We start from the raw sequence: 140,826 nt of genomic DNA, 5'->3' as shown, positions 1-140,826 counted from the left end.
CATAAACACAGAGCAGTGTGGACTTATTTAAAAAAAAATCCTCCAATACAAAACCCTTCCAAAACAAAGGCTCCACTGAACATCATGGGGGGAGGATGAGAAATAGAACAAACCTCATGTGACAAATGTTACGATGCTTAATGCACGACTGGAAGGCACTCAGAGTCATTACAGTGATTAGGATAATGTAAGAATCTATACACAATAGAATAGCACCGGGCAGGCTCAGTTCAGCAGGTAGATAAATAGATTGATTAGATGATGAATGCGTATGGAGGCAGTAGATCGACAGTGACAGTACTGTAGAAGCTGGATTCTGTAGATAGATGTGTGACAGATATTGCAACACCATGCAGTACCTCTGGGGGCCATTGTAGTCAATTTACAAATGGTTTATGTATGATTATGTTCTACTCCATGAAGGAGGGTTATCACAGCTCATATAAGACCTAAAAACAGTAAGGGGCGATTAAGGTGAATCACTGAGACTGCGCAGCTCGGGAGAGGTACCAGCGCCTGGAGTGGTTTGCATAAACTGGTTTAAGTGGGTTTTCCGGGGACAAAGAAAGGGCGTTTGCTGTAAAAGGATACGCTGGAATTGATGCATTGATCCGGCAAACAGACAGGCCCTTCTGTCCAAGGGGGCCCCTAATACTTGCAGAAGGGTTGAAAAGGCTTTGGTCTACCTGGGCCCCATAAAACGGATGGGTGACTGCTGGTGTCTTTAGTGTGTGGTTGAATCTGTTTATTGTTTTTATGTTTCCTCTGTGATGCTTTTGCCTTAAGAATAAAGGTGCTTGTTTAGAAGGAGCAGGGTGGTTACTGGTAACTGCTGACAATGCATTGTTCATCGTCCTGAGAGAGAAGGCAAAGCACTGACCATCAGGCAGACTGGATGTAAGGCAGGGAGCTGTGCAGACTTTAAAACCCCCCAAGTCAGAAGGGAGCGGGACAAGGGTCCTTGCCCAGAGACTGGAGACCTGACTGGGATCTCTAGAGGGGACCACGAAGCGGTGGCGGATACTGGTGCATTTACCCTGAAGCTGTGACAAGATAGTTATGGCTTTTTGCACGTGCAAAGTGTCTGTGCCTCTGTGTTTGCTGACACAATTAGATTGTTCAATAATCCCATTCCTGAGGTTGAAAATTTGCACCGTGACTTTGTCTAAAAGGCACAAAACCGCAGCCTTTCCCTTTGAGCAGTGAGAGGGGCCAAGTGGAGCAACAAGAGAAAACACAATCCCGAGTTCACAGGGACGCTGCTTTGGCCTGCACAGCCTGGAATCCAGAGCCCACATCCTGCCTTTCTCTAGAGCTCTCATTCTGATGGACAGCGCACTCCCTGGCAGTGATAATAGCCCCACCGGTCATTAATATGGAAATGTATTCCTGCTCCATGGCAGCGAGATGCTCGAGATGCTCCTGCAGATTGGAAGCAGCTTGCTGAGATTTGCCTCTGAATGTGCGGACATTAAAGGCTCCCATTACAATGTGGATGATTTCTTCCCTTTTGATGAATAGCCTGCCATAAATAGACTCTGATTAATTACGGCTGCACTTGGTGGGCTGGAAATGCATCGTATCATTTGCAGCTCGGATTGGGATAATGGTCGTCATTTGCCTTTGAGTGCCGCTCAGCAGGAAGGGGGCTCAGACTGCACCGGAAGCCAGGTGGCTGCTTCAAAGTTTTTGCTGCCAACTCCTCATTCCCTCACAGCTTTGTGACAAAGGACACGGCCTCCTTGTTGCAGACTCTCTCTCTGAGCTAATTGCCTGCTATTTCCTCTGGCTGGTCGTTCCAGATCATCTATCGTCTCCAATTAGGCTGGAACAGCCAGTGTGAACCAGAGAGGGACCATGCATCCTAATGGGAATATAGAGGATTCTGAGAATGAAACTTGGGAGAGGTTTGGGGAGTGGGGAAAATCTGGCCTTATCACCTCCTACAATACACACCCCTGGGGCAGATCCTTGCCTGGCGTAAATGGGAACAGCTCCTCTGCCCTCGCTGGGGCTCGAAGTTGGTCTAGTGGTTAGGGCCCTGGCCAAAGATGCAGGAGACCAATGTTCTGTTTCCTGCTCTACCAGAATTTCCTTGGCCAGGTGATTTGGCCTCTCTGTGCCTCACTTCCCCATCTGTAAAGTGGGGATGAATACTCCTGTCCTGGCTTGCAGGGAAGTCGTGAGGCTAATTCCATTAAAGATTGTGATGTGCTTAGATACCGCAGTGACAAGAGCTGTGTAGGTACAACAGACAGACACTGTGGTGGCCTTAATTCCTCAGGAGAGCTGAACCGTGGCCAAAGTAGGCTGGGAAATGACCTTTTTCCCCCCCTTCTGTAAAATTTCAACAAAAACATTTTGTTTTCATTGCAATTTTCCTTTGAACTTTTTTGGGTTTTCATAAAAAAAACCCCCAAACTTTCCACTTTTGGGCAGCGCTCGACAATCATCTACAAAAGTGGATGTTTTTCAAAACATGTTATGTCGAAATAAAGAAAAAATCGTTTGCATGGACATTTTCTGAGCAGGTCTCATCATAAGCCCTCCTGGGAAGTCTCCCATCCAAGTATGCATCAAAATGACTGCTGCTTAGTTTGGGAGAACTAGCCAGAGCACAACATTAGGTGACAACTGTAGACCACCCCCAAGACTCCTCATCCATGGGGAGGCAGGAAATGCAGGTCTTTGCTGCAGGCCAGGGCAGTGTCTGGACCTAGGGCGAACCTTGTCCCCGCTGCCATCTCTGCTCCCCCATCCCCACCCTTGTCGCAGAGAATGGCGGTCAAATGCTGTGGTGAGGCACAATACAGCAACTGCCCTTTGGCTGACAAGCTTCATCTGCAGCCACTCAAGATCCCTCATGCTCTTCCCCAAAACTAGACGCCTCCCACCTTGGAGGGATAAAAGGTGCCAGGGATGGTGCAAGCGACCAGAGCAAATCAGCGACTTGCAGTGAAAAGACAACCTTGCCGATTTGTCCCCTGTTCTCCACTTCCCCCTGGAACTCGGGGGCAGGGTCTGGGTGTGAGGGGGGAGCCTTTTGTGCGGAATCTCCCCCCCCCCCTGCTTCTCGAACAGCGGGAAGTTGCTATGGAAACCACTGGGCCTGTCAGGACTTTGGGGAAGGACGGCGCCTTGGGCCGGGCTGAGTTAAATCAGTCTGTGCAGCAGCGGGGAGAGTGTCTCCCAGCACAGGTAGACAGACATGCACCAGCTCTGCTCCAGCTGGCCTGTTCAAAACAGCCGTGTGGCCACGGCGGCCTGGCCAGCACCTCGAGCTAGCTATCCAAGCACTAACCTGCCCGACCTCCGGGGCGTCCCTGCGTGGCTAGCCCGAGCGGCTGCCCATGCTGCTCTGGGCCACTCGGCTGTTTTTCACACGCTAACTCTAGCGGAGCTAGTGCATGTCCATCTACCCACCCTGGGAAGCCCCTCCCAGCGTCAGTGTAGGCACAGCCTGAGCGTGGTTGGAACTGGTTTATGTGGCGCTCCATGAGGGTTTACACTGGCGCGTAACCGAGTCAATTCAGTTTCGCACATGCGCAGGCCAGCCCCAGTGCTAGCCCCCAGCTCTCTGCTGCCCTGACCCACACGCAAGCTGCCAGGAGGGGAGAGCTGGGCCCCTTTCCTGCTGATCAGATGGTTCGAAGGCACTCGCCATCTGTGTGGCCTCTGCCTTGTGCTCAGGCTGGGATGGCAGCTTCCTCACCTGCTGCGTTTATTTATTTCTTGTTTGTTTCCTCAGCTGAAATGCTCATTGCCTGATTCCACGGGGTTTGCATTTCGTGTATTAATAGCCGCCTGTATCCCCAGGAGTCTGTGCTGAGATGCCAGCACAGAAACTGCTGATGGGACCGGAGCAGGTTCACTTCCCAGCAGGTCAGCTGTGGGCAGGGCACCTGTCCTGTCCTGGCTGTTTGGGGAGGAGAGGGAATACATGGAGGGGTATGATGACTCGGTGGGGAATGCAGTGTTTCGGTGATTATCTAGGAGGAGCGGCTAAGGCAGGAAGGTGCTGTGGGCTGCGGCTGAGAGGGATCAGCTGAACGGGCGGGGAAGTCCTAGCATTGGGATAACAGGGGGGCTGCAGGTTGGGACTGAGGGACGCTGGCAGAGTTGGGGTGGAGAGCCCGGGCCTGTGAGTCCAGACTGATGGGAATCAGCTGGGAGGGGACACCAGGGCTGGACCAGTAAGACGTATTGAGTGGCAGAGCACAGGGTGTGTGTAAAGCGTACCCAGTACCTGCCTTCTGTATACCAGGCTCAAGCTGGTGTTGCTAACTCAGTTCCACACTTTCACAAGCACTAAAATCCACTTTGACTTTTTTTCAAGACTATAAGAATGGCCATTGTGGAGCAGACCAATGGTCCATCCAGCCCAGTGTCTGTCTGCCGACCGTGGGTGGTGCCAGGTGCCCCAGAGGGAATGAACAGAACAGGTAATCATCAAGCGACCCATCCCCTGTCACCCATTCCTAACTTCTGGCAAACAGAGGCTAGGGACACCATCCCTGCCCATCCTGGCTAATAGCCATTGACGGACCTACGCTCCATGAACTGATCTAGTTCTTTTTTGAACCCTGTTATAGTCTTGGCCTTCACAATATCCTCTGGCAGGGAGTTCCACAAGCTGACTGTGTGTTGTGTGAAAAAATACTTCCTTTTGTTTGTTTTAAAACTGCTGCCTATTAATTTCATTGGGTGACCCCTAGTTCTTGTGTTATATGAAGGAGTAAATAACATTTCCTTATTCACTTTCTCCACAACAGTCAAGATTTTATAGACTTCTATCATATCCCCTCTTAGTCATCTCTTTTCCAAGCTGAAAAGTCCCAGTCTTTTTAATCTCTCCTCATATGGAAGCTGTTCCAGACCCTAATCATTTTTGTTGCCCTTCTCTGTACCTTTTGCAATTCTAATATATCTTTTTTGAGATGGGGCGACCAGATATGCATGCAGTATTCAAGATGTGGGCGTCCCATGGATTTATATAGAGGCAATATGATATTTTCTGTCTTATTATCTATCCCTTTGCTAATGGTTCCTAACATCCTGTTATCTTTTTTGACTACTGCTGCATTTTTAAAGGGGACTGAGGAAGTGAAAAGGCAAATGACCAGGACAGAGGCATGTATCAGAGACACCAGGAGGGCACGTGAGCAGAGGGCCTTGTACAGAAGCAGGTTCATTTATCTTTCAGGCACTGCTGACCTGAGAGAAAGCAACGTTGTGTTGTTTTCTGGGGCCTCTCATTTCTATAAAGCATCTCACAGAACCTTCCTGCTCTTTGTCTCATGCACACATAGGGTAGCCACTGACATCCCCAAAACCTTGGACGAGAACGGCGTGGGCCCGCCCCATCTGCATGACTCACATGGTCACGCTGGCAAGGGCAGAGTGGCATGCTCTTCAAAATGGCATCCTCCATCCCAGGTGGTGCGATACCGGAGATACCACATCCTGTTTTATCATCTGCACCGGACAGGGGACGAACCTTGAAAAAACAGACCAGACAAATGGCCTGCCCCTGCACAGAACCTGCAGCCCACTGTAGACATATGCAGAGGGACCAGTGCAAAGCCCAGGGCTGATGCAGAACTTCATTATGTCTAGGCCTCGGGCTGGGACTCTGCACAGACCCTAGCACGCAACTCAACAAGCCGCGGATGCCTCACAGAACCACAGACTTTAAGGCCAGAAGGGACCATTGTAGTCTGACCTCCTGCATCACACAGGCCAAGGCGTTTCACCCAATGATTCCTGCATCAGGCCCCGACATTCTGCCTGAGCTAGAGCGAACCTCTCAGAAAGAGACAACCACTCTCCATCCACAGGCACCAAGTGACGGAGAATCCACCACTACCCTTGGTACGCTGCGCCCATGGGTAGTGACCCTCCTGTAACAAAACTGCCCCTTATTTACCGTCTAGATTCAGCTTCTAACCATTCAATCTTGTTCTGCTTTTGTCTTCTAAAACAGTGCTTCCCACGGGGGTGCTGTATGCACCGCTGGAGCGCCTCCTTGGGGCCACCCTGGGGATTAGTTCTGCCAATCTGATGCCCCTTCCTGCAGGTACTTACTCCATCCCTCTCTTGGGACTCAACGGCTCCCTCTTCATGGCTTGGCCCTCCGGCCAGGTCACTGTAGTTTTCCCCTTCTGGGACGGGAGTGAGGGGCTGTGTACCAAAGTCTCACTGCACCAACCGTACCAGGCAGTCTTCCAATTCACTGCCCCTCAATGGTGCCACTTCCCCAGCGGCTGGTAGGGGAACCCAGACCCACCCTCTTCTCCAGGTTCCAGTCCAGGGACCCTACAACTAGCAGCTAAGATCTGCGCAGTCCTACGCCTTGCTGCTGGTTTCCCTGGTCTGCTTCCTACCTTGCCTCTGTCAGGCTCCTTCTTCACCCTCCTCCTGGTACACCCTGCCCTGCCCTCCGGGCCAAGCTGCCTTCTCTCTCTAGCCTCAGGGAGAGTGACTGCAGCCTCCTCCCTGCAGCTCCTTTCTGCCCTCAGCCACCTGGCTCTGTACAAGCCCCACCTGTCCTGTCCAGGTGAGGTTCATCTTTTAATTAGTCCTCCTCCAGGTGCAGCCTCAGGGGCTAATTGGCCCATCTGGCCACCTTTCCCCTTCGGGGCCGGTGTGGGGTGAACGCCCAACACAGGGGTTGCAAGGCGTTGACCATGTATTACACTCTAAAGCAAAGATCCCTTCCCTCCGCACACCTTCCCCTTCAAGTACCCTCTGTCAGCCACTCACAACCCACACACAAATAAATTATATTGGCTGATCGTTACTATCATCACCACATTTCTTACTCTGACTTTTAGAGCCAATCTAAGCGGGTCCTGATCCGAAAAGGTGGAGAAACGCGGAGCTGGAGCATCTCTTTTAGAAAGAGACAGGATGGGATTTGGAATCCACCGAATCCTTTGGTAAATTGTTCCAGTGATTAACAGCCTCACTGGGTAAAAACCTGCCTCTTATTTCCTGTTTGTCTCGCTTCTGTCTCCAGCCATTGGCTCCCGTTACGCCTGTGCCAGATTCAAAGATCTCATACGAGAATGACCACGCATGGAGTTTATACACAACTGCCAGAACAGACCCGTTTCTAAAATCCCGTGTTTCCCTTTACATTCATTACCCAGCATAGCTCTTCATTAGCTACAAGGCAGGCAAGGCCTCTCATACCAGCCCAGCGTGCTTCTCCCCTTCCTGAATTCTGCAAGGTCTCCAAGAGGATGCAGCGGTACAGAGCACAGATTCACCGCGTCTCTGACAGGCAAGCAAAGCTGCAATCCACTCCGAAGGGAAGGACCCTTCCCAGTACGTTTTCATCGCCACAGACTTTGAATTATTTGTTTGAAGGCAGCAGGTTTAATGGGCCAATTGAAAACCATAAAAACAGGCACTAATTGGCTGAGTGAAAGGTAAAACAGCCGGAGTTCTGACGACGGAGGTTCCACATCACCCATCACTCTTATCAATTTACAGGGGCTGACAGGCAGGTATAATATGCAGAGTGAGCGGTGATTAATCACTACAGTCAGTACTTTGGAAATGATAAATAAATAAAAAACAGCTCGCCAGGCAAATCTGCTGGAAGCTGGAAAACTTTATGACTTATTTATCTGTAATGAACCAGGCACGTCTCGTTCTCTGCCTCCTGGCATGTGGGAAGGAAGGGAACTCATACAGTGCCCTGCCTCGCTGCCATTATGAATCGGCTGCTGCTGGGTAACCTGCATAGATCAAAGCTTGGGAATCCCAGGCATTACACCACAGGGTCTGAGCCTGTCAGCAGCAGAGCCAGGAAGAGAGCCCAACAAGACAACCCTCCTTGCAAGAAGCATGTCGTGTCTTAACGGCAAGGCGATGGTTTTAATATTAGTTTCTAATCCAGTGCCTCGTTCTGTCACGAAAAGAACGTTGCACCTGGAGCCTGGCCTGGATCTCAGCCACTTACGGCACTGGCGCGGCAGCCAAGCAGCACTAATCTAAAGTAACTTTTCTATAATTAGCCAACACAAGCTGCATTCCAGACCTCAGCCCTTCTCAGCGCCTGCCCTGCTCCATGCTGCTGCGCTTGGGAACGTTTTGCTACAGAGAGCCTGGAGAAATCCTTCTCGGCGGAATGCAGTTTGGATGCGGGGCTGCATTTGTGAACATGCTTTGGACAAGGTCATGGCAAGAGTATCTGCATCTGCCCAGGCACTGGTGGGGATCACAGCTCCAGCGGCAGGGGCAGGAGGGAATTACCCAACTGGCCAGGTGCATTATGGGTTTTTTTGGCTTTCCTCTGCAACATCAGGTGGGATACTGGGCTGGACTAATGCATCCTGCCAGCTCCCTTCTTTCTAACCCACATGGGGCAAAGCTCCAGCCCCTAAAATCTCCTTCTCTATAAGTTACACGGGGAGGGCTCTGTAACAAACCTGGATTCCACTGAGCACTTTTTGGCTATCTCTTTGCTGCATACCGGGGCTATTCAGACCTTCACAGCAACAGAAGGGCCAGAGCTCAGATACTTCTGCTCCATTAGCCCTATCTCTACCACATGCACTAAAGCAGAATCTCCACTGGCTAGCAGCACTACAGAGCCTAGGTCACACAGCAGAGGGCAGTGGTGACACACATAAATCAGCGAGCTCCTTACTGTAGTAAGGAAATTCAATGGAACAGAACTGCAGTTAAATGCCAACTCTGTCACCTTCCACCCTCTCACTTTTCCTGTGGCCTGGAGACACCTGCTCAGTGGGCCAGGCACCGGAGACAGCAAGCACATTGACGATGTGAGTATCCGGCTGGTCTGTTTCCTTGCCTGCATCCCCGGGGCATGGACGGGGAAGCGGCCACAAGACAAATCCTCGTGCCTGGAAGCAGAAATACACGAGGGGCAAGTGGCTGAGACCCAAACCCCTGTGTCAGAGAGCGAAAAGCCGCTGCTCAAAATCCATCTAAAAGCTAAATTGGCAGGTCCAATGGCCTCGTCTACCTAGAGCAACGGTCCCCAGCCCCAGGGGCTGCATTCAGAGCTCTTTATTAGGCCTGACAACCTGCTCTGCCTGCCCCCCCATCTCTGGATGACAACAAGGGGAGAGAGACCCCGGTGGAGAGGAGAGGGCCCTTACTCGGGTGGAGAGAAACCCAGCAGAATCCCTGGCACCGCATCTCGTTTAAACAGTCTCCAAGCCCGAGACCTTTCACAGCAATGATGACCTAAATACCAGCCTGCCCCAGCAACATGAATAAAGCATGTTCACCCATCTATTATAGAGGAACCGACAGGCACGGATGGCTGAGCCTCCCCTGCTCAGGTGGTCTCCCTTAGCGCTGACACACAGCCCGTTCCGGACCACTGGCTGGGTTCGGAGCCAGGGGACGTCCATGGGAATGATCCTTTAGCAGCGTTTTAAAGACTAAGTTTATTTCCCTGCTCAGGCATCCTGACACGTGAGAGCCCGCTCTGCAGTTCCTTCCAACTTACCTGTGCGCTAATACTTTGCTACTGCGGCCATGTGGCTAGAGACTGCAGAAAGAGGGCAGTCCATGCGGGGGCCTGGGGAAGTCACAATCACTTAGAATTTACTGTGACACTGAAACCTGCCTCTCCACCTTTATATCAAGCGGAGGAAAAGCTTAACTCCCTTGGTACCGGGCTTCCAACACACTTGCTGCACTGCCAGGGCCCCAGCAATGTCTCAGGGAAAGACAACGGGACACTGGGCACCAGCACCGCAGGTGCCACCTATCTGGGCATCCCTGGGACATGGGGCAGCACAATGGGCACGTTTTACACAGAGGCAGCAGGGAACCTCAGGCTGCTGTTTGTATACATGGGGGAGACTGTCAGGATGAGAACAAGAGGGGGTGTCACTTACGGGTGGGGCAGGCTCGAGGGGCAAGGACTCCTGAGTCCTACTCCTGGCTCTGACACTGCTTTGCAGCATGCGACCTTGGGTGAGTCACTTCAACATTCCATATCTTTGCTTCTCCATCTGTAAAATGAGAATAAATGTTGCCTGTTTCCTCAGGGGAATGGGGGGGGGGGGGAAGGGAGAGGGCTGTAAGGCTCGGTGAAGTCTGAGACACTCAGATATAAGGGTCTCCAAAAGGACAATGATAATGATTACAGGTGTCTCCGTAACTGAGCAGATCAAATCATCTCCCACTTGACGTTACCTGCAACATTGCTGGTTAGGAGCTTCCTCTGAGGTTTAGTCCTTTTAAAATAATGGATGTTTGCATTTCCCCAGGTAATTCTGTGGCCACGACCATTGCAACATCCAAACAGAGAGCATAGTCCTGTGGTATTAATGGGAGGGTAATTTGTGTTCCTGGTTCTTGTTCCAAACCTGGCCATCTCCAGACGTTGTCTTAATTATTATGATGAATGTCACAGTCAAGATCAGGGCCCCATTGTGATGGTGCTGCACAGACACATGGTGAGAGACTCTCCCTGCCCCAAATTAGACAGGACAGACAAAGAGTGGGAGGGGAAACAGAGGCACAGAGAGAGGAAGTTGTGGTGTGTTAAAACTGTGTTAAAATTGTAAGTTGTCACTTTAAATGTCAGGGGGTTTCCTGCTTGCAGGCTAGTGGGCGCTGCAGAGAAGCATGCGAGCTGGGCCGAGCAGCAGTGAGTTTGCAGGCAGCCCACCTAAAGTGAGGCAGGTGAATTATGCCTCTCTGTTGTGGGGAGCAGCCTGCTTTGTCTCTCTCTGTTTTTTTTTTTTAATTTTGTGTCATTGTTCTGCATTCTAAGCTATAGTGTTAGGTTGCAACCTTCCAGCAAGAGAATTTATGTTTTTACCCAACTTTTCTGTGTGTACACCATGACCATTAGGGAGATGACTTTACAGCGGGACACAGGCAGAGCTGGGAATAGCACCGCAATCTCCTGAGTCCCAGCCCACTGCCCTACCCACTGGACCATGCTGTCTTGAAGAGCGATCAGAGCAAAGTGCATGGGGACAGTAACTGATGGAGCTGATTCCTCCCAGGCTCAGCCCTGTAGAGGGGAAATGGTACCAGAGATGACGCACTGACTTGTACAAAAAATAAACTCTATGTCTAGAGTAGCCTGAAAGCAAACACCTCTCAGACACAGCACATTAGCAGCTCATTTATCCCCATTACTGGTTGCCGGACAGGGCCTCTGCCAGGATCGATAGGATAGACACTGGGAGCTGCCACTCTCCTTCATTCTTCATACTGAGTGAAAAGGAGCCCAGATCGGAGCGGCATGCTGGGAATTAGTTTGCCACAGGAATCGAGGCTGAAAAGGAGACAGTGACCTTGACTTAGGGTTTGTCTATGCTGAAGGCCTGATTCTCCGTCTCCGGGCACCACGCACGGTTGTTTATGTCAGTGCTGAGTGGTTGTAAATGCTGCTGTTCTGACTTTCACCCTCTTTGCTTTGGTGCAACAACTGCACGAGGACTACAAGGCTACATCTTGGGGTGTTCAAGGAGAATCAAGCCACTCGTCTAGACATGCTGCATTGGGGTAAAACGTGAATTGTACCAGTGCAGTTTACCCCAGTTCCTAATGGTGTCGACGCAAGAAGTTTGCGCTGATGCAGTTATACCTCTGCAGCAGGCAGAGCTGTCGATTCCCCAGCTGAGGCCTGCAAAAGGGATTTGCATCCCGTTCCCATTAGTTTTATCCCCCCTTCCCTATGAAAACCTCAGCCTCCAGCATTTCCATACTCCGGTGACTGGGTGCCGCAGAAACCCCGGCCTAAGGCAAAGAGAGCACGAGGCAGCCCGGGAATAATTCTGGGATTTTCTTGCATTTCTGTCCCTGCAGAGCAAGGCTGAGTTCCCCATTTCCTACCACCACCACCACAGGCGGCAGAAATACCCGTGCTGCTCCGCCTGCCTGGATGTGGGGGGGGCTCTATATGGCAGAGAAACCAGGCTCAGAGGAATGAGGCATAAACCTTCTCAATGGGTCCTTTGTTCCACCATCTTCCCGCCCCCCCAAACCCTCTTTCTGATCCAAAGGGGCCAGGACTGGGCACTAAGGGGCAATTTCATCCAGGGCCCAGCACCAACCCTAGGCCTCATCCAACCTCGTACCCCTGGGCAGTGCCCAGCAGGAGGCCTAGCCCCCACCCAACCCCTCACCAAGGACTCCAGCACAGAACGCAGCTCCCTGGCACCTCCCAGCCAGACTGATTGACAGTGCGAGATGGCTCTGATTAAACCCGTCCGTGCACACAAACCGTTAGCGGCAAAGTTCATTATGCCAGAGCTAAATGCTCTACAGTCCATCCTCCCAAGCAGCCAGCCGCTCTGTCACAGCTGGCAGTGCCATGCCTGGTGCACAGCTGCCCAAACCATAATGAGGCATGGAGGGAGACGCACGCTCTGTAAAGTAGATCCAGTTATGATCCAATTAAGGCTATGTTTGCAGAACCACGGGAAGCAATAGGTAGTCCCTGGGCAGAGGCAGCTATCCACAAAATGGTCCTGCAGTGAACAAGTGGTAAGATACTTATTATTATTGATTATTTGCATGGCAGTGGTGCCTAGAGGCCAGGGCCCCACTGAGCTAAGCGCTGTACAAACATGTGTGACAGAAACCGTCCCTTTCCCAGAGGTTTTACAAACTAAGAGCCGTGCTCAGCCAAACCACACAGCTCTGCCTCCCACGCCCCGCAGCACTACGGGGCTCCAATCCTGGCCACTGTGTGTCTGGGCAGCACCTACCATAGTGGGGCTCCCATCTCATGGGAACCCCTGAGGTGCTGCCATAACTGACTGGCTGACTCTGGGAGCGGATGGGAAGGGGTTTGCTGGGTGCATGGGTGGGCATGTGAGACCCCCAATGAAAGGGCTTTTTGTACCATGTCTTCCTCCAGTATAAATCTCCCAGGTAGTGACAGAGCATGAGAGACAGCTATTTGGTGCAAGGAGAGAACAAGCATCAACTATTACATACAAGAGACTAGTCCGGCCAAGTCAACTTAGCCTAAGTGCTGTTTGAATTCAAATAGCTATTAGGCAGTGAGATCAAGTGATGGGAGCAGGGCTTCTGCAGCTGTGGAGTGAGTGCCCTTGTGAATGGACTTGCCGCGACCATGTTATTTTATGACACATCCTGAGTTTAAACGTGATCTAAATGTACAAGAGGTTATAGAGGCCACATGCTCTGAAACACGAGTGCAACAAGAATGAGAGAAAACCATATTCCCCCTCCCACTCCCATAATAAAATGACAGTTTCTGGTAAGGACAGCAGCATTCATCCCCCCAAATTCCAATTCCGGTCATTCCAGTTGCCCTCCCCAGACTCCCCCACGTTATCAATAGGCTGAAGCTCTTTCCTTCACTTCCTGCCTTGGACTGTTTGATAGCTGTGCTGCACCCTGTTAAACACCCACCACCTTCACCTCAGACACACATGCATTGCTGGGTGAAGTATTAGTTGTTATAATTATTGCAATGCAGGACCAGGGCTGGGCTGAGACATGGACCCTGGCCCGGAGAGAGATTAAATTGATATTGTCCTTCATGGCTTCGAAGCCAAAACCACCTTGCTTTGCCAGCGGGACGGCTCAGCTCTGCCCAGCATCTTGACTGAAGGACAAGTCAATGTTTGCACATGCAGGGGCTGGCTTGTGCCTCACAAATACGACTCAGAAGCCCCTGTGCCCATCATCAAATGTCTCTGCAAATAGCAGCGCGTTGCTTGAGAACACCTCACTGGATACTCCACCCCCCCCGCAAACAGCTCTGAACCCCAACAATGCTTTCTTGGGTGGAGAAGACGTAGGGCAAGAGCGTCCCCAGCCTGGCAACTGAGGCGGAAGCCAGAAGCTCAGGGGCTGGCAGGGTAAAAGACACTTGCTGCATTGCTGGGTGCAGCCTGGTAGCAGGGCTGCATTTGCCACCTAATGGCTTATTTGTGTTTACCACACAGCTTATCCCAGAGAAAGGAAACCACCAGCTCTCTGGGGTTATAGGTGTCTATGGGGTCCTCACTACAGCAGTGGTTCTCAAACTTTTGTCCTGGTGACCCCTTTCACATAGCAAGCCTCTGAGTGCGACCCCCCTTATAAATTAACAACACTTTTTTATATATTTAACACCATTATAAATGCTGGAGGCAAAGCGGGTTTAGGGTGGAGGCTGACAGCTCGCAACCCCCCATGTAATAACCACACGACCCTCTGAAGGGTCCCGAGAACCCTGCACTACAGGATCTAGAACACATCAGCACTAGTGAATTTACAACACCCCCTGGGGGAGGGAAGTATCAATATTCCCATTTGTACTGAGAAGGGAGAGGAAGGGATGTTTCACAAGGCCATGGCAGAGAGGGAATAAAACCCAGGAGTCCTGACTTCCCACCCCTATTCTAATGCACTAGGCCCCACTTCCCTCCCGGAGCTGGCTCTATCTCCCTGTTTGAACATGACAGAACTGGATTTTAATGGGACTCTGACAAGAATTTATTTCCCCACCTCCCCCCGCGGGCTGTGGGCTGGGCAGCTGCAGTGTTGCAGACCTGAGCGCAGGAGTCCTGAGGCTCACAGCCCCAGCTTAATAACGGCGCTGACAGAGATGGATGTGATCTCATGTAGCACAGCAGCATCCAGTCAGAGCGTGCTGCACCCTCGGTGGGTTTGCATAATGCAGAGCAGATTCACTAGGCATATAAAATGGAAGGGCTAAAGCCAGCCCTGGGGTAGCTTCACATCCTGGGAAGAGCTTGGCCCAGCGAGCATGAGCGGTGTATGCCAGGAAATGTGTGTACATCTATAATGTGTGTGCACATTTGTCTAGAGCTAGCAGGGAGTGCAGCATGACGCGGGGGATAAGAAACGAGGGTGCTAAGCAACTTCGTTCCTCCACCTCGTAATTCTTGCTCAGACAACGGGGCTGAGATTTGTCCAGGTGTGGCCATTTAATCAGAAGCACCCATCCCTGGTGACCAGGGCTACTTCATTGCTGCAGGTGATAAAGAAGAGAACAGAATTATTGCCATGAAACCCAAAGGGGAGGAAGCCCCTCTTGCACCAGGGACCTCCACAGCAAAAAAAGCACAAGCAGCTCGAGCTTGAGCTAAAGGACCTGAACTTTGTTCGGGGGGACTATAACAACCAATTAGCGCAGAGGGGAACCTGTCATGCACCTTCATCCATGGTTCACATATGCAAAGTGGCCCTCTTTATACAGCTAAGACCTGCCACCCACTAAACAGCTCAGAGGCAGCACCCAGCCAAAGGGAGGATGGTCTTGTGGTTAAGGAACCGGGCTGCAGGAAACACCTAGAGTGTAGTCCTAGCCCCGGGAGAGGAAACAGACACACAGAGGGTAAAAGTCACTGGGACAGCCTAAGAGTGGAGCACAGGTGTCCTCACGTGCGGTCCCGTGATCCCTCCACTGGCCTATACTGCCTCTCAGCTCACTGCTAACACGGAGCTAGTCTGCTTTTGGTGGGCAAGCGGACACACCCAAGCTTCAGGATTCCAAAGTCTGGGTTATTCATGTGTGTTTCTCCCCCGTAAACAAGGGTCTCCCTTAGAGGCCTATGCGTTCCCTGCCCTGAGCCCTATTTCCCTCTCCCTGGAGAGGGCCCGTTGCATAGGTCTATGGCTGGGCATGTGAGCCCAAGCACCCCCTGCAGATGTGAGGGCTGGGCCCATCCTTACTCCCAGGAGGAGGAGGCAGAGTTTGCTTTCCTAATAGCCTGGGATCAACCTTGACACTGGCCTCTGAGCAGACGCCTGAGCTTTCCTGATGTGACAGCCGCCTCCTCCGGCCTGGAGAGAAACCAGAAGAAATCCCTTAAATGATTGGTCTGGAGAAGTGAAGGCTGCAGACATGATATGGTCAGAAGCAGTTACCGTCCCCGTCATCGCTTCACCTAGTCAGACTCCAGGGACTCATACAGCCCCTGAATAAAAACCCAGGGTCCCCTGCAGGTCCAGCACTGGCCTGGGATCTCCGTGCTACTAACCCACAACTCCCCTAGGGATGGCCCCCGGAAAGGCAAGAGGCCCAGATGTAGGCTAGCAGGACTTACCAAATCACGGTACCATGCCTCAGATGCTCCCTGCTCGAGGGAGTTTTGCAGCAGTGAGCATGTTTTACCAGGTGCTAGGACAGGATACCGAACCCAGTTCTGAGCAAGGGGGGATTAAAAGAGATGGGGCCTGGGATCCGCACCCATTCAGAAGCACCAAGTGGCACAGAGTGCTAGGTGCATCACAGAAGAGAGATCATCACTAGAGAGGAAGGGTGGTGGCTGGTAGCCTAAGGCCCTAGGCTAGGCCTCAGAAGATCTGGATTCAATGTCAGGCTGTCTGTGTGACATTGGACAAGTCATTAGTCCTCCTTCCTTGTACGATATAACCCTTCGGTCAGGCTGGTCCAGGTAGCTCTCAGAGGACTGTCACTCGGTGCAGTGCCCTGAGCTCAGATAGGCGCTATTACCGTAACTCCTACTCACGTGAGGGGAGAGTCTCTGGCTTCCCTCTTTGTGCTCAGCTCTTTTCACAGGAGAGGAGAGCTCCCAAGAGTACCAAGAGCCAACTGCTTTGACTCTAGATTTCACCCTCCGGGGCCCAACGCTCCACCTGGAACAGGAGTGTGGAGGTGTGGCCGAGGCGGGCAGCCGAGCCATGCTGCGGGCATACCCGCTGTTTTCAGGCAGGTTTGTACTCTGCCTATTGAGCTACCATGAGTGTATACAAATAGGCGAATCACCCCTAGTTCGTAGTGTAAATATAGCCTAAGTGAGCCCCTGGCACAGCTCAACATGGGCTCACGCGACAGGTGCGCCACCGTGCGAGGGCAGGGGTATGGGGAGGGACTCTGGCTCTAGTAGGCAATTGCTCTGCACTGGAGAGGGAAGAAAGGGTAGGGAAGGGAGCACTGATCAAACCCCTGCATCCTGCTCGAATGACACTAGCTGAAGATCACTCATCGTGCACGGGAGCTGCTGTGGTGTGTGGGCCGTACCCCATTAGGTGCTTTTCCCCTCTCAGCTGGGCCAGGACAACTGTTCCCCTCTGTAAAATCCTTATGAAAATGGAGCTGTTTGGATTCAGTGCAGCAGCTCCCTGCTGTAGATACCAGACTCCTAAAGGACATGGGTCAAAGCTTTGCAGAAAGGAACAGTGATTCTGGAGGGACACCTGAGAGGGGCCTAGTTTTAAGAGGGCAGGTGGCCCAGCATGTTTTAAAAACCTGGTCTTACTGTGCAAGTTTAGGCCCATATTCCTCAGACAGCCCCTGACCAGTAGATAGCCAGGGCAGCCGAGGGTATAGTTTCCAGTCCCAGGGAGCCGGGAGCCACGCTGCCCATTGAGAGGCAGATGCAGAGAGCTGAGGAGACTTCAGTGGAATAGGTACATGATGCTAGGCTCTGGCAAAGGACAGGAGCAACATCAAATCTCTTTCCCTGCCAACAGAGATAGCAGATCCTTCAGCAGAGGGGCACGAACTCCCAGTCACTCCCTGTGCCCTTGCTCAATTAGCATCTCCCAGCCAACTGTGTATCCTACCCACACATCCCAAGCAAAAGACAGTGCGAGCAGGAACTGAGGAGACATGACAACTAACCACAGCTGAAGGACCGGCGAGCTGAAATGATGTGCCTGCATGCAAAGGACTCTGGATTGCAGTGCCAAGATCCTGAGAGCACACTGCCATGAGAGTGAGCAGGGAAGGGATGTTAGCAATGGCTTACCTACCTCACCTGCACCGAAAACAGCTTCAGGATGTAACTGCAAAGCTGGGCATATTTACCCCACAATAAAATCCTTTCAGCAGAGCCCCACTGCATGTTAATGGAGGAGTCCCGCATGCAGAGCCAGCAGGAGTCCCAGGGCTTGAGTCATTGCTGCAGGCAGGGTAATGTCAGTGTGAAAGCTAATAGGGCTCCCTGCGGTTCAACACACCTCAGCTCTGTCCACAAAAACAAACTGGGCAAGGAGACTTTCACATTCACTCCGGCCACCACCACATGCTACAGCAAGGTTTCTAAGGACAGACAGACTCAAACTCCAAGCTAACAGACAGAACAGGCCCCCAGGCAGAACCCCACCACCACTGCCAGGGAAGAAATTTCTGTTCTCAGACACTTCAGAGCATTTGTTTTTGCTGCTAATGCCACAGCAGGGTCTCAGTGGCAGGAAAGGGGAAGGGCTGGGTCAGGTGGTATTTCTGGCTATAGCACCAGGCAATTCAGTGCTTCTGCATTGGAGGCCATGTCTCAGAATGCCCCTCTCCACAGACAGCTGAGATCCAGATTTGCAAGACATGAGGGCCCATCTGGATGAACTCAAAGGAACAGCCAGAGCCGTTCAGACCAGCTGATCAATTAGCCCAATCTCCAACATGGCCATTACCAACTGCAAGAAACTCTGTAATGGACAAGTAGGGAATAATGTGCCCAGGGGGAGACTCCCCCCCCCCCCCCCCCCCGCCCCAAACACCCACTCAGTCAGTAGTTGGTTTGGATAGCTGCCCTGAAGCACCCAGGTTCCTTAACCCTTCCCTGTATGGCCGGGAAGCTCTTTGTGGCAGGCCCTATGCATGCAGTATTCCTAGCACTAGGGGGGCAGGAACCCAATCATAACAAACAACCTCCTACCTATGTTATCTGGGGGTGTTCTCATTATCCATATAAAACCTCAAATGCTTTTTGGAACCCCACTAAACTTAATATCTTGTGGCAGAGTTCCACAGGTCAATACTAGGTTTCAAATTCTTTACCAGCTTGCAATCCAGTGCTTGTGTTTCATTAACTATCCCCTCACTCCAATATTACCAAAAAGGGTGTGTGTGTGTGTGGGGGGGGGTTTAAAATAAAAGAACACCTGATTTGGCCTGCCCTCCTGCCCCCTCTTTTTGGTGTACTTTCTAAAACTGTCCTGATCTTTTCAGCCTCTCCCACCTCCCGACTGATTCTTTTGTTGTTCTATCTTTTGAAAAGGAGAAGAGAGAGTTGAACTGAGTATTGAGACCATGTAATTCAGGGTTAAACCTATTACAATTTGGAAACAAAAATCATGACCAAGTCCAGCTTCCGAAAGCATTCAGTTGCCAATACTTCAGCTAGTTCACCATATTTTAACAGAGGTATCTCCACTTCCCATTTACGTTTGATCCTGTTTTCACGATATTGCAGTGATTTGGGGTAATTTTCCTTTTCTAAGTTCTCACCTGATTGTCACCCCACAACAGGGAGGGTATTTTTTTAAATATGTTGCTATGGAGACTAACTGTCATCTGATATGCAAGAGCCTTCCATTTCCCCAGAATGACTAGCAAGGGAAAGAACAGAGGCAGAAATGCAAGAAATATTCATTTTCAGATGCCTCTTGGTTTAGGTGATCATCTTAATTGGCTGGAGCTTTTGGGAGATGTTGCCTTTCGTCATTTTAAAACAAGATAGGAATCTTTAAATCACACCAAGGAGTCACCACTGTCTGTAATGGCTGGTTTGATATAAAGAAAACCTCTGCAGATTTGCAGAACTGAGAGAATTTGGGAAACAGTTACTGAATTAGACACTACAGAGCCTGATGTAGCACTCTTACGCACATGGAGTTGCGCCTAACTCCATGATTCCAACAGAACTATGCCCTGGGCAAGGCCCTACACAACACAGCCACAAGTGGCAGAATCAGGCCCCCTGTTATTTGGCGGCTGTTTTGATTTTCTTTCAAGACCCGGAAAGAACAGGTAAGAAAAGCTTGGTTTAATATCACTGGAGTTATATTTCTGTTTTAAGATCAAACTGGCCAAAGCTGCCTTTACACATGCTGCACAGGGATTTAAAAAAGACCAAAGAGATCTGTACAATCCAGGGAGGAAGGGGAGAAATAATCAATGCCAGAGCTTTGGAAATGTTCAACTGGAGAGGGCTTTATTTTCTGCTTAAGAGAACTGGAACTATACAGCATCTTTGCACTGGACCGAAGCTGGGAACTTTATCTGGTTTTGTTTTGTCTAAACATAAGCAATGCAGTGTAACTGGAAACAGTGACATACAACGATTAAACCACAAGTGGATAAAGAGAAGCTCTGAGAAAACAGCACTCTCTCCACACTGCAGTCCCTCCTACTGAACGGCACTGTCATGTCTTAACGGAGTGACCTCATGCTGGAATAGTTAACACACAGTATTCTATATACCACTACACAGCTTAAGTGGCTACTGATCTTTCTGTACTGGGAACTACTGCCCATTAACCCCCCTTTGTTTATACTCATCACAAACCAAAAGGCATCTTCAAGTTTTAAGTCCATGCAACGGCAGAGGTGGAAGCTCCAGTTACCACTGTCTGGCAGGACCAACAACCTGCACTGAGCCAGCTACATGAAGGGAAGTTACACACAGGCACCAGTGACAGGCCTTATCAGCATGGCTCTTTGTGTGGTATCTTAACATCAATTTATAAATGGCATTGACAGATCGGTTCTACAAACAAACTGGGGTGCAGACCAAATGCTGTTTATTCTAGATAAAACCTTTTTTTTTTTTTTTAAAGCAGTGCAGGGATGCAGGGGTGGGACAGAGATTCATTCCATCTTAAACACCAGAGCTCACCAGTCATTTTCACCACCATCAGTGCAGTTCTGTAATAAATACTCTGTATCTTTAATAAGGTGGATGTGGGAAGCATTGAAGTGTGACCTTTAGCATCGACACGTCTCCTAAACGGCGGAATTGTCAATATAAAACTCAAGCGGCTGGGGCATGCCTGAGAATTTTAACATTCTCTCTGCTTATGGAAGATACTACCGTCTGTTAGTTTGATTGCATTCTCATCCTTGGCTAACCATGCATCTCTACAGGTGGAAAACGTGTCAGGTGCCACGGAAGGTATTGAAATATGAAATGAGGTTTTTTAACTAGATCTATGAAGTTCATTTGGGAGAGTGCAGGGCTGGAGTAGGGTTTTTTTCCCCCCCTTTCTTCCCCTCGCCCTTTCCTTTCTACAGGTCACCAGGCACTTCACTCCGTACGTAGAATGATGTGGATCCCTGAATCTGTGAAAACTGGTCCGCTCATCTCACCAGCCCGCAGCGCAAATGAGGCATCTTCAAAAGGTTTCTGCATCTGACCTGCAGAAAGCAGCAATGAGAAAGAGTTCAATTAAGTCAGCAGAGAGTGGAAGACTTTTCTGAGCACGCCAGCCTCAAACGAAGGCAGCCTCCAGGCAAGCAACGAAGTCACCAATTAATAGCTTGCAGGGGGGGTTTGTTTTCATCTGTTCCCAGCAGACACTCCACCAACACACATGACTCAGATTCAGAGCTTTCACTCACACCTCATAAACATCACGGCTGCCAGGAAAAGTGTTTCAGCGAGCCGGGAATTCAAAGGGCAGAGGAAATCTCCTCAGCAGATTCACTGGCACAAGAGGGTGTTAGTCTTTCAGTCTCAGATGCCCTTAAGGCACAGAGAGGGGAGAGATGTGGTATGCATTACAAGCTGCACTAAATAATTTACAGGATGCATCTGGGTAATGTCATGACCTAGATAGACAGCATGCTCAACGCTCTGGTCTCCATGTCACCAAGCTCCTGACGGTTTATCAATGGAGACCTAGGAAAGCCACAGGTGACGCTGGGATGGCCCCTGCATGAGACAGAATGAGCAGGTGGCCTAGGGCAGTTCTGCAGTGGCCTACAAAGGTTCGGTTAGAAGGATTTCAGCCGTGAGGGGAGTTACCGGTTCAAGAGGGAACAGGATTTTTGCCCAATTTCCTGAGACAGTGTGGAAGTTACAGCAGAGAAACTGCATCTCCCAGCTGAAATAACAAGGCTCCACTCTGCCAGCAAATCACAGTCTCACTGTGGGACTTGCACACCAGATGCCTGCAAAAGGGCAGAGAGCCTCCTGGCACGTAAGGAAGCTTCATTCCCTGCACTTAGCACTTTGCAGTGTTTGCCTTGAGATGCCTGAAGAGGGATAGATCATCTGCTCGCCAGGAACACAACATAAATCTCCTGTAAGTTTATGACCCTTGTCTCGGAGTTTCAAGACAGTGCTGTAGCTTTGGACGCCTCAGCACATTAGGAGATGGCTGCAGAAAGCATTAGACAGCATGACAGATGGATCGTCAGCAGGCTCTTTTTCCCCCTAAAGAGACATTTCGGTGATATACTAATCTCTCTGGGAACTCAAGCTTTCCAGCCCCACATAGGCCATACATCCTGGATGCATCACATGCAGCTGAGGAGCTGCTACAGAATTCATATATTTTACTTTTGGGTCTAAATCCATCCATCGTCATTGCTCTAGCAACGCAGCAAGATGCCATGAAGGCTAGATTCCTCCTTCCAGGATTAGTCATAATAGCTTCAGCCTGATGTCTTACCCTTCAGAAGAACACTGGCTTTATTACTGAAGTAACTTGATACATAGGACTTCTCAGAGTTCTGCTTCTCTCCTCAATTTAGTGTTTAGAATTTAGATTAATTGGCAGGAGAGGCAAACTGTTCGCCTGTCTCACTAATTCTTATTCTAACGACACATTCACACAGGATTCAAACAGCATTATCTCGCCTAGAACTGCGTACTGAAAACCCTTCATCTTAGATTTTAGTTAATTCTGCTACTAGCACAGGACCTTTACTTCAGACGAGGAAAGAGCCCTTGTGTGCCACACCAGAATAATTTTCCTAAAGCAAAAAGCATCAATTACTTGCAGTTTTTCAAGAAGATAAATTGGAATGTTTTAGCAGTTTCACCTCTGAAGTAACCAGTATTCACAGTTCTAATAAATTATGTTTGCAGCCCAAATGACAGCAAGAGGCAAAGATGGAGACTAAGTGTGACATCTCGAGAGTGCAGCAGCCACTTGCAGTTCTACTGTCATCTAGTGGAGACAGAGTCTTGCAACATTTCTTTACTTTCTGATTAAACCAGGAGAAATCTTTTTCTGTAAGTCACCAAGAACTACAATGAACTGACGGTCTCCAAATGAGTCAAAACTAGCAGTCACAGCATCCCAAGATTCATGGGTATTTCACTGACTCCATAAAATGCCAGCGTTATGCACGGTCTAAAAGGAAATATTGGTCTGAGGAAGGAGGAAAAGTTTCTCACCATGTGCAGTAACTGGAATTCTTTGAGATCCGTGCCCCTGTGGGTGCTCCACTTTAGCGGTGCATGAGCCCTACACCTTTGATCAGAGATTTTTGGTAACAGTGCCTGTTCTGCTTGCACATGTGCCCTACACACCCCATGCCCTGTACCGAGGCTATATAAGTAGGGGCCTACCAAATTCACAGCCATGAAAAACGTGTCACAAACCATGAAATCTGGTCTCCCCCTGTGAAATCTGGTCTTTCATGTGCTTTTACTGTATACTATAGAGATTTCATGGGGGAGATGAGTGTTTCTCAAATTGGGGGTCATGACCCAAAAGGGAATTGCAGGGGGGTCGCAAGGTTATTTTGGAGGGGGGAGGTATTGCCACCCTTACTTCTGCGCTGCCTTCAGAGCTGGGTAGTTGGAGAACGGTGGCTGTTGACCTGGCAGCCAGCTCTGAAGGCGGCGCCCCGCCAGCGCAGTGCAGAAGTAAGGGGGGCAGTACCGTACGATGCCACCCTTATTTCTGGGCTGCTGATTTCAGAGCTGGGCGGCCGGACAGCGGGGGCTGCTGACTGAAAGCCCAGCTCTACAAGCTGTAGTACAGAAGTAAGGGTGGCAATACCACACCATGCCATCCTATCCTTTCTTTTGCACTGCAGCTCAGCCTTTGGAGCTGGGCTCCCGGCTTGCAGCCGCAGCTCTCCAGCCGCCCAGCGCCACCGCCACCAGTGCAGAAGTAAGGGTAGCAGCAACCCTCCCACACAATAACCTTGCAACCCCCACACAACTCCTTTTAGGGTCATGACCCCTACAATTACAACACCATGAAATTTCAAATCTAAGCTGAAATCATGAAACTTACAATTTTTTAAATCCTGTGACCATAAAATTGACCAAAATGGACCGTGAATTTGGTAGGGCCCTATAGATAAGGCTGTGTGGGAGAACCATCCTCAGTTCCTTCTCTACGGGAAAGCCCACAGAGGCAGCTCTGATGCAGAGGGGAGGAGGGAGGATAGCAAAGCACCCACAGGGTTCACATCTTAAAGAACTCCAGTTCCTGCTCAAGGTGAGTAATTTCTTCTCTGAGTAGCGTCCCTGTGGGTGCTCCATTTCAGGTGACCCCCTAGCACAGTAGTCCCCAACCTTTTTCATCTGGCAGGCACCAGACGAGCCACGGAGGACCGTGGCGGCGGACAAGCATCCGCCGAAATGCCGCCAACAAGTGGCAACGTCAATAGGCGTTGCCGCCGAAATGCCACCGATTTTCAGTGGCGACGCCTCTGGATGCTGCTGCTTGTCGGTGGCATTTCAGCGGATGCTCGTCCGCCAGCCAGTACACGGGCACACTTAGATGCCATGGCGCCCACGGGCACCGCGTTGGGGACCCCGGCCCTAGCAGTAACACTTCTGGGAGATGGGAATTTTGGAAAAGAGTCCATCACTAAAGAAAGAACTGCACTGCCTGCTGCGGCATTCATTAGGGAACTGTGGTTGGAAAACGTGTGCACTGAGGACCATATCGCAGCCCCGCAGATTTCAGTAACCGGAATGTCTTTGAGTAGAGCTACAGATGTAGAACGTAGTAGAGCATGCAGTCACTCTCAGGAGAGGTATAACCTCAGCGAAACCGTAACAGGCAATACTACATCCAGAGATCCCTTTAGAAAGTCAGATACTCCCTTAGCCGTGGCCGCAATAGAAACGAAGAGTCTAGGGAATCTGCCTGAATAGTTTCCTCTTAACATCTAATGTAGGAGAAGCCGACTCCTCTGTAGACTGATGCAGCTTAGAAAAAAAACGAAAGGGGAGTAGTTTGGTGGATATAAAATTCAGGACACCATAAGAACTTTGGCCGAGATCCTAAAGATACCTTGTTTTCCATGGAGAAGGTAAAGCCCGTCTCACCAACCTTTCAAGCAGAAGTGTTGACCACTAAGGCAGCCATCTTCAGACAGATGTCGCACATAGCTAATGGCACAAAGGATTGTTTCATGAGACAGTTAAGAACCAGGCTGAGATCCCAAAGCAGTGTAGGGGCTCTAATCTGCAGAAAGAGATTGATAAATCCTTTCAGGAATCTCGCTGCGCTCAGATGTGCAAAGACCAAGAAACCACCTATTTGCACACAGAAAGCTGTTATTGCCTCTAAATGAACCTTGATGGAACTCATAGAAAGGCCAGAATTTTTCAATTCCAACAAGTAATCCAGGATTGAGGAAAGAGGCGACTGGATGGAGAAAGATGGCACTGGTTACACCAAAGGTTATAATCTTCCGGGAATGGACAATCATCACTTGACAATTACTTGCTCTGTTCATTCCCTCTGGGGCACCTGGCATTGGCCACTGTCAGAAGACAGGATACTGGGCTTGATGGACCTTTGGTCTGACCCAGTATGGCCGCTCTTATGTACTTCTCAATTTCGGAAGGGAAATATGTTGAGTAGATTCCTTTTGGCTATTTAACCAATCTTTTGTACTTCTGTGACGAAGTGGGACTGTTCTTAATGTCTCCTCTCAATACTGTGTGGGTGCCTCGGTTTCCCCTATGCATGTCTCAAGTCTCTAGGGGGTGGGATAAAGGCCAGTATGCATAAATGGCTGACACTCTGTCTCCTAGAAACAAATGGCTGGGGCCCTCCCCCCCCCGCAAGGGGATAGCTAAAGTTGAACAAAAAGCTCAGGTGACCTCCTGGCCCGGGAAAGAGACAAAGGCCAGAGGAGGGGCTAGAGGAGGTTTAATTTGGAGCTGGCTGGGGACGAGGAGTGAGGGCAGACAGGGTTGTCTGGCTTGCTGGGCCCCAGAATGGACCCAGCTGAGGGGTCCCGTTCGCCGCTGTACCTACAAGCTCTGTTTTAGACTGTGTTCCTGTCATTTAATAAACCTCTATTTTACTGGCTGGCTAAGAGTCACGTCTGACTGCAAAGTGGGGGGTGCGTGCAGGACCTCTGGCTTCCCCAGGACCCCGCCTGGGCGGACTCACTGTGGGAAGCGCACGGAGGGGCAGATGCTGAATGCTCCCAGGAGAGACCCAGGAGGTGCAGCCGTGTGAGCTTCTTGCCCTGAAGACAGTCTGCTCCGAGGGAGAGGAGGCTCCCCAAAGTCCTGACTGGCTTTGTGGGGAGCAGTTCCAGAGCATCGCCCGGGGACTCCGTGACAACTTCCAATGAACGTGTGGTCTCTTGTCCAGAGAATCATTGAGGAACCAAGCTTATCATTGCAGAATGTTCAGATTGGGGTGAAGTGTCTGACCCGCATCCTGAGACAACGGTCGAGGTTTGATTGGGAGCCGCCGCGGAGGATGAGAGAGGAGTTTGATGAGGCAAGGAAACCAAACTTGTCTTGGCCAAGTTGGTGCAAAACAATTTTGGCTTGGTCCTCTCTGATCTTGATAAGGACCTTTAACAGAAATGAAGTTGAAAGATATACATAAAAAAGACCCCCAAGTTAGGAATATTTTGTTGAGGATTTGAGAGTCCAGCTCCCATTCATAATTTAGGGAGAAATGTCTGCTCAGGTCATCCACCACGGTGTTATGTGTACACGGGAGGTAAGCTACCGAGATGACTATCCGATTGGGTACACGAGTTCCAAAGCTTTATCACTTTGCTACAGACTGAGGGGGAAAAGCACTCCACCCTGACAATTGATAGAATACATGCATGCTAGGATGTCCATCATGATCTTGATGGAATTGTTTTTGAGTAGGGGAAGAAAGTGAAAGCAAGCATTTCTGACCCCTTTAATGCCAACAGATTGATGTGCAAACGCTGTTCCTGTTGCGACCACTTTCCTTGGACTATGTGAGGACCCAAATATGCTCGCCATCCCAAGAGGGAAGCATCCAATGTTAACATGACTGCAGGAGGATTCTGGCTGAACAGGATTTCTCCACAAACTTTGGGTGGATCCAGGTGAGTGACTGTAGGACCTGACTGGATACAGATACCTGCTTATTGAGACTGCATTTATTGGATACCTAAACAGTCCTGAGCCACCCCTAGAGACACTGACGATGGCATTGTGTGTCACAAAAACACAAGCTGCCATGTGCTCCAGCAGTTGTAGACACGTCTGTGCTACAGCTTGAGGGCTGAGGTGCACTCTTTGTATAAGGTTTTATATATAAAAATAAAAACACAGCCAGGAACCTGTTGAGAGAAAGAGAGAGATCCTCTGCCGGTTATCAAATCCAGAAGTGCTCCTATAAAAATCAATTTACTGAGATGTGTCAGTGACCCAACCGACCTCAGCACCAAGTGATTTCCAAAGGAGCAGAGACCTTGGCTCATTCAATACTAGAATTCCTGCAGTACCAACAGAACTCAGTACCATCATCAATGATGTTGAAGAGGCTGTTGTGCGAGGCACTGATGTTGATACTGAGTGGGGTCACGGATTCCACTGAAGCTGGTCTCTCGATGGTAGCAGTCTTTGTTACCAAGCCCTATATCACTGAGGTATTGGACTTACCATGAAGCACGTTAAGGCTTCAACTATCTGAAGTACTTGGCGCCTCACTAGCTCTCTTCTTGGGACCGATGACTGGGTCTTCTTTGATGAGGAGCTCTGTTGTTTTGCTTCCCTTCCCTTATACTTTGAACGGGAAGCTCTTGGCACCAGAGGTGCAATTATAGGTACCTCAGTCAACGAGAATGCCAGAAACTGGGATTTTGGTGCCATCTTCCTTTTGGAAGTTCTCAGTGACAGTGCTCTCGATGATGATGAGGCACTGACAGATGTGGAGGGTACCTGTACAGCAGAGTTCTCTGAAGCCGGTCGTAAGGCCTTCTCCATCGTTAACTGTCTATGCTTAACTTCCCTGTTCTTACAGGACTTTCCCGTAAAAGAAGAGCGTATTTCACAGGTGCTGGGAAAGGGCTGGGACCGCGAGAGTCTCCGAGGCAACGAATGCAATGGGAGTGCCCGTCACCAATAGGTCTCGACAAGAGAATCACCTTTTAAATCTTAGGGAGACTGGCATCCCCAACAAAAGAAAAAGTTGTTCAAACCCTCACTGCGGGGAAAAGATTTTTCTTAAATAAAAAAAGGGAGGGGAGAACAGAAGTTCCAACTAAAGGTTGCTAAACCTACTAACAAGGGGGGTAAATAGACAGCAAACAGGCACATACTAGATTCCATCTCTGGCCGAAGGCAGCTGAGAAGGAACTGAGGGCGGTTCACCCGCACAGCCCTTTATAGCCTTGGTACAAGGATGTGTAGGGCACATGCACAGACAGAACGGGCACTGCTACCAAAAATCTCCAATCAAAGGCACAGTGACACACGCATACCTGGAGAGGAGCACTCACAGGGACAATACTTGAAGAATCCCTGATTTAACTGCAATATAAATTAGATCTGTATGTGGATATAAAACAATACTTTTTTATTCCAATACAACTATGCAGACTGTCCTGTGCACTATCTGCTCTCTAACATACCCTTGCAGCATTGTGCATCAGCATAGATTTCTGCTGCAAAATTTGTATAGTTGCAGCAGGGCAAAAATTCAAAGTGTTCAGGAACTTGCCTTAAGAATACTGACTCCTCATCCTGCTATCCTCACCAATGAGCTTAGGAAAAATGTGGGATTTCCATTGATTGTGACACATGATTCCACCTCACTGTTTCAGCTGTAGGCAGTTCTCACTAGACTTCTTCCTTTTGGGTTTGTTCAAGTTTGTGACTTTGGAGAACATGTTTTAAAGCCAAAGACAGAAAATGCTGTATTTGCCAGCACCAATTTCCTGATTTACTCCAGCTACAATATTCAACATGGGCACAAATCTTTTATGTGCTCCTGGCATTTAGGTGGCAGTTTGTTTGTTTGTTTTTTAACTACATCTTTTACAGTATTTCATTGTTTTGCACTTTGTTCTATTCAGTGGAAACTGAATACATGAGCAACTCCAAACACTATTAAAAATTAAGTGATCATAGTTAGGACAATGAATCTCAGATGGTTCAGTTTCACTTCTAAATTTCAAAGGATCTTCCTTATTAATGGGATTTATTAGGACACTTGAAATAAGTGATCTGAGAGCAGCTTCTGGTATTTACTCCCTCACCACACAGATCAATATTTCTGAAATGAATTCCCTCACCAGCAGCATTATTTTTGGTTGGCTGAAAATTGCACCCATTTCACCAATTTGCTATTAACACCCCTCCCTCACCCCCCTCCCCACTGAGATTAGTGCTTAATTATCTGCCTGGCTTGTCATTAGTTCCATTTGCTCATTTCCTCCTTGTTCATGGTTTGTTACGCTAAACAACTGGATTCCCATTCAGCGTGGCTGAAAAAAAATCTCTCTCAAAGAGAAAGCCAATTTCATACGGAGTGTTTGTGTAACATCCTCTCCTCCTAGAATATCATCATAGCTGTATTCCTAACTGGTTTAATGTCTAAGCAGCAAACTACATTTCATGTGCAGCAAGCTCTCCTAGCACACCAATCCACTGGGGGGTGGGAGGGATTATTAATTCTCACCCCCTACTGAGGAATTTCAATGTCAATTGTGTAATCTCAGTATTGAATTCATGTCACCTACCTCTCCCAAAAGCACCCAGGTCTCCTCCTGCCTTTGCAGAGCTGCAGTCGCTAAACTGGGAAGCGAGGGATTCGAAATCTTCCTCTCCAGATTTAATCTTCTGGATGTATCCTGTTGACACACGTGATAATTCATAGTCAGAGGCAAGAGCCAAGTCAGAGAGCATGCTGGGGAGCAGAAATATTCATAATGAAAATGGGTAGATAAATCTGAGCTTTTGTTAGTTACTGAGAAGCATTTCAAGGGACCTGCTTTTCCCCTGTGCATTTCAAAGAGGTGCTTCAGTCTTAGCATCCCCTAATGGTAAGTGTGAACCATTGCAGAAGGTCCGTAACTCCCAAGAAACTAGCACAGCACCTCAGGACTTCGCTTCGTCTTCTTTGTGCCAAACATCAGCGGCCATTTGCTGCACTGAATTCTGGAAGTTCAGGTTGCACTTGCAAGCATGACTGCCACTTTGGCCATGTCTACACTACTGGTATTTACTGAGGCACTGCTATGTCACGATAGCACCATAGGTCAAAGTTTCCTACAATGACAGGAGCGTTTTCCATCACTGTAGAAATTCCACCTTCCTGAGCAACAGTGGCGTTCTTCCGTTCACCTTCATGTGTTTGTATTACAATGTAGTTGATCATGTAAATAACGTTTCATGCTTTTCTACAACCTCAGATGCTCTCGTAGGATCTTTTACTACTGTGTGCTGTTCTGTGCATACTAGAAAAGAATCCATGACAGTGACTTATACAAGATGTGCAACAAATGGGGAAGCAGCTCCTGTGAAGCCCTAACCTCACTCACTATTCACCAATCAGTCTATAAACTACAAGTACTGGGTTCCTACAGAACCTGTCTCAGCACTTCACACCTCAAACGCCTTTTCACCACCCAGCTAAGACGGACGGTCATGCACTTTCCAAAGTGTTCTGCATGTAAGAAACGAGGTTTGCAAATCCTCTTAAATGTAAATCAAGTCAAAACTATAAACTTTCCCCACAACACTCAGAAGCACTTCTTACCGAAGGCTATTTCCAAGCACCTTTCAATCTTCCTTGTGCATCCTAAGCCGTTTCATCTCGAGCTGCTAACAAGGGTGGTGGGGAGAGAGGGGTCGAAATGCAGAAACTCACCACCAACCAAGACAAGAACTTTGGACTTAAATCTACAAAAGTTTACCCTTGGTCAAAGGCCAAACATGGAAAATTCCAGCCAAATAGGTGGAAGATTTGGAAAGCTATGGGTGTCCGAAAATGGATTTATAATGGAAATGTTCAGAGCCTTAACTGGAAGCTGTGTCTTACAACTCCAGCACATGTACTACCCTGCCCTCCTCTCTGCGTAACAAGAAATAACAGAATGTAACTCACCTTTTAGATTGTTCCTTCACATCAGCCACTCAACATTTGACTTCTATTTTGGACAGTAGAAGGGGGTATCTAACTACTCAGGCATTGAAAACATTTAATCAGAGACAAGCAAAACCGTGTCACACGCAGGTATCTGAATTATGCCATGACAGACAGTTCTTGGTGGTTCATTGAGATCAGTTAGTTTCTTGAGTAAAGGGCTATGCAGGATTTTGGGTTCAAAAAAGAAGTTCATGGAGGATACGTCCATCAACGACTATTAGCCAAGATGGTCAGGGATGCAACCCTCATGTTCCGGGTGTCCCTAGCCTGTAACAGCCAAAAGCTGGGAGTGGACAACAGGGGACGGACCACTCGATAATTGCCCATTCTGTTCATTCCCTCTGAAGCATCTACCATTGGCCACTGTCAGAAGACAGGATTCTGGGCTCGATGGACCATTGGTTTGACCCAGTATGGCCATTCTTATATCTTAATGCAACTGAATGGGCCATTTTGGAGAGCATCTCTGGCATACAGAGTACTACATCACTGCTAAAACAACCAGCACCGGCCTTGCTTTACTTTTTAATTAGAAGCCATTAGCATTAAGATTAACAAAGGCACCCAATTCCCACCAGCTATTTTTGCGAGAGGCACTCCACAAAAGCCGTGAATGGTATAGAAATTTGTTTCAGTGTTTGTTTAGTTTCACTGGAATGAAGGAGAAATTCCCTCCTAGGCCCAGTCTAGCTTTCCCTCCACCCAGGGCAGAGACCGTGCCCTGCACTGCATTCTCCCAGACTCTGCACAAGTTCCAGTGGCTCAAGGAAACGGGCTGCCACCATTTCCACTACTGCACAAGCTGACAGAAGGATGGTCCAGGCATTAGGGTGCTAGCCCAGAAGACCTGGGTTCAACTGTCTGCTCTGCCCCAGCTCCCTGCATGACCCTGGATAAGTCACTCAGGCCCAATCTTCAAAAGGTATTTAGATATGCAACTCCCACTGAAGTCAATGGCTGTTAGGTGCCTAAATACTAGTCTCTGTGCCTCAGTTTCCATCTGTGAAATGGGGACAACAGCACTGCCCTGCCTCTCACGGGGCTTGCAAGGATAACTGTAAAGCTTGTGAGGTGCTCGAACACAATGGAACTGCGAGTCCATACCAGTACCATAGAATATGTACATCTCAGCCATTAGGAAATCCCACCTCTTCTCCCTTTGTCTCCTAGTTCTCTTTTATCCCCTGGTTTCACACTCCTGCACCTCCCTAGTCAGTTTCTGTCTCCCCTTCGCATTTACACCCTTCACAGAAATGTTGCAGCCACCCCAGTTGTGATTTGGTGACTGATAAAATAAGCATGTGCTTTTTTTTAAAAACAATAATGGCCTAAGCTTAATAGCAGTACTATTAACAGTCAAGGAGTACTGGGGTATTATTAATCTTACAACAGCATCTAGAACCCCAAATCAGGGCCCCCCCTTGAGCTACGCACTGTGCCATGTAGTGAGAGGGGCCCTGCTGCAAAATGCTTACAGCCTAAATAGACAAAAGAGCATGAGGGGAAGTCACAGAGGGTAAGTGACTTCCCCAAGGTCACACAGGTCAGCGGCAGAGCTCGGAGTAAAGCACCGATCTCCCAAGTCCCGAGTCCAGTGCTTTTCCCTCTGGACCACAGGATGTTATGTCACGTTAACAGCATCATACCTGTGTGCTTTAAAGAGAGAAACCGTGGCACACCCCTAAAGAGGGGGAAGTTGAAGAAGGATTAATCAACAGAAGTGTGCCCTCGTCCCAGGAGACCTGTGAAGTGATCATGGCAGAAAGACTAGCACTACCAGCTTGTAGCATTTCAAAACTCAGGAGGTGGTTCTCTCCTCTAGCCGTGAAGGACAACAGCAGGGGACCGGAACAAGTCAGTCTTCAGATTATTTATAATTAGGGATGGCAAGGTCCTAATGCTCTTTCAGATAATAAAGGAGAACACAGATGTTAGAGGGAGAGATTCGGATCTCATGTGCCCGTTTCTCCACTTCTGTTTTCTCTGCGTGCCTCTCCTGAAGCACCCTGTAGGTGCACATGCCTCAAAGGTGGTGCTGCTACCTACTTAACTTCAAGGGCTCATGTCCAGGGAGAACTTCAGCACCCCAAACAAAGGTGAGGGAGAGCTTCTTACTTCTTTCAAAGTAAGTCAAGCTTTGCTGCCTTCCGGACACCCAGTCTTCCATCTCCAGAGAGAAATGCTGGACACAGCAATTGCTATGAAAGGGGAAAGACTGTGCTTGGTCCAACCATTATCAGCATGAGCATCCTACCAGTGAAACCCTGCAAGATCTTGGGACCCTAAGGCAGGGTAGGTGTGGCAGTTGGACTTTCAATAAGCAATAGCTGCTGGTTCTCCTGAAGCATTCAGGGAGAGGCACACAGGAAAAGGAAGTTGTTTAGCCTGAAGTCAATAAATCTCCTGGTTTCAGAAGCTGAAGAGCTTAATTGAGGTAACTTACCATTTGGGCATTGTAAGCCAGGTGAGAGCACTCATGCCCTGAAAGATGGGCATCTGGTCACTAGAGGTCAAGCTGTAGTTCATTGCTGTAGGAGGGTCAGTGGAAGAGCCTAAGAGTGAGCGAGTGAGCGAATATATGAATAAGAGAGCGAGAGCGAGCGAGAATGTTAAATTCTTTTTAGTAGTTTGGGGCAGGAGTCCCCAACGCGGTACTCGTGGGCGCCATGGCGCCCATCGGGGCATCCATGTGCACCTGCCTACTGGCCGCTGGACAAGCAGCCGCCAAAATTCAGCGGCATTTCGGTGGCAACGCCTCTTGATGACGCTGCTTCATGGTGGCATTTCAGCGGCAACGCCTCTTGATGACGCTGCTTCATGGTGGCATTTCAGCGGCTGCTTGTCCAGTGGCCAGTCCGGCGCCCACCCCATGGGAAAGGTTGGCGACCACTGGTTTGGGGGAATGCTCAGGGACAGAAGAGGGCAACATCAGATGCAAAAGTTTGAGGGGATAAAAGAACTTTTGCTACCACATACTCCAAATATGGCTCCAGAAATGCTCCCTCATTAGCAAATATTTTACAGATGAACTGCATCTGCACAGGAAGCAAATGCCACTCTGACATCTTGGATTTATAGCATTATACAGGTGCAAATGGCGCTTTAAGCCCCTTTTCTCTCTGCGTGCACTATAAAGACCAACTCAGTCAAGCCACAGGTACAGCAATTCAGGTGCAAGAAGCCCCGGAGAGACTCAGCGAGATCAGCAGAGGTAACTCAGGGAAGAAGTAGGCTCTGAAGTTAGGAAAGTAAGGCCACTTAGCACAGAGGGAATCAGAAGCCGTGGGTGGCAAGAAAACGAGCAAGAGTGGGAGAGGGCAAAGCAACTAACGGGGAAATAGAGGCGCTTAAGAACAGCAGCAGCAGCTCATGCAGCAACAAGAGCGAAGATGTTAGCAGCAATGGAGACCATGTTGACAGCACCACGCATGAAGAGAGACCATGAAGCGAAATGCAAAAATCCAAGTGTCACTAGAAGGAGTGAGCTTGTGGAAAGAGACACCACATTCCTATTGGAGTTATAGTGATTCCTGCTTGCACTGGTGGGCCAGTGGAGTTTAGAGATGTCTCAGTGCTCGTTGGAATTTTAAGTGTTCGCCATTACATGCAACATTCACATCTCAGCAAGGAGATAGGAGCCCGTCGTCGATATTCAGAGAGGGGAAGGAAATGAGCTTCCTCCTCAAGACCCCAGAACTACCCACAAAAGCTTGTGGCAGCCCTTGCCTTGGATGAGACATTGCAGGAAGCTGCCATGTCATGAAGAAACAAGAGGAAAAAAAATTCACTGACAGCAAGCTAACCAGTCACTGCCAAACAGCCACACCTCAATGATTCTCCAAAAGACTGTCTGGTTTTGGTGACCCAACCAGTGACAAAAATATATGGTTGATTTTTGTCTTAAGCCAGTATGACTCAGTCTTCTGCTTGGCTAAGTTTTGTTTATTTTTAGGGGCTGAAAGAGGATAGCTTGGTTTTTAAGTAAAATAAATCTGTCAAACGATATCAGATTTCATTCAAGCAGTTCCCAGTACAATCGTCTTCCACTGACTGAAACAGAGCATAAAACACTTTTCTTTCTTGCTTCAAGTCCTTGGGATTTCCCCAACAATGGGGCATTTCCCCCCACCACCCCAAAGTTCAATCAATTGGATCCCTTCAGCTGAAGGAATTGCCAGTACCCTACATCTGTGTCATTATGCAAGGAATTTAATTGAGTAGAGAATTGTTTCTGTATCTTTAGCTGGACTAGTACTAACCTCAGAACCAGGCCTGTAGGAAAGCTGCCAGAGAGTGGCAGAGAGGAAGAATGAGGGACTGACTTCTGACTACAGCCCTGTGACTATATTTGAGAGCCATGGTAGTTTATATTCCTTCTGAGGAATGAATGTGATGATGTGCTTTAACACAAAGACACTAGCAGTAATGGGAGTGGTGTTGCTAAATTAAAGGGGTATGCATATTTATCCCACCTTCTACTTTGTTTAATATGTATTCCTTAGAGGTGGAGTGGGAGAAGCGAGAGCGAGCACACAACGGGAGCTGTGTATCAGTTCAGAATCTGTTCTGTGTTTTATTTAAGATTAATGCAAGATTATGAGTAAGCCATTTACCCCAGAGAGGCTTGTTGTGTCTCTTGTGCCTCGGGGCAGAAGACCATTTGTTTTCTTAGCATTTATGAAGGCACATTTCAGAGGGGAAAATGAATATTGTTTATCTAATTAAACTAAGCTGCTCCAGCCTATTGTAAACAGTATATTTGCACAATACATTTGCTATCAAAATACAGCATTCTTCCAAAATACATGTTTGCATCACCCTGAGTGCATGTTTACTTCCAAGCATCATTCTAACCCTGCTGGTAAATGCGTCATATTACCTCCCGTTGCACCAACACACATACAAGAAGGTTCAGCCTTAATTTGCACACTCATGCTAAAAACAGGAAAGGCACCCGAGTTAGGAAGGGATCATAAGCTTTAATGTTAAAGTCCCTGAGTAGTCGGTTTGTATCATGACCTTCATGCTGTTAAAAGCTTCTGGAGTATGAAGTTGTTACAGTGAATTTCACAAGCCTGCAAAGTGAAACTAAATAATTTGGTTATCACAGCTCTGCTAAATGTAGGACAGTTTATTAGTCCAAGCACAAAACGTACTTGCCAACTGATGATCTTGAGGTTAAAGCACTAAACTGGGGGTCAACTTGTTCTGCCATGGACACCCTGTGCAGCTCTAGGCAAGACACTTACTCCCTGTGCCTCAGCTCCCCTGTCTCCAATGGGATTAATAATCCTTTCTTTCACCAACTCTGCCTTGTCTATTTCAATCAGAAGCTCTTCAAGACAGGTACTGTCTCTCACTATGTATTTGTGCAGAGCCTGGCACAATGGGGCCCTCTAAACACTGCTATAATACAAATCAAAATATCAGGATTATAGTGAAAACTAGTTTAACCTACACATTTTATTCACCCATTGTAACTTTTGTAATGGTATAAGATTTTGCAATGCTGGTTTATTCACAAATAATAAATCACCTCTAGCTGTCTTCAATCTATTTTCCTTTTTACTCGGAAGAGAATCACAAGCAAGTAAAGTGTCCAAAACTAACCAAAGATCGTCTATCTAAAACGCTAACCTTTAGCAGGTTCCCTGAGGACAGGAGACTATAACGAAGCATTTTCTTTAAACAAATTCCAATCACAGGTTTATATTGCATAAAATTTTAATTCCAGAGTTAAAGATTCTGAAGGAAATAGAGACTTAACTGCTCTCTAAACAAAACGTAAGACTGGTGTGCTATGTCTGTCGAACAAACGCCTCCCAAGAGATCTACTTAAACAATTCTGTGCTATAATTACGTTCATCAGGTACAATACATCTGCACAAAGAAATTCAATGATGCCTGACTATTTGTCAGAAATTGTAGTGGAGTTAAGCTGTGCATTCATGCAATACATTCTCTAGTGGGGTTTTTTGGTTTGCTTTTTTTAAACTTTATAATTTTCTGTCATTTTCAGGAGGATAATACCAGATTGATACTGTTGACCTGGAAAGAGCCAATGTGTCATCTCACCTTCCTGGAGCAAGGAAAATGCAGAAACAACCTACATAAAATAATTATGAGTGGATGTTCCCCATGACCTTTGCAGGGAATAGCGTTTATCAAGCACAGATGGGAGTGTTAACAGAAATAGATTTTTTGGATCATGCCATTTCATTCTCAGGAGACAAAAAGACAATGAGAATAAACATGATGAATGAAAGAATCCCTAATGGCCTTTATCAAGAACACAGCAGGACATTTACATCAAATAAGTTTTAATCACATCTCTCTCGTCCTCAGGCGCCACACAGGGAAAAAGATTGCAGTGAGGAGACTTCAGTCTCCAGGGCTGTCAATCCTGCATTTTAGTCTAGCACTAAAAATCACTTTAAAATAAAAATTACATCCGGATCTCATACAGAACAAGATTAAAAAAAGTCTCTCCATAACCTTATCAGATGTTGAAGACCTGCTGTGTCTGAGATAAAGGAGGGCACCCAAACAAAGTTATAAAGATGACTGATTCATTTATTCAGAATGATGTTATTCGGGCTTCTAAGGGGGCGATAATTTGCGTGCAGATCTTCTAACAGCAGAAAGCCTAACTGGCTGTACGGTTCTGAAATACCACTTAGTTAACACAGCTCAAGAGAACTTTTCCCTCTAAAATTCATTCTCTCTCACTTGGACCTAAGTTTATGAACACTTGCTCTGTACCGTGACCAAAGCACTCGCTTTTAGTACAGTAAAACCCCATTTATCCGACCCTCCATTTTCCAGCTCTCCATAGGAGCCAAACAACCAGCACACACAGGTCCAAAACAGGTACTCTCTCCTGTGACCACTAGATGGTGCTGCAGGCCCGCATTTTCCCATTCTCTGGATTATCCCAATTTTTGATTATCCAATCAGGCCCTAATCCCAATTAGATCAGATAAATGGGGTTCTGCTGTATCAGTATAGGACAGCAAACTTTGCTGTACTACAAAATGTCAATGGTCAGTTATTTGGTATGATGTGAAATTCCCCCCCATGCAAAGAGCAAACAAGACCCACCTAAATCCTCACCTCTATGCAGGGGGGCAGCATGAGGCCTAGATACTACTGCAGTCTTGTGCTAGCTCTTTGCACAGAGAAGAGTTTCACCCTAAGATACAAGTGAATCTACTAGGATTAATTACTGTTTATGACAGTCAGGCTGCAAATATTTCAAATTATTTTTATTTATAAAATTCTCAACTCCATGTGCACAGTTCTAATAAGCTTTGTTGTAGCACTCCTCACACCCTGCAGTACACAACAGCTTCTTTATTATGCCAGTTATAACTAATTAATTAAGCTAACTCACAAAGGAGATTTTCCTGAAAAGGTGCTAGCATTCTTGGCAGTTAATTCCGCATCTCTTTCAAAACACACTGGGCACCACCGCTTGGTTAGTACCCTGGAGAGCCTTCACGGCTACACGGAGTTTGCTGGGGGTGATTTTCTTCTCCCCCAGATGCTGTCAAATTGTTGGGTTTTTTTAATTGAAGCAGGGTCAAGGCTGTTGCGAGTAAAACCTCATTCCTGAGCCCTCCAAAAGCAACAAGAAACTTTACAATAACATAACAGCATGCAGCAATAACCGTGCTTTACAGCTTCAAAGCACTTTACAAAATGTTAATCCTCACAACACCCCTGTGAGGTAGGTCAGACTATTTCGCAAATGGGAAAAAGGTTAAGGCGCTGATCCAAAGTCAGTAGGAAGACTCCACAGTGACTTCACCCCAGACCCTGACTAACTTGGCCCCAAAGCAATAGGAGAGTCAATGGAGAAGCTGGGATGAGAATCCAGTCTCTAAATGCCAATCCCATGCTCAGTTCACAAGTCCAAACCTCACTGCCTAAGCAGCATCCCAATTAAAAGCTACTGCCAGCATTGCAAGGGACAATACGTATGGTGACTTGTCACAACAGGCCTTAGGAAAGACACAGGATTCCATCCCTCTTGGACCAGTTTAAGGCCATCGCACACTGGGAAACTGACTGTGTTGGGAAATGTACATTTTGTGGATCATCTAAGTAGGATATTTGACTATCCCTGTGCAAATGTTTATGCATATCTCAGGCACAGATTCATCAGAATTTATAGAAACTGCATTAGGGCAAATGAAATCTTAAATGTAGAAAAAGGAAGATGTTAAAGGAACATTTGTTTTCGCGTCAAATAGTTATTTTATTTTTAATATAAAAATAATATACACATTTACAAAGAAAATACAAATACACCTGTCTGACATGACATTACAAAAACACAAAGAGTGGATGGGGAAGGGATGAATCCTGTTCTTATGTCATTTAATCAGGGTCAGTGAATCACACAGCAAAATTGATTCCCCAAGTGGCTGTGCTACACGAAAGTCCATGTTCAAGCCACTTGGCTCAAAAACTTTGCCTTCGAGTGTTCATGCCACTAATAAGCCATTTCTCTGTGTGTGTGTTTGTTTTAGGCCCTAACATGACTTTCCCCTTTTCTACCATCAACCTCTCCTGCTTTTACTTGCCATTTATAAGCTCCAGTGCCTCATCTTTGCTTCGCGTGATCTTTTCCTGCCTCCACGATGAGGGTCTTCTGGATTGGTTGTGCTTCACCAAGAGGTGCGAACAGCGCACTTTGGCGGGCTCTCCTTGGCCGTTCTTCCCGCCACCGCTGGGGCGCTCCCACTGGCTGGCATTCGTAATGTGATTGAAGTAGTACACACGGCCTACAAATAAAAGGGAGGAGAGGATTAGATTTTAAAAGTTCCTTTCAGACTCATGGCACTAGTTTCTTGCTTATCTCATCAAAAATACAAGACTCTGAATTTCTGCAAGTGGGTGAGAATGTGTGGATGTCAGCTCAAATGAGGAACTGGAAACACTCAATACCCCATAATAAGGGAATGCTGCTGCACTGCAGATGTCAATCCCATCTGTTAAGATTCTGGTCTCTAACAAACATTCCTAATAAGAAATAAAGGAAGGGGTGGTGTGAGCACAACAGTTCATCCAGCCTCTTTCCAGCTCTGGCAAGTCACTTCAGTTCTGATCCAGTTCTCATTGAAGTCCATGTCAAAACTACCAGATTTCTATACAAGAAGGCCCTTAAACCTTCCCAGGATAACCTTCACCACAGGTGAACTGGATAGTTCATATTTGTAAAGTACTCATTTTTATGAAAGCAGAAAGTGTGTCTGCAGCCTTCCGGCATCACACAACAGCAACACACCTTCTGAAGAAGTGCATTCACACAGCAGAACTCTGCGTGTATTATCCCTGAAGAGAAAGTGAAAGGTTCTGGGTTTCTGGCAAAGAACAAGGATATTATCTTCACATATATGTTGGGGTAAAGCGATACATAAAGCATGGTGAAATCCCTACACTGGAAGGATGAAAGGCCTACATATCAGTGACTCATACCTTACAAATGCATCATAATTTACAGATTTCAGAAAAGATGTGGACAAACTGGAGAAAGTCTAGAAAAGCACAACAAAAATGATTAGCAGTCTAAAAACCGTGACCTATGAGGGAAGATTGAAAACATTCGGTTTGTCTGGGGACATAACAGTTTTCAAGTATATAAGGCTGTTACAAGATGGAGGGAGAAAACCTGTTCTCCTTAACTTCTGAGGATAAGACAAGAAGCAATGGGTGGTTTAGGTTGGACATTAGGAAAAACTTCCTAACTGTCAGGGTGACTAAGCACTGGAACAAATTGCCTAGAGAGGCTGTGGAATCTCCATCATTGGATTTTTAAGAGCAGTTTAGACAAACACCTGTCAGGGATGGTCTAGATAATACTTAGTCCTGCCAGGAGTGCAGGGGACTGAAATAGAGAACCTTGCAGGGTCCCTTTCTAGTCCTACAATTCTATGATCTTGCAGTTGGAAGACTAAGCAAGAAATCATGTCTGTGTGTGCCGGGCACCGCACAAACAATGGGGCCTTGATCCTGGATGTGTTTTTGGGTGCTACCACTAACAAAAAACACACCCCAATCAAAACCAACTGCTCTTTAGAATAAGCAGCAAAATTCTCCGGAAGCAAGCAATCAAGAGGACAGGGGACACCCAGCTGTGCAGCCAAGCCAACTAATACTGTAACTTGGAGATGCTGCACGAGCAGGAATTCACATGGGCCAGGCTGATTTTCTGCATCATTAACCTCCCTCTCTATAACCCCTTTCACCCCAAAGGATTTTGAACCAGCAAACCAAGTACTCAAAGCTCTTAAGGAGTGTGACTGTCACGCACAGAGCACTGCACGGAAGGCAACAAGGGGGAAAGGGAAATTCCAGCCCAAAGATACAGGGACCAAACCTCCAATTATAAAACAACTACCGTGGGCTTATCAGCATCCTGGCAAAACTATCTGGAACACAAGATTCATGTCATGAGCCTGTGCAAGTGCTTTGCCTCTAAACTGCACATGGAGTGTGTCATGGCCTTGCTCTAGACTTGACCCTACCCCATAGCAGAACACGCCCCAGTATCCACTCCATCCACACTGGGACCAGCATCCAAGAAAGACACCTTTCCAGCTTCCACTTGCCCTCCCGACATAGGGACACTCCAGAGCTTCATTCCAGACTTGCCCATCCACCCCAAGGTGAACAAACACGAGCCCTCCAGAGCTTGCTCTCTGGTCTCATAGCATGGGGAAAGCTTATCCCAAGCAAAGACATGGCGAGACCCCCAGCCTGCCACACTAGAGCCTCCCCCACCACAGGGAATCACTGATAAAGTCACTTCATCCCTGGCTCTACTCTGTGTATGCAGCAGGGCACCCACCAAATAAAACCCACCATGCAAGGCCGTCCCCATGGGAACCAATCACCCACCTCAATAAGGGGGGGCTAACCAACCCCCCAGGATATCTCCATGCGACGGAACCACCCCCCACAGACCAGCCCATGGGGACCAAGCAACCGTGTCCCCCCCCCCATCCCCCAGGACCTACACCTGTGGGACCAACCCTCTGGCCTCCGGGCCCAAACCCTCGGCACCCCAACCCCTCTGGGGCCAACTCCCCCCGCGTCCGTCCACCCACCCGACACAGCCCCCCAGGCCCAACCCGCCCCCCTCCACCAGGCCCCGCCTCCGGCCCCAACACCCTCCCCCCATTCCCCGCCAGCCCCACCCGGGCCAGAATCCACCTCCTACCAACCCGGCCCCAAGCTCCGCCCGGCCCCCCCAGACTCCCCCATTCCCAGCCCCCCACCACCCAGCCCCGCCTCCTACCCAAGCAGCCCGGCCCCAGGCTCGGCCCGGCCCCCCCAGACCAGACCCCCTACAGGGCCCCCCCATTCCCAGGCAGCCCCGCCCCCCCACCACCCAGCCCCGCACCAGGCTCGGCCCCCACAGACCCCCCCATTCCCGGCCCGCCCCAGCCCGGCCCCCACAGACCAGACCCCCTACAGGGCCCCCCCCATTCCCAGCCAGCCCCGGCCCCCCACCACCCAGCCCGGCCCCGCCCCAGGCTCGGCTCGGCTCGGCCCCCAGCGGCCCCTCCTCCAGCCCCAGCGCCCGGGCACCCGCTCGGCCCGCGGTACCTGAGCTGCGGCTCATGCGCTTCTCCCAGCCCGAGGGCAGCTTCTCCTCCTCCGCCATCTTCCCTCCGCCGCGCCGCGCCCGCTCCGCCTCCCCGCGCCCGCCAGCGCCAGCGCCTCCCATTGGCGCAGGGGAGACCGAGGCCCCACCCCACACGGGCTCCCATTGGTTCAAAAAAGCTGAGGTCCCGCCCCCTCGCTAGACCCTGTCTCATTGGCGCAGAAGATCAGTGATTGGCTACGGGCGAAAGGCCGCAATGATCCCGGAAGCGATTCCCGAGTCTCAGGACCACGTGACGAGGATGGAAGCCGGGGAGGGACAGGGAGAGAACGCCACGGCCAGCTGCTGTCGGGGGTTCGTGTACCGAGCCATGTGGGGAGGCCGTAGGAGCTTGTAGTACACACTAAAGATGACATGTTGCTGTTTGGTGTTAGAAGGGGTATCACATGGCTATTAGCAAGCACGTGTTTCCCCCCAAAATACACCAGGAAGCATTATCTATCTAAAATTTTAAACAAATTTCTAGTCTTAAAAACATCTTGGATTCACGATTAAAAGGATCACGGGACAAGGGTTACATGTTTGTTTGGTCATTAACTTGGTTTCCATTTTTGTTTTGTGAACTGCGGGGTGATCTTTGATTGTTTCATATTTTCAAGGTTTCTCACAGAGAGCAGCAGGAAGGAACTCCATTGATGCATGATTAAAAATAGCTCAAAGGGATGAATAACCAAAATTTAGAAGACAGGGGAGAAGTCACTACAGGTAAAATAGAGGAAGGTGAAGCACAGGTGTCTGAGAAAGTAAGTCACCAAAAGTCCAGCAGATGGAGCAGCTACAGGCAATGAGATAAGAATTCAAGAAGATATTTCAGTTTGTGCTGCTGAGAATGCAACTAGTTCCTTATTCCAGTAGAGGTACAAGGACGTACAGGGTGGATCTAGTTAAAAATTATGCTAAAGGAGACAGGAAAAGGGTTACAAGGGGATAAATACAACAGCTGTGACAGAAGTGGTACCAGACAGACTTTACCATGGAAACCAGGAGATGGCCTGGGTTAAGAATGAAGGTATTCAGAAATCTATTATTACTATTGCGGTTATTTGTTAAAGTGCTTTTTAATCAATTGCTCTCCTCTCACTCTTGCTGCCAATCATGTCTCATTGATGTAAATTCTCAGGCTCCTAGCCAATCATTGACAATTACAGAGCTGAATGAACAGTTTAGAGAGGTTTTTTTGGGAGTGGGATTTTGGAGGGGCAGGGGAGGTTGTGTTTGAAGGTTCAGTGAGAATGATAGGGCAGAGCATATACAAGGTTATAGTACCTACCAACACAGGATGCCTATAGCTTGGGCAGAGGCTGTTATAGAAACAAACGCGATGGGAGTTGCTGTTTGCATGTTCCTGCCCGGATCGTAGCTTAACCACAGAACTACTGCAAAGTTTTTCTTTTAAAAAAGAGAAAAATCTAAATTTTAAATAACAGATACATTTGCTTGGGTTTGTGCTGCTTAAGCTACCTAGAAGAGAGTCCCTCTCAGCAGATGCATAGAGAGTGCTACAGTATTCATCTTATTCCAGAAAGCTAAATGGCCTAGACCACCACCACTGCTTTCCAGCCACTATATTCATTAGGGCTACTGTGGCAGTTACTGAGGAAGAGAGATTTCTTCTAACTTAAAAAGCCAGGAGTAGGACACTGAAGTTGTCAGGAGACCTTTATTACAAACAATTTTTTAAAACAAAATCTACCTTCTTACAAGTTTGCAGCTAGTTTTATTGCCATCAAAGCTAAAGACATCTGATAAAACTACATGCACAACTTGAGCTTTTAATTTTTACCTTACATGAAATAAAGTTTATAGACAAGTTTTATATTAGAAAAAAAAATAGAAAAGTGATGCCTGCCATGTGCAACTGCAGCTAGAGTCAAGGCTACTGATAATATAACTCCAGGTTCATGCCATCATGGATTTCATCTGGAAGGATTGAGTTAAGGGGAATTCCACAGGAAATGCTCAAACTCAAATGGAAGAAGGCATTAAGTTTCTACCAGTTCAATAATTCAAAATAAACTACAGCAGCAAATTTATTCTTTGATACATTGTACAAATTCTTAACAGAATTCTCCTTCCCACTTGTGTTTCTGTCCCAAATGGACAAACTAAACTGCTAGTGTTATGGAAGGGAACAGGGGTCATGTGAGACATTGTAAGCATCAACATTAGAAGCAGCAGCATCTTAACTCCGCATATTAGTCCCCGTCATATGCTACCCCACTCAGTTTAGTAAGGGACTTTTTCCTGTAGATTCACCAGTTATCTTATGATGGCCTATCAATACTGTCAGTCACCAGTACCCCAGGGGATAAGCAAAACCTCTGGTTTGTGACAAGGAACTATGTCAGATTAGGAAGGGTCTCTGTCTAGCTATGTATTTATAATGTGCCTGTCACTCCACTACTTAGGTTGTGGATCTTGTAAGTGACAGTTATTTTAACTAGACAAAGGGTTTCTCCAGAAGCTGCAGTTTACTTGGACTATTCTAATGTTCAAGGATACAGTCTCCCAGTGATACATGGTCCTTGAAGATTGTGTACCTGCACAAACGTTTTAAAAAGGAAGTTAGTCAAGAACAGAAGTCTAATACAAGAATTAACAAAAGGAAGTGTAGTCAATAAGAATGGAACAATTGTGATAATATCCAGAGGTTTGCTGGTATCAGTTATTACATTAGAAAATCAATCATTGAAATGTTACAACAGGTTTCTGAAACAATGTTTTTTTAACAAATGCCAATCATGAATTCCATGGGGAAAGGGAAGAGGCAGCCTATGTGCAGTTACTGTGTTAAATATATAACTTCACATATAGAAGTTAGAATGGCCATACTGGGTCAGACCAAGGTCCATCTAGCCCAGTATCCTGTCTTCCGACAGTGGTCAAGGCCAGGTGTGTCAGAGGGAATGAACAGAACATGTAATCATCAAGTGATCCGTCCCCTGTTAGGGGAACAGCAGGAAATTCTGAAAAAAAGATGGAGAACCAAGTAAAAATCTTGAGTCGAATGTCACTGCAGGTGAGAATATGAAGGAAAACTCACTCAGCAGCATTCATCCAGAATAATTTGTAGTTATTTATACTTTTGTTTTACAAAGTTTATAGCTGCTGGCCTGCCTCTGAGACTTTAAGTGAGAGGTTTGTCCATGGAGCCCCCAGGAACATTGGACAATGGGGAAGGTACAGAATGTGAAACATCTGAGAATTAAAAAATTGAGAACCTAAACAGAAATCTTAAATGAACACTCACTGGAAGTCTGCACCACATGCCTCCTCTCCCTAGGATCACCCTTTCTGTTGCATTCTTTAAGATTTCGCATTCATCCCAGAGTGCATCAGAAACTAGTGAGACACATTACCTCAAATGCAGCCATCTCTGGGTATGTGTGGTGGGAGGGGTGTGGATTGTAGCTGAAGACTGCATCAGACACACCCACATGCAGGGAAGTGCACAGAATTCAGTTTACCTGCCTTGGGAGGATGAAGAGCTAAAATGACCCTGCTAGGGATTGAAATCTGTAGCTCCAGGGAGTCCCAGTGCATCAAGCCTGCTAAGGTGGGGGTGGCCAACATGCGTCTCTTTAGAAGTTAATATGTGGCTCCTTGTATAGGCACCAACTCCAGGGCTGGAGCTACAGGCACCAACTTTCCAATGTGCCCACGGGTGCTCACTGCTCAACCCCTGGCTCTGCTACAGGCCCTGCCCCCACTCCACCCCTTCCGCCCCCTCCCCTGAGCCTGCAGTGCCCTCGCTCCTCCCCCCCAGAGCCTCTTGCACACCACGAAACAGCAGGGAGGGAGGAGAGTTGATCAGTGGGGCGGCCAGTGGGCAGAAGGTGCTGGGAGCGGGGTGGGGAAGCTGATGTGGGGCTGCTGACGTGTTACTGTGGCTCTTTGGCAATGTACATTGGTAAATTCTGGCTCCTTCTCAGGCTGGCCACTCCTGTGCTAAGGTGTTTCCTTCCCTCGCCCCTGCGTTTAATTCACCCACTTACCATTTCTTCAGCACAATTTTGTCCCAGCGGGTCCCAGTCTGAGCTGCAATGAGTTTCTTCAGGTCGCCGATTGTGTCCTCAGTGCTGAGCAACACGGTTAAGGAAACTACATTCGCACCCACGTACCGAGCGCCTGGACAAAGCGGCATTGACCAGGGCCAGAATCCCCCTCCTCCCCAAGGAGCTAGAGTCAGGGGTCGGCAGCCTTTCAGAAGGGGTGTGCCGAGTCTTCATTTATTCACTCTAATTTAAGGTTTCGTGTGCCAGTCATACATTTTAATGTTTTTAGAAGGTCTCTTTCTATAGGTCTATAATATATAACTAAACTATTGCTGTATGTAAAGTAAATAAGGTTTTTAAAATGTTTAAGAAGCTACGTTAAATGCAGAGCTCCCTGGACCGGTAGCCAGGACCCAGGCAGTGAGTGCCACTGAAAATCAGCTCGCATGCCATAGGTTGCCTACCCCCTGGAGACATTTATAGTCACCTTTCCCACCTGTCACGTTACAGATACCCACCACCACGGCATCTCCCAGCGGGTAGGGTGCTCTCGCTAGGAGAGGAAGAGGCGCTGATGGAAGCTCCCATTCCCAAACGCCCCAAGGCTCCCACAGGCCGTACCCCAGCATCCCCTCCGGAGGATACTTGCATTTGACTCGCACTTTCTTGCCCAGCCGGTCGTTGCAGACAACTTCGATCATCCTGCCTGCCTGGGGGGAGGCGAGAGGCGTCAGGGGGGGGGGAAGGGGTGACCCCGCCCAGGGCTGGGGAGAACTGGGGCTGAGAGCAGGGGGGGAGGGGGACTCTGGCGGGAGGGAGAGGTTGGGGGGTGGGGTGACCCCCCCGAATGGGGAGAATTGGGGCTGAGAGCGGGGGGGCCGGGCCTGGCTGGCTGGGGGACTCTGGCGGGGTCCCTCCCCAAGGCGAGGGCGGAGCCGGCCCTGCCGGGAGCCGACGGACGGACGGACACTGAGACGAGGGGGGGGGAGGCCGCGCCCCTCCCGGCACCTACCGCCGCTGCCCGTAAGCGCCGAGGAGCTGCTGGGGAGTCTGACCCGGAAGCGGAAGTGCTCTGCTAGCGGCAGGAAGTCGGTGTGGCCGGGGCCGGGCGGAACCGGAAGCGGAAGTGTCTGGCGATGGCGGCGGCCGCGGGTCTGGGGGCGCTGCCCGACTCCCTCCTGCTGGAGATTCTGCGGCTGCTGCCGCTGCACGAGCGGCTGCGCGGGGCCAGGTGCGGCGCGGCCCCCCCGGTCCAGCCCCTGTCCCCCCCCCGGGGCGGCTCGGTCCAGCCCCCCCTCCTCCTCCTCCCCTCCCCCCGGGCGGCTCGGTCCAGCCCCCCCCATCCTCCTCCCCCCCCCCGGGCGGCTCGGTCCAGCCCCCCCCATCCTCCTCCTCCCCCCCCGGGGCGGCTCGGTCCAGCCCCCCCTCCTCCTCCTCCTCCCCCCCCCCCAGGGGCGGCTCGGTCCAGCCCCCCCCCATCCTCCTCCTCCCCCCCCCCCGGGCGGCTCGGTCCAGCCCCCCCCATCCTCCTCCCCCCCCGGGGCGGCTCGGTCTGTCCTCCCCATCCTGCTCCTCCCCTCCCCCCCAGGGGCGGCTCGCTCCAGCCCCCTGCTCCCCCCACCCGTGGCTCGGCCCACCTCCTCCATGCCCCCCCCGGTGGATGAGTTCGTTCCCTGTGCCCCCCACAAAATTGAGCATGGCTGCTGCTGTCGGGATCGTAACTTGCCCTGCTGGTGTTCCCACAGGGTCTGCAGACGCTGGCACAGGCTGGTACAGGACAAGATGCTCTGGAGATTTGTGGATTTAAGGCCCTACAAGGTACCAGCCCAGCTGTGTCCCTGCAGCATGTCTCCCACTCGAGACCACTCCAAGGGGCTCATAAATGCTGTCCCGGGGAAGGGGTAGAGGGGCCTTTGGGGACCTGACGCCTGCATCCGGGATTCAACATGAGATGGTGATTGAGAGAAGAGAAGGAAGAGAAGTGGCACAGTGAGGCTATCCCAGGGGCAGATCTTGCACATATGGGGCATTGGGGGAGGGAGCTGCGTATGGGAGGCTAGTGTTAGATGGGCAGAGAGCCCATGAGATCAGCTGGACCAGTTTCTGAAGAGCATTTAAAACCAGGAGGGTTGTTTTAAGCAGCTCCCTGGAGTCAGGGATGGTGTCTGAGGACAGAGACTGAGTATGTGGAGGAGAAGGCAGCCACAGCATCTGACACGTGCTGGAGTGTGGAGAGCAGAGACTGAGGTTGCTCATAGGGAAAGGAGCTGCAGCAGTCAGGGTAAGAGGAGATCTACTGCAGGGTCGTGCCTGTGGCTTATCCTACGGGTGTGGAGTAACTTCCTTAAAGATGAAGGGGAAAGAGGTATGTGAAGAAGAGCGGGGATGGGCCTTTCCTTGCTCGTTTACTGCTTCTGTTGGGTGTGTTGCGTGTCTTGTCAAGGTGCTAAGTGCTCTGTTGCTTGCTCTCTTGTGCTCAGCTCAGCTCCAGGATCCTGTGGCACCTGCTAAGGCAATACCTGCGCAATAGCCTGAGGGTACTGAAAGTGAGAGGAGCTCTCTACTCCATGAGAAAGCATGAGTTCCTTTCCCCAGCGCTGCTGCAGGCACTCGGGAAGCAGTGTCCCAGCCTCTATCACCTGTGCCTGACCCAGGCTGACCTCCGTCGGCTCCCATATGACTGTATACCGTCTTCTCTAAAGAGCCTGAAGCTGAGCCAGTGTGAGATCCCAGCTGTGTGGTTCCAAAAATCTGCATCTCCAGAGACTCCCAGAGTCCTGCCACAACTGCAGCATCTCATGATCCATAACGTCTCTGCCTTTTCTGATCAGCATCTGCTTAACGTATCATCTCAGACCAGCCTAAGGACACTGACCCTCTCTGGAACCTACCGGCTGACGGACGCTGGAATTCAGAGAGCAGCCCCATATCTGGAGGACCTGGAATGCCTGGTCCTGCGCAAATGTGTCATTACAGATGCTGCTGTTCACTTCATCGGGCGTCACATGAAACAGCTCCGCTCTTTGGAATTCAGCAATACTTGTTCCCTAACAGATGCAGGCCTGGCTTGTTTAGCAGCCTTGAAGTGCTTGGAAACCCTCCACCTCGAGTCCAGGTTTAAGCTTTCCCCCGATGCCATTGTTGCTGTGTGCCAGGCACTCCCCCAGTTAAGCAATCTCAATTTAGATGGGATTGACTTTGAAGACCAGACAATACATAAAATTCAGGCAAGTTTGCCCAACTGCCGTTTCTAATGTGCTCCCTGACACACATTCTGAGGCGAAATGTTAACAGTGGGGAGTTGTATGGAACACATGAGGGTGAGCTGTGGGGTGTTCACCCCCCTGAAATAACTCCCAAAATTGCTTCTTCTGGGCAGGGTTGTACTCCCAGTGGCAGTTGCATTTATCTGTCATAGATTCATAGATTCTAGGACTGGAAGGGACCTCGAGAGGTCATCGAGTCCAGTCCCCTGCCCGCATGGCAGGACCAAATACTGTCTAGACCATCCCTGATAGACATTTATCTAACCTACTCTTAAATATCTCCAGAGATGGAGATTCCACAACCTCCCTAGGCAATTTATTCCAGTGTTTAACCACCCTGACAGTTAGGAACTTTTTCCTAATATCCAACCTAGACCTCCCTTGCTGCAGTTTAAACCCATTGCTTCTGGTTCTATCCTTAGAGGCTAAGGTGAACAAGTTTTCTCCCTCCTCCTTATGACACCCTTTTAGATACCTGAAAACTGCTATCATGTCCCCTCTCAGTCTTCTCTTTTCCAAACTAAACAAACCCAATTCTTTCAGCCTTCCTTCATAGGTCATGTTCTCAAGACCTTTAATCATTCTTGTTGCTCTTCTCTGGACCCTTTCCAATTTCTCCACATCTTTTTTAAAATGCGGCACCCAGAACTGGACACAATACTCCAGCTGAGGCCTAACCAGAGCAGAGTAGAGCGGAAGAATGACTTCTCGTGTCTTGCTCACAACACACCTGTTAATACATCCCAGAATCATATTTGCTTTTTTTGCAACAGCATCACACTGTTGACTCATATTTAGCTTGTGGTCCACTATAACCCCTAGATCCCTTTCTGCCGTACTCCTTCCTAGACAGTCTCTTCCCATTCTGTATGTGTGAAACTGATTTTTCCTTCCTAAGTGGAGCACTTTGCATTTGTCTTTGTTAAACTTCATCCTGTTTAACTCAGACCATTTCTCCAATTTGTCCAGATCATTTTGAATTATGACCCTGTCCTCCAAAGCAGTTGCAATCCCTCCCAGTTTGGTATCATCCGCAAACTTAATAAGCGTACTTTCTATGCCAATATCTAAGTCGTTGATGAAGATATTGAACAGCGCCGGTCCCAAAACAGACCCCTGCGGTATCCCACTCGTTATGCCTTTCCAGCAGGATTGGGAACCATTAATAACAACTCTCTGAGTACGGTTATCCAGCCAGTTATGCACCCACCTTATAGTAGCCCCATCTAAATTGTATTTGCCTAGTTTATCGATAAGAATATCATGCGAGACCGTATCAAATGCCTTACTTCACCCTTATCCACAAGGCTCGTTATCCTATCAAAGAAAGCTATCAGGTTGGTTTGACATGATTTGTTCTTCACAAATCCATGCTGGCTGTTCCCTATCATCTTACCACCTTCCAAGTGTTTGCAGAGGATTTCCTTAATTACTTGCTCCATTATCTTCCCTGGCACAGAAGTTAAACTAACTGGTCTGTAGTTTCCTGGGTTGTTTTTATTTCCCTTTTTATAGATGGGCACTATATTTGCCCTTTTCCAGTCTTCTGGAATCTCTCCCGTCTCCCATGATTTTCCAAAGATAATAGCTAGAGGCTCAGATACCTCCTCTATTAGCTCCTTGAGTATTCTAGGATGCATTTCATCAGGCCCTGGTGACTTGCAGGCATCTAACTTTTCTAAGTGATTTTTAACTTGTTCTTTTTTTATTTTATCTGCTAAACCTACCCCCTTCCCATTAGCATTCACTATGTTAGGCATTCCTTCAGACTTCTCGGTGAAGACCGAAACAAAGAAGTCATTAAGCATCTCTGCCATTTCCAAGTTTCCTGTTACTGTTTCTCCCTCTTCACTAAGCAGTGGGCCTACCCTGTCTTTGGTCTTCCTCTTGCTTCTAATGTATTGATAACAAGTCTTCTTGTTTCCCTTTATTCCCGTAGCTAGTTTGAGCTCATTTTGTGCCTTTGCCTTTCTAATCTTGCCCCTGCATTCCTGTGTTGTTTGCCTATATTCATGCTTTGTAATGGTGTCTGTGTTTGTGAAATGGACATTCATCCTGTCTGGAGGCAGAATTTTCTCTGGCTAAAACAATGAGGTGAGCAGTGTAGGACAAGGACCATCCTGACAGCTTGTATCACCTGAAAACAGGCCAGCAGAAATTCAGTTCTGCAGTCTGCTTGGCTGGGCTCCTAAAGTGACTTCTCACCTTCTCCTACTAAGAAAATAGCAAGGCCCGATTAATAGGTGGCATATGAGGACCAGTGACCCTATGAGCTTATTTAAATTAGAGGCAGTTTGGCAGCAGGGGGTTTCTCTTTTAAGTTTAACCCTTCTCACATTAAACATCAGGCAACAGGTGAATTATCCCCAAGCACAAGGGAGTAATTCAGCTGTTGTCCTGACACACAGAAGGGTTTGGCTACCCAAACCTTGGACTGTAGATAAAATTTAACTCAGGTCAAAAGGCATTAGCCATATTGTTGTGGTATGAGCATACTCCAAAACATGCCTAGTAGGAAGTGGACAAAGGATTGTGCAAACACCCATTTTAATTGCCCGGAACAGAACCTTTAAGGGGAAAGAACCCATCATGTCCATTTCACAAACACAGACACCACACAGGTCGGTGCATGTGCGGCTGTGATTGTGTCCTGTCCCGCAGGGTGGAGTGGTGGGGGTTCTGCTGCGACCCCAAGGATATGTGGAATGTGGGGGAGGGGGAAGTATAAGGAAGTCCCGGAATGCATTTGTCTGTGTGCTGCAGGGGGAGACAAGCACACACCTGTTCAGCCTGAAGTTCAGTCAGAGATCACAGCATGTCTGTTTGGTCCTTGAGCAGCACCATCATCTCTGCCTGTCCGTTTCTCCTGTCCTTGCTATCGCTCTGCATTCTGTCCCTGAGCGTCACCCTCCAAGCCTGGAATCTGACACAGCAGAACCTTACAGGACCTCCTGCAACGTGTCTTCCCATGTCCTCTTCTTTCTCCTGCTTATCTGGCCCAGCTGCTCTTTCAGGGTGGATGGAGAGACTGTCAAGGCCACGCTTGCAGCTGCAAAAGAAAACAGTGGACAGAGGTACTATTGTGAATGCATTCACGGCCCCACAAGTTACAAGCACAACATTCTCCCTTCTCCTTGGGATCCATAGAGCTGGGCAGCAGTCCTAGGCATGATGAGTACGTCCTGGGGGGCAGAGCGAGTTGGGTCAATAACTTGGGGTAGCTCCCAGGCATCAGTATAAGCAGACGGGGCAGTTGAGCTGAATACTGTCACCGTTTCCCACAGTCAATGGAGACTTTAGCGTATATCTTGCTCCTGAGGGTAACGGAGGCAGAAAGGAAACGGCTCCTGCACGCGTCCGGCTGCTGTTAGTCCGTGTGCTGCAATGATGCCTGCCGAATTGCTGAGTGTTGTGGGAAGGTGTCCTAGTAAGGCAGCCCTCCCCAGAAACCTTCGGCAGAGGATTGCAACCTACCTCCAGGAAAGTTTCCTTGAGATCTCTGTGGAAGATGCACGGAACATCCCGGGGCGCACAAACTGTTCCGCTGGGCCCCCTCTGTCTAACGGTACAGGGGAATGAGAAGCAGACAGCAACTCTACCTCTATTGGTTATTTCACTATCTCTTCTAACCTGATTAAAAACATGAACAGATGTCTGCCTGCAATACTGAAGCAAATGTCCTACTTACCAGAGGTTCTTTTCCCTGAATCAGACTTGCCGGTGCTGGATGATAGGGGCTGGCTCAACTGCTCTGGTGTCAGGAAGACACCACTGGAACCCCCGGTCGACTGTCCCCTACACTCCTCCTGCTCCTGTTCCTCGTCCAACACCTTGTACTCAGGGTTCACGGCAGTGGTGCATGACTCTGACTCCTCCGAAGTATCCACAGGGCCCTCGGGGTGGTGGTGGGGTCACCGCCAAGGATGCCATGCAGCTCCTTGTAGAAACAGCGTATCTGCGGCTCTGCACCAGAGCAACTGTTTGCCTCCCTTGCCCTCTGGTGTGTCTGCCGCGGCTCCTTGATTTTCATGAGGCACTGATGCATTTCCCTCTTGTAGCCCTTCTCCACCTTGTCCCAAGCCATCTGTCTGTAGATATCTACATTTCTATGGCTGGATTGGAGCTGTGCCGGCACAGATTCTCCCCAGAGACCCAGGAGATCCATCACCTCCTGTGTACTCAAGGCAGGAGTGTGTTTGCTGCATGGAACCAGCATGGTCAATTGGGCAGATGCTAGGTGAGCTCTCCATGCTGAGCAAACAGGAAATGAATTTAAAAGGTATGTGGCGAGTACCTGGCCACCGGACAGTGGAGTTCAAAACAGTGACTAGAGCGGTAGTGGTGTGGCATTGTGGGACACCTCCTGGAGGCCATTAAAATTGATGTAATTAACACCGTGTCTACACTGACACTTCATCGTCATAACTATGTTGACTTAAGTGCTACGCCTCTTGTGGAGGTGGAATTATTAAGTTCACGTAGCGGGTGATTTACTTTGTCAGGAGCATCATTATAGGGTAGATGCTGACCGAATAAGATTGACATAAGCCACCTTGCGTTGACCTAACTGTAGCATAGATCAGACCCAAATGTATGCGAATAACTAGAGCATAGATCTCAGGTGGTATATTTGAGTAATATTAGCAAGCTGCCAGCAGCCAGATCCTGCACCTGGTTTGTTGGATTACATTGCTGTCCATGGCTGCTTGTGCCTTCTGTTGGTTAAATACTCCCTCATCTTTACCTGCTGTTACAAAGTCCTGAGTTCATGTTAGCAAGTTTTGGCTGACATTAAAATGGTAGCTGTTATGAAGTTTCCATTCTAGGACACACTGAGGTTTTGAATCTGCTGAGTTGTTATCTGTAATCAAATGTCAAATTTATTTATAAAATAAAAATGCTTTTAGATCTGTAAAGTCGTCTCATGCTGGCAGGTTTTGACTGAAATGTGGCAATAGTCGACTTGTGGTTTTTAACAAATCAGTGATACTGCTTGTGTTGTATGGAGAGACCCACCTCTTCCCCCTTTGCCTGGGGCCCCACCCTTTTCTCCCCCTTCCCTGGGGCCCCGCTCCTGTTCTACCTAGTGTCCCCCCATTCCACCCCTCCCAGTGCAGCCCCACAACCCGTTTGCTACTTCCTGCGCACATGTACCCCACTTCCCATGGCCCCAAGACCAGAGAAGCTCTGTCTCTCTCTCTCTCCTCCCCCAGGGCCCCAGGCCACAGCAAAGAGTGAGAGCTCCCTGAGGCTGCGGCAGGTAACAAGAGCTCCTCCAGTTCTGGGGCCACAGCGGGGGTCCCAGTGCAAGGACTTCCCCTTCTCCCCCTCTCCCCCCAGCTTCCCCTGCTGTGCCCACCCTACCCGCCCAGTGCTGCTGCCAGGGAGCGGAGTCGGGGCGTGGGGTCTCTAGGGCCCCCCAGTTGGCCGGGGCCCCTCAGTACAGGCCCCATAGGCCCAGTGGCTAATCCGCCACTGCCCCTTTTCTAGACTGAAAGCATCTTGTCTAATAGGCGTTATCCAGGTGTAACTACATTTGAAATACAGCTACATAGTCAATATTCACAATTTCAGATACAAAATCGCATCACGTCAACACCCACCACGGGCCTTTGCGATGCTTTCTTTCAGTTAAACAGTCGGATTCTCCTGATCCGCACCAGTTCTAAGTCAGCTGCTAGGCACCGGCCAAGGCGGAACACCGCCCCCCCCCCCATCCCCGCGGAGGGGGAGAGGCGAGCGACGTCCACCACAGCTGGGGCTATCCACAGGAAGGGCCCAGCTTGCATCCAGAGTTGCACCCAGCCCCACTTTGCACCCCAGCCCTTAGAGCCAATTCTTATCCCGAAGTTACGATCCATCTTGGCGACTTCCCTTACCTACATTGTTCTAACATGCCAGAGACTGTTCACCTTGAGATCTGCTGCAGATATGGGTACGGCCTGGCGTGAGATTTACACCATCTCCCCCAGATTTTCAAGGGCCAGTGAGAGCTCACTGGACGCCACTGAAACTGTGACGCTTTCCAGGGCTCAAGCCCCTCTCTCGGGGTGAGCCCATTCCAGGGCGCCCTGCCCTTCACAAAGAAAAGAGAACTCTCCCCGGGGCTCCCGCCGGCTTCTCCGGGATCGGTTGCGTTACCGCACTGGACACCTCGCGGCACCGATCTCTGCCACTCCGGATTCGGGGATCTGAACCCGACTCCCTTTCGATCGGCTGAGGGCAACGGAGGCCATCGCCCATCCCTTCGGAATGGCATTTGCTTATCTCTTAGGACCAACTGACCCCGTTCAACTGCTGTTCACATGGCACCCTTCTCCACTTTGGCCTTCAAAGTTCTCGTTTGAATATTTGCTACTACCACCAAGATCTACACCTGCGGTGGCTCCACTCAGGCCCGCGCCCTAGGCTTCAAGGTGCACCACAGCGGCCCTCCTACTCGTTGTGGCATAGCCCCCGTGGCTCTCATTGCCGGCGACGGCCAGGTATGGGCCCGACGCTTCAGCGCCATCCATTTTCAGGGCTAGTTGATTCGGCAGGTGAGTTTTCACACACTCCTTAGCGGATTCCAGCTTCCATGGCCACCATCATGCTGTCTATAACAACCAACACCTTTTCTGGGGTCTGAGAGCACTAAGTTGTCATGGGATAAGAGGAAGATCCTTTCATGGATTGAGAACTGGTTAAAAGACAGGGAACAAAGGGTAGGAATAAATGGTAAATTTTCAGGATGGAGAGGGGTAACTAGTGGTGTTCCCCAAGGGTCAGTCCTAGGACCAATCCTATTCAACTTATTCATAAATGATCTGGAGAAAGGGGTAAAAAAGTGAGGTGGTAAAGTTTGCAGATGATACTAAACTGCTCAAGACAGTTAAGACCAAAGCAGACTATGAAGAACTTCAAAAAGATCTCACAAAACTAAGTGATTGGGCAACAAAATGGCAAATGAAATTTAATGTGGGTAAATGTAAAGTAATGCACATTGGAAAAAATAACACCAACGATACATAGAATATGATTGGGACTAATTTAGCTACAACTAATCATGAAAGAGATCTTGGAGTCATCGTGGATAGTTCTCTGAAGACGTCCACGCAGTGTGCAGCGGCAGTCAAAAAAGCAAACAGGATGTTAGGAATCATTCAAAAAGGGATAGCGAATAAGACGGAGAATACCTTATTGCCCTTATATAAATCCATGGTACGCCCACAACTTGAATACTGCGTACAGATGTGGTCTCCTCATCTCAGAAAAGATATACTGGCATTAGAAAAGATTCAGAGAAGGGTAACTAAATGATTAGGGGGGTTGGAACAGGTCCCATATGAGGAGAGATTAAAGAGGCTAGGACTTTTCAGCTTGGAAAAGAGGAGACTAAGGGGGGATATGATAGAGGTATATAAAATCATGAGTGATGTGGAGAAAGTGAATAAGGAGAAGTTACTTACTTGTTCCCATAATATAAGAACTAGGGACCACCAAATGAAATTAATGGGCAGCAGGTTTAAAACAAATAAAAGGAAGTTCTTCACACAGCGCACAGTCAACCTGTGGAACTCCTTGCCTGAGGAGGTTGTGAAGGCTAGGACTATAACAGGGTTTAAAAGAGAACTAGATAAATTCATGGAGGTTAAGTCCATTAATGGCTATTAGCCAGGATGGGTAAGGAATGGCGTCCCTAGCCTCTGTCTGTCAGAGGGTGGAGATGGATGGCAGGAGAGAGATCACTTGATCATTACCTGTTAGGTTCACTCCCTCTGGGGCACCTGGCATTGGTCACTGTCGGTAGACAGGATACTGGGCTGGATGGACCTTTGCTCTGACCCAGTACGGCCGTTGTTATGTTCTTATGGCTAACTTCTCAGTTAAGCCTCCCATTGCAGGCCTGTGTTTTTATATAAATAACAAATTTGTCTAATCGGCTGTTTTCCTCCTTTCCAGGTATAGGTTATGCAAGAAGCTTTCAGATCAAACAACAAACCTGGAAGGCACTGAACCCGTGTGGTGAAATCTACTGTGCATCTTGGCAACAACTGCCCTCTTTGCCCTGGGCTGACATTGTGTCTTTGTGGTCATACAAAAGTAAGACCAGTGCAAAATTCAGGGAAATAAACAGTAGTGAGAGCCCCAGCCTTGCATTGGGAATGGTTTCAGGCCTGTTTGTTTAATATCTACTGTGACCCCTTGGTGCCAACTGGCAGAGGGCACAGAGGGGGTGCATAGGGTTTCAAGGATTCCCTGGGTCAGACATATCCAAAGGGTGGCATGTGAGGTCTCCCCTGAAAGCTCACTGGTCATAATCATGGTGAAATGTATGTAAACATATTATATACAAAGTTCAGTATTTATACTGAAATGTGTGTTCTTCAGGTATGTAAGTTAAGACAGGTCACTAGAAGGCAATAAACAAGTTCTGGTCAGGCAGGGGATAGTAGACATTTATCTCCCTAAGTGGTCGTTGAATATTGTATATCTTACAATACAAGTCTGTTTGCATACGGAGCTACCAGCTAATCAAGATTTCAAAGTCTACAGGAAATCTCAAAATCTACAAGAGGGAACACAGCGAAGTGTATCGTGTTCATGACTAAAATCAAAGAATTAGTCTGGTCTATCAGGAGAATGCAAGGAAACACAAGGTATTAGTCACAGAGTAGGCAAGCTGAGTGTGTGGCTTGTTTAATTGAAAAGGGATTACAGCCACTGGCTGAAAAATGCTGGTGAGAAACACTAGCAGACATGATAGTAACGAGCTGAGCAAGTCATCTAGGTTCTAGAATGCGTGTTATAATTTTATTTTACTTGTCACCATTTGTTTCTAATACCTCTGCTTGTGATCATTGACATCGCTGCTCTTTATTTCATAAACTTTTACCTGTTGTCACTATTAACATACCTCTGTGCTGAATGTTAAGCCGAGTGTGATCTGAAGGGAAATGGGTAAGCTGGTGTTGGTAGTATCGGATCTGTGAATTCTGCAGGTGTCCAGTGGACCAGGGGCTGATCGCTCCAGAGTGACACACAGAGGTTAGAGTGTCTCTATCACTGAACGAGAGATAGCAAGGCCTGCGTAGGCCTGGAGGGGAGTGCCTCCGTTGTCCATGGCTGGGGGGGTTGGGGGTTGTGGAGCTCACTCTGAGCTGGCACAGACAAGGCTTCCTCGTGCTAAGCAGAGGTGGTAGCGAGGGGCCTCACAACCCGGGCACCCAGGGAAGTGTCACACCTACTGATACGTGTTTATTGCAAACACAAAGGTTTAAGATAGAGTAAAGGCTGCAAGGAACCATGTTACCTTCCGTAGCATCTGCCACTGGGGCATCTGGTCCCTTTTTAGCTGTAGACATGAAAACAAATTGGCAAAAATGAAAATCCAAAAGCACAGCAAAATCAGTCAGTCCAGCTCTTACCACAGTTCGATGGGGCCAGGCTGGGACTCTGGAATCTGTAAGTGCGGTAACTGGGGCGCTGCCACACCCCCAGCTTGAAGTGGTTTCCATTATATACAGGGTTTACAGTTTGGTTCAATGCCTCTCAGTACCCCCCGCTATAAACATTGTTCCAGCCCCCCTGCTGGAATCAAAATGTTCTCTACAGTTGTTAGCACTGGGATGTTTGCAGTCCACCAGCACTGTGTGCTGAACAGTGTAATTTAATATTTGTAAGTCCCAACTTGCCAGTTTCTGAACTGAGATTTTTTTATCCCAGGGCACCTGCGGAACATGCACGTACTAAGCATGGAATGGCAAGGGAACAGCAATTCTACCTTTCATGTACTAACTATCAGACTGTTCAGCTGCATTAACGTATGGCGTCTGGGTATCACAGGAGTCCTAGGGCTGTGATGGCAACTTGCTGAGACTGTAGATATCACTGTTTAGTCTATGTGAGCATCATGTGACTTTGGGCAAGTCAGTTCTCCTTCTCTCTGCCTCTGTTTCCCCTCCCACCCATTGTGTGCCTTGTCTGTTTAGAACGAAAGCTATGAGGGCAAGTTACTGTGCATGTCTGTATGTCACCTGGCATAGAAAGGTTCCTATTTCAGACTGGATCTTTGAGTGCTTTCATAGTACAAATAATGGCTAATATAAACAGCACAAATATAGCCATATGTTAATGAGCATTACATCAATAATTGCGTTTGGACAGCAACATTAAATGAATATAAAACATTCACCAGATGAATTGTGACTTAGCTGGAAGCAGTTAAATTTTACAGTGAGATACAGCACAGAAAAAAATGGAAGAATTCAAACAAACCTCCCAGATTTCTCAAGGGGCGAGATTATTAAAGGCACAAGTGATGGGTAGACAAATAGCTCCTCCTATTGCAGGGGTTCTCAAACTGGGGGTTGGGACCCCTCAGGGGGTCACAAGGTTATTACATGGGGGGGTCGCGAGCTGTCAGCCTCCTCCCCAAACCCTGCTTTGCCTCCAGCATTTATAAAGGTGTTAAATATATTAAAAAGTGTTTTTAATTTATTAGGGGGAGTCACACTCCGAGGCTTGCCATGTGAAAGGGGTCACCAGTACAGAAGTTTGAGAACCACTGTCCTATTGCCTGTGCAAGGCATTTAGGCACCTAACTGCCATTTGTGCCTTATTTCTATCAGTAAAGATTTATTTAAAAATTATTCCGGAAAGATGACCTGAGGCCCATGTGTGTTTGGACTGGACACCGAGGTGGAAAATAAACCCAACGTCTTTGCAACAAGATGTCTTGGAGTTAGGAGACAAGTGACAGTTGAGACCTCACAGTGAAAAACTTGTTTTTCCAAGTTCCATCATTCAAAAACATTGCGTGACCTCAAACATTACAAATTACCATGAGACTCTTACTAAGCACGTGAGATTCTGGGCTCAAATGAAGCTTTTTTGAGAGTTGGAAAAGGGGTTGAAAGAGCACTTAGGACTTGATTCTCCTTTATCCTGCCCCTTTGTGCAGGCTTTTATACCAGTGCAAAGGGAGTGCAAAACACTACCGTTCTGATCTGATTGCATGTTGCACCAAATTAAATGACTGCACAAGGGGCAAGGGAATTGGGTACCTAGAACTGAAAACACTTTAATTACAAAGTAAGGACTATAGCTCCATAATACATATATTTGTAGGACAATGATCAGCCTGGGATCCATTTTATCTTCTTGTGTAAGCATGTCCACTGGGACACCGCCGGTTCTGTGTGGAACCACTCTGTGAGTGCTTAGCAACTGCTTTCCAAAGTCAAGAGGGCTGTGATTTTCTTCCAGAAAGAAGGTTCTGAGCTGTTGCTTTCCAAACCCTGCTTTTGTGACCAAGCTGGGTTTTTTCTTACCTGCATGAGGGGAGCAGCTTCAGGAACCAGGCATCTTGTATTTTTGCTCTTGCACAACTTAAAATTGACCAAGAGAGTTTTGAATAGAAAGAATGAGCTGGTTGGCCAGCCGAGACCTTTTAATCTGTTTGAGCAGAGGAGTTATCAGGACCACGTTTGAAATGGAAGCAGTCCAAACGGCCAGGGTTAGAGGGCAAGTTGCCTGGGACATGGTGTGAGCACTGCAGGTTATACATTAACCTCTGGATTTAACATTCCTGGTGGAATTGTGAATTCTCTGTTCTAGATAGTCCAGTGAGCAGGGTTCCACTTTGCCATGTTCTAATGCCATTTCAAGTCACCTCTGCCTCCCAGGCATCATTTACAGCATGGACAAGGACAGGCTTCAAGATGAGCTGCACATGTTTAGAGGTAAGCCCTCTTCCTTCCCTTCCACCCAATAGCTCAGGAACGGGAGGAAAGAGAGAAACAGGTCGCTAGACCAGATGAATGGGCAGTCATGGAATAAGAGGGAAGGTCTTCTCACAGATCAGTAGCCGGTTAAAAGATAGGAAACAAAAGGTAGGAATAAATGGTCAATTTTCAAAGTGGAAAGCAGTAAATAACGGGGTCCCCCAGGGATCTGTAGCGGGGTCAGTGCTGTGCAACATATCCATAAAGGCTCTGGAAAAGGAGGTAAACAGTGAGGTGGCAAAGTTTGCAGAGGATACAAAATTACTCAAGATCGGTCAAAAACTGGGAAGAGACACAAAGGGATCTCACAAAACTGGGTGACTGGGCAGGAAAATGGCAGATGAAATTCAATGTTGAGAAGTGCAAAGTCTAATGCACATTGCAAAACAGAATCCCAACTATCCATAAAAAATGATGAGGTCTAAATTAGCTCTTACTATTCAGGAATGAGATCTTGGAGTCACTGTGGGGAGTTCTCTGAAAACATCTGCTCAATGTACAGCAGCAGTCAAAAAAGATAACAGGATGTTAGGAACCATTAGCAAAGGGATATACACCTCTACCTCGATATAACGCTGTCCTCGGGAGCCAAAAAATCTTAGCGCGTTATAGGTGAAACCGCGTTATATCGAACTTGCTTTGATCCACCGGAGTGCGCAGCCCCGCCTCCCCGGAGAACCGCTTTACCCCCCGGAGCACTGCTTTATATCTGAATTCGTCTTATATCTGGTCGCGTTATATCGGGGTAGAGGTGTATAATAGGGCAGAAAATATCATAATGCCACTCTATAAATCCATAGTATGTCCAGACCTTGAATACTGCATGCAGTTCTGGTCGCCCCATCTCAAAAAGGATATATTAGAATTCTTAAAAGTACAGAGAAGAGCAACAAAAATGATTAGGAATATGGAACAGCTTTCATATGAAAACAGCTTAAAAAGAGTGGGACTGTTCAGCTTAGAAAATAAATGACTAATATGGGGATATGATAGAGGTCTATCCAGTCATGAATGGTGTGAAGAAAATGAGAAAGTGTTATTTATCCCTTCATGTAACACAAGAACTAGGGCTCACCCAATGAAATTAACAGGCAGCAGGTTTAAAACAAACATAAGGAAGTACTGCTTCATACAACACACAGTCAACTGTGGAATTCATTGTCAGGGGGTGTTGTGAAGGCCAAATGTATAACTGGGTTAAAAAAGAATTAGATCAGTTCATGGAGGACAGGTCCATCAGTGGCTATTAGGCAAGATGGCCAGGGGACAACCCCAGTGTTCTGGGTGTCCCTAAACCTCTGACTGCCAGAAGCTGGGGCTGGACCACGGGATGGGTCACTTGATAATTGTCCTGTTCTGTTCACTGCTTCCGAAGCATCCGGCACTGGCTGCCATCGGAAGGCAGGGCACTGGGCTAGCTGGACCGTTGGTCTGACTCAGTGTGGCCGTTCTGAGGTGTCTGCTCTCTCTGCTGCTGTTGAATGGATGCAGCAGAGAAGTCTTTCCTTACCCTGACCTGCGAGAAGGGAGATGAGCATCTCTGGCCAATTCAGTCTTTGGCCTCTCTGCTCTGACAGGCAGGCTAATTAGTGCTAATTGTGCTGGGCTGTTTGGGACGAGGATGCTGGCCCTGCTGGGAGCTATATTTTGTGCTTTTCAATGAAAGGGAAATCGTTTGTTGGCAGGTGAGAGAAGGAAGTGGCCTTTCTCCCACTGTAGAGATGTTATTGCTTTGAATTAATACTCATGGCCCCTGGTATTGTGAAAGGTCTGCGAGTGTCCGACTGGAGATGCCTTAGAGGGGCTGGGTTGTTTAGGCACTCAGCATTGTCTGAAAACTGGAGTCCCCCTTAAGTTGTCTTAAACCGGACACGACGACCAGAATGTGCAGCCACTCTCCAAAGGCTGAGTGACAGGCCTAATTTCCCTGGGATGAAATTGGAATGTGTGTTAAACATCACTTAATGATGGGCGGGAAATAATCCTCTAGAGGGCACGTGCGAAACAAAACTGTAACCCTAGATACTTGGTCACAGTCTAAGAAGAAAAACCTGATAGATAGCTGTAAGTTGTAGTTATAAACGCCCTATCAACCTCTATACCAAGCAATTAACCATCTAATTTAGGGTTAATCATTTATTAACCCTTTATAAATGGGACCTTCCTGCAAAGTCGCTGCCAAACCTGTCAATCTGTGACCCTTGGCGATTTTTCTTCTGTTCTAAAGACAGAAACTACCTCCGGCAGAAGCTGAGATCCTCCCGCACAGTCTACGTGCTGCTGGCGCTTTCTTACCTGCTGATCCTCATCCTGTTTGCGGTGTCACTCTCCAGAGGTACCGTGCCTGGGGCCTTCGGGAGATGAAACGTTTCACGTCATTAATGAGGAAGGAAGTTGGGGGGACTCAGAGAGACCCCGTGGGGTCTGTGTGCTCAGAAGCCCTGGGGTCAAACCCTGATACTGTCTCCTTCTGGGTCCTTGTTCTTCTTTGTCTTGCCAGCGGCAAAGAGCTCATCCAAGAGCCCCACTGCGCTGGGTGCTGCGCGGACACACGGAGCCAGCCCCTGCCTTGCAGAGCTCGCAGTTAAACCGACACAGGGTGGGAGGGGAAGCAGCTGCCCAGGCTCCCCCAGCAGGCCAGGGGTAGAGCAGGGAATAAAATCCAGTCTCCTGGGTGCCAACCGTGTCCCCTGCCTGTCCACCTTGGGAGCAGGGCCCTCGCCCTCTCGGTGTGTCCCTTTCTCTCCAGCTGCAAAGCGGGGGTGGGATTGTATGTTGTTCTCTACCTGGTGAGGGAGGCAGGTGAAGGTGTGACGCTCTAGCATTGTTACAGAAGGTGCTCTATTGATTATCTTCATCAATCAGGTAAATGAAAGCCTTGCTGGGCTGAGAGCGGGTGGAGGGTGATAAATTAGGTCAAACTTGTTTAACCCTTCCACTGCCTCACACTGAGGTCTTGTTGCTGGTGCTGGGGATGTAAGAGGGTTACTTTGTCAGCACTCACCAGCCCAAAAGGGAGCCACATCCTAGCCTCCTTGTGGCCATAACCCCAGGGCCAGGCGGATCCTCAGAGCTTCATGTTAGGATTTCTCTGTGCTTGGATTTTTGCACTGATGTTATGCAAATCTCTAGTCACCTTTCATGCCAGCACCACTATGACAGCACAGCTACCCTAGTGCACCAATGCTTACTCTGGGGGACAAACCCTTGGAAACACCCACCACAGCCTTTGCAAAGCCGCCCGCCCCTTTCTCCCCTGGTGCCTTTGGTTCAGGTCACGGTTGCTTGGGATTTCTGGTGCCCAGTGGGGATTGTCTAATGGTAGTTTTTTCCTTTGTGTATCCCAAGGTGTTTTTGTTTCCCACCAAACCTGTTACATCCTGCTTCCTATTCCAGGCTGAACCAGGTTGTAAACCCGGGAGAATTAGTGCATTAAGGTGCCCAGATCACCTTGCCCTGTGATTGGCTGTAAGGGCATGGTTTTGGCTTTCCCCATGGATTAAATAAGCCTCTTTGGAAGGCGTTTCTAGCACACACAAGTGCTGGTGAGCTCACTGGGTAAAGGGTGTTGAAACCCAAAGATGACTCAATGCCTCTCAGACATAGCAGGGTGGCAGCAGGGTCAGATAACCTGGCATGTGTGTTCTCTCTCTCTCTCTCTCCCCCTCCCCCCCACCCCCCGATTTTAGTTTCAATGCTCTCTTCACAACTGAATGAAATGCGCAATGAAGTGAAACGGAATAATTCCAGCAACAATTTCAAACGTAAGTACAGGGCACTGCCCTATGCCCCCCTCCGCCCCGGCTCCTGCTGCCTCTGCCGTGCCCTCCCCATTATACGAGCCTCTTCCTTCCCAGTTCCTCTTCCCTCCCCTGCCCTCTGCTCTGCCCACCTCCCTGGGTTGCCCTCGCTCCTTCTGGCCACAGCTGCTGCTCCCTGCTGGCTGTGATCATTAGGTTGCAGGGTATCTGTTCAGTCTCTAGCACCAGGGATCCTAGCAGCAATTTGGGGGCATTACCTCTTCTGATTTTCCTTGGCTCACTTCATGCTGCACACAGGGGATCCCGGCTTCTGAACTATTTATTTGCTTTGGAGCCTGGGCCCCAGCTTTCTTCTGGTGGTTAGGCAGAAGCAAACCCCTAGTATTGTGACTGGACAGTTCTGGCAATAACCGCTGCCTTGGAAGTCAGGTCCTTGCAGAGCTGGGGTTGTGCTGTCATTTCCACACGGGACAGGGTAGACCTGCCCCACTTGGTGTCTCTGACTGCTGGTCCCTCCCTTTCTCAGTGTTCCCGTGCGGTCCTGAGGCCCGGGAATGGGAATACTTCAGTGGGAAATGTTACTTCTTCTCCTTGCGTGAGACATCTTGGCAGAGGGCGAAGGTGCTGTGCGAGGAGGAGCATTCACGCCTGGCCATCATTAACAGCCGCACCAAGCAGGTAAAGACGAGACAGTCTGGATGGAAAACCTCTGAGCTTCTTTCTCATGGCTTGCCTTCTCTCAAGGCCTCTCTGTCATTCCCGCATTCTTAGCACCCACAGGAACTAGCTGCTTCCCCCAGCTACCTCTGCATCACCCTTCTGTGGGTTCCCAACGCTACACATGTAACAACTCTGGTGTGGGTGGCCGGTGGGAATTGAACATGGCAGCACCACCTCTGCAAGGAAGGCTTCTACCGGGTGAGCTGAGGGAGCAACTCTATTAGCAGTCCTAGGCTTTTGTGCTCTTTGTGCCAGCCACATAAAGGGGATGTGAGGCCCTGGCCCTGTGTGGTACATGCTCTGTTATGGGTCCCTGGATGTATGTAGTGACAGAGCCCTGTGGGGTGTGTTACACATTGAATAGACACGGCTCCACCAGCCCCGCTTCTGCTGTGATGCAAATGAAGAGTAAAATGGTGCTGATCCTGATAAAGGAGATGACTCTGTGCTTCCTCCCCCATCCCACTTCCGGCTGCAGAATTTTATCATGTACAGGACACGCAACCAGCGCTTCTGGATCGGCCTCTCAGACCAGAATTCAGAAGGGGAGTGGAAATGGATCGACGGGAGCGACTCCACAACTGGTTTCACGTGAGTGCGGGGCCGACCCCTGCTGGCTATCGCTCTCCCTCTTCCTTAATGCCGCAGGCCTCCTGCTGCAGAAACAGCCTCTGTGTCTGTGGAGAGAGCCCGAAGGCACGGGGCTGGGCCACAGCGGGGTAAGATCAGGTCATGGGAAGCCGCATGGGGCGTTGATGTCCAACTTTCCGTGGTGTGTAAGGCTGATGGTTTTCACCAGCAATGGGCCTACGCTTCATCCACCTACCTCCAGGACACGCCGGCTTCAAATCCCCATTATGTGCAGCTCAGGACCACCTCCAGCTTTGACCCCGCTCTGTCCCCTGCACCCCGTTCCTGCCCCTCCAACTGTAGCCCCACTGTGTTTAGGTACTGGAAGGAGGGGGAGCCCAACAACAGTGGCCAGAATGAGGACTGTGCGCACGTCTGGACCTACGGGGAGTGGAACGACGTGCATTGCACATACGAGTGCTACTACATCTGTGAAAAGCCTGCACCTCCATGAGCAGACCGGACCAACGCCACCTCCCGGCCACACTGCCTGGACCTGCAGGTCAGTGCAGAGAGCAGCACTGCCTCCAGGTGGTGACAGAGATGCAAGCCAAGGTCCAGTACTTTGAGGCTGTAAACATCATACTAATCTTTCTACTTTTCCCTCCACTCTTCTGTTCTTAATTTATATTCCCTTTATCTGTGTGTCCATTTCTGGTCAGCTCCTCCATGGGTCTCTCTCAGCCATTGGGTCCGTATCCTGGGGAGGACCCAGAATGGACCTCCGATGCATCTCTACAGCGTGAGCCTAGGGCTGATCAAAAAAAATGTTTTCAAGCAAAGACATTGTTGAAAAGTTGCCTTCTTGAAACCAAATTTTAAAAATGAGTTTTCAAAATGGTCTGGGGGTTTTACTCCCCATCTCCATGCCACTAAATGAAAAAAAGAGGGGGAAAGGGTGAAAATGGGAAAAATTTGAAAACAAAAATTTGGGGTAAAAAAAATTTTTTTTTTTAAATGAAAAGTTGTGAAGTTTTCAAAAATAACCAAATTTTCAAAATCCATTTCAACCCCCCCCCCCACTGCCAAATTGCATCTGTTTTCATTTTTCTATCAACTCTGGCTGTAACAGACTCGTGTCCTCTGTGGGTTGGGCACCTTGGTAACATCCGCAGACTTGTGGGTCACGCGTGGATGCACTTGGAAAGTTACAGGAAAACAATGTGCAGTGTCTGCTGAAAACCACAAGAGGCTGCAGTGCGATCTGAGCCCTCCCTCTTTTTAGCAGGTGGCATAATGAGAGCACAGGGCAAAGTTTGATGCAATCAGGGGGCAAGTAGCCAATTTAGGATCGATAAGAGCAAACACAGATTTATCCAATGTGTGATTCCCTGCCCTCAGGGAGTCAGGCACAGTCCCTAGGAATGGGGTGTGCCCGTTAATAGCATTTATAGCCATCTCTGCAAGCTCTGATCGTGGAGTTAGAGGAATCATAGTGGGGATTAGGAAGAAATTCTTTCCCTCTGTAGCGCTAGTTATATTGGCAGAGGGGAGGGTTGGTTTTTCCTCTGAAGCAATGAGCCGTGGCCACTAACGGAATAGATGGACCCTTGGTATGAGATGGGGGTGATCCCAGACTAGCTGGGGCAGTGGCCCTCTCGGATGTGAATCATCTAATGCTCCTATATAAATTCAGAGTTAATGGCTGCCTCTGCAGCTCTGTTAGCTTCGGTGGATTTGTTAACTCCACAGCTCCATAGGTGCTGGGACGAGGGGTGCTCCCACACCCCCTGGCTTACCGCGGTTTCCATTATATGCAGGTTGGCAGTTTGGTTCAATGGCTCTAAGCACCCCACAATACACATTGTTCCAGCCCCCCTGCACAACTCTGAGGTCTCTACCTCCACCCTCCAAACCCTGGTGCTGTTTCCCCTATGAATTCTATCTCTGTGGCATGTGACTCTCATATTCCCTACACGGGGAAAGCTCCTGGGGTCAGATAATTCTGGTGGTCGGAAAAGTCTCCTGCGAGGGATAATGACAGATACATCTCTCTGAATCAGACATGGTTTGGTTCAGCTGCAGCTGGTCTGGAAATTAGTTCCCTGTGAAAAACTTCATTTTTGTCAACATTTATTTTTGAAAAATATGGGGGAAGTTATTGAAACCACCCTCCCCCCCCAATAATTGTTTTTCAGACAACAAAAACCAAACACTTTCCATTTATAACCAAACGATTTTACCTGCACATCCCTCCCCCCCAAAAAATATTGAAAAAGATAGCTTGGAAGATAATGTCCATTTTGTCAAAAAAGACATTTTCCATCCAAAAATAAAACTCTTGATGGAAAATTTACAACCAGCTGTAGTTACAAGCTGTATGCACCAGACGGTGCCCTTCAGCCCACAGCAGAGCGCTCTACATGGAAAGTGGCACTCAGCATAAAGCAGCTTCCTTTCCTGTCTCCTGCGCTTTCTGTCCTTTCTTCATTGTACACTAAAAAAAGAAATTGAACCGGCTGCAAATTACGGGCCTAACAGTAAAACTATTTGGCTGGGGGGCTGTTGCTGCCCTGCCACCCTTGAGCACTGTGGTGATAATAAATAATTAATACTACCTAGCTCCTCTCATCAATCAGTCTGCAAAGGAGGTGACTCGTTAGTCCCATTTTACAGACCTGCATTGTACATCCCCTTAGTTCTCAGCAGCTTACATGGGGTTATTACGTTCCCAATAAAAACAGCCGAGTTGGAAGTGAAAATGGGTGATGTTGAATTCGGAGCCCCTGGCGCTCTGAGCACCCCTCAGTCCCATTGACCTTGCAAATCAGACATCCCCTGTCTGGATTAGGAGGACGCACATGAGGTAAGAGTGACGCTAACACGGTTTATTAGGGGTGTTACGGGAGCCCCATGCATGGAGCAGGACTCCCGTGTGCTGGGCGCTGTACAAAAGATTCTTGTATACAAAACTAATTAATAACCTCTGATGTACAGACACACCTAGGGCCCAAGCCTGTTTTCCTGGTGAAGGTCTGGGGCTGGATTCTCCAGTCATGTACCCTGGCATAAATCAGGGCCTGCCCCTTACAGCAGCACCTCGAGACCCATTGTGCTAGGTGCGGTACAAGCACAGAGTGAGAGAGAGCCTTAGAGGCAGGCTGGGGTGGTGTCCCGCTCTTCTGTGTACCATGGTAGCAGGGCCCCATCGTGCTGCACCTGACACAGTCCCTGCTCTGCAGAGTTTGAAGTCTAAAGAGGCGAGACAGAAACCAAGGCCCAGAGAGAGGATGCAACGTCACGCAGGAGGTCAGAGGCAGAGCTGGGAATTGAACCCAGGTGTCCTGGCTCTGCCCAGTGCCCAAGTTGTGAAGGCTCAAGTGCCAGCGCGAAGGATTTGAGTTGGATCCTTCTCCTGGAGTAAGAATATCTTGCAGACAAGTCTGTCACCTTTGTTCCAGTTGGAGTTCGAGGGTAAAAGCGACCAGTGGGCTGTGCCTTGCCATGCCCCGACCCTGAGCGCACGGAGAACCACCCCATCAAAGGGATGTTTAGCATACACAATAGCTGGGATGGATATGAAGGTGACAGCCACTTTCTACATCCCTTAGGATTAGGTTTGGTTAGGGTTGGGGAGGATGCACACTTGGGGGGCTCTGTGCACGTTAAATAGCCAGGCAGCTGCTCTACCCCATGGGGCCGATATGCTCTTCCTCTGCGTTTCATTGGTGGACAGCGTTCGCCAGAGAGTTATACGGGTGAGTCCCCCGAAGGCTGGGGATTGGGAGTGGTTGGCAGGTGCCATTGGCGGAGTCACCAAGCAGAACAGTGCATCCCCCTGCCTGTACGCAGGTAGGACCTCGCTGTGAGGTCTCCACCCCCTAATGTGCTGCGGCCTTCAGAGGGTCAGTCTGCCTCTGTCTCTTCCAGGTGGAGTGAGGCTGTCTGGGAAGCCAGGGCCGTGGTTACTCTGGCAGGGGCTAGCGTGAGTCGGTGGGACTGGCTGGAGAATGCTGAGGTTTCCCCACACACTTCATCACTCATGGGGCGGAGAGGGTCCTGCTCAGCGAGGGGAAGTGGGCTGCGCTTCCCCAGAATCTCCTCCGGCAGCAGGGCCTTCCACGGTGCCGCCATTACACGAGATTGATCACATGTTAGAAACCTCAGCTCCTTCATCTGTAGCGGCTGCCTGGGGAGAGATTTTGCCAAGAAGCTGCTGCACTCCAAGGCCTGGCAACAGCGTGCATTGCAACTGCCAGGGGACGCGTACTCGAAAAGGCCATGGCTGGAACGGCGAGCTCTAGCCAGGGGGACTAGACAAGTACCTGGGGGCGAGAGCGGGCCAGAGAATGGGCAGGATCAGCTGTGACAAGTTAAAAAAGAAACTGCAAATTTCACCCAAACCTTTTGGGAAAATTTTCAACCCAACAAAACTCAGAACAATTCTGGTTTGGGGTTTTTGGTCCTCCTCCACCCTGCCTCCCTTCTTCCCCATTCAAAACAGGAGGGAGAGAATGAAAACAAACAAACACACACACGTTTGCTGCCAAGATATCTAAACTTTTAGTTAAACCAAACATATTTGTTTTTAGATTTAATTTAAAAATGGGGTGAAAATGTCTGATGAGGGCAGCAGAGGCCTCGCAGCGCCAGCCGTGGCTGAGCACAGGTTGGGGGCAGGGGGGGAAGGCAGGAAATGGTGAGCTGGGGTCGCTGCTACACCCCGGCCAATGCTGCCCAGGCTGCGGTGGGCGGGGGGGGGCGGCCTAAGGGACACTTCAGGGCCTTGGTCCCAGGGGTGGAGAGCCCCTAGCGAGAGTCACACACCTGCTGCACATGGGCAGCCTCAGGCCCCCCAGCTCCCTCTGCTGGCCAGGTGCAGGCCCTCTCCCAGCCCGGCCTGGGCAGCAGGCTGGAGCAGAGACCCAGGGCTGTGTGGTTACTTCTCTACCAGAAATAAGGGCTCCAGTAAGGGGGCCCTGTGCACCCTGGTGCATCTGACACCCTCCCCCAGGCTAGTTTCAGCCCCGCCCCCACCTACCTGCTCCCCTGAGAGGGTCCCAGGGCCCCCGGTTATATCCCAGGTAAAACCCCAATCCATGAAACAGAGAAAAGGGTCTGTGTGTGTGTGTGGGGGGGGGAATCTGAGGGGTCACGATGGGGCAAGGTCCAGGGGGCATAAAGAGGGGTCCCAGGGAGCAGGGTGGGGGTGGTTCTGGGCTTTCTAGCTGTTGAGAACTTTCTTCAGTTTTTTTGTGTGTGAAAATGTTGGCCAAAAAAACCCCTAGAGCCTCCCAGCCACTTCTCTGCACACCCCCCTTCATCCCCCCCCACCCCCACCGCTTGTATTCCCTCACACCCTCCGCACTCATATCCCCCTGCATCCCCTATACCCAGACCCCACCCCCTTCATCCCCCACCACCCCCACCCGCTTTTATTCCCTCGCACCCTCCGCAGTCTTATCCCCCTGCATCCCCTATGCACAGCCCCCACCCGCCTTCATCCCCCACCACCTCCACCCGCTTTTATTCCCTTGCACCCTCCACCCCCCTTCATCCCCTGCAGCCCCTATGCCCAGCCCCTCACCCCTTCAACCCCCCCACCCCCACCTGCTTTTATCCCCTCACACTCCCCACCTCTTTCATCCCCCCGAACTCCCCACCCCCCTTCATCCCCCAGCAGCCCCTTTTCCCAGCCTCCACTCCCCTTTCATCCCCTGTACTACCTCTTCCCAGCCCTCACCCCCTTCATCCCCCACCTGCCTTTATCCCCTCGCACCCACCACCCACCTTCATCCCCCTGCAGCCCCTATACCCAGCCCCCACCCCCTTCATCCCCCCACCCCCAACCGCTTTTATTCCCTTGCACCCTCCACACTCATATCCCCCTGCAGCCCCTATGCCCAGCCCCCACCCCCTTCATCCCCCACCACCCCCACCTGCTTTTATCCCCTCACACTCCCCACCCCCCTTCATCCCCCCGAACTCCCCACCCCCTTCATCCCCCTGCAGCCCCTATTCCCAGCCTCCACTCCCCTTTCATCCCATATACCGCCTCTTCCCAGCCCCCACCCCTTCATCCCCCACCTGCTTTTATCCCCTCGCACCCTCCACCCCCTTCATCCCCCTGCAGCCCCTATACCCACCCCCACCCCCTGCACCCCCTATGCCCAGCCCCCACCCGCCTTCATCCCCACCCGCTTTTATTCCCTTGCACCCTCCACCCCCCTTCATCCCCCTGCAGCCCCTATACCCAGCCCCCACCCCCTTCATCCCCCCCACCCTCACCCTCTTATCCCCCCACACGCCTTTCATCCCCCCGAACCTCCCGAACCCCTTCATCCCCCCACCCCTATACCCAGCCCCCACCCCCTTCATCCCCTACACCCCTCGCCTCCCGCCTTCACTGCTCAGCCCCCCAGCCCAGGCATCAGGGCGGGGCGTTGCCCCCTGCAGCCCCAAAGGGTCCGCAGCCCCCCGCCCTCCTCCAGTTCGGGTCTGAGCCCAGCCGGGCCTGGGCTGCTAATTGCGATGAACGGACCGTGGGGATGAATGTGGCTGCGCCTTAAACACCCCGGAGCCAAGGCGGCGGGACGCGTCCCTGGGCGCCCCTGACCCCGCTTGCCGGGCTGCCCCGGTCCCCCCGCCCGTCCCAGCTCCGACCCTCCCCCAAAGGAGGGAGTCCCTGGACCCGCTGCGGGGTCGGTTCCCGGTCGGTTCGGGTCTCTGCCCTGTGAAGAATAGATCCGGTTTGGGGCAGTTAATGGGGTGGGGGGTGAGTGTAGATTCGGTTTGGGGCACTTTCACGCTTTACCCAGCTTCGGTTTGTTACACAAATCGAATTAACCCGAGCCCAGCGGATCCGGCCTGTAACGACCGTCGCAAACCGCCCGGTCGCTGTGCTCGGGCCCTATCCATTCCGGGGGGGCGGGATCCTGCCCTTTGCCCCGCCAGCAGCTCGGTGACAGCCAGCCACGTCTGTGCCCTGAGCTGACCGGTCACTGCCTCGCGGTCTCGCGTGGAGTCTGCCACAGACACTCAGACCCCTCCCCCCCGCTGGCCGGACTCTCCACAGGTCCCGGCTCTTACCCCTGGGCCCGGCCCGCTCCACTGCCTGCTCGCTGCGGGTGACCCCCCCCCTGGGCCGGGATATGGCCCTGTCGCACTATAACGCCTGGCAGGAGCTGGGGCAGTGGCATCGCGGTGACCCCACAATCCGACTGGGACCGCAGCGCGGCCCCTGGTCCGGGACTCCCCGCGCCTTTCCCCTGGAACAGGCAACCAAACGCCTGGTCTGGGCCTGCCCCGGTCTCTATAGCCTGACTGCCGGTCCGTATAACCCGACCCCGGGCTTCTCCCGCTGGGCCTGGCCAGAGCCCCACTTCCACCGCGGACCCTTCACCCTCCTGCCCGCCCCGGAGCAGATCCGCGCTCGGGTCTCCCGCCATGAACCCCGCTTGCTCCGGCTCGGAGACACCGGAGCTGGCTTCACTTCGAATTGATGCGTGTGATCGATCCCCTCGGGCCGATAGGAAACGCCCCGCCCCGGAACAGCCCTTTAAAAACTCCTCGAATTCGGGTCTCCCTGTTGCCCCCTGCGGAGCCCGGGCCCCGGGGGCTGCAGAGGCGGGTGGGCGAGGCTCGCCGGGGACCCAGGCGCTGGCCTCCTAAGCTCGCTCGCTCGGGGGGTGGGGGCGAGGCGGAGGCGGACGGGGCCCGGGGAAGCCCTGGCAGCCTGAGCCGGGCGCTGGGCATGGACTTGTTGTGCCTGGGAGCAGCAGCGCGACTTTCTCCCCCGGATCCTGGCCTCAGACAATAGGAGCCCCCCGCCCCCCGTTAGCAGCTGGAGCGGCCGGGGAAGTCTCTGGCTCTGGCATCGCAGCCTGTGCTGGCCCACCCGCCACGCCTGGTAGGTGTCGAGATTTTTGTCTGTTCTCCTGCCCGCGTCGCTGCGCCCGGGGATGGGTGCACGGGCCGGGGGGGCACCCATGGGGCGGGGGTCTCAGCTCCGAGGTACCAACTTATCCATGGTGTATGGAGACCCTGGGACCCAGCTCCCCTCCTGGCCGGGTTCATCCGTCCCCCAATTTCCCTGGCGCTGCGTGGGCGTCCCTGGCACTTATTGGGGATTGAAAATCCCCAAAGGCTGCAACCCCCGCCCCGCCCCAGCGGTGAGGGGCGCTAGCCAGCCGCGTGCTCTGCCCCTCCATCCCAGGCAGGTTCTGGGCTCTCCGCGGAGCCGGGGGGAGAAATCTCTGCTGGGGGGCGGGGGTGCTGCCCCGCAGGAGAACCGGGTGCCGCGCGGGCGGAGCAGCCCCGAACTCCCGGCTCCACGGAAGCCAAGAACAGAAACTCCCCTGGCCGTGGGGGGAGCCAGGCTCTCACCCCCCGCTATTAGCGCTCGGGGGGCCCCCGCGCCCGGAGAGCGGGGACAAAGCCGGGCTCGCATGCGGGACCCGGACCCGCCGCGCAGCCAGAGCCCCCTCCAACAGGCAGCGACCCGCCCCCGTCTGCGGGCAAGTCCCAAAGAAACGAACGAACGGAGCCGAGCCGGGACCGAACCGGGGGTTCGGCCGCTGGAACCGGGCGGGCTCGCTAGCGCGGGGAGCCCGGCGCTCGCCCCGGAATTACTGCGGCGCAAAGCGAACCCCGCGGGCCCGGGAAGCTCCGCACGAAGGACCCCAAAGCGCCGGGGATTGGGGCAACGAGCCCGAAACACAAGCGAAATTTCGTTGGTTCCGATTCCGCGGCCCCGTTGTCCGGCGAGCGGCGGCTGCGGGGCCGAAGGGAAGGACGCGCTGCAGGTGAATGCGCCCCGCGGGAGCGGGGCTGGGGGCCGGGGGGCGGCCGGGGGGCTGCGGGGAATTTGCCCGGCCGGGGCCGGCCGGGGCGAGCGGCTCCGGGGCGCAGGGATGGAGAATTCGTTGTGTTTCCATCCAAGCGGCTCCGCGGGGCTCGCTGGACCCAGCGGCGCCGGGCGGGTCGCGAACCAGAACCGCGGGCATCGAGCCGACCCCAGCGAGACCCGGCGGGGGAAGGAGATGCCTGCGGGGCGCTGCCCGCCCGGGATCGGGGCGGGTAAAAACCCACCTCGGCCCGGGGGTTAAAGCAACAGGCGCAAACGGGGGGTGGGTTTCTCCCCTTCCCAGGGCTGGGGGCAGAGAACCCCACATCCGAGCCCGTTATCCGCCCCACGTCCGACCCCGTTATCCGCCCCATTCCCCACCCCACATTTAGCCCATCTTATTCCCCCGTTATCCGCCCCATAACGAACCCATCTTGCCCCATAACTTGCCCCTGTAACCTACCCCATCAGCCACCCCATCTTTCCCCCCGCCCCCCAATCTGCCCCATCCCGGCTCCATAACCCACCCCGGTTACTCCGCTATCTCCGGGGGGCGGGGGCTGAGCCGGGGTAACCTCTGGGGGCTCTTCCCCCACACGGCTCGAGGATCCCGGAGGTCGATAATGGTGGCGGGGGAGGTTCTTTATTGTCCAGAATAACGTAAAGATTCGTGGGTTAATTTGTGCGGTGGGAGAAGGGGCGGACGGACAGGGGGACACGGTGAGCTGTGGGGGACAGACGGGGAACAGGAGGCGCTGTGGGGATGGACAGATGGGGGACATGAGGGGGGCAGTGGGACGGGTTGCTCTGTTGCAAAGGCCGGGGAAGGTTGGGGCGGCCCAGGACTCCGGGGCTGGGCTCCGCGGTCTCCTTTCCTGGGGGTGTCTCTCCCCCCCCCCCAGCTCAGCTCCCATCCCGGGAGGTTCCGCTGAGAAACCCCCTCTCCTCCAGCTCCGAGGATCTTCCTTCCCTGCCCGCCGGTTACCTGACCCCCTCCCCAGGCCCAGGCAACCCCTGCCGGCCCCCATCCCCCGCCGGTACTAACCCATCCTCTCCCCCACCAGGTTCCCCCCAGCCCGGCTGGAGCATGAAGACAGAGGAGGCACCATCCTGCTTGCAGCAGGCCACCCCGGTGCTGGGCTTCGGTGAGTGTCCGTCTGTCCTGGGGCAGCCGAGAGACAGACCCTCCCCCCGTAGGGAGTGGGCTGGCTGGGTCACACCCCATCACTGCTGTCTGTCCGGCGTCCCCCTCTCAACCCAGAGCTGTAGCATAGAGCCGGGGCTTGTCTACACGGTGCTGCTGATGGATTCGGTGTTTGTTGTCACTGCTCCAGGCCTGGGGGTGCGGCAGCCCCCCTCGTTCCAGCGTCGCTGCTTGTCTACACACTACATGGCTTTGAGTTCACACAGCCGGTTAGTTTGGTGTGAGTCCGGGTGTGGGGCATGAGCGTTTTCCACACTGATAAATGGGAGCGGGCTCGGGGACGGGACAGGAGAGTGAGGAAAGGGTTAGAAAAGCGGCCAGTGGCAGAGCTGTGATGGCAGTAGCATGCGGCTCACTAACCTAAGCGATGTCTGAGCTCCAAGCAGCCCCAGGCCGGGGATTTAGTATTTCCCCCCCCAATACAGCTCGCTGTGTAATGTGCAGTGTTTAACAAATGTCCCTGGCTTGTGTTGGTGGATTTGGTGGTTTGTGGAAAGAATGCAATTCATATTTGTTACGGTGTGGGGGAGGGGCAAGGGAAGCCCCAAAATATTCCTGCTGTGGGCCCCAAAGGAGCTAATGCTGCCTCTGGATAGACTCCTCTAGGCAGCTTAGCAAAGAACAGGTTAAGGGGTGACTTGATCCGAGTGGACAAGTATCTACTGGAGGGCAGAGAAGGCGCTTCACTCTGGTTGTAACCAGAACTAATGGCTGGAAGTTGGGGCTAGACACATTCAGATGAAACCAGGGGCACACTTTTAACAGTGAGGGTCATTAACCATTGGAGCAACTTGCCAAGGGTTGTGGGGGTCTTTCCCTCACTGGCCATCTTTAAATTGAGATGGGATTTTTCTAAAAGATCTACTCTAGGTCAAGCCCAGTGATTGGACCTTAAGCAGGAAATAATACAGGAAACTCCTGTGGCCTGTTACACAGAAGGTGAGACCAGATGACCACGTCCCTTCTGGCCTTAGAATCTATGAATTAATTTGGTAAGGAATCAACAAACTTGCATTGCAATGGGACTCTTGAAAGCAGTTTGCCCTTTAAATTAATGCTGCACATTTTTCTGATTGGAACTCATTAGCCATCTCACCAGTGCCCCCCTCGGAACAGGAACAAGATTTCTAAAATCTCGTGTTTTTAAACTCAAACTGCTGCATTTTTCTAACCTTTAATTTTAAAGCCTTGCAGTCCATAGGATCCAAAATGTCAGAGGCTTGTTTACTTCCAGTTTCAAGTCCAGCCCCTTCTGAGGAGGTTGTGACTCTACCAGGGATTAGATATTCTACAGACAAGCAGCATTCCCACTTACATCCTTCGCATTGTTTATCCTCCATCCCGCGATTGGATTGTTCTCTCTACGTTTTCTTAAGTTATTGCTGGGTGCTTGGCCTTGTGCCTAACAAAACTCCAGGTGTGAATTACCGACCGTGCCCTCCAGTGTCAGTGAATCACAATACAGGCTGGCCATGGGCAGGGCTATGTGGCATTCCACGTGGCGTAATCCTTGGCAACAGGCTCACTTGGTCATTTAATAATATAACGTCGAGTGTGTTTTGAACAAGGAGGGGGAACCTCGCAGCATCTGAAGTTTTGTGACTCTTTAGTTCTCAGAGCTAGCTCAAGTTCACATACCTTTGTTCTCCATTTAAATATCTGTTCCTACTCCCTCCCCCCAAAAGCTAAGTATTAAAGAATCCCCCCCAAATCCCCTAACGGGGAAGCTTATGCTTTTTGTAAGGTGTTGCAGTCACCGCAAAACCCAACCACAGAAAGTGACACACCAGTGGTTCTCAAACTTCTGTACTGGTGACCCCTTTCACATAGCAAACCTCTGAGTGCGACCCCCCTTGTAAATTAAAAACACTTTTTTAAATATATTTAACAACATTATAAATGCTGGATGCAAAGTGGGGTTTGGGGAGGAGGCTGACAGCTCGTGACCCCACATATAATAACCTTGTGACCCCCTGAAGGGTCCCGACCTCCAGTTTGAGAACCCCTGTTACACACTGTACAGCCAATGGGATGAAAACAGAGCTGGTTTGAAATCTTCCATTGAAACCGTTATTGGACAGAAAACTGGGTTTTTGACTAAATGAAAATGTATGTGGACAGCGTCTCCTTTCCACAGAAAACTTTTGCTTTTTGTCAAAACAAGCAAAACAAACAAAAACACCAACCACCACCACCAACAGTTTTTGGAGTTTTGATGAAAAGTCAAATATTTCCATGGGAACAAAAAAATCCATTTTTTTTCAACCAGTTCTAGACAAAGACCATGGGCCACATTTTCCGAGAAACCCAACCTGGACACTTCTGGAGCTAGAAAAATCTGATCTTTATTTAGGTGCCTTGGTGGGAAATGAGCTCTCTTGAAAATCTGTCCCCCGCTGTGGGTGCCGAGCCCTTGGGAATCTAACCCTGGCAGCTTTCCCCCCCATGAAAACTTTTCTTTCTCCCCCCTAAGTGGGACATGAACCCTTGGGTACATCTTCACTTTAGACTTATCTAAACCTGAGTTAATTCTGCTCCTAGCCTAGCATGAGTGAGAGCAGCCACACAGCAATCTGACAGTGGAACTGTGTGATTAGCAGGTGCGGAGCTGACAGGACAGCCAATCTGAGTTAAAGTCGTGCCACATTGAGTTAAGGGGGTTTTGTGTGTGGACAGGACTCAAGGTAGGGGCAACTCTTGAGCTAATTCTGCAGTGAAGACAAGCCCCTACTGTCCTCTGTGTTTGAGTCAAGCTTTCAAATCCACAGTGTCTGTCGGTTCCAAGCTAGGCAAAACAAGATCCCCCAGCCCTAGTGACAGGTGAGTGTGGCTAAGAGCCTGGCACATGCCCCTCCACAACACAAGAGGGAATCTCCCCTGACACCCCATCCTGACTCTTGCTGCACAAGCACCAAAACTAGCACCCCAGCCTCACCCTTTCTGCTTTAAATGGACCTTCCTTGTTCGTGTAGGTTTAGACCTGAGCCTGACCTGCTCCTGCAGAGTGTTGTCTAGGCTATCTCCAGTCCCTTCGGCGTCTCTTTGAATATTTAGGGATAAGCAGCATTGGGCCCTGATTCAACAAAGCATGTACTTAATTTTAGGCACCTGCTTAAGTCCATCCCTATTCAGCAATATAGTTATGCACATGCTTAACTCTTTGGCACATGCTTAGGTCTCACGGAAGTCAGATGGAACTTAAGCATATGCCTACATTAAGCATGCGCTTTAGAGCTCTGCTGAATTGAGGCCTTCATGCTTCTCGGTGTGCATAGTGCAGTTTCACTGCGCTCTTGCAATTGGTCTGGTACTGAAGTGCTGCCGCTCCATCCTACATGACTGGCAGTAGCAGATCCAGCAGCCCAGAGGTAAGAACAGAGAGCTTTGTGGCTGCATTTCATTTGTTTTTCTTCTAAAGGGGCATCAGGTCCTCTCTTCTGAGCAGGTCGAGTGTTTTGAATAAGAAAAAGGTGTCTTCCAGTTAGACAAACATAAAGCAAACAATTTTAAAGATTTTCTTTTTAAACTTATTTGATCATTCAAAAAATGAGCTCCTCTCCCCAAATCATAGCCCCCCCCAAATCATAGCCCCCCCCCCCAAATTCTTTCCAGCTGTTCGGGTTCAGCCCCTGCAACCTGGAGTGAATGTGCCCCGACTGAATTTACTTACTTGTGATGACAGTGCTAGCAGGGGAGTGTTAGCAACAATGACTTGGATGGGGAGGGACCATTATTAATGAATTGGATTACAGCAGCAGCCCCCACTGTGTTCTAGACCCCTTCCATACAGCGTGGGCCCCGGCTCTGAGAGTTTATACTCTCACATCCCAGTCATGCAACACCAGGGTGCCAGTGCTTAATCTGTGCCAGGGCTGAGCCCGGCACCTCTAGGCTTGGCAGTTCATAGTCCTACCTCTGGGCTTGCCGTGTCAGTTATGAATGTAAAAAAAACGGTTTGAGCCCCAGCACCTCTTTCATTACAAATTAAGCACGGAGGGGTCTGCTCGCATAGTGCTTCGTGCAGCATCAGAGACAGTGAGTTCAGGCAACAAAGGTCACGGGACAAACCATGCGATCATACTTCATTGCCACTCTCTAGAGCCATTATTAAGTGGCTACGTTCTTACAGGCTTTATGGTACAACTGGATGACCTTTATTGAGAATCATTTTCAGGATGGGTATTACGGTAGTGCTGAAAGGTCCCAGCTGACATTGGGACGCCATGTGCTGGGGGCGGCCCAGGCAGGTAAGTGCTGCTTTGTCTATCCTGGATTAGCTGAAGCAGCACAACCCCCTACTGGATGCCGTTTGAACAATGTAAATGTGCGTACACAGGTGTAGCCGGGAATAGGTCCATGGTTGCTGGCAGAGCAGCGCTCGGGCAGCCCTGCTCAGGAATGGATCATACAGGCAGCTCGTTTGCAGGAGCAGAGGCAGCAGTTCAGCTGGGGGAACTGGTTCAGCTCCTAGTGAGTCTGAACCCAAAATCTACCAGGGGCTAGAAAGTGGGGTGAGTAGCCGCCCTCTCTCATGAGGCTCAGTCTCCCAAGGTGCCAACGATGGTAACAAGCTCTGATGAACCCAATTCATGTTACTTACTGCAAATGATTTCTCCTGCTTTTATGCACCAATGATAAGGGTGCCCTTAAAGGCTAGTGATGGCCTAGTAGCTTAGCCCTAAAGAGGATCCTAGCAGCTGCCTTTTCTGAGCTTGCTCAGAACTGGGCTGGGCTGGGCTGAGCTCAAGCAAGTGCCTTGCACCATTTTGCTGTTGTCGGTGGGGTTGGTACTCAGGAAAGACCAGCTCTTGCTACAACTAGACATAAAGAAGGCAGGCCCTTTGCAAATTGCCCTTCCGCAGATTCCGAATGGCTCCACTTTGCTCCACTATTCCAGTCCTGCGCTTCCCACGCACAGCTGTTCCACTGCCCCTGAATCCTGACCTACAGTCCCCTGTTATTCCAGCCTTGGGCTCCTCCCTCAACTCTTCAGATGCCCCTCAATCCTGACCCACAGCTCTCCTGTTATTCCAGCCCTGGACTCTGCAACCATGCACAGAGCTCTGGAGGGTTATGCTGCTGAAATGCAATGAATGCTTATCTGTAATCACTTCTAGGGTCCCCTCATGGGGAGTCTGGTGAAAGGAAAGGGGGGAAGGATGAAGGAAAAAGCAGAGGCAGTGGGAGGGGCAAGAAATTGGGGTAAGAAGAGCTGGAGGCAGAAGAGAGAGAAACGTAAGAGAAAACATCGAGATTAAAGCGGGGGAGAGCACAGACAAAACCCAAACAGAGCAAGTCTGAGTGAGTAACACTTCAGGAGAAACCTGAGGCAGGAGGTACTGCTTCCAAGAACCCTGATTCATGCCCCCAGCAGCGGCAGAAGCATTAGGGCAGTGTTTAAAGTGTATGTGGGAGGAATTCTCCAGGGGGTACAGACCTGGCAAAAATAAATACATACAAATAAATCAAGCCAGGTCACATAGTGGAAAATTGTTGCAAATTAACTAAAGGTGTTAAACTGAAGTGGATTAGCAAAAAAAAAAAAGAAAAAAAAAAAGAGGAGTCCTTGTGGCACCTTCCTTAGAGACTAACAAATTTATTTGGGCATAAGCTTTCGTGGGTTACAGCCCACTTCTTCAGATGTATGAAGTAAAAAATACAATTAAACCTGTGTGGATGCTGGTGTTCAGAGTTAAAGTGATCTTAACTCACTTCACTCCGCTAAACCAAATTAAGGCCAGTTTCATTCTGAATAACAGCATCCACACAGGGATTCAATGTGGTTTAACTAAGCCACTTCAAATTCACACCATTAGTTAATTTAGATTAATTTTCCTGGATGTCTGTGTAGACAAGCCCTCGTCAAAGCTGCTGCTCCCAGGTGATGGTTAGACTTCCCACGCACCGAACTGCTGGACTCCAACATACTGGCAGTAAAAGAGCTCAGGAGGCCAGGGAGAGGAACAGGGCTGTGTTTCTGTGAGCTGCCGCTTTTCCCAGACCAGCCCAGCACTGATATTCCCCCATCAAATTCAGCGGCTTCCCCTGCTCTCACTTCCCTCTCCCAGGCCACAAGAATATCTGCCCATCTTCTTCCATATTGGCAAGTGGGTGGCTTGGTGAGCGCCTGGTCGGGAGGCAGCTCCTGTTGGCAGAGGTTGTTGCTGCCATAGTAAAGAATCCTGCTTAAGCAGCGAGATGCAGCAGGAAACGATTGTCTAACGGCAGAGTCTGGGACAGAGCCAGGCCACGCAGGGTTAGGGCTCTCCTGGCACCTGCGTTTGAATCACAACTACGGTTTATTTCTATTGCAGTAACACCTAAGGGCCCCATTGTACAAACAAATAACATAGACCAGGCTGGGCCCCAGAGACTTCCCAGTCTCAGATATGATGTAAAATCTGTAAAGCACAGAGCCTGATTCTCCATTACCCTGCATCGGGTACTGTGATTTACCCCAGTGCAAGGACGTGAGTGTAGACCGCTACCATACTGGGAGAGTAACTTTTTACACTCCCTTTACACTGCAGAAAGTGAATGCATGAGGTGTGAGGGGCCAAGAATCAGGCCTCTGGATTCTAGCCTGGCTCATACATCATCAGAATTGTTAGTCAGTCAGTCAGTTGCTCGGGCAGGCTCTGTCCTCTGTCACACCTATTGCAGATAACTGAATTGTGACACTCTGCTGAGTGCGAGGTGCCTGCACAGGTGTTGCTGAGGGGCTGATTTGGCCCACAGAACCTTTATTATTGGAGGGTGCGTGACCAGGGCTGCCTACTGTCCCCACTTGCCTCTCAGATCCCCTAGGTAGTGAGTTTTGCAAGGCTGGAAAATCAACTCTTCCCTTCTATCTTTGCAGACTGCCTAGAAATCACACAGCCCATTTCCCCCAATGCTGTACACAGGGCTGCCGAGAGCGGGTTCGGGCCGCGGTGAAAACAATTTTTCGGGCCCCCCAGCAAGGGCAGACTGGCTAAACAGGGCTGACGAGAGTAGGGGGAAGCCGGGGAAGCCAGGCCCCAGGCCCCCTTCTGGACCGCTGGGCCCCAGTAATTTGTACTGGCTTCCCCACCCTCTCGTCACCCCTGCCTGTGCCCATAGCGCCCCTTTCCAAAGCAGGGCTCCTTCGTGTCCCCAGATGAGGGGCACAGAGCATCTCTGAGGAGGGAATCTTATGGCCCTTCTTTGTTGGACACTCCAGTTCTCTCATGACTGCGACACCCCTAGTGCTCACATGGGGTAAAACTGACCAGGGCCCAGCGGGAGGCCACGCAGGCCCCAACAGAAGTCCTAGCTCCCACCCCTTGCCCTTGGAGAGGGCCCACCATCAGGCCTGTCTCAGTCCGGCAGGCCCCAGCACCAGGCCCTAGGCCCACCCCTACCCCTGGGCAGGGCCCAGCTTGCGGCCTAGGCCCCACTTAAGCCCTTACAAATGTCACCTATGTGACTAGCTGGCACCTCTCACACCCCCGCAGCGGGCTCTGGGTGAGCTCTGCCCCAGGAGCCTGCCCAAAGGAAGATAAAAGAACAAGGGGCTGGTGAAGGGAGAGGGCAAATTAAGGGTTTAAGAAACCTGAGCAGCTCACCCTGATGGGTGGGGAGACAGTGCACTCGGCTAAGGTACCTAGTACCGCCCTGGCTCGGCCTAGCGCCCGGATCCGATGCGCCAGATAGCGTATTTATTACCCACGTGCACTCCTCTACCTTGGCGTTATCGCGGGGAAGCCTTTGAAGGGTAGCCATAGATTTATGTGATGATAACGTCCAGGGAAAAAATCCCAAGTCTCTGGAGCTCTCGCTATTTTAACTGGTTTAGCACCGCGTCCCCCTGATGGGGATGGATCTGGCATGCACCCAGGAGGCACAGGCTGGCTGTTCAGACCCAAATCTGACCTCCTCCCAAACTCTTATTGTAGATTGTCAAAAGTACTCGGCATCCAACAGCTCCTCTTGAGAGCAGCAGGGCACATCCACACACGCATCCCTGAGAACAACAGCGTGCATGTCCTGCACCATTGAGAACACACACACACACACACTCTTTGGAAAATCTTGCTGATGGTGCAAGTGACACTCGGGGCATGCTCTCAGCCCCCAATGTGCTGATATTATGTGAATACCGAGTCCCGAGTGTAGGTGCTGGGTACTCTTGAAGATCTAGCTATTAGAGTCCAGAGGGGATGGTCTCCTGCATTCTATATTTCTCTTTAGTGATGGATTTGGGGGGGGAGGGGAGAGGATTTTTTAAAACGTACTGCCTGAAAATTAGAAACCAATCCTGAAGATGCCATACATTTTTGTGGGACAAACATTTTTATTTATTTATAAGATTGTAAAAATATGTGGCCAATACAATGTTTCTCTCTCTCTCTCTCTCTCTCTCTGGGTGCAGGTATAGCAATTAACACTAGTAACACATGGCTTTAAAAACAGATTTAGCACAAACATGAGGCCTAGGCCTTGTGCCTTGAAGCCAGATTTAAGCAACACCCAGGCCTTGTGCCGGGTCTCCTCCCCTGGGGTGAATTCCACCTTAGCAGCACACATCCCCATTTGAAAACCAGTCCTCCCTCGTGTAGCTCATTTGCCTTTTTCTCTGTTGCCAGGGTCGGACTCCAAAATGCGGGAGGTTTGTGCCGGCTGCGACACGCCCATCTCTGACCGGTTCCTCCTGCGAGTCAATGAGCGTTCCTGGCACGAAGGCTGCGTGAAGTGTGCCGCCTGCCTGCAGCCGCTGTCGGGCACCTGCTACTGTCGCAACCGTCAGCTATACTGCAAGCACGACTACGAGAAGTAAGTGCCTCTGGCTTTGAATTTTGGTTCCCCCCACCTCACAAGCTCTGGCTATTGTGATTGAGGCTGCCATTAAGGGGGAAGCCAAGCAGAGAGAACAGGTGTGAGATGGATTCCTGGAGATGGACTGTGAAGAAGAGATGACTGTAATGATACGAAGCATAGGGTCAGGTTATGTATATTGCAGTCGTATCTAGAGGCCCGTTGTTCTGGGTGTTGCACAGATTCAAACAACCGAACCCCTGTTTTACCAAGTAATTGGAGATAATAAAATCGAACATATCATTACAGCAGGTTCAGTGCATCAGCTGCAGTATGGAGCACTGCATCACTTTCTGCTTGCCCTTCAAACCACTGCAAAGCACTTTCCAATGCACTGAAGGTATCGGACTGTGAAGGGATGTCGACTTCTTCACCATGACTTTCACTATGTCATTTATTTATTTTCCACAAGGGAAGAATGGTTGGTGTAACTTAGTGTTTGTAAGATTGGGGTGCATAAAATCGAGGTTCTGTTGTAGTGAGAGACCGTCCCGTCCCTAAATAGAGTCGAGCTTGTCAAAAAATTTTCAGTGGGACAGTTTTCCATTGGAAAATGCAAATTCAACAAAATTGAAACACTCTACGGCAACATACAGTATCGACTTTGTCAAAATGTTTATAGAAAAACTATCAGAGCACTTCCTTTTGATGTTATTGTTTCTAAAATAGAATGGCTGAAATGAAGCACTTTGATAAGGTCATTTGGATCTTTCCAAAACGTTTCCAAAATGGAAATTTTTCGCAGTGAATTTTGAAATCTTGATGTTTTGTTCCAATTTAGGATGAAAGGCCATTTTAAAATGTCAGAATTTCCTGAGGAATGGAACTTCTGAGTTTCGACCAGCTCTAAGATAGACAAGGTAGGCGGGGAACAGAGGCAGGTCGTGATTTGACCAGGATCATGGCGCTGGGACTAGATCCCAGGAGTCCCAACTCCCCATCAACTGGACTGAGATGCCTGGGCTTACACTGGTGCAACGCCCTTCAATCAGTGGGCGTGCACCAGTGTAACTGAAGGCAGAACTTTGCCAGTGCAACTCTGCTGTAGGCCCGTTGCTGAGTTTCAAATGCACAGAGAGAGATGTGACTGCGTACTAGAGACTGTCCTGCACAGTGACCAGCTGGCGCTCCATGGCGCTCTGCCTGGTTCCAGATTGGAACAGAAGCATTTTGCATAGAAGGGATAGCATGAGGTTCCAGAGCAACAGAGACCCAGGCTCTGCCTACCTGAGCAGAGACAGCTACTAACAAAGACCTGGAACGTTCTGCACCTAAGGGGAAAGTTAAGCCTTCCGAAGAGCCAGGAGGGACAGGGATGTGTGCAGCTGTGCCATCCTGCTGGAGCTGAAGTGCGGCGTTCCCTTGGTTTAAAGAGGAGGGAGCTGCCCCGGGGGAGAGCATGTTCTGGTTCAGAATTTACTCCCCCACTTGGTGGTGCAAAATGGCACAGTTCTATTGACATTCCAGGCAGGCTGGTAGAGCTCTCTGTTTGCACAGGCTCCTTGTGAACGCAGTGGAGCTTGGAGAGGGCACTGAGCTGTGTTTGTGCTCTGCTTGGCTGGTGGTAGTTGGTTTGTCTCCCCCCCCTATGGGGGCGAGTGGGTAGAGCCAGATGGACTGTTACTCATAGACTCTATTTTGAGTGGCTGGCGAGGGCTCCAGGAGCACAGAATGAGGCTTCTCTGCTAGGCTGGTTATGGTTTTTTAAAATTTTGTGGATTAAAGTAAGTACCAGAGTAGGAACCAATTCGGGCAGGGGCTGTATTGTGTGTAGCTGGAAGCAGAGATGGTGTTTCTGCCAAACAAAAGCGCATTTGTTGTTGTCACAAATGTGGAGTTAAAATGGTACAGGTTCCCTCAAGGAAACACAGGTAGCTGGTGAAACAGCCTCCCCGTCTGTCTGCGGGTTACTGCTCATGCTGTGTGTTGCAGTCCCAAATCGCCACTTCTGCATGTTACATCCCCAAACAAATCTGGGGTGAGAGAGACTGTGTGTTTTTTAAATTGAATTTGTACATTTGTAATGGAGACAGAAGCCCAAACATGGCAATAAGGGATTTGCACTTTGGCCCACCTGCGAACTCCCATATTTTTTGCAGCTCCTTCCCCCAGAGCTCCTGCTCCCACCATCCAGCCCAGAGACACTAGGGGTAAAACCTGAGCTCCATTTAATAGAGCCATTGAAATATTTTACTCTCCTAATATTAAATAAACCTGGAAACCGAAAAGAGGAAAATGGAGACCAAAAAGGTGAATCCATTTGGCAATTGGCACCAAGAGGAATCCAGTTATTAGTTGGCTCAGAAATGTCTGTAGGGGAGTATTTACCTCCGATCCACCTTTGTCAGCAAGACCCAAACTCTAGGGTTGTTGGCAGCCTCTAGAGCAGTGGTTCTTAACCTTTACTGCAGCCTGCACCCCTTTGGTTCTCAAACTATGTTCTCGCACCCCTTATCAAAAATCAAAATATGTCCTCGCACCCCTTAGCAAAAATCAAAATATGTCCTCGCACCCCTTATCAAAAATAAAAATATGTTCTCGCACCCCTTATCAAAAAGCGTTGAAGTAGGTCAGTTCTTTAAACCTAGATATATATTTTGTTTGTATATTACAGTAATCGTTAAAAAATGTATAATGTTAATAAATACATAGGTTTGATGAAACAAAGTAGTTGTACTTACGTGCCTGTGCTTAATTTGTGTTTTCAATGATTTACCTTCTAAAAAAATCTGGCATGTTTCGCACCCCCCAAAAAGGGCATCTCGCACCCCCAGGATGTGCGTACACCCCAGGTTAAGAACCTCTGCTCTAGAGATACGATTGTCCTGTATTTGTACAGTGCCTAGCACAGTGATGTCTTGGTCCGTGGCTGGAGCTCCTAGGCACTACCGTAATACACCTAATAAATAATGTACAGCCCCTAGCACAGTGGGGTCTTGGTCGATGACTGGGGCTACTAGAAGCTGCCACTATATAAATGAACATTACCAATACCTGAATGGCAAAGCTCTTCTTCCTTGTCTTTTAAAAATAGTAACTCAATAATATGTTGAAACCATCCAGAGGCTTCTGGTGACTTTCCTAACAGAGAAGAAAGATAGTGTTGTGGTGTAAGCACAGGATTGGGAGTCAGGTCTCTGGGTCCAATTCTCAGCTCTGCCACTGACTTGCTGTGTGACCCCCACCTGGTGCCTCAGTTTACCCATTTGTAAAATGGAAAGGAGGATCCTGATGTGTTGTCTGGCTCCATTCAGATGGACCGAATTCCTCTATAGCAGGGGTAGTTGGAAAGCAAAGTGGCACCTGCTCTCTTCCCCCAGGGAGACCCCTGGATCCCTGGCGGTCTCTGATGTGATGGTTTCAGGCTGAGCTCCAGATTATTAGCAATTTGTGCATTTAAATTTCTTGAAGTCTGGAAGAACTTTGGGGCTGGGCAGGCTGAGGTGTTGGGAGCTGGCTGGAAAGGAATAGGGTGTGTGAGCATGTGAGGGCACAGGGCAGGGTTATTCCTGAATTGCCAGCCAAGAGCAGCACAGAGGTAGGAAGGGGATGCAGGGGACTCTGCTCCTTGCCCTTAAACACACCAGTCCAGCTGGGGCGCAGCCGTCTGTAGCCGTGTCCACTCTGCAAACAGACAAGCCCTGAGGTTTTGGGCCCTGTGGACATTGGTAGGGCCCCCACCTTCCTCAAACTAGGGCTCTGCTCCAGGGGCTGCCAGCCCTGCATGGCACGAACGGTGTGCTGAGCTCCTGCACAGGGAGTGCCCCCCCCATACATACCAACCCCACCCCAGAATACCTCTCTCTCCCCATCCCCACATGGGCCCCCAAATGGCCCTCCAACCTCACATATACCCCAACAACCCTCCACCAGCCCCCACCTATCCTGACAGCCCCCACACACATCCCAGCGGCACTGACATACATTCCACTCACCACAGCCCCCAACATCTCATCCCCCGATCCCAACATCCCCCACTTGCTCCCAATCCCTCACCCCGCAGCCCCCCAACACTCCTCACTCATCCCATAACCCTCCTACAACTCACCCCCACCCATCACTTCTGGAACATTCCTGGCCATTCATCAGCACGCCCGTCCCGCTTCCCGGCTCAGCGCTCCTCTCCTGTCCCAGCCTAGGGCAGCTCCCCCGGACCCTGACTGCCCAGTGCAGCGCGGTCCCATCGCCTGCCCCTGCAATTGCCTGGCTCCACGCCACTCAGGCCAGGCTGCCCTCTCTCGTGACGGGGGCAGGGGAGGCAGCCGGCCCGAATCTGAGTGAGTGCCTGTTGCCACCTGGCGCGTGGGGTTGCAGTGCTGCGCAGTTGGTTTTTTCCCCTAGTGGTCGGGGCCCCCACAAGATGGGGGCCCTGTGAAAGTGCACTAAGGGCACATGGGTTACTCTGGGCCTACAAAGAGTCGTGCTGTTGCATTACTTTAGCAAGCTCCATGTTAAATCCTAGAGGAGACGAGGCACAGGTAGTCCTAACCCTGATGCTGCCAGTCGAGGCCAGTCCATTACCCACCACCTGGCAGGCACCGTGCATGCCACTTGCAAAATGTATTATTCTTTTGGGGAAGGGGGAGGCAAAGGCCAGTGGTTCTGTTAGGTCGGCTTTGGCTCTTGAAGGAGGGTGACTTTGGGGAGCTGGTGCATGGGATGTTCCCAGTCCTGCTGCCCCTACCTCCCTTTCCCTCAACACGTCTGCAACAGCGATAAGCTGGAAGAGCCTGATGGGAGGAGAGGGGCTGCTCATCCCAAACGGGGCTTTGAATGATTAACCAAAGCTGCAGCCTTCTGACTCCTCACACTGGCCAAGTGGCAAAGCTCCATGGAGCGGGTCAGGGGAGATCCTGCAGGAGGTTATCTCCCTGCGCGGAGCACTTTGATCACAGCCATAAGCATCGCAGCTGCTTTGGGCGGACTCTTGGCTCTCCCCTCCCTTGCAGCATGGGGATGATTCAGAGCTTACAGAGGTTCCTTATTTCCTGAGGCCAGAGTTGAAATAACCATGGTAACATTTGGGCAAACTTTAAGAACCCAATCAGTGACCAAAATGCCTTTGAACTCTCCCTCAGCCCCTTTCCTCCGCCACACTGTCAAGACTTGGGGTATCTGTATAAACCGCAGCGTCTCCTTTGGAATTAGCCTGAACGTACCAGCTGAACCGGGCATCTGTGATGTCAGCAACCTCGCAGCTCGGCCTGGAATTTGTGACATCAGCTAGTGTCGCCATGGCAGCTAGTGATGTCACAAAGACCGGCCTGCAACACCACTGAATGAATCAGCAGGAGAAACAGGCCAAATGCAAGGTGGAGAAGCAGTGGGGTTTGGTGGCTAGAGCAGGGACAGGCCTGGGAGCCAGGACTCCTGGGTTCTCTTCCTGGCTCTGGGAGTGGAGTGGGTGCTAGTGGTTAGGTTAGAGGGTGGGCTGGGAGTCAGGACTCCTGGGTTCTCTTCCTGGCTCTGGGAGTGGAGTGGGTGCTAGTGGTTAGGTTAGAGGGTGGGCTGGGAGTCAGGACTCCTGGGTTCTCTTCCTGGCTCTGGGAGTGGAGTGGGTGCTAGTGGTTAGGTTAGAGGGTGGGCTGGGAGTCAGGACTCCTGGGTTCTCTTCCTGGCTCTGGGAGTGGAGTGGGTGCTAGTGGTTAGGTTAGAGGGTGGGCTGGGAGTCAGGACTCCTGGGTTTCTCTTTCCAAACATAGGCCTCCTGTGTGGCTTTGTGCAAATCACATCCCCTCTCTCTGACTGGTTTCCTGGCTGTGCTCTGGGGATAAGAATGGTCACCTGCACAATGGCAGGGTGCGCTTAGTCTTGGGGCATTTGCAATCCACAGCCGGGGGGAGCATGGTGCTGTTGTGAAAGACGAGAGTGTCTATCTCTGCACAGATAGGTCATTGGCAGCCGGCGTTGCTGGGAAAAGAAAGACAGAGATGGCACATGAGGGTTTGGGGAGGCTGCTGGGAAGGAGACATCATGCTTTGTAAAGTTTCCTGGAGTTTGGCAGCCGCCTTTAAAGATTTTTCTTAACGGTCCAATCTTATCTCCTCCGCGCTTCAGAAGAGAGAACACAGCCGCCTCCCTGCCGGTGACGCAGACGCTTGGCAGCAAGCAGAGACAGTAATAAAAATACCAGGGCTTGCCCACTTCCCAGGGTTGGTTAGTCGTCAGCCACGAGCCAGAAACTGCTGCAGCTGGCCACTCCTCGATGTAAAGGGACTCTGTTCACAGCAGCATCTCACAGTTTGTGCCACCCATTCGCCATCACCTCCTCTGGCTGGCTGCTGTTACTGCCCACAGCTCTGGCTGCTTCACAGGCTGGTCCCTGCTCGAAAGAGCTCGCAGTCTGTGACCCTGAACTTGCACTGGAATCCAGGGCAGGACTTCAGAGGTGCTGATGTTGCCCTTCTGCACTGGGGTGAAATTCACCTGGAGGCCAAGATAGGCTCGTAGAGGTGCCTGGACACGGAGGCTGACTTTCCAAAGGCCTGAGCTCCTTGGAAGTTGCTGAGTGCAGTTGTTGAAACCAGGTGACAGGGGCCCTGTGTAAGTTAAGAAAAATGGTTCTTGCTTAAACCACATTAGCTCAGGGCTTCTCTGCACGCACAAGTTGTGCATTTTTATCTGTAGTGATACAGTTAGATTGAAACAACCCACTCCCCCAGTGTGGATGCCATTATACTGGTAAAGTTGCTTCTACTGGTGTAGCTTATTCTTATACCAGAAAGGAAGGGAGTTATACAGGTGTGAGGTACCTTTATCACTGCATTTACACTTGGGGTAGTACTGGTCTAACTCTCTAGGTCAAAATCACCCCCCTAGCTGACCTAATTACACCAGTACAGACACTCTGTGTGGATCAGGGCCTAGGCTACACCAGGACCAGCACTTTCAAGGTGTTTAATACACCTTTTTTCATCCTCTAGAAGACAGAGACTGAGTTAGGTGCCTAAATACGGGGTGTTTTCAAATGCATGTTTGGGGCACCAAAGTCATAGATGCCTTTGAAAATCCCATCTGTAAATCGTTATTTAGGCAGTGAAATAAGCCTGTACGGGTAAAATTTTCAAATGCTCCCAAGTTCCTTTTCAAGAGATTTGGGCACTTAGGAGCATTGGCTTTCAAGGAAACAGAGACTTTTTGAAAATGGGACTTGGGTGCTTTTGAAAAATTCACCCTTAGAGGCTTATTTTGGTGCCTAAATAATGGTTCACATATGGGATTTTCAAAGGCATCTATCGGAGTTTGGTGCCCCAAGTCACTTTTGAAAATGAGACTTAGGCTTCTTAGTCACTAAGTGTTTTTGAAACCCTTCAGCACTCTTGAAGATTTTACCCAATCACCCCTAGGCTCCCAGGCCGCTATTTTCAAAGGAGTCTAACTTCCAACCCTCATTTTTTTAAATCTTGTCCTCCCATGTTTGGATTCTCAGCCTTCTTACATGTACTCACATGCACAACCCCAACCCCAGTGTTTTGGCCAGGGACTGATCTGGGTTTGCAGAATCCAACGTCACTCTGGGCAGCGGTTTAGACCCTGGCTGTAGCGTATTGACCCAGAGGGGAGACCCGTCTGGCACGTATCCCTCCTCATGTGAACTGTGCAATAAGAGGAAAATGCTTTAATGGAAAGATAAGCCAACAGCTGCAGCTGAATGTGGGGGAAGGAACGGGCTGTTGATCTAGAGATGAAATGTTAAGCCCGAAGATGGATGTTGCTCTCCAGTCCCTATCATATAAAACCACAATCTGAAGGCTTTTGTAAAACTCTCTCTTCCCCTTTCGCTTGGGGCCCCGCCAGCTATCCCGGCGCTTCGTTTGGGCACCTGCCCTGTAAATCCCGCTCTGTGCAGCTCGTGTAAATGGAATCAAACAGCAACAGTTCGGGGGGGAGGAAAATACTCTCCACTGATGATAAAGTGGCTGCAACGGCCCGGTCCCGGGCGCCTTGTTTACTTTGAAGTTTGTTTTGTGGGATGACAGGCGATGCGGGGGCTGCTGGGGAGCTGTCAGGAGGGATCTGAACCGCAGCCTCACTCTGGCAGGCATCCTTCTCTCCTCCGCGCTCTCCCGCTGCCCATGTGGAGATGATTTGCTTGTCCTCTTCAGAGATACCGGCTGAACTCGGCTCGAACCTGCTTTGCCAGGCACTCCATCGCTGGGCTGTTCTCACGTGACCGGTGCAGCTGAGCACAGAGACAGAACCCCTGAAACGCCGCCTCGGCCCCTGGTCTTGGCTCTGGCCTCTGGGTCCAGAGAAGTCTGTTTGGAGTTTCTCTGATGTCGGCTCTGAAGGCAGAGAGCCAGGGACAGCCGACCAGCCGGCACGTCCCAGCGGGTGCCTTTGTCCAAGTCCTTCTAGGTGCCTAGATTCCTCCCTTTGCAGAGTATCACACGACTGGCCTGGTGCAGTGCTTAAGGCTGTGGTTACCCATCTCTGAGGCGTCCAGACCCGAGCCCCAGCCAGAGGCAGGACACTAGGCTTGATGGGCCAGTGGACTCTTCAAGGAGGGCAGTGAATCCTTCATGTTGTCACTTTACAAACCTCCTAAAGGTCACCATAGTGTTCCTCTCCTTTCCTAGCAGGCTAGGTAGGCAGAGCTGGGGCTGGGATAGGGGGGCCTGCGGGTTGGGATTGGGGGGCATTGGCAGAGCTGGGGTGCGGAGCCTAGTTTCCTTTGATGGATTCTTTGGGCCTGCACCTCCCCTCCCAGGCCTTTGTTAGCTCTTGCACGGGGACACTTTGTAAAGGGGGCAGGTGGGAACAACCTGACACAGAGACTAGCAGGGATCTTTCTAAGCGCGGAATGAAAGGGAGCAGCAAACTCTTATTCTTCTTGTTGAACCCTGGCTGAAAAATACGGAGAATCCCCAGGAGCCTCAGGGAGAGGTGGGCCTGGGATGCAGGAATAGCACCCAAATGCCTGGCGTTCATCATCTGCAGCGTGTACGGTTTGGTTCAGTGGCTTTCAGCACCCCTGGACGGGAGCTTCTCATACACCAGTACGGTGCAGTGAGGTGGAGAGACTAGGCCAGGGGAGGAGGGACCCTTGATATAAAACACTCCGGGGCTCTGCGGTAATGCCCCACGCTGCATTCGTGCTGCAGCCATTGGGGTCTGTGCTGTACAATTGTGCAATAGTTTTAATCGGGGGAACCAGGAGGCCCAGATGCCAGCTGGGGAAAAGGGAACTGGAGGCTGTGATGTGTGTGAACAGGGAATGAAAGTGCAAGTGAGCCAATCCCCATCCATCGCAGGCTAACCGGGTCACTGGCATCTTCAGTCTCCTGCACTTGGGAGGGTGCTGGCATGCAGGGGCCAGGGAGCCATTGTGCATCCAGGGCCGTGTAGGCGAGGGGTGAGCCAGCAGCACACACCCTTCCAACCACTCCTCTCTGCAGAACAGGCTCCGAGCAACACAATAACCCTCCCCGCTCGGCTCTAGGTGACTGATCCGGGTTCACACGCCTTGGCAGCCACTCCACGAGGGCAAGTTAATGTTTAAAGACTGTGTGGGAAGGCTTGGTTTAAAGCCCATTTGCATCCCTTGGAGCAGAGGAGAGAAGATCGCCAGGGTAGGAGAAGCCACTGGCTCTGGGGTTGTGAGGATGGGGATTCAGGAGACTAAAGATTGTTTTAAGAACCGATTATTATTATTTGTCACAATATCCCATGACCAAGGTCCAGGCCGGATTACGCCAGGCACTGCAGACGCACACACTGAGAGACAGTCCCTATAAAGAACAAAGGCACAGCAAAAGGAAGTAACTTGTCCAAGGTCAGCACAGGGAGTCTGGGGCAGAGCCAGGAATAGAACCCAGGTCTCCTGATTCCTACCCCTGTGCCCTACCCAGTGGGGGGAGGCGTCGGGTCGGAGTCTATTGCCCTGCATCCTGTGTCGTTGTTTAGGCCAGTGCACAGCGGATGTAAAATGCCACCCAGTTGAGTGGCATAAAAGCCAGCAGAGAGAGATGAGAGGTTCTTTATTCACATGCGGCGAGGAGACGGGCAGAGCTCCGCGACTGACACTTCAAGAGAAGTTTGTGACATAAGCATTAAAAACAATCCTCGTTTGAGACAATAAGCATCCTCTGCCTCAAGAAGAGCAGAGCCGGGGAAGCTGCAACCTGAGGGGCTCTGAGAACTGTGGTGGAGGGTGGAGCCCAGAGCTGGGGGAGCAGACGGGGCTGCAGGTCAGGATTGAGGGGGGACACGTGAGGTAATATCTTTTATTGGACCAGCATCTGTTGGCGAGAGACACAAGCCTTCAAGTTTACACAGAGCTTTTCCTTGGGTCTTCTTTGGATTGAAGGGGACCGGGGGTGGGGGCAGGGGATAGCAGGAGGTCTGCAGGGTGGGACTGGGGGGCACCAGCAGACCTGGAGGCGGGGCTGGGAGCTGAGGGCTGCGGATCAGGCCTGAGGAGCATTGGCAGAGCTGTGTGTTGAGTGGGGGGTACAGGAGGGGTTAGCTGCAGGTCAGGATTAAGTTGGTTCACCCACAACGTGCTTCGTGACTAGGGTCACTGATGCTCACAGGCCTGTCCCACGCTGTGGCTGCTCGGATGGTTATTAATGGTTTATTACTCCCTGCAGGCTGCACAGACACAGCAGGAGGCATGCTCCCAGCCCGGTGGAGCTGCGTCCCCACCCCGCTACCCTGGCAGCCTTCGCGGCCAAGTGTTGATTCTTGTTCTGCAGCACAGGAGGGTCCCTTCTCCCCACCCCTTTGGGGCTGGAAGGAGGTAATGAGAAGTGACTTTGTGCTGAGGAGCAAGGAGACAAAGGACATAATGAGCGGCCTGGATGAGGCAGTGATGAATGGAGCCCCATCCCCTGCCTCTCAAAGCCCCTGCGGGTGCTGCACCAAGCCCAAAGGGAGGGCCAGGTGGCTGGGGAAGCAGGGAGAAGATAAGGAAGTGCCCTGCACCTCCCGACCCCTGTCACTTAAATCTGAGTGGCAGCTGGTTTGGGAGAAGGTGCGGGAGCCATCTCTATCTGCGGTAATAATCATAGTAATAATTTATATCTACTGAGCACCTGGTACCTGAGGCTTGAAAAGAAGTTGCCAAACTCTAAGTCTTATTCCCCTTTTCCCCCCATGCCCTCAGAGGCCAGGGTTGCTGTCTCCATTTAACAGGTGGGGAAACTGCACCACCGAGAGAAGTGACTTTGGTCACGCAGCAAGTCAGTGGCAATGGCCAGAAGAGAACCCAGGAGTCCTGGCTCCCCCTCCTCTAACCCACTAGACCTCACTCCCCTTCCAGAACCAGGACTAAACCCAGGAGTCCTGGCTCCCCCTCCTCTAACCCCCTAAACCCCACTCCCCTTCCAGAACCAGGACTAAACACAGGAGTCCTGGCTCCCCCTCCTCTAACCCCCTAAACCCCACTCCCCTTCCAGAACCAGGACTAAACCCAGGAGTCCTGGCTCCCAGGTCCAATGTGAAAACCCAGGATGGCACTATGTGCTTATGATCTTGTGTTCATAGTTTACATCGGTCTTTGCCTTTGCTGTTAATAAGAGCTGAGTTCCTCATGGCAAGTGAGCATTCCCCCACTCAGGTTTCTGTCCATAGTAGAGACCCAAACTCTGACTGGATTCTCCCCTTGTCCCGAGCATTTTGCTTTCCCCAGCGATGTGAGGGTGGGGAAGATGGGCCCTGTCTCCCGCTGAGAGTGAAGTATGCGCTGTGATTAATGATGTTAATTACACAAAGCTATTCCTCGCCCCGTTCACACTGTTCCCTGCACTGGTGGATTCACAGAGCCCAGGAAATTAAACAGTAACTTCATAATCGCTGCAAAATGAAAGAAATATGCAGATGTGCCTTGAACGTGATTAAGAAACACGCCACTATACGCTGTCCATTCCCAACTGCGGTTGGTTTGTTTTCTTCTATCAGAGGGATGGGAGGGGGCATTCTTGTCATGGCAAATTATCTTTCTAGTTTAATTAAATGTAATTGATAGCTCTCTCCCCCTTTTGGGTGTTTTTTCCCACCCCACTTTGTGTTCTCTTGGTCTGAGATTTTCTGGATAAGGTTGTCGTCCATTCAGGGCCGATGGCCTTTTCTGTCTGTCCATCTGCTTGTCTCCTCTGTCAGATCACAGCAAAGTCTCTGCAAGTGGCCCCACCCTTCCAGTTACTTTGTTGGGATTGCGCTGTGGGGACTGGGGCCAGATGGACAAACAGGAATCCAAGAGAAACCAGTGTTGCCAACTCTCACAATATTATTTGGCATCCTTCTTAAAGCTCCGACCCCATGGAGTCCTGTGATGAAGGGAGAAACCCAGGGAAACCAGGACCCAATCCTTTGGGTTTTCTATGTGCTTCAGCAATGCTGGCCTCTGGCAAGTCCTGAGGAGTGGGGCCGGGGTGGATAATTATAATGAGATGCTACAGGTGAAGTCAGTCCCAGGAGAGGAGGGGTTCTACCACCGTACGTGCCAGACACAAGCTTTTGTCCCACTCAGGTAGGGACATTTTCCATAGCCAGCTGGCATTCTCTGTGGGTGAAATTCAGCCCTGTGCAGAGGGACCAGGACAAGACCGAGGCCCTGCTTTGACTCCTCCCTACCCCCCCTTAGCTCTCCCAGAGGCCTAGGTCGCAGGGCTGAAGCAGCGCCTAGGTCTCCTGCCTAGGTCTCCTGCGGAGGCTCCTCACGGGGGTGACTTTCGCCCTGTTTGAAGATCTCACTGGGTCCTCTCTCGTGTCTCTCAGACAGTACTGGGTCCCTGCTGATTGGAGTTGCTCTGAGTGCCTGTAAACTCTCATCTACTCCCAGGGCAACTTATTGGAACAGTTCACCAAGGGTCATGGGGGATTCTCCATCCCTGGCAATTTTGAAATCAAGCTTGGATGTTTTTCTAAAATATCCTGTCTAGGAATAAATGGGGGAACTTCTCTGGCCTGTGTTATCCAGGAGATCAGACAAGATCATCACAGTGGTGCCTTCTGGCCTTTGAATCTATGAATGGCACAGTTAAAATGGCACAGCCCCCCGTAATAGCCGGCCCCTTCAAAGGCCCAGAGCCAGCCAGCCCTGTTCTCTGATCAGATGCAGGTGAGAAGGGGACAAGCGTTCCTTATAAAGAACTGCAGGACGCTGGTGCATGCGGGGGTTGTAGAGAGGAGCTTCTGGAAGGGACAGATTCCTGCACGAGTCCCTGGAAGAGGGGATTCCTGGTGGGAGAAACACCCAGCTGGAAGTATTGTTTTCCTTTTGCGAGTTTGTTAGTTGTTCGGACCATAAATGGAGCCTGGAGACAAGGGCTAAAGATTGACTTTGGGTGTGGCTGGTAAATCCACAGGTCCCCGCCTCCCCAGTGTGGATGCGGTTATACCAGTGTAGCTAATCCTGTTTGGGAAGGGGAATAGTCTATACCAGTGCAAGGCACCTTTGTACCAGTTTAACTTCATCCACACTGGATTGGAATTAATCTTTTGATTACAAAAAAAAGGCACCCCTTTAATTGAAATAATTGTACTGGTACAAACCCTGTATGCAGAGCAGGCCTCAGAGAGGAGAAAAACAAGAGGGATGTGGAAAAGGGATGAGGAGAGAGGAGGTAGGTCAGGAACTTCTGCCTCTGAGAACACCAAGAAAGGGGCAATCAATGAAACAGAAAGGCGTCAGGGTCCAAACTGGTAAAAGGAAATGCTTTTCCAAACAATCCATGATTAGCCAGGGGAACTCACTACCACAAGATGTCAGTGTGGCCAAGTGCTCTGCCGGGTCCCGAGAAGGCACCGAGGGCTTGTCGACACAGAGAGAAATTAATGGGCATAGCTCTTCTAGAATAAGAATGCGCACACAGGGAGCTAGTCTAGAATAGCCATATTGCTTTACATTCACATCCTGCCTTATTTCAGACGAACTTTCCCCCATGTAGACAAGCCCTAATTTGGAGAGCAGGAATATCCACAATTAGAATAGCAAGGATTAAAAAACCACCAGGCATTCTGGGATGGCTAGAACCCTGCCCGCCTCAGCACACCAGCCCCGACCTCTGACTACCAGGGGTCAGGAGGGAACTTGCCCTAGGGCAGGTTATCCCATTGCTGCCTCCTGCAGGATTTCTTGCTCCTGCCTCTGGAGCAGCTGGTGTTAGAGATGGGATGCCAGGCCAGATGGGCCCCTGGTCTGATCCAGACAATGAATCCTGTGTCCCAAATCGGTGGAGACCCCTTTACAGCTGCAAGAGGGATCTGGTTATTTAGGGCCTGATCCAAACCCCACTGACTGCAGTGGGCTTTGGATCCGGCCCCACAGCCCTGTGAGCAGGTTGGTTTGGTGGCTTCGCTCCAGGAGTAACAGAGCGAGCTTTTCTGCAGATGGATGGGAGGGGCTGTCCGGACCAGCCGGGAAGTAGCCTAGCAGCTCTTGGAGCTATTGAGACTGCATCCTGCTGATGGACACTCTGTGTCCCACGCCCGCTGGGCTCGGGTTCTGTCGGCGAGCTCCCAACAGCCAGTTCCAGGGCTGGTGCAAGAGGAGAGGCCAGGGAGCTGTTCCATCGGGGGTGGTTCACCCAGCTCCAAGGGGCTTTATGTCAGTGTCCCCAGGACAGCGTTTCGTGAGCTGCAGGGGGAAGAATTTCCCTTTATACACAGGTTTGCCCAGCTGTGTTTGAAAAGCCCCGTTGACAGCATTTCCCTACAATAGCTGGGTTTAGGGTTTTATACAGGCCTGATCCTGCCAACCTGGCTTGCAGCGAGGGTTCAGCAGGATCGGGGCACAGCCCCTGTCCTGGGCACCATGCTGAGGCCTAGATCTCTCTCTCTCTCTCACACACACACACACACACACACTCTCTCTCTCTCTCTCCATTATAGCCCATCCCTTCCTTGCTCGTCAGCTGAGTCCATCGCGGGGAGTATGAGCTCTTTGGCGCAGGGTCCCGTCTCTGAGGTCTTTTCTGAGCACAGCCCCGTGCACTCAGAGATACTATGAAATAATAATAACGTTCAATGAGAAGGCGATGCCGGCTGCTGACTCACCTCCCTTTGCAGAGACTGCAGGGGCCACTCCTGCCTCGTAGATAATCAGATTAAACCCCGGCGCTGACCTGAAGCAGAATCTCTCACAGGCTCCACGCTCTCGGGCAATTCTTTCCTTGCAGGGTTCTGCTTTTCAGGGTTTTGTGTTTTTGCTATTTGGTGTGGAGGCTGCTTAGCAGTAGTGGGGGCTTCAGACTTGCCAGAGGCATGAGCCCCTGTGCCATGGAATGGTACGCTACCGGGACTGGCCGCTCGTACTGCAGCGTAATCAATCTAAACAGCAGTCCGAGACGGAATCCGTGCACAGACAGACACGCTGTGGTTCCTGGCCCCTGCGGACGACCAGCTGAAGCCCTGGAGCATGGGAGTTGATCATAGTTAGTTATTGTCTGCTGAGGGCAATGCAGAGCTTCCTGTTCTCCTGATGGCCCATAAGGGAAGGGGATGAACGGGGATTCATAGATTCCAAGGACAGAAGAGGCCACTATGAGCATCAACAGCGAGAGCTCCTCCCCCACCCCCACCCCAGCACACACAGGCCACAGAATTTCTCCAGAGCTGGTTTAAATCCTATATTTGAAAAAGACATCTGACTCCGCTCCCCAGCATTGCCTGTTCGGACTGAGCTTGTTGGGACTGTGGATACAGTGTGTGTGAACAGCACCATGGGGTCAGGAGCTCGGGGAGGGCCGCTAGGTGTCATATTGCTATCTCAACCCTTCCCAAGGCAGCTCCTCGAGAACCACGCGCTGCTTGCCAGCTCTGTTGCGCGAGGCTGCTGGCCAGGCCGAATGGAGGGCAATGGGAGTCTGTCGCGGGGCATCAGTGTCATCCCATTGCCAGAGGCTGACTCTCAGTCAGACACGTATCAGCAGCCACCAGAGGGCACCAGTGAGGGCAAAGGTGCTGGAGAAACAAAGGTCCGAGGTGCCTGAGGTGAGAGCTGATGCCTAGCAGCATGTAAGTGCCCAGGTGCCTGGAGAATGATGCAGCCGAAAGGCGCTGTAGAAATTCCATGGTGCAGACAGCCAGGAGCTGCTCCAAACGGGGTGAAATCTGCACACGCATCCCGACGTACAAAGAGTTATTCTGCGCTAACAGCGCATCCACCAGTGCTTTGTTTGTAATGAAAGAGGTGCCGGGGCGGAAGCAGTTTTTTTACTTTCATAACTGGTAAGCCCAGCGGGGCTGGGGCTCTGAACCGCCAAGCCCAGCGGTGCTGGGGCTCTGAACCGCCAAGCCCAGCGGCGCCGGGGCTCTGAACCGCCCGGCCCAGAGGTGCCGGGGCTCTGAACCGCCAGGCCCAGCGGTGCTGGGGCTCTGAACCGCCAAGCCCAGCGGCGCCGGGGCTCTGAACCGCCAAGCCCAGAGGCGCCGGGCTCTGAACCGCCCGGCCCAGAGGTGCCGGGGCTCTGAACCGCCAGGCCCAGCGGTGCTGGGGCTCTGAACCGCCAAGCCCAGCGGTGCTGGGGCTCTGAACTGCCAAGCCCAGAGGTGCCGGGCTCTGAACTGCCAAGCCCAGAGGTGCCGGGCTCTGAACCGCCAAGCCCAGCGGTGCTGGGGCTCTGAACTGCCAAGCCCAGAGGTGCCGGGCTCTGAACTGCCAAGCCCAGAGGTGCCGGGCTCTGAACCGCCAGGCCCGGAGGTGCCGGGGCTCTGAACTGCCAAGCCCAGAGGTGCCGGGGCTCTGAACCGCCCGGCCCAGAGGTGCCGGGCTATGAATTGCCAAGCCCAGCGGTGCCAGGGCTCAGCTCTGGCAAGCCCTGGCAAAAACTAAGCACTGGCTTCCTCCTTTTGAGAAACCGGATTCCTCTGTGACCTGAAAATCCCACAACTGCAGCTGAATTCACCAAGGGAGGCTACGTCAGTCCCTGCTGTTCTCTGTTGCACCATGTCCTGCTCTATTAGCGTTGGCGGTGAATAGAAAAGGATCCGTTAGAACAGTGGTTCTCAAACTTTTATAGTGGTGACCCCTTTCACACAGCAAGCGTTGGAGGGCGGCCCCCCCTATAAATTAAAAACACTTTTTAAAATATGCTGGAGGTGAAGCGGGGTTTTGGGTGGAGGCTGACAGCTCGTGACCACCCAGGTAATAATCTCGTGACCCCCTGAGGGGTCACGACCCCCAGTTTGAGAACCCCTGCATTAGAAGATAGTTAGCAGAGGTACTGTGACGGATTTGCATTGACCTTTCACCTCAGAAGAGCAAATCCTGTCTTCGTTTATAAGTGACTTTGGTGAGTCTTGTACCAGTTTCCTTTTGTGCCTGTTACAGAATCACAGTTCTGCACGTGGATTGGGATTGAGGGCACCAGAGCAGTGGGTCGGGGGAGCCCAGGGCTGGGAGAGCAGGGGGCTGCAGATCAGGACTGAGTGGCATCATCAGATCAGTGTGTGCGCAGAGCCCATGGCTGGGAAAGTAGGAGGCTGGAGGTGAGGATTGAGGGGCATCCACACATCTGGAGGGGGGAGCCCAGGGCTGGCATAGCAGCAGGACTTAGGTCAGGACTGAGGGATACTGGCAGTGGTGAGGAGCTCAAGGCTGGGATAGCAGGAGGGCTAGAGGTGGGACTGAGTGGCAGAGCTCAAGGGAAGCAGGTTTATAAAGGTCGAGATGCTACAATCGTTGCATTATAACTCGCTGAAAATCTTTCTGTTCATAAACTTGGTTGTAATTACAAAAAACAAACAAAATGAAACAAAACCAAAAGACCTCAAAGTATAACACTTGAAACATACGGGGGCCTCATCATCAAGTATTTCCTTCATTTAGAAACCGGTCTAAAGTCTCAAATGCTATTCAGAAATATGAACAATTAATTCAGTATTTTAAAACAAAACCTGCTTCCTCATGTATTTGTCGGAGGGGAGATGGATAATAATCAATATTCCCCTCGCTGAAGTGCCCTGGGACATGGGCCTCTTTGCCTTCTCAGTGCTCCTTGCCGTCTAGGAAACAGCCTGTCCCTTGTTTCCCGGGTGGGTTTTGCTCCAGGAGTAGAATCTGTGGCTCCCTTTTGGGAACACGCATTACGGTTAAATTGGAACAGGAAGAAAATGAAAACAGGGAATGTAACACATAAGGAAAGTCTGCCGGGTCTAATGCCAGCCTCCCTGCTGGGTCACTAGAGCTTGCTCGGCCCGGCTGCTTCAGAAATGCATTACGCTCCCTTGCCTATTTTTATCTTTGCTCCACTCTCCTTCCCTGGTACCTTATTCCCTGTGTTTATTACCCTTCGAAGATGAGAGCTCCCAGCTTGGTTTCCCTGTTTCATCTTCATTTCCTGGATTTAATTTTTCCTACGGGGCTTAATGCTTATTCATAGCATCAGAAGCCAAACAGCTGATAGCAGTTCATGGCTCCAGTAATCCCTAAAGGTGTGAGTGCAGCCAGATCCCTGAGAATTATGCCATAAAGCCTGAAATAATGGTCCCAGGCCAGCACGGTGAGGACCAGCCAGGGCAGTTAAATCTCCCAGGTAGCAGTGAGAGGTGGTCTCTGCCCTGAAGAGGTTACAATCTAAACAGACAAAGACAAAATTATTATCTGAGGACCAGAGAGATAAAGGGCCTTATCCTACAGAGTGGAGCCCTGGACCCCCCAGAACAACCCGCAGGGTCATGGCTTAAGTAACTTGCCCGAGTTCGCACAGGAACCTCTAAAAGAGCCAGAAACTGAAAGCAGGTGGTCTGAGTCACAGCCCCGTTCCTCAACCCCTCAGCCTGCCTTTCTGTGGCCTCCCGGACTCTCTCCTCTCACACGTGTTTTGAGAACAGCCAGTTCAGGTTTGGCTGAGGCGGAAGCAGGACGCTGCATCCCTCCTGCCTGAGCGGTCTCTGCCCAGAGTCTCAGGGGGCGTTTTCTCAAGCACAGATTCCTAGTTGCAGACATCCAGCCTCAACATGCCTGTTTCCGCTGGTCGCTGAGGCTCCTCCTCTCTCATCCTGGCCTCTCCCCCGCGGCCTGTCGGATCCGAGTCCCGCACGGTGAAGCGTCAGTCTGGAGGAGGCGCTATTGCCAACCCTAGCCATTTGCAAACCATGAGTCAGCCCCCTGTTGTGATTTAAAAAAACAATAAGTGAGGGGTTCTTTGGATTTGCCGTGTCGTTTCTCAGGCATTAGGCGGCTCATTCTCCAGCTTTTCTCCATAATGGAGGGGGCCAGAAACTGATTGCTTTCTGGAAGCTGAAATTGTCACCTAATCACCTGAGTCCAGGAGCTGGGACTTTAAGAAAACAATTGTTAGGGCGGCACGCGCGTTTCGACGGCGGCGGCAATTCGGCGGCAGCTTCTATGTTCAACTGCCCGTGGTGGCAATTCGGCGGCTTCTGTCTTCCGGCTGAAGACAGAAGCTGCCGCCGAATTGTTGCCACCGCGGAAACGCGCGGGCCGCCCTAACGGCACATGGACTGCCCCCACCGCCTGCTGTGGCAATTCGGCGCACTGCTTGGGGCGGCAAAAACAGTAGAGCCGGCCCTGCCTGTTACTCACCAGGAGCAAACCACAGCCCACTTTCCTGGGTGGCTGCTGATTAGCTGAGCACGGCAGTAGTTCCCACTGGATGCTAAGCATCTTGGGAAATCAGACCGCCAATCTCTTCCAGGGCCGCCCAGAGGATTCTGGGGGCCTGGGGACCCCCCGCCGCCGAAAACCCAGCACTTCGGCGGCGTGTCCCAGGTCAGAAGGATCCACCGCCGCGGGTCTTCGGGGCACTTCGGCGGCGGGTCCCAGAATGGAGGGACCCCCCACCGCTGAATTGCCTCCGAAGACCCGGAGCGGAAGAAGCGGAGTGAAGGACCCCGCTCCAGGGCCCCCGAAAAACTCTCGTGGGGCCCCTGCGGGGCCCAGGGCCTGGGGCAAATTGCCCCACTTGCCCCCCCCCCCCCGGGCGGCCCTGATCTCTTCTCCCCAAGGTTCACAGCCATCTTTCCCCTCGCCGTCCAGCTCCCCAACTGTGCCACTGCCCCAGAGACTGAACCGGGGACCTCCAGAGCTCAAAGCACCAGCAGTGACAGCTTCAGCCAAAGCTCCCTAGCTAGGACTCTGGGGGCACCTTAAAGACCAACAGATTTATTTGGGCATAAGCTTTCGTGGGTAAAAAACCTCATTTCTTCATCAGACGAAGAAGGTTTTTTATCCACGAAAGCTTATGCCCAAATAAATCTGTTGGTCTTTAAGGTGCCACCAGACTCCTTGTTGTTTTTGTGGATACAGACTAACACGGCTACCCCCTGATACTACCCTGTTTCCCCGAAAATAAGACATCCTCCGAAAATAAGGCCTACTTACAGTTTTGCCTCTCGTTGTAATATAAGGCATCCCCCCGATAATAAGACCTCCCCGATAATAAGGCATCCACCGATGTGTACCGTATTCTTCTTCATTGAAAAATAAGACATCCCCTGAAAATAAGACCTAGCGCATCTTTGGGAGCAAAAATTAATATAAGACACTGTCTTATTTTCGGGGAAACAGGGTAGCTAGGGCTGTAACAGACTCTTGCCCTATGTGGAAGGTGCACAGAGGGGGGCCTGTAGCACACAACCTTTGGGTTGTTAACATGCTTTGGTGGTGGCAGAACAGGGGCCTTTCCTTCTAGCTGATGCACAAATTGCATTATAAACCAGATCCATAAAGCGCTTCCAGCTTTCACTCCCCCCTTGTAATGTAATTAACCCTAAGTGTGGTTAATGAGCGTGTCCCCTACCTAGCTGGGTGACAGCGTCATGTGTCTTTGGTTATTATACAGCTTTCCCTTTATCAGGGTGTTTCAGATACAGCTGGAAGAACATCCCAGTCACCCAGGGCCACTCCCAATGGCTCCATCTAAAAATCTTTCCCCAATTTCCTCCATAATGTCCCCCCCCCCCTTTTAGCATGACCACTTTCTTCCCTAGCCTGCAGAGAGCTCACTCCTGCTTCTGTGTGCACCAGCCTGTTGCTTCTAGGGACTGTCTCCCTTTCTCCAGAATCCCATGTCACACTCCAGGATGTACATGCTACACTCAGTATTTTGTTGTTCCAAAGCACACAGTTCTTCGTCTCCCACGATTTCTGTGCTAGGGGGAGACTTAAGCTTCGTGCCATAAAGCATTCCCTTATCTCATAAACCCATCAATAAATCCAGGTTCTATGTCTGGGAATTGTTTCCCCACCAATAATGCAAGCTTTAAAAAGTCCTAAAATTTAAATAAAAGTTTCATTAGGTCACATCGAGTCCATAGCCAGAGCAAGGAACCACTCACCTAGGGAAAGGGTGGATTCTCCCTCACATGCAGTCTTTAATTCAAGATGGGACTATCTTTTTAAAAGAGATGCTCTAGCTCAGTGGTTTTCAACTAGGGGTTCACGTACCCCTTGGGATATGCAGAGGTCTTCCAGGGGGTACATCAACTCATCTAGATATTTGGCTAGTTTTACAACAGGCTACATAAAAGCACTAACAAACTAGAATTTCATACAGACAACGACTTGTTTATACTGCTCTATGTACTATAACTGAAATGGAAGTACAATATTTATATTCCAGTTGATTTATTTTATAATTATATGGTAAAAATGAGAAAGGGGGCCATTTTTTAGTCATAGTGGGATGTGACACTTTTGGATTTTTTTGTCTGATTGTGTAAATAAGTAGTTTTTAAGTGAGGTGAAACTCGGGGGTAGACAAGACAAATCAGACTCCTGAAAGGGGCACAGTAGTCTGGAAAGGTTGAGAGCCACTGCTCAAGCTCATTCAGGAGTGATGGCCTTGATGCAGAAATTATTGGGTGATGTTCTTCGGCCTGTGCGATGCAGGAGATCAGACTAGATGAGCATAACGGTCCCTTCTGGCCTTACTGTGAATTTCCTCCCATGACTATGTGTACTGAATAGAGTTAATGTCTGAAAAGCCACTTCAGGCAGGTGTTTTCATTGGGACCTTTACAAAATGTAAGGATCATGGGTGGGCAAAAAAATGGAACAGCTGATACAGGACACGTTTAATAAAGGAGGGGAACATAATGACAATCAACATGGGTTTATGGAAAATAGGGTCTTGTCAAACTAACTTGATACCACTTTTGACACAGTTACAAGTTTGGTTTATAAAGGAAACAGTGTTGATACACTTAAACTTCTGTAAGGCATTTTATTTGGTATTGCATGGGAACTTGATTAATAAAGTAGAATGATACAAAATCAACACGACACACATGAAATAGATTAAAAATTGGTTAAATGAGAACATAAGAATGGCTGTACCGGGTCAGACCAAAGGTCCATCTAGCCCAGTATCCTGTCTACCGACAGTGGCCAATGCCAGGTGCCCCAGAGTGAGTGGACCAACAGGTAATGATCAAGTGATCTCTCTCCTGCCATCCAGCTGCACCCTCTGACAAACAGAGGCTAGGGACACCATTCCTTACCCAGCCTGGCTAATAACCATTAATGGACTTAACCACCATGAATTTATCCAGTTCTCTTTTAAACGCTGTTATAGTCCTAGCCTTCACAACCTCCTCAGGTAAGGAGTTCCACAAGTTGACTGTGCGCTGCGTGAAGAAGAATTTCCTTGTATTTGTTTTAAACCTGCTGCCTATTAATTTCATTTGGTGACCCCTAGTTCTTGTATTATGGGAATAAGTAAATAACTTTTCCTTAAAAAGAAGAACAGGAGTACTTGTGGCACCTTAGAGACTAACAAATTTATTAGAGCATAAGCTTTCGTGGACTACAGCCCACTTCTTCGGATGCATAGTGGCTGTAGTCCACGAAAGCTTATGCTCTAATAAATTTGTTAGTCTCTAAGGTGCCACAAGTACTCCTGTTCTTCTTTTTGCGGATACAGACTAACACGGCTGCTACTCTGAAACCTAACTTTTCCTTATTCACTTTCTCCACATCACTCATGATTTTATAGACCTCTAACATATCCCCCCTTAGTCTCCTCTTTTCCTAGCTGAAGAGTCCTAGTCTCTTTAATCTCTCCTCATAAGGGACCTGTTCCAAACCCTTAATCATTTTAGTTGCCCTTTTCTGAACCTTTTCTAGTGCCAGTATATCTTTTTTTAGATGAGAAGACCACATCTGTACGTAGTATTCGAGATGTGGGCGTACCATCGATTTATATAAGGGCAATAATATATTCTCAGTCTTATTCTCTATCCCCTTTTTAATGATCCCTAACATCCTGTTTGCTTTTTTGACCACCTCTGCACACTGCGCGGACATTTTCAGAGAACTGTCCACGATGACTCCAAGATCTTTTTCCTGACTTGTAGCTAAATTAGCCCCCATCATATTGTATGTATAGTTGGGGTTATTTTTTCCAATGTGCATTACTTTACATTTATCCACATGAAATTTCATTTGCCATTTTGTTGCCCAATCACTTAGTTTTGTGACAAGTATCAGAAGGGTAGCCGTGTTAGTCTGAATCTGTAAAAAGCAACAGAGGGTCCTGTGGCACCTTTGAGACTAACAGAAGTATTGGGAGCATAAGCTTTCGTGGGTAAGAACCTCACTTCTTCAGATGCAAGTAATGGAAATCTCCAGAGGCAGGTATAAATCAGTGTGGAGATAACGAGGTTAGTTCAATCAGGGAGGGTGAGGTGCTCTGCTAGCAGTTGAGGTGTGAACACCAAGGGAGGAGAAACTGCTTCTGTAGTTGGATAGCCATTCCCAGTCTTTGTTTAATCCTGATCTGATGGTGTCAAATTTGCAAATGAACTGGAGCTCAGCAGTTTCTCTTTGGAGTCTGGTCGTGAAGTTTTTTTGCTGTAAGATGGCTACCTTTACATCTGCTATTGTGTGGCCAGGGAGGTTGAAGTGTTCTCCTACAGGTTTTTGTATATTGCCATTCCTGATATCTGACTTGTGTCCATTTATCCTCTTGCGTAGTGACTGTCCAGTTTGGCCAACGTACATAGCAGAGGGGCATTGCTGGCATATGATGGCATATATAACATTGGTGGACGTGCAGGTGAATGAGCCGGTGATGTTGTAGCTGATCTGGTTAGGTCCTGTGATGGTGTTGCTGGTGTAGATATGTGGGCAGAGTTGGCATCGAGGTTTGTTGCATGGGTTGGTTCCTGAGTTAGTGTTGTTATGGTGCGGTGCGTGGTTGCTGGTGAGAATATGCTTAAGGTTGGCAGGTTGTCTGTGGGCGAGGCCAGTCCTATAAATAAGTTGAATAGGATTGGTCTGAGGACTGACCCTTGGGGAACACCACTAGTTACCCCTCTCCATTCTGAGAACTTACCATTCATTCCTAACCTTTGTTCCTGGTCTTTTAACCAGTTCTCAATCCATGAAAGGACCTTCCCTTTTATCCAATGACAACTTACTTTACTTAAGAGCCTTTGGTGAGGGACCTTGTCAAAGGTTTTCTGGAAATCTAAGTACACTATGTCCACTGGATCCTCCTTGTTCACATGTTTGTTGACCCCTTCAAAGAACTCTAATAGATTAGTAAGACACGATTTGCCTTTACAGAAACCATGTTGACTATTGCTCAACAGTTTATGTTGTTCTATGTGTCTGACAATTTTATTCTTAACTATTGTTTCGACTAATTTGCCCGGTACCGACGTTAGACTTACCGGTCTGTAATTGCCGGGATCACCTCTAGAGCCCTTTTTAAATATTGGCGTTACATTAGCTAACTTCCAGTCATTGGGTACAGAAGCAGATTTAAAGGACAGATTACAAACCTTAGTTAATAGTTCCGCGACTTCACATTTGAGTTCTTTCAGAACTCTTGGGTGAATGCCATCTGGTCCCGGTGACTTGTTACTGTTAAGTTTATCAATTAATTCCAAAACCTTCTCTAGTGACACTTCAATCTGTGACAGTTCCTCAGATTTGTCACCTACAAAAGCCGGCTCAGGTTTGGGAATCTCCCTAACATCCTCAGCCGTGAAGACTGAAGCAAAGAATCCATTTAGTTTCTCTTTATCGTCTTTAAGCGCTCCTTTTGTATCTCGATCATCAAGGGGCCCCACTGGTTGTTTAGCATGCTTCCTGCTTCTGATATACTTAAAAAACTTTTTGTTATTACCTTTGGAGTTTTCGGCTAGCCGTTCTTCAAACTCCTCTTTGGCTTTTCTTATTACATTCTTGCACTTAATTTGGCAGCATTTATGCTCCTTTCTATTTGCCTCACTAGGATTTGACTTCCACTTTTTAAAGGAAGTCTTTTTATCTCTCACTGCTTCTTTTACATGGTTGTTAAGCCACAGTGGCTCTTTTTTAGTTCTTTTACTGTGTTTCTTAATTTGGGGTATACATTGAAGTTGGGCCTCTATTATGGTGGGTGAGCTCCCACTGCACCACTGTGGCCAAAGGGCTAATGTGATCCTTGGATGTACAAACGGGGGAATATCAAGTAGGAGTGAGAGGTTGTATTACCTCTGTATTTGGCATTGGCACAACCACTACTGGAATTCTGTGTGCAGTTCTCTTGTCCACAGTTAAAGAAGGATGTTGATAATTGGAGAAGGTTCACAGAAGAGCCACAAGAATGATTAAAGGATTGGAAAACATGCCTTATAGTGAAAGACTTAAGGAGCTCAATCTGTTTAGCTTATCAAAGAGAAGGTGAAGGGGTGACTTGGTCACACTGTAGAAGTACCTACACAGGGAACAGAATTTTGATAATAGAGTGAATTTGATAATAGAGAGAAGTTGAAGTCAGAGAAATTCAGCCTGGAAATAAGGCACAAATTTTGAGCAGTGAGGCCATTTAACCATGGGAACAATTGACTGAGGGTTGTGATAGATTCTTCGTCATTGGAAATGTGTAAATCAAGGGGGCGGGGTTTGCTCAAAGATCTGCTCTGGAATTTTGTGGCCTACGTTACACAGGAGGTCAGACTAGGTCATGCTAATGGTCTCTTCTGGCCTCACAAGAAGGGAGGTGCAAATAAACAGGGGCTTGGTCCACATACAAAGCTGCACCCTTTTGGTGTGATTTAAAATTAATTCCATGTAACCAGTGAAAACTCCTGTGTGGACGCTCTTAATTCAGTTTAGACCTGGGATATAGAAACTGTTTGAGTTTAAATCAAGATGAGTTCTGGTGTAGACCCATTCTTACAGCAGCTTTAAGTTAAAAACCTCATCTAGCTAATATGGCCGCCTCTAGTTACCACAGTATCTGCGCACCTCACAATCTGTCATGTATTCAGCCTCGCACGCTCCCATAAGTAGGATTGCCACCTCTGAGGTAAAAACAAAAAAGGGGGAGACATCAAGGGTGGTCCTGGGCCCATAAAACGGGACAGCTGGCAGTGTGTACCAAGCACCCTTCCCGATTTCCTGGGGCAGCTACCTCAAAAAAGAGACAATCCTGGGAAAACTTGGACAGGTGGCAGCCTACCTGTGAGGCAGGGCAGTGCGATGACTCCTCTTGTGCTGATGGAAACTGAGACACAGAGAGGCTAAGGCCAGATCCTCAAAGGTATTTAGGCTGAAATCATTGGGGGTTAGGAATCTGGATGCCCCTTGAGAATCTAGGCCTAAGTGACCGGGCTGAGGCCACACAGGGAGTCTGTGGTAGACCTGGGAATTGAATCAGGTCTCCCAAGTCCCAGGCTAGCAGCCCTAACCACTGCACCTTCCTTCCTCTCTAGCTTATCCCCTTAGCTTATCCTGGGCACCAGGTAAAGGACCCTTAAACCATCAAGAACTGGTTGTGGCATTTCCCCAGGAAAGATGGTTCATTGGTTAGCGTTAGGGTGACCAGATGTCCCGATTTTATAGAGACAGTCCCGATTTTGGGGTCTTTTTCTTATATAGGCTCCTATTACCCCCCACCCCCATCCCAATTTTTCACACTTGCTGTCTGGTCACCCTAGTTACAATTGTCATGTTAGGGTGAAATGTAGCCAAATGGTTTCACAGGTGACTGGAAAAGGCTCCAGCCCCGGCAAGCTGATGGGCAGACGTGGGGAGGGACGGTGCCTGTTATCACTGGTCACTTCTGACTCTTCCTTTGCGGCTGCTCTACCCACTTCCCAGCACCTCACCGCTTTAAAAGAAAGCGAGAGAGAGAGCCCAGAGTTTAATTTAAATCACGTCTCCCAAGCTTGTTCTTTTCTCAATCAATATTGCTTTTTGCATCATATCTAATCTCTTTTTTCTCCAAAGTAAAATTTAATTAAATAATTCTAATGAATGTTTAATGATGTTCTTTTGTCATTATTAAATCTGTAATAAAAAAGAGTCTGCCGCCCCTCTGCCTCTCTCCCCCTCGGATCCACCCCCCTCCGCGTCTCCCCTTTCTGTCTCCCCTCCACTCTGACATACGCCGTCCTGCTCACGCGCTCGCGCTCCCCCCACACTCTGACAGGGCTGGCATTCAGACCTGCAAACAGGAAATGAGAAAGGGAGAAACAGGATATTGAGTTTGGATACTATCTGGATCGGTAATATCACCCCTAGCTACTGTGGGAGGGAAGGAACGCTTCCCCACACTGAGAATACTAATCTAACCCACCAAGGCTTTACAGAGGCGGCCAACAAGGCACCACAAAATCAATATGAATTGATAACTCCAGCTCGAAATTCAAATACCTGGAGCAAGCGGCTTGGCTGGCTTGTGCTTTGCGGACTGGAAAGTGAGCAGGCGGGCGGAGGGAGAGCAGAATGCCGGCAGGGGATGCGTCTCAAGGGATGAGAGAGGGGGAACGCCAGCAGGAGCATTCTATCTGGGATGTAAGATTGGGACCAAGTCTCCAAAGGCCCTTTCCAGAGAGAATTGGCTTCCTTGTATCAGAAGTGCTCGTCTCAGTTTTTAATCAGAATCTGGAGTTTTCTAGGTGAACTGGGATGGGGTAAATAGGAGTCATAACAAGAAAAAGCCCCAAAGTCAAGATTCTCAAAAGTAGCTGGTGATTTTGGGTGTCCAACTTGACACCATAAAGTGGCTTGATTCTCAGAGAGTGCTGAGCAACCATCCTCTAGAAACTGGGCCCCTTTAACGTGCCTCCCGTTGGGCGCCCTAAATCCCTAGTCACTGAAAATCTCTAGCTAAGGTGCCCAGATCTCTACTAGTGGTGACAGGGTGCATGAATCTATTGTTTCTACAGACAATGCCATCTCCCTGGGAACTTCCCCACAAACTGAGATATAGAGATGTTCACAAAAATGTCCTGACAGAAAATGTGGTTTCTTCAAAATAGACATTTCCCATGGTGGAAAATGTCTATTTTAACAACAGTTTAAATTTTCCAATCAGGGGAAATATAACATCAAATCCAAATTTTGAAATGAAACCACATTTATTTCCTTTATAAATCATGTCATTTGACATGTTAAATTGTTTTGTTTAGACTTAATATACTGCAATTTTCCATTTTGACATTTACAATGAGAAACTTTTTGGGATTTCTTTGCTTCCCGAAAATTTCCAGTATTTCAACTTCTTGTTCTGATTCAGAATGGAAAGTAACTTCAAAGTGGGTGAGATTTCCTGTAAAAGGACAAATCCATTTTTCAAAGAGCTCTTCTAAGATTACTGTGGACAGACAGATCTCATCTCTGCTCCTCCACACTGCTCTGGTGACCGATGCGAGCTCTGCTCTTTCTTGCTCCTCAATCCTACAGCTCTATCGGTTGGGCTCACTCACCTGTGGCCTGTTTGAGAACCAAATGCAGAGCCGACAAAGTGCACCTAAGCTACAACTAGATCTGTAAGTGGAGAGCACAATGCGTCTCAACCGTGATGGTGCTTCCGCAGGCCCAAATGCCCTGTCCTAGGGCACGTCAGAGCTCCGCTCCTCTCACAGTTTCCCCTGCTTGAAAGTAGTGTTTTAAAAAACCTCGAAGAACTTACACTGAGCTCCGTGCTGGTGGGAATCCAGGCCAGGCCAGCAGAGATGCAGGGCCTGAATCTCCCATCGCCATGCTCCCTGGGCAGCCATGTGCCCCAGTGCAAAGCGGACATAAAGCGGTATTGAATCAGAGCTGTAGCATTTTGCACCCTCTCTGCACTGGCATGAATGATGGTCGGTCTCAGTGGACAGGTGAAACCCCCAGTGCCATTGACTGGATTCTCAGAGCTGAGCGTGTTTGAAAATCTGGCCTCCTTATTGGCAGCCTCAGCAAAGAGGCCAAGAGATGAATGAGCTTTGGAGACTTTCCTCTCTGTGGCACAGAGAGGGTCTCTCTCAGGTGGTGCAGGGGGTATGTTTTGGACTGCCCATGCTGCACTGCTCTGAAGGGAGGGCAGCGCACTTCACCAGCCCTAGGCTCGCTTAGCGACAAAGAATAAAATGCCCATTTGGGCTACAAGGCCCTCACGGGTCAGAGCAAGCACTCGCCTTGACAGTTCTCTCCAGAGCATGGAATGAAAACCCCCTTGTGTCTTTACACAGCATGTGTGATAGCTCCATTTTCTGCCTTTACAATACTTGGCAAAAGTCATAGCCCAAGCGTGGAAGAAAACATGTCAGGGGGAGATTCCTGGGTAATTTTCACTTCTCCATCAAAAACATTGATTTGGGGGAATAAAATAATCTTACTGAGCACTTACCATCTTGGAACATAAGCTGTCCATTCTGCTGACGTTAAGTATTTCTGCGACGCTGCGGCTGTAGCATCGCAGAGCAGTTTTAATCGAATCATCTCGTCACCTCCATGTGAAATAGGCAAATGGTTATTATCAGCATCCCCCATTCACTGAGGGGGAGATTGAGGCAAAGGGAGGGACCGTGACTTGCCCAGAGCCCTAGAGGGGCTCGGTGTCAGAACATAACAGTTCCTGCTTTGTTCCTACATCTTTGCTCAGAGCTCTCGATGGGGACCTGAAGTTCTGTTGCCATGCAATCAGGCACCCCGAAGCAAAGTGCTTGCACCTGTGCCAAGATAACTGCACACAATGCAGGGTCCCTGGCCTCTCTCCTTCTTCTGCACCAATAGTGAGGTTCGCTCCGTGTTGCACGGGGCGAGAGTCCCTGCCCTGAAGAGCTTGCGGTATAGATCAGAATGATTTCTCCCTGACTGGGAATGGAACCCACTCAGCTGCAGCAAGAACTCTGTCTCCTGGCCACCAGGGAGGGTGAAGGGGGACACGCTGGTTTTCCAGTATGGCTTTTCCTACAATATATTGATGGTTTAAACTCTGCGCCCACAAATATGTCTCCTTGTATCAGGGGGTGTTGCATTCAGCAGCACAGGGGAGATCAGGAAGACTGGCAGGAGTGGACAGGCAGATGGCCTCTGTCCTGCCTGAGTGGAGAGTTTGTATGAAAGGGGCTGTGTTGCAGCCACTGGTCATTTGTAGTAGTTAAAAATAAATATGTAAGAAATTCCAGTAGTTCCCTTTGGCAGAGCCCAGCACCCCTTGCTGTCCGAGATGCTGTTTGAAAGAAGCAGTGGACTGCTCTTCTCCAACCAAGATGAAAGTTTGGGAAGGGCTATAAATCCGCCTGCTTCAGGGCAAGAACCCTAACCCCTAATTAATGAGGGTCAGGAGAGAACTTCCCTGGGGCCTGGTTATCCCATTTCTGCCTTCTGTGGGGTTTTCTTTGTAGCAACAGGTGCTGGCCACTCTTGGAGACGGGAGGCTGGGCTAGACGGGACCCTTGTCTGATCCCGCCTGGCAATGCCTCTGTGCCTATGGCTGAAGATCCACAGGTGACAGTGAAGACAACATGCTGTGAGCATGCTGTGAGGGCATTGTTACCATCTGCATCACAATGACATCTGCACATCCCATGCACCAGCATCCTTCAGCCATCACGTTGCCATTGTGGGCCTCTTTCTACCCATACAATTCCAGTGAAACCTCTCAGGGCCACCAGTGGGATTGGAAAGGTTCGTCTCCTTGAGCCCCTTCTCTCCATCCCCGGTCTGTGTCCAGAATGACTGGCTCTGGGATGGGGAGAGAACAGAGAAGAGGAGGTGTTGATGCTTATCCACAGGGAAAGGCATCTTTCCCATTTTGCCCGCTGCACCTTTTCTGGCAGCATCCCTCCCTTCCCTGCACCTGACAGAGACACTCACTGAAATGCAGCCTCTCGCTGGCCGTACCCAGAGAAAAACAAATTTTTTTGTTAGCATTCTGCAGCGATATGACAGGCGCCCTATGAATTCTGGGAGATTTTAATAAAGAAGACAGGACTGTGAAATTTAATAAAAGAGTTCATCAGATTATATGGTGATGGCTCAGTGCCACAGAACTGGCAGTAATATCCTCGCAGTAGGGGGCTTAACCCCTTGAGGCACGGAGCAGAAGCATTGTATTAAATCTTTCAGTAGCGCTTCACTCGTGTCACTTTAATATTTATGAATCTCCGCGGCTTTGGGAACTAGTCGGGTGTTTTGTTTGTTGTTCGTTTTTTTATTTAAGGACCAATTTTCATCCCCGGCATTAACAGACTCAAGCCCAGACACTAACTCTCAGGGTTATAACAACTATTCTCTTCAGAACTGATATCAAGGGTAGTGCAGGGCCCAGCCAGTCAGACCTGCTCTGGCAAGGTTCAGAATTTGGTGCTTTAATAACCAAATGGCAATCACAGTAAATGTTGCTAGCGATCGATTTAGGGGTCTTTGCAAACCTCTCCAGTATCCCCCATTCCAGGCCCAAAGTTACCTCTGTTCAACACAAATTTGGAGTCTCCTTCATTTTAATGAAGAAAATTTTTTACATTGGGTAAAAAGAATCATCACTGAGTTCTGTGTCGCTGTAAGTTCCCTGCTGGAATAATGTTACGAGGTCCTACTCTAGTCTAGTCTATACAGGTTCTTTTACCACCCTCATCACCTTAATAACTTCGGCACCTTTTAATTGTGCATTAAGCGACATAACTAACACCTGTCACGTGAGGTGCGTTCTTTCTGTTATCCTTCCCCAAGGGGAGAATTGTCTGTGTTGTTTTGGTAGGGTTTTGTTTTTGAGGATTTTATTGTTTGTTTTTTAGTGTACATGGTGCTTCGTGTTTATGTTAGAGAAAGCAGGACTGAAGAAGTGAGTCTGGCCCTGCGAGCAGAAGGTGGGGAGGTTTGTGACAGTCTTAGTCCATGGGCTAGTTTGTTCTCTGTCTTCTGCACAGACGAGCTTTGGTAGAAAGTTCCATGGCTCCTGAGGAGAAGAGTTGTAGCCATAGTCTTCATCCCAGAGCTTTAGGGCCTTTTAGTTACCCTGGGCCCAGGCCATTGGGTACCGTAAAGATAAGTGCCAAGGCCTTTGGACTTGACTCGATTTTCTATGGGAAGCAATGCAGAGAGCAGAGGATAAGCATGACGTGCTGGCAGGAGCCCAGGTTGGGGCACCTGTCCAGGAAGCATATCGCGTGATGTTCTTTTCTGAGCGAAGCTGTAAAGGATTCTCTGTAATAACGCAGCTGCTTGTTAAGTGCTTGGAGAGCCCTGGATGGAAGGTGCTCGAGATGGGGCACGGGGCAATGGTCACCAAGTGCTGTGTGGGTTTATGGTGCTACATCAATCCAGTATCTGATTCGTGTCACAGAGTCAGTGCTTAACTAGACGCACTTAATACTCAGGACGATACCTGTGCATTCTCTCGCTCACACAGGCCTCAGTCCCACCAGTCCTTGCACCCTCACGATGCTCAGGGATAGGGTTAACCTGGCAGGCATTCAGCGCTTTCCCATCCTGCCCATCACACTTATCCACCCTTGCCCCAGACCCTGTGCAGGATCCTGACTGGAATGCGAGAGTCTGCAGCATGTCCAGACATTGTTGCCATCTAGCCCCCTGAGCAGCTCCTTCAGGAAAGCCCATCCCTCCCCATCCAGCCCGTGTGGTTTCCCCATGGGCCCCTCCTTGTAGTAGGCCAAACTCAGTCCTGGGAGCTCATTGATGTGCACTGCTTTGGGCTTCAGTTGCCCCTGAGAAATGATCCATTTCAGAGAGAAGGACAGATGGTTTGGGCCTCCAGGGACTGGCTGGTTAAGCAGAAAGTTTCCCGTCACCAAAGAGTAGAGATCTCCCATCCTGCTGGTGACTGTGCATGGAGGACCGTGGAGCATGCTCTGCTCCTGAGATTGTGCTGCCAGGGGTTTCCCCTGAAGTGAGGAGTGTTCGCTGCACAGATCCCGACAGGAGGAGGGGCTGTATGGGGCCTGCTGTGCTGAAATTCTCACCAGTGAGAGAACTGGCTTAATTAACTTGTGGCTTGGGTGTGAACAGGACCCGAGGGCCCCTTTCTAGAGGAGAACCCATGCATGTCCCTTCCAGAGAGGCCGACAAATGCCCTGGGGGGAAAGATCCGTGAGGAAATGAGAGTCTCCCCCAAACTGCTCCTTCATTCTGGCCTAGGCGTTGCTAACATGACATCGAAATGAAGCAGAGGGGAATTTTGCCCCTTAACCTCTCCCCACTCACCCCATATCATTGAGGGAAGACCCTGCTATTGTGGTGTGAGTGAAATAAACTCTTTGGAATGAAAGAGCGTATTGTATTTCCAGCGCCGCCTTATTCCACCCCGTGTGTCCCACCCCCCTGCTCCTAGCCCGGCGTGAAATCTGGAAAGGGGCTTTACAAGTTCCACTTCAATATTTCAGACGGCTACGATGGATTTTGCAGCTCAGCGTTAAGTAAACAGACCTTGCTTAAGCCAGGACTGCTTCATTTTGACTAAACCCTAACTAAATAAGCCGGCTTCATGAAGCACAGGCCTCATGGCTTTCAAGGGCGCCTTAGCCCTTGCTTCATTAACACCTTTTAATCCCACTGGTACAATCTTATACGCTCCAAATTACCCTTCCCAGGCCTGGGTCAGGGCCCTCCGTGCTGCCACACAACAGGTCAGAGAACTGCTCAATAACTTGCTGCTCAGCTCAGCCCCATCTGGAGTCGCTTTGAGGGGCAGAGCCCTCGCTCTGCCTGTGATTCCTTCTCCAAAGCAGTCTGCAAGGAGAACGGTACCCCCAAGAGCGACAGGTCTGGCTCTGTAGGGATTAATGGGCTGCTTAGGGAGTTGCGGTATTTTACTAGCACTTGAATCTGATAGATGATGGAGTCTATTAAATATCTGAAAACAGTTGGTCTCTGTAAACCCTTCCCAAATATTCTGTTGAAGAGGCAAATCGTATCAATGACCTGCCGTAGAAGGAAATAGAAACAAGATATCAGACTTTTCTGGGACTTATGCAGTTCAAAAGAGATGAATAGAGGGAACTCGGACCAAATACCCAAACAAAAGCACCCCTGAACTCTAGGGTGTGTGAAATCTGGCACTGAATTTTGCAGCTGAGGGGGTCTCTCTCTAGCATCCAACTTCCATGCTTTTTTGCAACAGTCACCTCTCTCCCCTACCATGGCACAGTTAGAAATTTTTGCTAAACTTCCTAGGGAAAATGAGTTAAACTCCAAGTCTCGCTCAGCTGTTTTAGTGACTGAACAGTTTGCCTGTCATTCAAAAACAAATTGTAAAGGGTGGGGATAGGAGCAGCTCAGCGCTGCAGAAGAGGATGTTGATTGTTTGTTTGAAGGAAAATGGGAATGTAGAATGCAGCCAGATCTGCACCTTACGGTGAGCAAAATCCATCTCTGCACCAGTTAAGTGCCATTTCAGTCCAGTGCATAGGCCCTCTGTAAAGGAGTGTATTGCACCCACTGTGGGGGTAGGTGACAGCAGCAGGTAGGGGATGCTGGGTCTCAGGGTTCTAATTTCTTGTAAATGACACACAACATAGCTTCAGGGAGGATTTTACTTTGGGAACAGAGGCAGAAAGATAACTGCATGTGGGGAAGATGATGCCCCTCCAAAGGGGTCTCTGGAGTTCCACCCCGTGATCATACACACTGCACACTTTGGTAACAGAAGCCTGAGCCATGGTTGGCCAATCCACAACTGATGAAAGGAAATCATTTGTCATACAGTGTGTAATTAGTCTGCGGAACTCATTGCCACAAGATGTAGTTGAGGCCAAGAACTGAGCAGTGGGCATTTCTAAGGATAACAAGAATATCCAGACTTACAATAATTAATGCTAACAGGTATTTTCATAGGGATACAAAACCTCAGGCATGAAATCTTAGGCCAGTCTCTAACGATTAGTGGTCAGGATGAGACCTTAATGGGGAGCAGATTACCCACCCTGTAGCTCCTGAAGGGTTTCCTGCACCTTCCTCTGAAGCAAGTGGTGCTGGCCGGTACTGGAGACAGGACTCTGGGCTAGATGGGTCTGATGCCGTCTGGCAATTCCTATGGTCCTGCAGTGGGACTCAGCCCTGCATTGGAGTATGTTAGTAGGTGACTCGGCCACACATGCTTTCCCAGGGGGCTGCTCTCAACTACACAGTGACAGCTCGCTCAGCCGCTGATGTCTGCCCTGACCGCAAAGTGGAGGGTCGAGCTGACGGACAGCAGCCTTCCAGCGTGGGCCTGATGTGTCTTTGTCCTTGACTGGATGGTACAGCTGCTGCCTATGAGCAAATGCCTTGGTACAGGTGTACCTTCCAAGAGGCAATTTATCAACCTCCTGTTCTGTCAGCAAGTGCCGGCCCCTGTCTGTGCTGCTGATCCCCGTAGAGTGTTGCAGAGTAGGTGTGAGGAAAGGGCTGACAAGGGTCAGGCCGACCATCCCAGGTCTGCCTCTCTTGCCGCTAAACTTTGAGCAGACACTCTGCCTGCCCCAGATGCTTGTTCCATGTAGCTCTTCAGAGCAGATTTTCCCAAGTGTGAGCCGGCTTCCCTGCCCACCATCCACAGACACTTGTTCCACAGAGCAGTCTCTCCTCCATGCCCCTTTAACACAGCTCCTTTTCCAGCGGGAAACACAAATTCCACCATTTGTAGAATTAATTAATTTGATGCAGGCTGAGCAGGTATGAAAAAGGTGATAGATATCTGTATTAACTTTACAAATGTTATGTGCCTCTGTCTACTTGATTACTACCATTCTGTCTGCTACATGTTTGCAGAGTTAATTCAGTCCCAGGTGGCTTTTGCACACTGTAGGAACCGAGATCAATGGCTGTAGATAGCCTAGTTGCTGGTGCTTAATGGACAAGACAAGTGTCAAGGTCTTTTGTTTTGTCTCCAAGTGGGAAAGGGACAGGGCCCTTCAAGCAGGAAACCTTAAATAAAGAACTTGGAAACTGTTAAGACAGCAACCCTCATGCACAGAGGCAAGGTCTGCAGTGATACAGCTGGTAACCCAGTCCCCTGAAGAGCTAGGGTATCAGAGCTAATTCGAGCCCACCTCAGCCTGTAGCCCTTTTGTTGTTTAAACCCTTTTCTCTCTGGTTGCTATATTCCTATGGATAAAATAAATAATGCTTTGTTGTGGGTGTCATTGCATTTACCTCCTGGACACAGCTCCCAAAGGGGAGTCTATAGAAGGGGCCAAACTCAGTTGGACCTGCCAAGGACACATGGTTGGTAAACAAGGGTGCTGTGCCCTGGAGACCCAGCCTAAAAGTGGGGTGAATCACTGAGAGAAATGCAGGCACTGGGCCTGTCACTGGAAAGGGTGCCTATGAAGAGACTGAAGGGTATGTCTACACTGCAGTCAGGAGATGTGATTGTAGCATGTATAGACATACCTGAGCTAGCTAGATCAAAGCTAGGTCAAGTACGTCTAAACATGCTGCAGTTGCACTTATAATTGCTGTGTAGACGTACTCTGACTGAGGGATCAAAGGTACAGCTCACTCTGAACTGTGACAGCTGGTGAATGAATACACCTGCTCAAACTACCTAAACAGTTAGCAGTGACTGCCTCTGTCCCTGTCTCTCGCTCTCCCCACACAGGCCCATCACTCAATGGAGAGGGGGCATTATGGAGTTTAGAGAGGAAAGTTGAGGTTTGGGTCCAAATTTGAAGACACCACATTGTTCTTCTCAAACTTTTGGCCTCTGATTCCAGCTGAGACCTAAGCTGCAGTGAAATGTTTGACTTGAAAAACTTCAGTTCCCTGCTAGTGACCAAATGCACTAGGAACAACGCTTTTGTCTGCTAAGCAACATGCAAACATAATCCAACGTTTCATTCCTTTATGCGTTTTCAACAAGTGCAGCAAAGCGTGAGGTTTATGTAGCTGCTTGATCCTGTCATGGGCATTTCACACAAACACACAACCTCATGCCAATTGTCAGTTCAATTAATTATTGTTATTTATTATTTGTATTGTTGTAGCACGGACCAGGACTCCGTTGTGCCTAGGTGCTGTACAAACATAGAACAACAAGACTGTTCCTGCCCCAAGGAACTTACAATATAAGATAAGAAACAATGGGTGAATATGGGCAGGGAGTACAAAGAAACAGTGAGACAATATTGGTTGGCATGATGGGCAATGATCTCTGCACACCAGCTACCTACCCGGAATCACAGTTATACTTCTTCAATGAGACTTTTTGGCATGACTAGCTGCATGAGCATTGCCAAAGTGTGAGAAAAAGACCGACCTCTCAGATATCTGTCAAGGGTGGGCAGGACCCATCTAACACATCGGCCTTCTTTCGGGGAGTTTGATTGTTGTACAGCCTCAATGGCTAATGCACCTGTCCCCGTAGTTTGTCAGTGCCAGAAAATGTGGGGGACAGGATAGCTTAGAGGATTGGAAATGGGACATTGAGCCTTTGGCCTGTAGGTGACTAATCCAAATGTGGTCGCAGATCAGTAGTGGAAGAAAGCTATTATAATCCGAATGCCGGTTTGTGCCCTTGGACATGTGAAACAATTTGGTTGTTGAACAAGTGGCCACTACCACAGTTAGCATCACACTGCTTCCTCGTTGGCTGCCTCAGCAGAGAGCCCAAGGACTGACTGGAGCATGGGGTCTAAACTCACTCCTCGCACTGGGTGCGTTCTTCCAAAGGAGGTGGGAAATGTTCGTGGTGGATGGGAAGCTCTCCCTGCAGTTGCCTGGGCTGTCCCCTCTGTGGACACACCCAGGGCTGTCAATCCAGCACCTTTGCTGGCGCTAAATTCACTTCAAGTAATGAACCTGGAAGCCCAATTAGTATCTGCAACATCCCCCCATGTGGCTTCCCAGGGCAGCTGCATTCAGACGCCATGCAACCCTGTTCCCACCGCAGCCGCCCTTCCCTCCTCTCAGAATACTGGCTGCAACGGAGATGTATTCTGTTCCTATGACAACCCAAACAATATTACCTTGACTTAAATGGATTCAGGCGATATTAAAACCGGCCTCTTTAGGAATTCCTAGTGTTGGAGGGGCTGAGAATTTTAATTTTGTGTAATGCGAGCTGACACCGTGTTTATGAGCTGCTTGCTGAATGTTTTCTTCAATTAGTACAAAGCAGAGCAGATTTGTTTTCAGGGCTTAGCTTGGGAGAGGGAGGGTGTGGGGCTCATAGTGCCTATGTGAGATTGAGTTATGTTACAGCAGCTGTGCATCCCTCAACTGATCACAGCTGGGAAGCCCATCCTATGAAATCCAGGTGAGATGGCCAGCACCTGAAGGGTCTTTAGACAAGACTCGCTGACTGCCTCGTTCTAATAGGAGTAGGGTAAAGGAGCTAGTTAGCTTGCACCTATAGGGAATCTGGGGATGGGCAGGCCTCTTCTCCCAGCCCTGACATCTGTTTCCAGGTATCTTTGCTCCACCTAGTATCTCTCACAGCTTTCACATTTAAAACCAGTGCACGCATACAAACACGTGCATTTGCACACTCAGGACATTCACCTGACCTTGTGCTTATCTCTACCATACCCTGTCCCGTGCAGGATCAAGCCCAAAGCAAGTTTTATGTCGGGAAGTTTCTCTTTCCCTGGCCCTCCCAAGCAATACTCAACGATTAGCCTGCAGAACTCATTGCCACGGCATATCATTGAGGTCAAAGGCATGGACGGAATAAGGATTAAAAAATAGCTTAGATATTTCTCTGGATAATGGAAATTTCCATAACTGTCATGGTAAGTATTTAAGGATTTGTACAAGAACTAAACCCTCTTTCAGGGCAGGATCCCCGCTTCGGACTAATGAGAGTCAGGAGGGAGCGCTATCCTGCAGAGTGGCTTGTATTCCTAATAATTCCTGAATTCCTAATATTTCAATTGTTATGCCTGTAGCCCTAGCCACATGCTGGACCCAGCCCTCACCTTCTAAAAGCCTGCCTGTCTGGATGCACAAGACTGGTGGGGTTGGGGGATGTTACAGGAGTGTGACTGGACCTGCTGCTCCTGGGAAGAGCGAGCTGAGACTAAACATGATCCGTGGGACCAGTCTTGCTAAAGACCCAAGAATCTTCATGTCATGGAGATTTGGTCTCAAGTGTGGCACATACAAAAATAAATCCCATGCCTAGGAGGGAAATTCTGCGAACCAAGGAGACAGTGGAGAGCCTTTGCATTTAATAGTTAGGGTAGTTTGCATTGAGATCTAATTCCAGACGAGAGGATGGGGACGTTCAGTGACGCATGCTCTGCCTTTTTACCGTTACCACAGCCAGTACTAGAGCACTCCTCAGCAAACAAAGGCATAACAAGATCCAGTGGCTGGGCTCTGCCACTAGACAAAAGCAAACTGGAAATAAGTAATTAGCTAGTAATTAGCCATTGGAACAGTGTCCAAAGGGATGTGGTGGATTCTCTATCACTTGGAGTCTATAAATGGAGACTGGGTGTCTTTCTAAGAGAGGTGCTCTAACCTAACCACAGACCATTGCAGGACGCCCTGGGTGAAATTGTCTGGCCCGTGCCTATGCAGGACGTCAGACTACATCAACAATAAGGTCCCTTCTGGGCTTAAATTCTAGGACCATAAATAACTTGCTACTCGGTAATAAGTCACATGCTTGTAACTGATCACAGATCACAGTTAACACGGAAGGGTTTACTTTGTCTTTTCACCTCCACCTGCCACACGGGGTGCTGGTGTCAGAGAGGAACAGATCTGGATGCAGCCCACCTCTGGGACTGTGCATGGAGCACGCATCCCACCTGCTCCTTTGGGGCAGTGTGTGGGTGTGGGTTTGGTTTTTAAACACGTGACTCAGTGGCAGCTTTTTTCTTTATACTGAACTTCTATTTAGGATGACCAGATAGCAAGTGTGAAAAATCGGGACGGGGGTGGGGGGTAATAGGAGCCCATATAAAAAAAAGGCCCAAATATTGGGACTGTCCCTATAAAATCGGGACATCTGGTCACCCTACTTCTATTTCAAACTCAGTTTTTTAAAGTAAAACATGAATCACAAAAAGACCGGGGGGCGGGGGGAGAATGCAGAGAGATGGAGAGGAACACAGACAGAGAAGGAGATAGAGCAAGAAATCCCACGTGGCTCCAGCTGGAATGTCCCAGCCACTTCATGCGAAGGCCATCGCGCAGCACAGCTCCATGGTGGTATTTGGAAGGGATGAGCTCTCCCCTGTAATCCTCTCCATCCCGCTCCGCAGAGTTTGCCAGGAGGATTAACCCAGTCTTGTTCTCAATCCCAGTTTATGAGTTCCCTGCTGGTGGGGAAGATCCTGTGTGTTTAAACAACAGCCTAATTAATCCCCATTTTATTACTTTCTCTTGTCAAGTGGCTAAATAGAAGCTGTCAGCCGGCAGCCACCGTGCTCACATTTGTTTAGATCCCAAATTACTTCATCAGAACCATCTGCTCTGAACACCGGGCACTCAGCGATTGTTTATTTCTCTCTCAGGATGCCGCAAGGGGCACAAACAGCCTCCTCCGGGGCTCCCCGTGCCGGATCGGTACAGTCCCCGGGGACTAAGTTATTAAAATGAGTTTAGGGGTCTCGAAGGAAGCCCTACCTGCTGAGACCACACTAACAGACTGAGCCGGGCAGCATGGTCCCTGGGGGCTTCTCAGGCTGCATTCACTGACTCCACTGGCCTGAATAGAGTGAGATGTATCGGCCCTGAATGAGCCTCCAGCAAAGTTCATTCAAGAGCAGAAGAGGCACTCGGGACAGCCACACCCAGGAGGGCAGCGTGGGCGCTGACTCCACGGGGGTTGAAAGGCTGGGCAGGCTGTGTTCCTTGCAGAGCTGGCTGGGGAAGTCAGGGGTAGCATGGGCCAGTAGCAGTGGACCTAGCCCAGAGAAACCACTACCCATCTAGGGGTTATTTATGATACCTGTAGGGCCGAACCCTTAGCAAAGGTCAGTGGGCACAGCTCCTTTGACTCCACCAACGGCCTTTTATACACGCTGATGACCTGGCCCCTGGTTTCCATATTCCACTTTGTGGTGCTGCCCTGGGCCCTTTCCCACGCCCCGACCTCTCCCCCTCCCCAGGTCACTGAGCTGGTAACCCAAACTCACTTGCTCTCTGTCATCCTGTTCAGAACAGCCGGACTCGCTTGGGAGCACCTGGCAGGCCAAGCCCGACCCTGCCTCAGTGGCCTTGGGCCTGTGTCAGCCCCCAGAGCACCCGGTGCTGCTGTTTTTCTGTCCTCCCCGCCGCATGGGAGAACTGGAGCCTTTCCCAGCTGCTGTGGAGCCCCCGGACTGGTGGGACTCCTGACGCCTCGTACATCTGCTCTACCCGCTCCAGTTATCAATGCAGGCATGTGCACCATGGCATCACAGCGCCTGTCCATATCTAGAGGAGAACAACCTTCACCCTGAGCCACTGCTCCAACTAGTTAAGCCCCAGTCATAACCGGGACCCCCTTAAACCACTCCTGTATCTAGGTGTTATCCCTATCAACCCAATACTTCCCATAGCTCCAATACCCCTTTGATTCCCTCCTAGCCCCACTGCCCCCTTAGCCCTAACCCCTAGGCCCTGTCTGACTGCTTTGTTCCCTCCCTGGCCACACAGGCTCTTCCAGACCAAGTGCAGCAGCTGCCTGAAGGCGATTGCCCCGTCTGAATTCATCATGCGGGTGCTGGAGAACGTCTACCACGTCCACTGCTTCTTCTGTTGCGAGTGCGAGCGGCGTCTGCAGCGTGGGGACGAGTTTGTGCTCAAGGAGGGGCAGCTGCTGTGCCGCAGCGACTATGAAAAGGAGAAGGAGATGCTGAGCGCCATCAGCCCTGCGCCCACTGAGTCTGGTGAGGGGCCACAGGAGGCCTACATCCTCGGGGCCAATGGGGAAGGAGGGGATGGGGCGAGTGGACCCCCCTCATAGGGCTGGGAATGAGGAGGTCAGGGGGCCAGCCCCCTCAGCCCTGGGGTTCACGGCACGGCTAATGTAGGGTGTTGCAGGGATACTGCCTGGTCCCCTGGGGACAGGGCTGTAAGATTGGGAGATGTGGGATGCCCATGAAGGGGTCCAGTCTGTGTCCTCTGAAGCACCTGTCCCCTGACCACTGTCTGAGCCAGGTCCTTGGACTAGACCGATGGTCCCTTGGTCTGATCCAGAGCGGCAGGGAGGGAGTGAATGGCGGGACACTGGTGGTCTGATCTGAAGGGTCGGGGTGGATGGATACTGGGCTAGAAAGGCCCATTGGTTTGATCTGGGGTGGCCAGTGGGGAATAATACTGGGCTAGATGGGCCTCTCTGGTCCTATGCACCGTGTCTCAGGACAGGAGCCCTGTGGGCCTGGCCCTTGCTGAGGACGTAAGGGACCAAAGCCCTGAAAGGGGAGGAAATTTCCTGGCTTCGCTGCTACAGCAGCTGAGCCAGAGAGGCCCCGGCCTGCCAGTGGCAGTAACAGCGAACGGTTCCCCTTCCAGTGAAAAGCGAGGATGAGGATGGCAGCCACTCCCACAGCAGAGGCAGCGAGGAAGGCAAGGACCACAAGCGCTCCAAGCGCCCACGCACCATCCTCACCACTCAGCAGCGACGGGCTTTCAAGGCCTCCTTTGAGGTTTCCTCCAAACCCTGCAGAAAGGTAGAGTGCAGGAGGGAGCTTCCTCACTGCCTGGGCCAGAGTCCCCACCCGGCTCTGATGGCCATAAACCCCCCTGTAGTCCTATGGCCTCAGAGCCCAGAGTCCTGCCTCCACGCTCCCAGCTGGGCTGCAAAGCAAGCGCTTCCAGAACACACCCCAGGGGAGCAGGGAGAGACCAGGTTCCCTTCTGACCGTGCGTCCGGCCCAGCGGCAGCATGGCGCATATACCGGGGCTACATGCCAGCTGTCTCTCTGCACTGCAGCCTTCAGCCTCAGCACAGCTTGGCAGCCAGCTTGTTTTCATTTCAGTGCAGATGGTTAGAGAGGAGATGCACACGCTGGGCCAGATGTTCACTGCCTTGCATCTTGTGCTGGCATTTACGCCAGGGCAAAGTGGGTGCCTTCTGATCTGGGAGCGATTCACACCCACTTTCCACTGGGGTGAATGATGGCACGAGGTGAATTAGGCCCACTCTGAGCCATTTCATAGACAGCAGCTTCCGTTGTTCTCTTTCTCCTCTAGATAGTGTCAGGTGTTTATAGTACTGTGCAGATGAATAGAAAGACAAGTTGCCTACCTTGGGGGGTTCACAATGTAAATTCAGAGTAATGACAGAAGTGATGTGGTAAACAGGAGCTAGGGAGTGAGAGATTCCTCCTTTTAGATACTTTTCTGTGCCAGTCATTTTCTAAACTCTTCAGAAGGGACAGCTTCTCGGAGGAACTTACAATCCTAGGACAGACAAAAACACAGAAGTTAGGAGTACAAGTCAGCCTGACTCATTGTAGGCAGCAGGGTAGATTTGCAGCCGGTGTGAGTTTCTAGGAAGGATCTGGAAAGGGCAGGGGGCTGTCAGGTACACTGCACAAGGTTAGGTAGGGACACTGTTCTAACCATCAGCTGGGTTGATCATTTTCCAATATAACAAAGCTCTAACTCACCTTTTCCGACTCCTCTCCCCTCTGCGGGTAGGTGAGAGAGACCCTCGCAGCTGAGACAGGCCTGACGGTCCGGGTGGTGCAGGTCTGGTTCCAGAATCAAAGAGCCAAGGTGAGTGACTGCTTCTCTCATCGGAACCAAGCTTGGTGGCCTGGATTCTCAATTGCACTGAGGCCCTTTGCACCGTTCTGGCAGTCTAACAGGGCAGAAACTGCTCTCTGAGAATCCCCCCTACACAGGGGGCCTCCCCAACTGGTGTGGAGCTGGTGATAAGGCCCTGCTCCCAGACTGCGGCACATAGGGGTGGATTGAGGCCATGGCTGGTGTGCACTTTGCTCTGATATTCTGTGCTTCCCAGGGCCTATTAGGGCAACATGAAACCCTAGTGAGGCTCTCTGCGCTTCAGGACCAGCGTCTGTGTGATATCTGCACTGCTCCTTCACTAGGGAGGGGAAAGGCAGCTGCCCAGCGGGGAGTTAACTGCAGCACATTACCCCAGCCAGACCCTTCATGCAAACTTAGGGCCTTGCTTGCTTCTCCTGGCAGATGAAGAAGATCGCTCGCAGGCAGCAGCAGCAGCAGCAACAGCAGGAGCAGGAGCAGCTGGGCAACCCGCGTTTGGGGACCGGCCGTGGAACTGGCCGCAGCAGCAGACAGAGCAATGATGACAGTGAAGGTGAGGCGTGGCAGAGCCTTGGGATCAGCTCCCTGCAACAGCACAGGGGGAGGCAATCTGGGACTGAGGGGGCTCGGCTGAGCTGTGCTGAAAGAGCAGGGGCGCTGCAAGGCAGGACTGAGATACGCTGGCACAGCTGAGGGGAGAGGAAGTAAAGGGAAAAGTCTAGATTAGCTCCTGGCAGACGGTCGGGGGGAAAACTGGTGTAATGCATAAAGCACAGGACTGGGACTTGGAATTCCAAAGTTTCAGTCCCTGCTCTACTAGCATCCCTTGGAGACCTGGGGCAAGGCACTTCCCCGCTCTCTGCCTCATAATCTGTACAATTAGGATAAACCTAGTTCATAGGGTGTCACGAGGATTTATAAATCTCTTTTAGTCCTCGGATGTAAGGAAGGAGCTGGAGGAGAGTGAAAATTATCATTATTAAGTGTGACTTTTGAATGCTTCAGTACCTCTGATGTCAGTTGTTTCTAACTACGCAACAGGAGCTCAGTTCTTTTACCAACTGGTGAATTCGGATTCTCTTCCGTTTAGCTTTTAAATAACAAAACCAATTTTTAATTTATGGACATTTGATCTTTTACTCCAGGATGAAGGGTCCCATGTTCCCATCCTAACAGCCCCTTCTCTTCTCAGCACCTTAATGATAGTGAAAAGAATCCAACAGAGGTAGACGCAATCACTTGACAATATGGACCCGTCGTAAAAATCTTGTCACAAGCAGTTTAGCCACACTCTGATGGCAGGACAAGATTTCCAGAAGTGACCTGTGATTTTGGATGTTCATCTTGAGATACCTAAAAAGGGCCCAATTTCCGGAGGGCAGGAACTCAGCCCTTTCCGGGTTTCTTTCACGTGTCTCAAGTTGGGCACCCAGAATTCACTAGTCACTTCTGAAAATCTTTGGCTTTGGTTCCACAGGTGTAAATCCAGAATAAATCCATGGATTTCAGTGGAGTCACTTTCAATTTACGCCAAAGTAACCGAACACAGAATCTGGCCCAAAGTAACAGTCTTTTATTGCGTGTTTGTGCAGAGCCCCATGTAATCTGCAGGGCCCGTTACAATGGAGCCTGATCCTGACAGAGGCCTGTGGGCGTTACTGCAGTATAACACATCATAACATATCACCAGGATGGATTTTACTCTGTACCCACTGCTTCCATCTGTTCCATTGATTCCACATTAGATGGAGCAAGTGTTCACGGACTAGATGGGCTCATGGTCCCCTATCCCAGGATTCCCCAGCAGCAGCTGCTGCCGCTGGATCAGAACAGCTACAGCACAGACTTGTACCGACAAGGGCTCACGCCGCCCCAGCTGCCGGGAGACCATCTGCATCCCTACGGTAAGCGGGTGGCGAGGAGGCGGATGTGATTCAGTGCCAGAGCTAAGCTCAAACCGCAGCCCGGAGTGGTCAGACCCAGTCCCACTGTTATGACTGTTTGTCACATGCCCACCACAACCAGCGCAGAAAGAGACACCAGGCAGGACATGGCAGCTGTAGAGATGACGGAGTATTTAAGGAGTAATTTGTGTCTCATGCCTCTTTGGTTCAAAGCTGAGAAGGTGCCCATGAAGGAGGGAACCCCCCCAACTCCATTCTTCACCTACCAGATTGTGGGGAGCTCAGGGCTTCTGCCCTGCGGCAGGGTGGTGGGGCTAGGGCCTTCTGCCAGAGACGGCTGGTGCCTGCTGGGGGTGGGGACGACAATTTAAAGGTATGCAAATCCTGGAAAAAATTGGGGGGAGGGCAAGTGATCCCATGTGTCCCCCTCATGCATCACCTCTGGCTTCTGCTCAGCGGGGAGGGGGCGACTCAGGGCTTCAGCCCCACGGGAGGCATCTGCTGGGGCTTCAGCCCTGCAGGGCACATGTGCCAGGGCTCAGGGCTTCAGCAGGAGTGGGGCTTGAAACCCCAAGCTCAGTCAGGGGCCTCCCGCGGGGCTGAAGTTCCAAGATCCCCCTCCCTGCAGGGCTCAAACCCCACAACCCCTCCATCCCCGCAGAGCTGAAGCCTCGAGCCCAGTCCAGTGCCTCCTGCAGGGTTGAAGCCCTGAACCCCGGCAGACATGTCCTGTAGGATGGCAGGGTGTCGGGACCCTGGTGGCTCTGGTCAACACTACTGACTGGGCTGTTAAAAATCTGGTTGGTGGGGCTGGCAGGCTCCCTACCTGGGTCCGCACAGCTCCCGGAAGCAGCCAGCATGTCCCTCTGGCTCCAGCCAGGGGGGCTCCGCTTGCTGCCCCCGCCCCATGCACCGGCTCCACAGCTCCAATTGGCCAGGAACCACCTCCAGTAGGAGCTGTGGGGGGCAGCGCCTGCGCATGGAGGCAGCACAGAGCCGCCTGGCTGCCCCTATGCCTAGGAGCCAAGGGACATGGCTGCATCCTGGGAGCCACCTGAGGTAAGTGCTGCCCGCACCCTCTCCCGCATCCCAACCCCCAGCCCTGAGCCCCCCTGCCACACCCAAACTCCCTCCCGGAGCCTGCACCCCCTGCCCCATTCCTGAGCCCCCCCACACACCCAAACTCCCTCCCAGAGCCTGCACCCCCTGCCCCAGTCCTGAGCCCCCCTGCCACACCCAAACTCCCTCCCGGAGCCTGCACCCCCTGCCCCAGTCCTGAGCCCCCCCTGCCACACCCAAACTCCCTCCTGGAGCCTGCACCCCCTGCCCCATTCCTGAGCCCCCACACACACCCAAACTCCCTCCCGGAGCCTGCACCCCCTGTCCCAGCCCTGAGCCCCCCTGCCACACCCAAACTCCCTCCCGGAGCCTGCACCCCCTGCCCCAGTCCTGAACCCCCCCCACACCCAAACTCCCTCCCGGAGCCTGCACCCCCTGCCCCAGTCCTGAGCCCCCCTGCCACACCCAAACTCCCTCCTGGAGCCTGCACCCCCTGCCCCAGCCCTGAGCCCCCCCACACCCAAACTCCCTCCCGGAGCCTGCACCCCCTACCCCAGTCCTGAGCCCCCCCACACCCAAACTCCCTCCCGGAGCCTGCACCCCCTGCCCCAGTCCTGAGCCCCCCCACACCCAAACTCCCTCCCGGAGCCTGCACCCCCTGCCCCAGTCCTGAACCTCCCTGCCACACCCAAACTCCCTCCCGGAGCCTGCACCCCCTGCCCCAGTCCTGAGCCCCCACACACACCCAAACTCCCTCCCGGAGCCTGCACCCCCTGCCCCAGCCCTGAGCCCCCCCACACCCAAACTCCCTCCCGGAGCCTGCACCCCTGCCCCAGTCCTGAGCCCCCCCACACCCAAACTCCCTCCCGGAGCCTGCACCCCCTGCCCCAGTCCTGAAACCCCCCCACATCAAACTCCCTCCCGGAGCCTGCACCCCCTGCCCCAGCCCTGAGCCCCCCCACACCCAAACTCCCTCCCGGAGCCTGCACCCCATACCCCAGTCCTGAACCCCCCCACACCCAAACTCCCTCCCGGAGCCTGCACCCCCTGCCCCATTCCTGAGCCCCCACACACACCCAAACTCCCTCCCGGAGCCTGCACCCCCTGCCCCAGTCCTGAGCCCCCCCACACCCAAACTCCCTCCCGGAGCCTGCACCCCCTGCCCCAGTCCTGAGCCCCCCCCCACCCAAACTCCCTCCCGGAGCCTGCACCCCCTGCCCCAGTCCTGAGCCCCCCCACACCCAAACTCCCTCCTGGAGCCTGCACCCCCTGCCCCAGCCCTGAGCCCCCCCACACCCAAACTCCCTCCCGGAGCCTGCACCCCCTGCCCCAGTCCTGAACCCCCCCACACCCAAACTCCCTCCCGGAGCCTGCACCCCCTGCCCCATTCCTGAGCCCCCACACACACCCAAACTCCCTCCTGGAGCCTGCACCCCCTGCCCCAGCCCTGAGCCCCCCCACACCCAAACTCCCTCCCGGAGCCTGCACCCCCTGCCCCAGTCCTGAGCCCCCCCCACACCCAAACTCCCTCCCGGAGCCTGCATCCCACACCCCCTTCTGCACCCCAGCCCTGAGCCCCCCCCACACCCAAACTCCCTCCCGGAGCCTGCACCCCCTGCCCCAGTCCTGAGCCCCCCCACACCCAAACTCCCTCCCGGAGCCTGCACCCCCTGCCCCAGTCCTGAGCCCCCCCACACCCAAACTCCCTCCCGGAGCCTGCACCCCCTGCCCCAGTCCTGAACCTCCCTGCCACACCCAAACTCCCTCCCGGAGCCTGCACCCCCTGCCCCAGTCCTGAGCCCCCCCACACACCCAAACTCCCTCCCGGAGCCTGCACCCCCTGCCCCAGCCCTGAGCCCCCCCACACCCAAACTCCCTCCCGGAGCCTGCACCCCTGCCCCAGTCCTGAGCCCCCCCACACCCAAACTCCCTCCCGGAGCCTGCACCCCCTGCCCCAGTCCTGAAACCCCCCCACATCAAACTCCCTCCCGGAGCCTGCACCCCCTGCCCCAGCCCTGAGCCCCCCCACACCCAAACTCCCTCCCGGAGCCTGCACCCCATACCCCAGTCCTGAACCCCCCCACACCCAAACTCCCTCCCAGAGCCTGCACCCCCTGCCCCATTCCTGAGCCCCCACACACACCCAAACTCCCTCCCGGAGCCTGCACCCCCTGCCCCAGTCCTGAGCCCCCCCACACCCAAACTCCCTCCCGGAGCCTGCACCCCCTGCCCCAGTCCTGAGCCCCCCCCCACCCAAACTCCCTCCCGGAGCCTGCACCCCCTGCCCCAGTCCTGAGCCCCCCCACACCCAAACTCCCTCCTGGAGCCTGCACCCCCTGCCCCAGCCCTGAGCCCCCCCCCACCCAAACTCCCTCCCGGAGCCTGCACCCCCTGCCCCAGTCCTGAACCCCCCCACACCCAAACTCCCTCCCGGAGCCTGCACCCCCTGCCCCATTCCTGAGCCCCCACACACACCCAAACTCCCTCCTGGAGCCTGCACCCCCTGCCCCAGCCCTGAGCCCCCCCACACCCAAACTCCCTCCCGGAGCCTGCACCCCCTGCCCCAGTCCTGAGCCCCCCCCCACACCCAAACTCCCTCCCGGAGCCTGCATCCCACACCCCCTTCTGCACCCCAGCCCTGAGCCCCCCCCACACACCCAAACTCCCTCCCGGAGCCTGCACCCCACACCCCCTTCCGCACCCCAGTCCTGAGCCCCCCCACACCATAGCTCCCTCCTGGAGCCTGCACCCCACATCCCAACCCCCTGCCCCAGTCTTGAGCCCCCTCCCACACTCAAACTCTGTCCCAGAGCCTGCCCTCTGCACTCCCTCCCGCAACCCTGCCCCAGCCCTCAGTCCCCTTCCCACACCCAAACTCCCTCCCAGAGCCCCCACCCCACAGCCCGGAGCCCCCTCCCTCACCCTGAACCCCTCATTTCTGGCCCCACCCTGGAGCCCGCAACCCCAGCCGGGACCCTCACCCCCTCCTGCACCCCAACCCCCTGCCCAGGGCCGGCTCCAGGGTTTTGGCCGCCCCAAGCAGCCAAAACAAAAAAAAAAAGCCACGATCGCGATCTGCGGCGGCAATTCGGTGGGAGGTCCTTCGCTCTGAGCAGGAGTGAGGGACCGTCCGCCGAATTGCCGCTGAATACCTGGACGTGCCGCCCCTCTCCGGAGCGGCCGTCCCAAGCACCTGCTTGACAAGCTGGTGCCTGGAGCCAGCCCTGCCCCTGCCCCAGCCTGGTAAAAATGAGTGAGTGAGTAAGGGTGGGGGAGAGCGAGTGACGGGGTGGGGGGATGGAGTGAGCAGGGGGTGAGGCCTCAGAGAAGGGACAGGTCAGGGTGGGGGTGGAGCCTTGGAGAAGGGGCGGTCAGGGGCGGGGCCTTGGAGAAGGGGCGGGGCAGGAGTGGGGCCTCGGAGAAGGGGCGGTTAGGGGCGGGGCCTTGGAGAAGGGGCGGGGCAGGAGTGGGGCACAGGTGTTCGGTTTTGTGGGATTAGAAAGTTGGCCACCCTAGTGCCCCGGCCCTTGAACTTCTGAAAACTGTCCTATGTGGCTCGGAGGGTCAGTAATTTTGGCCACCCCGGGACATAGGGTGACATTCATGGCCAGCACAAGTCCTAGCTCACTGCCTGCCAACCCCTCCCCCTTGGGCAGTGCACATCACAAGACTTAGACACCATTCAAGTGCAACTTACATCCTAATTTGAAGATTTAAGCAGGACTTAAAGAGTGCGTAGGTATGGGGCCCTGCCCATGGGTGAGGGGCTGGGGTAGTGGGGGCACAAGCGAGGCCTTGCCCAGAGGTGAGGAGTCACACGGGGGCTAGACTTCATGTTGGACTCTGCCCAGGGGTAAATTTCACCCAATGTGAAGAATTGCCCTGTTTTTATCGTCCCCTTTTTTCTGTGCTGAGTCAGGCAGAGGTGATACAGGAGCCCCTGGTGGGATGTGCTCATGTCTTTCTCCAGTGGTGCAAATAGATTTTAACTTTTACCGGTACGGTACCGACCCCCCGACCCTGGCCCCCCTCACAAAAAATGTTCCATGACTAGAGTCCTGCATGGATACAAATTTATACCTGCGGATGTGGCTATCTGTGGATAGAAATCAGTATCCGCTGAACCACAGGGCTCTCCTGGGAACTGCAGAGGCGAAAGGAACAGAATGTGGGGCTGCCGCTCCCCGGAGCCAGCGCCCCATGCCGGCACTCCTCCAGCCCAGCTGTACCACCCCCAGCCCACCCTCAGCCCTTCCACGCAACCGCGTCTCCTGTCTGGGGTCTGTACAGCCCCTCTGGAGGACAGGGCTGGGGGTGGTACAGCCACACCGGAGGAGCTGCCGGCGCGGGCCACTGGCTCCTGGGAGCGGCGGCCCCACATTCTGCTCCTTTCGCCACTGAGGTTCCCAGGAGAGCCCTGCGGTTCAGCGAATACAGATTTCTATCCACAGATATCCACATCCGAGGAGAAATATTTGTATCCACGCAGGGCTCTACAATTCATTCTTGACAATGTGTCTTTCCGGTACGGTGTACTGGCAATAAATGTCTTAAGGGTACAGCGTACCTGTCCGTACCGGCTTACTTGTACCATTGTCTTTCTCTCACTTTCCTTTTCTTCCTCCCCTAGACTCGGAAGGCGTTTTCCATGACATGGACAGCGACAGCATCAGCCACTTGGGAGACTGCCTGCTGTCAACAGCCGAAGCCAACCTCCTCCAAGCCCGAGTGGGTAACCCCATTGACCGACTCTACTCAATGCAGAGCTCCTACTTCACCTCCTGACCGTGGAAAAGGTCCTGGTCCTTTTGTGAGTGTCTTGGACAGACGTTGTTCTGAATTCAGAATGAGGAGTGGGAAGGAGAAACAGCCCTTCAGAGAAACTCTTTGAACCCTGCACAATGGAAGAGGCAGCTAGGTTTGCCAAGCACATAAGCACTAATTCATGAGGACCTTCCACAGCCCAGAGGACTCAACTGCGTTGCCTCTCCCCTCCTTTTCTCTAGCCACAAGTAGATGGGTGACATGATGTTGTTTAGCTGTAACTGTAGCGGTTTGTCCAGTGTTTATGCTTTAGAGCATTACATTCTTCAAACGAGACTGGCCAAGTTGCCCAGAGTCAGGCTTGGAAGCAGCATCTCCTCTGTCGGCTGCATTTATTTAAACCTTGGTGCAGCTGATCCATTTGTGGTGCCATTGTGCCCCGCTGCGAGGGATTTCACCAGCCTGCCCCCTCCTGGGCCTGCCTCATGGGACAACATTAATTTTCCTTGGGGAAGGCCAGTGACTGAGGATGCCTCTATTTGATACTACTGCCATTTTGGAGTCTGCCTTCAAGGGGGGTGATTTAGACTTTTTAATGGCTGACACCATGGAGAAATGCAAGACAGGTTGGTCCCTGAGGGAAACGGCTTTGCTTGGGGACAGTATTCACCTTCAGGAACAAAAGATTATTTGGTCTCTATTATGATGCGAGGAAGCCAAGGGACATGTCCCTGAAGAGCGTAACACATCTAGAGAGGCGTATCTGCCTCTCCCGACAGCCTCTGTGCCCCTCCCTTTAAAAGGAGGCTCACTCCATCCATTCAAAGTAGAATGAAGACCTCATTCTCACAGCTGTAACGCTGCAGATGCTGTCTGCACTGGCTGCTGTTTGTTTCTTTTAAAACTAGTGGTGTGAACAGATCTTATTTAAAAATGTTCTTACCAGAAACCCCTCCCTACATGTTTCCATCTCGAGTGGGATTTCTCCCCCTAACCATTTACCCAGTTCACTGGGACCGTCCACCGTTTTGCTTCCCTCAAATACACGAGAAGAGGAAAGGGTTGAATTGTGTTATCTTGGAATGTGCCCTGTGCCAAGTCACTTCCACTCCAACAGCCTGAGTTTGTTCTTGACTTTGAAGGCAACAGGTAGGATGCCCAGAGTCTGCTGAGAGACCGCACTCTTTCTTTGGATGGGGAGGAGCAACACTTCTTCTCCAAGCATGAAGCTATTACAAGCTCTCAATGTTAGGGTTAGAGATTAGCAGGCAGATTTGGGGTTATAGCACAGAAGATTTATAAAAGATGCCACAGACAGCAGCAGGAGAGAGTGAGTGGAAGTTTAAATCAGATATTTAAGAAGAAAATTCTTTACTCGCTCACCCAGTATTTTATGTTTCAGATGCTGTATGGACAGTTGGCACCCCCAGAAATGGCAAATGGTTCCCTGTGAGCCCCCTTTTGTGCAGGCTGGTGGAAGGCGTAAGAGCCTCCAGAATTTGCCTTCCCTCAGTTATTCAAACACTCACTGAGGAGAGGACATCTCCAATGGAAAATAACAACTTGGCACGAGCAGGATGTTTAAACCCTGATTCCTAGAGTTGCAAATCCAGCAATTAGGTTTGTGTGGCAGCTATCAGAGAACCTGGCTCACTGATGTTTCTGTACATAGTGTTGATTTTGGTTCTAAGCTCCCCCGCCTTATCAATCTGGTTTCAAAGTTATGCAAACCCTTCTCAAATGGAGAGGAAGAAAAGGCTAATAGTGATCATTGCTGTATTTCTGTGGGAGCCATTTGTGAACATTAATAATCATGAACTGTAGGAGCACAGGAGACCCATTCCCCATATGCGTTGCCATCTGTCCCGAGTTCCCCATCGAGTCACGGGAGCTCAGATTGTGGTGCATAACTGAACCACAATCTTCATAAAGCTCATACCATCATTGCTTCCCCCATTAATACAGTTGTGTAAATGTGCCATTCACCCACGGGCAGTCCCTTGCCTCTTTGTTTACAAAACGATACTTTTTATCTGGATTCTCCTACGGTCATCAGTATTGGATGATTTTTGCCTTCCAGGCAGTTGTGTAAATAGTTTACAGATATTTTGATGTTTCGTTTAAGGGAAATGTCCTCTCCCAGGGAACTGGCAATTTGTGAGTTACCTCCATCCCACAGGCGAGTTCTGTGGAAGCAGATTTTCCCTGCTCCTTCCAGCCTGAGTTGCTGCACTCGGTCCATTCCCACCTCTGTTGTGTGTCTGTCCGCCCATAAGAAATGAGACTGAAAACTCCCAGCGCTGTTTCTTTCTTTCTTTCGGTGGCTTTTGCACTAGAAATGGTCTCAGTTAGATTAAATTTTAAGAAAATGTTTCAGTGAACCATGTGCAAATTGATATGTTTCCTCCAAGTGCTGGAGGCAGCTTCACCCCTGAAATCCTACCCTTGCTCCCGTTGTGATCCAGTGCTGTAATGTGCCAGTGTTTTTGCATGTACATTTGGAAATAAAAAGAACTTAAAGCTGAAGTCTAAAGTTTGCCTAAGCACAAACAGACAAATTGTTTGTACCTTCACTCTGCTTAGATTAGATCTAAGTAGGCCTGTCCATCTAGCTACTTGCTGTGCAATCCCATGGGGATTTGGCCTGAGGTCTTCAGGGAGACATTTAATCAGAACCTCATCTTTCCCTGGGGTCAGACATCCTGGAGCAAGAAGTGAGGAACTAGTGCTAACAGCTGTTCTTACTTTGATAGAGAACCAGCAAATACAACACCAAGAGTCAGTTACAGTTAGCTGCAAGAGAAACTGAATTCCCCATAGGAACAAATAAGACACTGATAAATGATGTGAAGAACTATCCTAGGTGCTGGACCACTAGTGCAAGGGAGTCTAAAAAGATGACAGTGACCTGAGCTTCAGAACCAGTGTTGAGATTCACTTGCAAGAACTGAAGGAGAAGATCACGGCCAGACAAACTGACCCCAGTTAGGAGAACTAGCAGGACTTCACCCTGGCATAGTCTGAACTTGTGCTGAATCAAGAAGTGGCTAGTCAGCCCGTAGGCACCAAACCAACAGCTGAAGTCTTTATAGTCTGAAAAACTAGCACATTTGCCAAGCAAAGTCCTGTTGCTTCTCTGATCTCAGCATCATTCTGAGGGACAGAGATGCTCTTAGTATCATCAGCATTGCCAGGTAGTTTCTGTGGCTCCCAAGGGCTGCAGTTCGTCCCAATGTGTTTTGCAGCAGCAACTCTCAGCTCTTGCCACCAAGGAATGACAAGAGGCTTGGAGCAGAGACAAAAGGCTGGTTGACATCAGTGCCAGTGGGAAGCAGCTCTTGTAAATGTGAAGGGGCAGGAGGAGTAACTGTGCATGTGAGACAATCCCAGGATATCCCCAGTGTGAGCTCTCGCTGTCACTGATCACTTTGTGCCCTCCGAGCTGGCCCTGAATCACCCGGATTGGTAAACGGTGGCTTTTCCTGGTGCGTGACTCCCACCTAATGGACAATCAAGTGCTAGCTGAGTTTCAGTTCTGTCCCCCTGGATTGCGTGTTTCTGAGTCGTCCAAAAGTTTCTGACAGGATCACAACTGCTGGGTTCTCTTACTGATATGCCCCAGGCCTCTGCTTTCTTGGTTTGT

General features: G+C 50.7%; 5 protein-coding genes across 10 annotated transcripts; 3 read left to right on the top strand and 2 right to left on the bottom strand.

Annotated features, from left to right (window-relative positions):
- Positions 1-19,871: 19,871 nt before the first annotated feature.
- PIN1 (peptidylprolyl cis/trans isomerase, NIMA-interacting 1) lies at positions 19,872-42,907 on the bottom strand. The gene is made up of 4 exons (XM_005311396.3): positions 42,655-42,907; positions 39,627-39,827; positions 29,630-29,740; positions 19,872-21,094 (listed from the first exon to the last, which is right to left on the bottom strand). Exons 1-4 carry the CDS (start codon positions 42,773-42,775, stop codon positions 20,985-20,987), a joined length of 543 nt encoding a protein of 180 aa, XP_005311453.2. The 5' UTR covers positions 42,776-42,907; the 3' UTR covers positions 19,872-20,984.
- A 1,446-nt stretch (positions 42,908-44,353) lies between these two features.
- UBL5 (ubiquitin like 5) lies at positions 44,354-47,852 on the bottom strand. 4 transcript variants are annotated; one of them, XM_065575621.1, is made up of 5 exons: positions 47,720-47,852; positions 47,353-47,417; positions 46,708-46,791; positions 45,215-45,252; positions 44,354-44,632 (listed from the first exon to the last, which is right to left on the bottom strand). In XM_065575621.1, the coding sequence occupies exons 2-5, from the start codon at positions 47,406-47,408 to the stop codon at positions 44,589-44,591; spliced, it is 222 nt and encodes a 73-aa protein (XP_065431693.1). In that variant the 5' UTR covers positions 47,409-47,417; positions 47,720-47,852; the 3' UTR covers positions 44,354-44,588. The 4 variants fall into 4 exon arrangements, with proteins under 4 accessions (XP_065431693.1, XP_065431696.1, XP_042699623.1 ...); XM_065575624.1 differs by having other exon boundaries at positions 47,353-47,413; positions 47,720-47,844; XM_042843689.2 differs by having other exon boundaries at positions 47,723-47,778.
- On the top strand, positions 47,807-54,889 carry FBXL12 (F-box and leucine rich repeat protein 12). Of its 2 annotated transcripts, XM_065575620.1 has the most exons (3): positions 47,807-47,938; positions 48,453-48,525; positions 49,188-54,889. In XM_065575620.1, exons 1-3 carry the CDS (start codon positions 47,844-47,846, stop codon positions 49,959-49,961), a joined length of 942 nt encoding a protein of 313 aa, XP_065431692.1. In that variant the 5' UTR covers positions 47,807-47,843; the 3' UTR covers positions 49,962-54,889. The 2 variants fall into 2 exon arrangements, with proteins under 2 accessions (XP_065431692.1, XP_042699621.1); XM_042843687.2 differs by lacking the exons at positions 47,807-47,938; positions 48,453-48,525 and adding an exon at positions 48,907-49,072.
- Positions 54,890-61,454: 6,565 nt separating this feature from the next.
- On the top strand, positions 61,455-69,406 carry LOC122172117 (hepatic lectin-like). The gene is made up of 6 exons (XM_042843688.2): positions 61,455-61,696; positions 63,966-64,073; positions 65,428-65,502; positions 66,026-66,177; positions 66,698-66,810; positions 67,168-69,406. The coding sequence occupies exons 1-6, from the start codon at positions 61,654-61,656 to the stop codon at positions 67,301-67,303; spliced, it is 627 nt and encodes a 208-aa protein (XP_042699622.1). The 5' UTR covers positions 61,455-61,653; the 3' UTR covers positions 67,304-69,406.
- Positions 69,407-74,481: 5,075 nt separating this feature from the next.
- LOC101933034 (LIM homeobox transcription factor 1-alpha-like) lies at positions 74,482-139,709 on the top strand. 2 transcript variants are annotated; one of them, XM_042843691.2, is made up of 9 exons: positions 74,482-74,698; positions 76,699-76,779; positions 85,445-85,631; positions 127,378-127,610; positions 128,236-128,393; positions 129,367-129,444; positions 129,880-130,009; positions 131,202-131,360; positions 137,050-139,709. In XM_042843691.2, the coding sequence occupies exons 2-9, from the start codon at positions 76,722-76,724 to the stop codon at positions 137,202-137,204; spliced, it is 1,158 nt and encodes a 385-aa protein (XP_042699625.1). In that variant the 5' UTR covers positions 74,482-74,698; positions 76,699-76,721; the 3' UTR covers positions 137,205-139,709. The 2 variants fall into 2 exon arrangements, with proteins under 2 accessions (XP_042699625.1, XP_023967816.1); XM_024112048.3 differs by lacking the exon at positions 74,482-74,698 and adding an exon at positions 75,302-75,593.
- Positions 139,710-140,826: the final 1,117 nt, after the last annotated feature.

Source organism: Chrysemys picta, chromosome 22 (genome assembly GCF_011386835.1).
Source record: "Chrysemys picta bellii isolate R12L10 chromosome 22, ASM1138683v2, whole genome shotgun sequence".
Taxonomy (NCBI): Eukaryota; Metazoa; Chordata; order Testudines; family Emydidae; genus Chrysemys; species Chrysemys picta.
The sequence above is the reverse complement of the archived record's forward strand: the minus strand, read 5'-3'. Positions and strand labels throughout refer to the sequence as shown.

Bases quoted from the DNA above. Each gene is read 5' to 3' on its own strand.
- PIN1 (XM_005311396.3), bottom strand. From the start codon at position 42,775: ATGGGAGGCGCTGGCGCTGGCGGGCGCGGGGAGGCGGAGCGGGCGCGG. The intron at 39,828-42,654 runs GTACCGCGGGCC...TTTTATTTGTAG, and splicing joins GCGCATGAGCCGCAGCTCAG to GCCGTGTGTACTACTTCAAT. The intron at 29,741-39,626 runs GCAAGTAAAAGC...GTGTGTCAACAG, and splicing joins GGCACTGGAGCTTATAAATG to GATACATCCAGAAGATTAAA.
- FBXL12 (XM_065575620.1), top strand. From the start codon at position 47,844: ATGGCGGCGGCCGCGGGTCTGGGGGCGCTGCCCGACTCCCTCCTGCTG. The intron at 47,939-48,452 runs GTGCGGCGCGGC...GTGTTCCCACAG, and splicing joins GAGCGGCTGCGCGGGGCCAG to GGTCTGCAGACGCTGGCACA. The intron at 48,526-49,187 runs GTACCAGCCCAG...TCTTGTGCTCAG, and splicing joins TGGATTTAAGGCCCTACAAG to CTCAGCTCCAGGATCCTGTG.
- LOC101933034 (XM_042843691.2), top strand. From the start codon at position 76,722: ATGAAGACAGAGGAGGCACCATCCTGCTTGCAGCAGGCCACCCCGGTG. The intron at 85,632-127,377 runs GTAAGTGCCTCT...CTGGCCACACAG, and splicing joins TGCAAGCACGACTACGAGAA to GCTCTTCCAGACCAAGTGCA. The intron at 127,611-128,235 runs GTGAGGGGCCAC...TTCCCCTTCCAG, and splicing joins CCCTGCGCCCACTGAGTCTG to TGAAAAGCGAGGATGAGGAT.
- LOC122172117 (XM_042843688.2), top strand. From the start codon at position 61,654: ATGGACAAGGACAGGCTTCAAGATGAGCTGCACATGTTTAGAG. The intron at 65,503-66,025 runs GTAAGTACAGGG...TCCCTTTCTCAG, and splicing joins TTCCAGCAACAATTTCAAAC to TGTTCCCGTGCGGTCCTGAG. The intron at 66,178-66,697 runs GTAAAGACGAGA...TTCCGGCTGCAG, and splicing joins TTAACAGCCGCACCAAGCAG to AATTTTATCATGTACAGGAC.
- UBL5 (XM_065575621.1), bottom strand. From the start codon at position 47,408: ATGATCGAAGTTGTCTGCAACGACCGGCTGGGCAAGAAAGTGCGAGTC. The intron at 46,792-47,352 runs GTATCCTCCGGA...CGTGTTGCTCAG, and splicing joins AAAGTGCGAGTCAAATGCAA to CACTGAGGACACAATCGGCG. The intron at 45,253-46,707 runs GTAAGTGGGTGA...ACGTTTGTGCAG, and splicing joins AAAATTGTGCTGAAGAAATG to GTACACAATCTTCAAGGACC.